Source organism: Halichoerus grypus, chromosome 12 (genome assembly GCF_964656455.1).
Source record: "Halichoerus grypus chromosome 12, mHalGry1.hap1.1, whole genome shotgun sequence".
Classification (NCBI taxonomy): domain Eukaryota; kingdom Metazoa; phylum Chordata; class Mammalia; order Carnivora; family Phocidae; genus Halichoerus; species Halichoerus grypus.
This window is the reverse complement of record NC_135723.1, coordinates 55,803,491-55,947,669: the sequence shown is the minus strand read 5'-3', so window position 1 is coordinate 55,947,669 and position 144,179 is coordinate 55,803,491. Positions and strand designations below refer to the sequence as shown.

Genomic DNA, 144,179 nt, shown 5'->3' with positions numbered 1-144,179 from the left:
CTTGGTCATGGACTGCCGGCCTCTAAAGCTGTGAGAAAATACATTTCTGTTTGAGCTACCCAGTCTATGGTGTTTTGCTGTGGCGGCCTGAGCAGACTAAGATACCCTACATGTCCTGTGAGCCCCCTCACCCTACTCTAATCCTCCCACCATTTCTTCTCTCATCTGTTGCTCTTGTCCACAGTCCACCCTCTATCCCACCGCCAATGTGATCTTTTCAAAAGGCAACCCTGACCCTCACTTTCCCTAAAACTCTTCCACTGGCTTCTGAACTGTCAATAAAAAATCCACTCTCATAGAGTTTTCAACATCATGAGGGGAAATCAGAACAGACATAAAACAGGAGCATAAACTCCAAACTCCTGAGCTTATGAATCTCATCACAAAGCCCCAATCTGCTTTTCCATTCCTACCTCTGACCACTTATACCATACCACTCCCCAACACATACCCTAACCAAACATAATATATCCTAAAATATATCTTATATCATATTGTATCCCCCCAGAAATGCAGTTTTTCCTCATTTATACTCTCCTCATCCTTCTGGATAATTCCTATTCGCCCCTCAAGATCCACTTTACTTCCTCCTTAGAACTTTGGATTATTTGGTCTTTTAGCTATTGAGTTGTATGAGTTCTTTATATATTTTGGATATTAACCCCTTATCAGATAATGATTTGCAAATATTTTCTCCTGTTCTGCAGGTTGCCTTTTCACCTTACTAATTTCCTTTGCTGTGCAGAAGCTTTTTAGAGTGATATAGTTCCACTTATTTTTGCTTTTGTTGCTCGTGCTTTAGGTATCATATCCAAAAAAAAAAAGAAAAAAAACCATCGCTAATACCCATGTCAAGGAGTTTTTCCCATGTTTTCTTCTGGAGTTTTATGTTTTCGGGTCTTGCATTTAAGTCTTTAATCTATTTTGACTTAATTTTTGTAAGAAGTGTAAGATAGGGTCTAGTTTCATTCTTTTACATGTAAATATCTAATGTTCCCAGTACCATTTATTAAAGAGATTGTCTTTTTCCATTGAATATTCCTGGCTCCCTTGTCAAATATTAGTTGACCATATATGCATGGGTTTACATCTGGGCTCTCGATTTTGTTTCATTGGTCTATGTGTCTGTTTTTGTGCCAGCACCATATACTGTTTTGATTACTATAGCTTTATGATATAGTTTGAAATCAGGAAGTATAATGCCTCTGGCTTAGTTTTTTTTCCTCAGGATTGCTTGGCTGTATGGGGGTCTTCTGTGGTTCCATATAGATTTTAGGATTGTTTTTCTACTTTTGTAAAAAAATACCATTTGGAATCTTGACAGGGATGGCACTTAATTTATAGGTGGCTTTGGGTAGTATGGACATTTTAACAATATTAATTCTTTCAATTCATGAACACAGAATACCTTTCCATTTATTTGTGTCTTCTTCAATTTCTTTCATCAATATTTTATAGTTTTCAGTGTAGAGATCTTTCATCTCCTTGGTAAAATTTATTCCTAAGTATTTTTTTGATGATATTTTAAATGGGTTCATTTTATTTCTTTTTCATATAATTCATTTTTACTGTATAGAAACAAAACTGGGGTGCCTGGGTGGCTCAGTCATTAAGCATCTGCCTTCGGCTCAGGTCATGATCCCAGGGTCCTGGGATCGAGTCCCACATCAGGCTCCCTCCTCGGCGGGAAGCCTGCTCTCCCTCTCCCACTCCGGCTGCTTGTGTTCCTGCTCTCACTATCTCTGTCTCTGTCAAATAAATAAATAAAATCTTTAAAAAAAAAAAAAGAAACAAAACTGACTTCTATATTTTAATTGTGTATCCTGCAACTTTGCTGAATTCATTGATTAGAATTAACAGTTTTTGATAAAGATTTAAGATTTTCTATATATAATATTGTATCATCTGCAAATAAAAACAATATAGTCTTCCTTTCCAATTCTGATGCCTTTTATTTCTTTTTCTTGCCTGATGGCTCTAGTTAGGAGTTCCAGTACTATGTTGAATAGGAGTGATTAGAGTGGATACCCTTGTCTTGTTCCTGATCTTAGAGGAAAAGTTTTTAGCCTCTCACCATTGAGTATGATGTTAGCTGTCAGCTTGTCATATATGGCCTTTATTATGTTGAGGTATGTTCCTTCTATACCTAATTTTATCATGAACAGATGTTGAATTTTGTCAAATGCTTTTTCTGTGTCTATTGAGATGATCACATTGTTTTTTCTTTCACTCTATTAATGTGATGTATCACATTTATTGATTTGCATATGTTGAACCTTCTTTGCATTCCAGGGATAAATCACATTTGATCCTGGTGAATGATCCTTTTAATGTGCTGCTGAACTCAATTTGTTAGTTTGTTTTGTTTTGAGAATCTTTGAATCAGGATATTGGCCTATGGTTTTCTTTTCTTGTAGTGTCCTTGTCTGGCTTTGATATCAGTGTAATGCTGGTCTCATAAATGAGATTTGGGGGGCACCTGGGTGGCTCAGTCGGTTAAGTGTCTGCCTTCAGCTCAGGTCATGATCCCAGGGTCCTGGGATTGAGCCCCACATCAGGCTCCCTGCTCAGTGGGGAGCCTGCTTCTCCCTCTCTCTGCAGCTCCCTCTGCTTGTTCTCTCTCTCTGTGTCAAATAAATAAATAAAATCTTTTTTAAAAAAAAAAAAAGAGATTTTGGGAGTGTTCCCTCCTCTTTGATTTTTTTGGAAGAATTTGGGAAGGACTGGTAATTGATTCTTCTTTGAATGTTTGGTAAAATTCACCTGTGGAGCCATCTGGTCCCAGGCTTTTCTTTTCTTTCCTTTTTTTTAAGATTTTATTTTTTAAGTAATCTCTCCCCCCAATGTGGGGCTCAAAGTTACAACTCCAAGACCAAGAGTCTCATGCTCTACTGACTGAGCCAACCAGGAGCCCCTGGTCCCAGGCTTTTCTTTGTTGTGATATTTCTTATTACTGAATCAAGCTCCTTACCAGCAACTGATCTGTTCAGATTTTCCATTCTTTCTGATTCAGTCTTCATAGGTTGTATATTTCTAAAAATGTTTCCATTTCTTCTAGGTTATTCAGTTTGTTGGCATATAGTTGTTCATAGTAGTCTCTTAAAATCCTTTGTGTTTCTGTGATATCAGATGTAATATCATAAATATTCTTGTAGAGATACTCTACACATTTAAAATAGTATATTTTTTATTCTTTTCCTTACAGAAATGGTAGTATACTATAAATGCTCTTCTGCATCTTGATCTTAACTTAACCTAAAGCCATTTAATATCAGTACATAAACAGTATACTCATTTTTTCAGATGCTCATAGTTTTCTATTGCATGGATATACATAATCATTATTTACCCACTCCCCTTCTGTTGTACAATTAGGTTGTTTGCAGGCTTTTTCCATTATAAACAAAGCTGCAGTGAATAGCCTTGTGCTGAGTCATTTTGTACATGAAACACTTACCTATTTTTGTTCATTGCACATGTGTAACATTTGCAGAATTTGCTCATGAGCCTTCAGAATTAATCCTGTTAAAGAATTCTCCCCATGTGCCCACTTTCTTGCCATTCCATTATTTTTCTTCTTTGCTTTCATTTCCATCCTAATCACATGCCTCTTTTAACTACCACTGTCAAAATTCTTTGTTTTTGCACTTAAGAAACATGAGGCTAATAATGTTCATGTACAATCTCAAAACTAGATGCAAACACAGCAAACATGCTGAAGATTGATAAGTCATGTAGTGACTGCACACAACCACCATTGCCATCATATCTTTGTTGAAAGAGAGCAGAGATGATATGTTTTGGCTCTGGAGTGTAGCTTTGTTCCTGATCTGCAACTTTGGGTAAAACTATGGGTAAAGGAGTTTCTACAGCAATAACAAAAAAACACATATTCTTCATGATAGAGCCCATAAATCCGTAGAGACTGTTTTGGCTCTATGTTTGGCTTGCAAGCAACACTAATGAATAAAGTCCTCTGGGTTCTCTCCCCAGAAGATGAAGAGTAGTACATAATAAAGCTAGAACTAGACACTAATAACAGCCTGAAGTGATGCTTTACAGTGAAGGTGAGGCATCTAAATGATAAAAACATAAAATAACAATCTGAGACCATTTAATGTAGAAGAAATACCCTATATAGGTAAACTGTTCCTGAGGGTACCATAACACAAGTAGCCAATGAACCAGAGTCACTAAAATACTAAATTATGGTTATTCTGTTCTTTTTAAGAAAGTAGAAAAAAAGAGAAGGGGAAGGGTTTATTTACTTACATAGAAAAATATAAAGAATACCTGGAGAAAGATTTTTGTATTACATTATCTCATTTAATCACCAATCACTTAGGGTAGACATTATCATTCTCATGTTACAGATGAGATTCAAAGAACTTAAGTAATTTGCCCAGGGTTACCCAATTACGCAAATTCAGGTCTAACAGATTCCAAAGTCCTTATTTTTAACACTATATCACACACAGCCTCTCTTGCCATGCTCACTGCTACAGTGAGGATTAAAGGGCTATGAGCCAACCCAGGAACTTAATAACTGTTCATAACATCATTTCTATGACATGAAAGGGTGACCTGTGTCAAGCAAACTACACATGAATTTTAAAAACCCGACATACTTTCCTTGGGTTCTTCCCATAATTCATTTGTTACCCCTTAAAGTCCTACCTAGCACAATGCAGGTAAGAAAAAACACTTCATAAATTTTTATTAGTTTTTTAACCAGTTTCTCATGTCTTAATATCGTCAATTTAGACTTCTATTTTAGGTACATCCTTATAATTTTCTAATATTTGGTAAAAATATTTTTATGGAATTAAGACATCTTTGTCAATTATATACAGTGGATGAAAGCATTTCCTTCCACAGCTCTTTGGCAGAAAGTTCTCTCAAATAATGCCAGACACACAGTGGGTACTTAAGAAATTGCCAGTGAATGAACACATAAATTAATGAATGTGGAGTGTGGCTTACAAAAGGTAGCTCAGCTTTGGCAAACTGGTTTGCCTGGGGGATCAGAATCTGGAAGTAGACCAATTCAATGAAAATCAATTCACTGAATGAGCAATTTGCCAATGTTATAGCAAAACTGAAACAAATTGGTGAATTGATTACCTGACAAATTAATCATCTGGTAAACTGATGTTGGCAAACTACTTAATAGGTAAATTGGTCGCTTGAAAAATTGGTCATTGTTTTTAAAGCACCTCTTAAGCAATGACTGAGCCTTGCATTTTAAAAGCAAGGATCTAGGGGTGCCTGGGTTGAACCATCGGTAAAAGTGTCCGACTCTTGATTTCAGCTCACGTCATGATCTCAAGGTCATGATCTCAGGATCATGAGATGGAGCCTTGCATCCGGCTCTGCGGTAGGTGTGGAGTCTGCTTAAGATTCTCTCTCCCTCTCCTCCTTCCCCTCCCCCCTTTCACCCCTCCACCCTAATCACACATGCGCTCTCACTCTCTCTCTCTCTCAAAAAATAAAATAATTTTTTTAATTTTTAAAAATTAAAACAGGGATCAAGCCTGGACTGTCTCTGTGGCAATGTCCATCTGATAAAGTCATACGTCAAAATCCATCTATTTAAGTTCTCCTCTCCTTCACCTAGGTGACACTTCAGTTCCCTTTTATGTGTCCTTCTACTCCTCTAGCTACTGCCTCCTGTCACAATAAATTTCCTTTTCTTTTATCTCTAGTATATGCCCCCCTCATTCCTGTCAGGTCTACTGCTCTGGGGACAAACTGTTGAATGTTTTTATCCTTTCCACTTTTACTCCTTCTCACCCTAGTTCTACCCTAAGCCCCTATCCATATTGTAGCTTTTTTGAGGCAAACATTTGGTGAGAGAAAAAAAATCTGTTTCAATTGAGAACCATGCATTGTCTAGAGGATATCCCTCCACATCATATGATTCTAGCCTTTCATCCTTGAACACTTTCTACATACAGCACACTCTGCCAGGTTATCTGATTCTAACCCTATTCATTGTCTTTGTTTTACAACTCTGTATAATTATGTCTGTTTTGTTAATTCTCTTTTTTTAAAGATTTTTTATTTATTATTTTAGGAGGGGCAGAGGGAGGGGCAAGGAGGAGAGGGAGAAGCAGACTCCCCACTGAGCAGGGAGCCCAATGTGGGACTCAATTCTAGGACCCTGGGATCATGACCTGAGCTGAAAGCAGATGCTTAACCAACTTAGCCACCCAGGTGCCCCTTTAATCCTCTTTTGAAATGGTTATAACATCTGCCTAATTCCTTCAGTGAAGAACTTAAATAAAATCTTTAACATATGTTCATTTTTAAGTCTGTATGAGAAATGATTTTACCTTTTTAAAAATATTATCTTTTAACACACTCCTTTTCCCTCTAGCTTACTTGCATTTGTACAGTATTAAAAGTATTATCACTGAAATGAGATTGGGTACTGGTGTCTATGGTCTTGAATTGCCATTACAAGCCAGAGTACCTTGGTTCACTGGTAACCTTTGACCAATTAATACTGATGCTCACAGTATCTTCTTTGCCTTTACTTTTTATCATAATGAAAATATTTACAAATAGCTGAACCATGAGTTACTTTTAACATTTTTATTGATACACAATTTATATATACCATAAAGCTCAGCCATTTAAAGTATATAATTCAATAGTTTTTAGCATATTCACAGAGATGTGCAACCATCACCACAGCCAATTTTAGAACATTCTCATCACTCCAAAAAAAAAAAAAAAAACTCCATATGGATTATCTGTCACACTCCATTTCCCCACAACTCCCTTCATCCCTGGCAACCACTAATCTACTTTCTGTTTCTATGAATTCATCTATTCCAGATATTTAATATTAATGGAATCATGCAATATGTGGTCTTTTGTAACTGGCTTCTTTCACTTAGCATAATGTTTTCAAATTTAGTCCATATTGTAGCATGTATAAGTAATTCATTTCTTTTTATAAACAAATTACCAAATTATATTTCATTATATGGAGATACCACATTTTATTTACCCTTTCATCAGTTGATGGACATTTGGTTGTTCCACTTTATAACTCTTATGAATAATTTTGGTATGAACGTTCTGTACAAGTTTTTATATGGACAGGGGTTTTTTTCTCTCTTGGGTGAATACCTAGGCTGGGTCATATGATAACTCTATTGAACCTTTTTAGAAACTACCAAACTATTTTCCAAGGCAGCTGCATCATTTAACATTCCTACCAGCAATGTATGAAGTTTCTAGTTTCTCTGTCGACCATCTCTGCCAACACTTGTGATTGTCTCTTTTATTGTAACCATTCTGATAGGTGTGCCATGACTTATATTTCATAATTTACATAATTGATTTCACTTTCTCATGACCAATCTTATAATTGTGACCACAAGTTTTTAAATTCCCTTTGGAAAGTTTTTTGGGGGAAGGGTGGGATGTATGTCTTACGGTACTCATTCGTAACTATCTTTCCTACTCCTTTCCGGGCTATCCATGAAGATACTATCATTTCTCACTACCATTATCTATGGAGGTTCCATGTTATCTAACTTAATGTAAAAGGGTGAGAGAAGGGAGTTGGTCTCGTGCTCATTCTTCACACCATTTTGGAATCATGTAATTGTTACATATATCTGATTTCTTTGTACAGAAGTCATTCTTGTATATCATCCTCAACAAATCACTGCTGCTATTTCTTACCACCACATGGGAAATACCGTCAGTTTCCTCCTGTATCCACTCTTTCCTACTTCCTTTATTAATAGAGTACTCAGTTTTAGCTGGGCACACAATTACTAAGTTAAGAACACAATCTCAGTTTCCTTTATAGCTGGGCATGGCCCTGTGACTAGTGGTTAAGTGTACAACTTCTGAAATATCCTCTTAAAAGGAAAGGTTATACTATTCCCTTTACTTTTTTCCTTCTTCCTCAGATGTGGACATGGGGTAGTGAGCCATCATTGAATATGCTGATGAACAAGCTTAACCTAGGGATGGCTAAGCAGCAAGAGAAGAGTTGAGTCACTAACATCATATAATTGCCATGCCACCTCTAAGCTATTTATGTTCAGACTGCTATGTAAGAAAACAAACTTCTGTCCTGTTTAAATCATTGTGATTTTGGTCTATGTTATGGCAAGCCAGATCTAGACCCCAAGTAATATATGTCATCACCATAACTCCCCAGACCTACTATCTGGCCCACTTCCAAACTTCCTAAGGTAATGGTTTGCTCAACATTTCATCCTTTATAGACATCGCTAGTGATCACACATCCTCCTCTGTTGGTAAGATCCTTTAACAATGAGATTTCTCAGCCTCTCTTATTCAACAGACCCAGCACTTCCCTTCATATCAGTACAATACCAGTGTATGCCAAAGTTAATCAGATTCTCACAACTTTGTGTAGTGTTTTTATCTCTCTCTTCCTTAGCATACTCCTGAAAATAGCATTTCCCCTTTTGTGATAGGTCTGTTTTTTTCTGTCCTTTCACTATTAAACTTCTCAAAAGAGCAACCTTCAAATGATATCATCATGCTTCCCAATATACTCTTCATATCAGTCATTGTTTTTCAGAGAAATGGAAACAAATATTGGAGCACCTGGGTGGCTCAGTCGTTAAGCATCTGCCTTCAGCTCAAGTCATGATCCCAGGGTCCTGGGATCGAGCCCCACATCGGGCTCCCTGCTCAGCGGGAAGCCTGCTTCTCCCTCTCCCACTCCCCCCCGTTTGTGTTGCCTCTCTCACTGTCTCTCTGTTAAATAAATAAATAAATAAAATCTTTTTTAAAAAATAAATATTTATATATATACACAAATGTGTGTATGTGTGTGTGTGTGCGTGTACACATATAGAAAGAGAGAGAGATTTTAAGGAATTGGCTCACACGATTATGGAGGTTGGCAAATCCAAAATCTGTAGGGTAGGCTGCCAAGTTGGAGACCCAGGGAAGAATTGATGCTGCAGTTTGAGTTTGAAGGCAGTTGGCTAACAGAATTCTCTCTTCTTCTGAGGATGGTCAGTGTTGTTGTTGTTGTTGTTGTTTTAATTAAGGCCTTAATTATATGAGGCCTACCAATATTGCAGAGTAATCTGCATTACTTAAAGTCTACTGATTTATATGTTAATCTTATCTAAAAAACACCTTGACAGAAACCTCTAGAATGATGTTTGATCAGAGATCTAGATACCATGGCCAAGTGAAATTGATATAAAATTATCCAGCACACTCTACACCCTTATTCTCATGAAATCTCATTCTGTTCCTTCAGCTCTACATAAAGTGTGCCCCTAAACCTAGAGTTGAGTTGGAGACTATGAAACCCTAACTTCATCTAAAGTTTTAAGGTTTGGCATGTAACCTTTTTTCTGATGAGAGTTCATCAAATCTCAAAAGATGAAAATCAACATCTTAATCACTAAACCCAGTGTTCTTTCCCATCATTCTCCTTCATGATTTCTTTCTGACCTCTTGCCCTCCCTACAGTTATTTAAGAATCCAATAAAACCTACTTAATTGTTCAGACTATTTCAATTTGGTTTCTTTTTTTTTTTTTTTTAATGTTATTTTTGAGAACTTTGCAAACTAAGATTTTTTTTTTTTTAAGATTTTTTTTTAATTTATTTATTTGACAGAGAGAGAGAGATAGCGAGAGAGGGAACACAAGCAGGGGGAGTGGGAGAGGGAGAAGCAGGCTTCCCGCGGAGCAGGGAGCCCGATGCGGGGCTCGATCCCAGGACCCTGGGATCATGACCTGAGCCGAAGGCAGACGCTTAACGACTGAGCCACCCAGGCGCCCCTTCAATTTGGTTTCTATAGCTTACAACCGAAACAGTCCTGACTAACCCTCCATGAGTTAGTTCTTAATCCACTGATCTTCTTGCTATACACTTTCTTTGAGAGATTTTATCTATGCTCATAGCTTTAATTCTATCTCTGATAGAAAGATATTGGGCATGGAAGCTTTTGGACCTCAATTTAAGCCCCGGCTCTGCTAATTAGCACCTGAGCAAATTTATTTAACCTCTCTGAGACCCCAGTCTCCTCATCTATATAATGGGACAGTAAAATATACTTTACTGAGTAAATTAACAGATTAGAGTCTAGAACATGGTAAGCATGCTATAAATAATGCTTCTCTTGCTGCCTCCCTTTTCTAAGTAGATGAACCCCAGAACAAGCCCTTTGGCTCTCATTTTTCTATCCACACTCAAGTTTAGCCTTTCTCTCTGCCTGCCAGTCATTTCCATTCAGTTGTTTAGTTTCAAACACTACATGTTTAACCTGCCTAAAGGTGAGACCATGGCCCCCTTAAAATCACTTCCTCATCATCTTACTGTTTCTTTCCACAGTATCACTATTTTCCAAAGTGAACCTTCTTTGATTCCTCCCTCTCCATCAAGCAGGCACCAGGATCTCTCATTCTGTGCTTTCGGAATGTGTTCCTTCCCTTTCATTTCCATGATATCATCATAGTTTAGATCTTAATTACCTCAAGTCTCAACTGTTCCCTCTGGAGTCTTTTCCCTACCTCTGGAATATCTCCGCTCCAATCTATCCAAGGCCAAGTTAAAGATCAGAAAACATTTTGTTTGACCATGTTGCTACTCTTTTTAAATGGTACCTCAAAGATTACAGGATAAAGAACAGCTTCCTAGCCTGCTATCCAAGGTCATGCATGATCTGATTCCAATTAATAATCTTCCTTTATAAACGTTTTACTTCAATCAAAGTGGTTTTCAAACGACTGCCAAACATATCCACTACTCTCCACCTCTCCATACTGCAATACTGTTCCTGTCATTCCATTCTTCTGAACACTTCCCACTTCTAGCTATCTACCTTACCCCTATCCTTAGAGACCCATTTAAAATACAATCTACTTTGTAGAGTCATCTTGGATGACCCAACCCAAAGTAAGCTCTTAATCCTCTAAAGTTCTTTTGTCAAGGTCCCAGGAGGAAACAAATGAAACACTAGAATTAGGGTAATTTGAGGAGAGTTTAATTAAATAACTAATTAGGAAGTCAAATCAACATTCAACAGTCAAGGCCTTCAGGCTGAAGAATATAGCCAGTTACCAGCAATCATGCAGGGAGGGAGACTGGGAGATTAAATAACCCAACCTTAGACCCCATCCTTCCTCTGATTCCTACCAGCACTTTCCATAATCTGAACCCAACCAGAAACCAGAGGTGAAGGAAGCCCACTGATGTAATCAACTTCCATGACACAGAGTAAAGAGCAGGAGGGTGGGGAGTGGATCTGAAGGAATAAAAAGAAGATATTTAACATGGCAGACTACAAATTCTCTAGTCACTCTCATGAAATCATAGCAAAAGTATTTTTAAACAATTACTTTGAAATGTATCAAAAAACAAAATGGATTAAAAGGATGGCTAGATAAAGCAAGTATGGTAACATGACAATTATAAAATTTAGAGTTAGGTATATTGGTGTTTTCTGCAAAATGCAACTTTATTCCGTGATTGAAATTTTTCATAATTAAATATCAAAAGCAAAAAGGGAAAAGGTGTTTAAAAGAAGCAGTAAGACTTTCCTACTATATGACAAATTATCTTTTTCCTCCATACTCTTTATATTTTAGGTGTAGCTTCATATTCAGTTTGTCATAACCAGGCTACTGAAAGCTCATGAGTGAAGTAATTTTCAAAGGGTCAGGAAACAAAATGTTCCACATGTTGTTGCTGTTGTCATGATTGTTGCTTTTTAACACTATCTTTTAAATGTGCAAATGTTTCTTCCATAACAAATACTCTGTTCCAATTGTATCATTTTTCCGTAGTCTTCAATAGATAGAGATAGTCAGATACAGAGAAAGAGAAAGGGAGGAGAGAAAGAAAAGGGAGAGGAAAGGAAGAGAAGGGTAGGGAAGACAAGACAGAGAGAAAAAAGGAAGAAAAAAGACATCATTTTAAAAAGAATGGTTTGAGGGTGAACAAGAATTCAGAAGAAAGAATATTCATAAAATGGAGTTTGGCATTATGAGTTGGCTTTCACCCTCAATGTTTTCAAAGTTATCACTATCAGAAATCAATTATGAAATACTTTTATGCTCTCTAAAAGCTAGAGTCTAGAAAAGACTGATGGTCTCTGAAAGTCCAATGGCTATTTCCTACTGCACAGATATCCATTTTGCAATTCTAAATAGTATTACAACACAGATTGTGGGGGAGGGTGGGGATGTGATGAATTAGGTATGGAAAAAAGATCATTCCCTGCCTTCCTCTCTCAAATCAATGCAAATAAGACATTGGCTTTGCATAATGTGGTCACAATGCACTTACCTACAATGAGGAAATAATCTTACCTGTTGATACAATGTCTGTCCTCTCCAATGAAGGGAGGAACCACATAAAGTCTGTTCTTTCCTGAGTCTCCAGTATCTGGTATACTGCTATATACATGATAAGGAGAGGCCTTTACAAATCTTTTGGGTTGTATTTTGAGTACACAAGATGACAAAGAGAAGGACAGGAAGCACAGTGCAATGGAGTATGGAGAAATAAAGGAAAAAAGTTCACAAGGCATGCACAGGGAAGAGTCCCCCTGAAGTCAACTGTCTTCCAAGCCAGCAAACCAGGCCGGATTCTCTCCATACTTGCTGACTAAGCCCCTTTCCATTTCACACATCTGGTCTTAAGACAGATTAAAACAGTCAATCAAATTATAGTCAACCACTCAGACTTAGGAGCAAGCCTGTCCTTCATTCTGTTCTAGTCCAATATATTTTTAACTTAAACTTTAACCTCAGAGGGCAATATTTTCCATTTCTAAGTTTTTGTGGTGAAACTGGTTTATCAGTTATGTGGCCATGGGAGATAATTTTCTGAGTTTTATTTCTTCATTTGTAAATAGGGATTGTTATGTTATGTCACTGGATCATTGTGTGAGCTTCATAGAGATAATGTATTTAAAAGACATTTTATATATGTCAGGAATTTTTATCTTTACTGACCTTCAATTTTTTCACCCATTTCAACTCCAATGCCCCTTCTTTAAACCCCACAGGAAATATAAGAGTATGTCTCTCCTTTTTTATGGTAGTGGGAAAATTGGGAGCCATCTGCCCTGGAAGGCCTTAGTTGTCTGACATCCACTCATATTCATCTTTGTGCTACCTATAATCCAGAGACAGGTGCCACCTATAAGTCCAAATATCAGGAAATCCTGTTAGTAATGGCCATAAGTGGATATCCCAAATTTCCCACGCAAAGGGAAAAATCTATAACTGTGAAAAACATGATAGAACTGTCAAAATTATACTAACTCAACTACATTCATTGTGAGATATAATGAATTCCATCCATTCTAAGACTATATAAAAATCAAGGATTTTCTATCAATATAAGAGACAAACAAAGACTGCAAATGTTTAAATTGCTCTATCTTTCAAAGTCTTTCCAAGCCATTTCTAAGGACTATCTCCATTAGTTATTCAGCTTGGGTAGGGCAGGGAGAAGATCACCATAGATTGTAAGAGATACCCAAGTCCTGGCATGTGTAACTTTGAGAGCACAAAACAGCCTTTTTGTTGCCCTTACTAAAAAACATTACCAATTCCTATCATAAACAAAGGGAAAATTTCTCTAATATATAAAGACCTACTAAAAATTTCAGTGGAGTGCCTGGTCCAAGATGGTGGCATAGGAAGGCCCCTGAACTCACCTCTCATGGATGTACTGAATCTACACCTACATATAGAATAATTCCTCCTGAAGAAGAACTGAGGACTGAATGAACACCTTCTGTAGGACAATGGGTACAGGGACCACATAAAAAAATGGCAGGAGAGACAGAAACATGGTAACATCAGGAACTGTACCACAGGGCACATGGGTGGCTTAGTCGGTTAAGCATCTGCCTTCAGCTCGGGTCATGGTCTCAGGGTCCTGGGATCAAGTCCCATGTCAGGCTCCCAGCTCAGCAGGGAGCCTGCTTCTCCTTCTCCTGCTCCCCCTGCTTGTGTTTCCTCTCTCTCTGTCAAATAAATAAATAAAGTATTAAAAAAAAAAAAAAAAGGAACTATACCACTAATACTAGGAACTGCAGTAGGAAAGGATAACACTGAGAAGCCAAACACAGATTCACCTGACCTAGGGCACAACATTAAAAACAATTTAAAGGGCAACTAGACTTTAAGTGAAGGAAACCCATCTACTAATCCTAGAGCCTTCACCAAATGGTGGGGGAACTGTTGGAATTATCTCCAAGGTCATAACTGTTGGCAACACCATGGTTTACATTCCCCTTCCACCTTGATAGTACAGATCAGAACATGGTCACAGTGCTCCAGTTGGCCTGCCACCTCAGTGAGCCCCAGCTGCCTATTCTACACTAAGTCCAGCAGTCCCCCCAAGGTGTCCCTCACCCACCAGTGCCCACCCCAGCTCCAGCTGTCCACCAAGGTTGCCCCAGCACAATGTACACCAGGAAACCCCCCACCCTACATCCACTACAGTAAGGGCAATCTCACCAAGGCAGCCCAGGGGCAAAGCATCCTACAACACCCCTAGCTGACCCACTTGAGTTCCACCCATCCCACCGGACATCACCTGCACAGAGTGCCTGAGCCCACACCAACCCCAGCTCCAGCCAGCCAGCCAAAGCTACCAGGCACACAAAGTCTATACAGGGAACATTCCTACACAAGACCACTCCTTCAAGACTGGGAAAGGCAGCTGTTTCACCTAATTCATAGAAACAAGCACAGAAAGTCAAACCAAAGAAGGGGACAGAGGAATATGCTCCAAATGAAAGAATAAGACAAAACTTGAGGGAAAAAAAACTAAACAAAATGGGGATAAGCAATCTAACTGATAAAGAGTTCAAAGTATTGCTCATAAAGCCCCTCACCAGACTTCAGAGAAGAGTGAATAACTTCAGTGATAACTTCAACAAAGAAAATATTAAAAGAACCAATCAGAGTTGAAGAATACAATCAGTGAAAAAAAAGTACACTAGGGGGAATCAACAGCAAATTAAAGGATGCAGAAGAACAGATCAGCAACCTGGAAGACAGGGTAATGGAAAGCACCCAAGCTAAGCAACAACAACAACAAAAAAAGACTTTTAAAAAATGAGGATAGGTTAACAGACTTTTGGGATGACATTAAGCATAATAACATTCACATTATAGGGACTCCAGAAGGAGAAAAAAGAGTGAAAGGGGCAGAAAAATTATTTGAAAAAATAATAGCTGATACACTTGTGGTAAGCATAGCTTAATTTATAGAGATGTTGAATCAATATGTTATATACCTGAAACTAATATAACATTGTATGTCAACTATACTGAAAACAAATCTTTTTTTTAAAGATTCAGAATAACTAGACTAGACTATTCCTCCATATAGCACAACTATTTAATATTTAATGCACATTTAAAAGTTATGAAAAGTGGTGCCTGGGTGGCTCAGTAGGTTGAGCATCTGACTCTTGATTTCGGCTCAGGTCATGATCTCAGGATCATGAGATCCAGCCCCACATCTGGATGCGTGCTGGGTGTAAAACCTGCTTAAGATTCTCTCTCCCTCTGCCCCTCCCCGCATGCCCTCTAAATAAATAAATAAATACATAAATACATAAATAAATAAATAAAGTTATGATAAACATTAGGTAAAACTAGGGAAAATTAGAATAAAGTATGGACTACAGTTTTAAAATACTGTACCAGGGCACCTGTGTGGCTCAGTCAGTAAAGTGACCAACTCTTGATTTCAGCTCAGGTCATGATCTCAGAGTCATGGGATCCATCAGGCTCCATGCTCAGTGAGGAGTCTGCTTGAGATTCTCTGTCCTGCTCCCTCTGGTCCTCGCCCTGATTGTGCTCTCTCTCCCTACAATAAATAAGTAAATCTTTAAAAACAAAAATACTGTATCAATATTAGTGCATTAGTTGTGATATATGTACCACAGTAATATAAGATGTTAATAATAGGAGAAACTGGGAACAGGGTATTTAGAAATCCTCTATGCTATATTTATAACTTTGCTGTAAATCTAAAACTATTATAGGGGTGCCTGGGTGGCTCAGTTAAGCATCTGCCTTCGGCTCAGGTCATGATCCCAGGGTCCTGGGATTGAGCCCCATATTGGGCTGGGAGCCTGCTTCTCCCTCTCCCTCTGCCTGCCACTCTACCTGCTTGTACACACTCTCTCTCTCCCCATCAAATAAATAAATATATAAAATCTTAAAAAAAAATAAAATAAAAAATAAAACTATTCTAAATTAAAGCTTTAAAAAAAAAGAAATAATAGCTGCAAATTTCTGTATAACTTTTCCGTTAAATCTAAAACTATTCTAAATTAAAGCTTAGAAAGAAAGAAAGAAAGAAAGAAAGAAAGAAAGAAAGAAAGAAAGAAGAAAGAAAGAAAGAAAGAAAGAAAGAAAGAAAGAAAGAAAGAAAGAAAGAAAGAAAGAAAAAAGAAAGAAAAGCTGAAAATTTCCCTAACCTGGAGAAGGAAACAGACATCCTGGTCCAGGAAACAGAGAGCCCCAAAGGAGATGAACCCAACGAGATCTTTATGAACACACATAATAGTTACAATGATAAAAATTAAAGATAAAAAGAAATTTTAAAGCAGCCAGAGAGAAGCAAATAGTTACATACAAAGGAAGCCCCATAAGGCTATAATGTGATTTTTCAGCAGAAACTTGCAGGTTAGAAGAGACTGATATTACATATTCAAAGAACTGAAAGAAAAAAAACTTACAACCAAGAATATTCTACCCAGCAAGGATATCATTCAGATTTGAAAGGGAGATAAAGAGTTTCCTAGACAAACACGTTAAAGGAGTTCATCATCACTAAACCAGCCTTACAAGAGATGTTAAAGGGATTTCTTTAGGTAGAAAAGAAAGGCCATAATTAGAAGTAAGAAAATTATAAATAAAAAGATGTAAAATGTGACAACATACATATAAAATGTGGAGGGGGGAGTAAAAGAGAAATTATTTTAAAATGTGTTCAAACTTGAGTGACCATCAACTTAATAGAGTGCTATATACTTAGGGTGCTACATATAAACCTCATGGTAACCACAAACCAAAACCTATAAAAGATACATAAGACATAAAGAGAAAGAAAACCAAGCATAACACACACACACACACACAGTCATCAATCACCAAGAAAGAGTGCAAAAGAAGGAACAGAGAAGACCTACAAAAATAATCATAAAACCAGTAACAAAAGTACATAATCATCAATAATTACTTTAAATGTAAATAGTCTAAATGCTGTAATCAAAAGACACAGGGTGGATATAAGTGGGGGTTCCAGAAAGATGGTGGAGTAGGAGGACCCTAAACTCACCCCAACCCATGTTTAGAACTAGATATCATTCCCATCCAACTCAATAAATGGGGGAACAATTGGAAAACTAGCAGAACAAACCACAACTAAATGTAGAGAAGGAGCCACATTGGAAAGGTTATGAAGGGCAGAAACAGTGGTTTGAGAGCTGCCCATAGGAGGGAGGGGGCTGCAGGTGCAAGAGGAAAAAGCACCAGGGAACCCACACCGGGAAAATAAATCCCCACAATGTCTGTTCTTGAAAACCAGAGGGGATGAATTCCATGAGTTTGTATAATTAGTGGGACTTGGAGCCTGGAGCTTTAAAGTCTGCTGACTCAGCACTAGGCAAGCAGGGAGGGCAAGTGATAGCTGGGTCCCCACCCTTACAGAGACAATAGCCCACAGAGAGGCAATGTAGAATTGACAGTTTGCACAATGCTTGGGAGTGTTGGGGGACTTGTCTGAGAACAAAGAAGCTGGCAGGCACCATTTTCCTCTCCTGCTCTTCAGCATAAACACAGAACCACCCGCAGGAGGCAATGCTGCATAGACATTTGTTATTTAACCTGTGAGCAGTGTGCTCTGCCCATGAGTTCTCCTGAGGACTTGCCCACTCTAAGCCTGTATGTTATGGTCCTAGGCTCAGTGCAAAAATTTTTTTTCAGTGCAAATTTTTTAACACTGCCTATGCCCCACCCAAGAACCACCTCGAATGCCATGCCCCCAGGAGGCATCATGCTTCAGGAGATACAGCCTAGGAATAGCAGCTCAGCGCAAATTTTACTAATGCTCTCAGGAGCCACCCAGGCACCACCAAGCTCCCACTCAGCCTTGGCACACACAGATGCTCAACCACCATGTGTCTCTGGGCCTCTGAACACACAGATGCCCAGCCCTGCTCTGCACCCCTGGCTGCTGCCACTAATGCAGGCTGCACCCCTGGCCACTGCTGCACCCCTGGCCACCACTACACGTTGGGAGATCTAGCCTGGGTCCAGCCACTCAGTGCAAATTTTGCTAAAACCATCAACCTGCCTCCCAAGCCCTCCTGCAGAGCCAGCCTACCTGGGTCTCAATAACATCACAGAGAGCAAGCACAACCCACAAGAGGCAGAGAGAAGTGCAGAAGTCTAGCTGAAAGGAAAAGCTACTCAGACACAAAAGTAGGGCACACACAACACACATAGAAGACATCCCTGAAGCACTAGGGTCTGGTGAACAGGGGACATCGCATTGCAAGGCACTACAGGACCTCTTCTTCGTAAAGCTACTACTTTCAAGAGCAGGAGATGCAGTTGACTTTCCTAACACATAGAAACAGACACAGAGTTAGACAAAATGAGGAGATGGAGGAATATGTCCTAAATCAAAGAAAAGGAAAAAATCACAACAGGAGACCTAAGTGAAACAGAAATAAGTAGTATGCCTTATAGAGAATTTAAAGTAATGGTCATAAAGATACTCACTGGACTTGAGAAAAGAGTGGAAGACCTCAGTGAGATCCTCAACAAAGAGATAGAAAACATAAAAAAGAACCAATCAGAGACAAAGAACTCAATAACTGAAATTAAAAATACACTAGAGGGAATAAATTGTAGAATAGAGGAAGCAGAAGAATGGATAAGTGACCTGGAGGACAGAGTAATGGAAAGCAAACAATCTAAACAGGAGAGAGAAAAACTAATAATAAAAAATGAAAATAGACTTAGGGAACTCAGCAATACTATCAAGCACAATAATATTCATATTATAGGGATCCCAGAAACAAAAGAAAGAGAAAGGGAGCAGAAAATTTATTTGAAGAAGTTACAGCTGAAAACTTCCCAGATCTGGAGAAGGAAACAGAGATCCAGATCCAGGAGGCATAGAGAGACACCAACAAAATCAACCCAAAAAGGTCCACATCAAGACACATAGTAATTAAAATGGAAAAAAGTCATGATAAAGAGAGAATTTTAAAGACAACAGGAATAAAAAAGACAGTTACATACAAGGGAAACCCCATAAGGGTATCATCTGATTTTTCAGCAGAAACTTTGCAGGCCAGAAGAGAGTGGCATGATATATTAGAAGTGCTGAAAGGAAAAAAAAACTGCAGCCAAGAATACTCTATCCAGCAAGGCTATCTTTCAGAAAAGGAAGAGAAATGAAGAGTTTCCTAAGCAAACAAAAACTAAACGAGTTCATGACAATGAAACCAGCCCTACAAGAAATGTTAGAGGGGACTTTTTGAGTAGATAGGAAAGACCATAAGTAAGAGTAAGACCAGTAGAAATGAAACACAAAAGCAGTAAAATAAAGTTTATCTAAAAAAATCACAAATAAAAGGATGTAAAGTATGACACCACATACTTAAAATATGGTGGGGGAGAGGAGTAAAGAATGAATTCAAGGGGGGAGGAGCAAGATGGCGGAGGAGTAGGAGACCTGGATTTCATCTGGTCCCAGGAATTCAGATGGATAGGGATCAAACCATCCTGAACACCTAGAAACTCAACAGGAGATCGAAGAAAAGAATAGCAACAACTCTCTGAACAGAAAAGCGACCACTTTCTGGAAGGTAAGACGTGCGGAGAAGTGAATCCAAGGCAAATTCGGGAGGATGGACGGTGGGGGAGGGGGCCTCCGTCAGCGGCTACCAGCAAGTGATAGAGCAGCGGAGCACAAAATCGGAACTTTTAGAAGTCTGCTCCGCTGAGGGACATCGCTCCAGTGGCTAAGCAGGGGGTGGAACGCTCGCTGGGACAATGTGGTCTCAGGACCCTCAGGGTCACAGGAAGACCGGGGGTGCCTGAGTGCAGCAGAGCTCCCAGGTATCGGAGCAGGGAAGCCGGCTGCAGAGACAGAGCTGAGGAGTGGGCTCTCAGCTCAGGGTTGCCATAAACTGTGATCTGCGGCATAGTCAGGCCACTGCTCCTCCAGCAGGGACCCAACAAGTGGCAGATCCAGGGAGACTTCCCTTCCTCCCCGGGAGGAGCAGTGCAGGAATGCACCGCAGGGATCTGCTGGGTTTGGAGACTCCACACGGGGTCGTGTGCCAGAAATAGAAACGCTCGGTCACAGGCCAGATGAGCACGGAGTGTGGCCGGAGACCGGGGAGATGGGAGTGATTGACTGCTTTTCTCTGGGGGCTCACTGAGGAGTGGGGCTGCGAGTTCTCGGATCCTCTGGGCTGAGATTGGGAGGCCGTCATTTTCACTCTCATCCTCCAAAGCTGTGTGGAAAGCTTGCAGGGAACAAAAGCTCCCGAGGGCAAACCCTAGCAGATTACTTAGCCCGCCCCCGGCAAGGGCGGGGCAATTCCGCCTCCGGCAAAGACATTTGGGAACCTCGGCAACAGGCCCCTCCCCCAGAAGATCAGCGAGAACAGCCAGCCAAGACCAAGTTTACCGATCAATGAGAACGGCAGAACTCCAGTGCTAGGGGGAATACTGCACAAGAATTCATGGCTTTTTTCCCATGATTCTTTAGTCTTTCAAAGTTAATTTTTTTAACTGTCTTTTTTTTTTTAATTTTTCTTTTTCCCTTTTTCAACCAACATCTTATCAATCCCTTTTTTAAAAAATCTTTTTTTTTTTTTCATTTTTAGAGTCATATTCTATCCCTTCATAGTAGTTACCCTTAATTTTGGCATATATATATAAGTTGTTCTCTCTTTAAAATTTTGGGATACAGTTTCTTCTAACTGATCAAAATATACCCTGAATCTCTAGTGTATGGCTTTGTTCTAGTCTCCTGCCTGATCACATTCTCTCCCTTGTTTTTTTTAATCCTCTTCTTTTTTCCACCAACTTCTTATCAATTCCTTTTATAAAATCTTTTATAATTTTCATCTTTACAGTCATGTTCCATCCCTTCATCGTATTAACCCTTGTTTTTGTACATATATAAGTTTTTCTTTCTTTAAAATTTTGGGAGGCACTTTCTTCTAACAGACCAAAATACGCCCAAAATCTAGTGTGTGGCACTGATCTATGCACCAGCCTGATCATATTTGATCATATTCTGTTTTCTTTGTTTTGTTTTGTTTGTTTTTATCTTTTTCTTTTTTTTTTTTTTTCTTTTTTCTTTCTTTCCCTTTCTTTTTCCCCAGTTTCAGGTCTTTTCTGATTTGTTTAGTGGATATTTTCTGGGAACATTGTTACCGTGTTAGCATTTTGTTCTCTCATTCATCTATTCCCCTCTGGACAAAATGACAAGATGGAAAAACTAACCTCAAAAAAAAGAACAAGAGGCAGTACCGACTGCCAGGGACCTAATCGATACAGACATTAGTAAGATGTTGGAACTAGAGTTCAGAATGATGATTTTAAAGATACTAACTGGGCTTGAAAAGAGCATGGAAGTTATTAGAGAAACACTTTCTGGAAAAATAAAAGAACTAAAATCTAGCCAAGTCGAAATCAAAAAGGCTATTAATGAGGTGCAATCAAAATGGAGGCCCTAACAGCTAGGATAAATGAGGCAGAAGAAAAAATTAGTGATATAGAAGACCAAATGACGGAAAATAAAGAAGCTGAGGAAAAGAGAGATAAACAACTACTGGATCACGAGGGCAGAATTCGAGAGATAAGTGATACCATAAGACGAAACAACATTAGAATAATTGGGATCCCAGAAGAAGAAGAAAGAGAGAAAGGGGCAGAAGGTATATTGGAGCAAATTATAGCAGAGGACTTCCCTAATTTGGGGAAGGAAACAGGCATCAAAATCCAGGAGGCACAGAGAACCCCCCTCAAAATCAATAAAAATAGGTCAACACCCTGACATCTAATAGTAAAACTTAAGAGTCTCAGAGACAAAGAGAAAATCCTGAAACCAGCTCAGGACAAGAGGTCTGTAACCTACAATGGTAGAAACATCAGATTGTCAACAGACCTATCCACAGAGACCTGGCAGGCCAGAAAGGACTGGCATGATATATTCAGAGCACTAAATGAGAAAAATATGCAGCCAAGAATATTATATCCAGCTAGCCTGTCATTGAAAATAGAAGGAGAGATAAAAAGCTTCCAAGACAAACAAAAACTAAAGGAATTTGCAAACATGAAACCAGCCCTACAAGAAATATTGCAAGGGGTCCTCTAAGCAAAGAGAGAGCCTAAAAGCAACATAGACCAGAAAGGAACACAGACAATATACAGTAACAGTCACTTTACAGGCAATACAATGGCACTAAATTCATATCATTCAATAGTTACCCTGAATGTAAATGGGTTAAATGCCCCCAAAGACACAGGCTATCAGATTGGATAAAAAAACAAGACCCATCGATATGCTGTCTGCAAGAGACTCATTTTAGACCCAAAGACACCCCCAGATTGAAAGTGAGGGGGTGGAAAACAATTTACCATGCTAATGGACACCAAAAGAAAGCTGGGGTGGCAATCTTTATATCAGACAAATTAGATTTTAAACCAAAGACTGTAATAAGAGATGAGGAAGGACACTATATCCTACTTAAAGGGTCTATCCAACAAGAAGATCTAACAATTGTAAATATCTATGCCCCTAACATGGGAGCAGCCAATTATATAAGGCAATTAATAACAAAAGCAAAGAAACACTTTCAATTTGCGTGTGTCTTTAGGTCTGGAATGAGTTTCTTTTAGGGAGCATATAGATGAGTCTTACTTTTTTATCCATTCCATTGACCTGTGTGTTTTGATTTGAGCATTTAGTCCATTTATCCCTGGGCTGCAAGGTTGGTTCAACATCCACAAATCAATCAACGTGATACAATACATTCATAAAAGAAAGAACATGAAACACATGATCCTCTCAGTAGATGCAGAAAAAGCATTTGACAAAGTAGCATCCTTTCTTGAACAAAACTCTTCAGAGTATAGGGATAGAGGGTACATACCTCAATATCATAAAAACCATCTATGAAAAACCCACAGCAAATATCATTCTCAATGCGGAAAAACTGAGAGCTTTCCCACTAAGGTCAGGAACACAGCAGGGATGTCCACTATCACCACTGCTATTCAACATAGTATTAGAAGTTCTAGCCACAGCAATCAGACAACAAAAAGAAATAAAAGGCATCCGAATCAGCAAAGAAGAAGTCAAACTCTCACTCTTTGCAGATGATATGATACTTTATGTGGAAAACCCCAAAGACTCCACCCCAAAACTGCTAGAACTCATACAGGAATTCAGTAAAGTGGCAGGATATAAAATCAATGCACAGAAATCAGTGGCATTCCTACACACCAACAACAAGACAGAAGAAAGAGAAATTAAGGAGTCAATCCCATTTACAATTGCACCCAAAACCATAAGATACCTAGGAATAAATCTAACCAAAGAGGCAAAGGATCTGTACTCAGAAAACTATAAAATACTCATGAAAGAAACTGAGGAAGACACAAAGAAATGGAAAAATGTTCCATGCTCATGGATTGGAAGAACAAATATTGTGAAGATGTCAATGTTACCTAGAGCAATCTACACATTCAATGCAATCCCTATCAAAATACCATCCACTTTTTTCAAAGAAATGGAACAAATGATCCTAAAATTTGTATGGAACCAGAAAAGACCCCGAATAGCCAGAGGAATGTTGAAAAAGAAAAGCAAAGCTGGCGGCATCACAATTCCAGACTTCAAGCTCTATTACAAAACTGTAATCATCAAGACAGTAGGGTACTGGCACAAAAACAGACACATAGATCAATGGAACAGAATAGAGAGCCCAGAAATGGACCCTCAACTCTATGGTCAACTAATCTTCGACAAAGCAGGAAAGAATGTCCAATGGAAAAAAGTCTCTTCAAAAAATGGTGTTGGGAAAATTGGACAGCCACATGCAGAAGAATGAAACTGGACTATTTCCTTACACCACACGCAAAAATAGACTCAAAATGGTTGAAAGACCTCAATGTGAGACAGGAGTCCATCAAAATCCTAAAGGAGAAAACAGGCAGCAACCTCTTTGACCTCAGCCGCAGCAACTGCTTCCTAGAAACATCACCAAAGGCAAGGGAAGCAAGGGCAAAAATGAACTATTGGGACTTCATCAAGATAAAAAGCTTTTGCACAGCAAAAGTAACAGTCAACAAAACCAAAAGACAACCGACAGAATGGGACAAGATATTTGCAAATGACATATCAGATAAAGGGCTAGTATCCAAAATCTATAAAGAACTTATCAAACTCAACACCCAAAGAACAAATGATCCAATCAAGAAATGGGCAGAAGACATGAACAGACATTTTTCCAAAGAAGACATCCAAATGGCCAACAGACACATGAAAAAGTGCTCAACATCGCTCGGCATCAGGGAAATCCAAATCAAAACCTCAATTAGATATCACCTCACACCAGTCAGAATGGCTAAAATTAACAAGTCAGGAAACGACAGATGTTGGCGGGGATGCAGAGAAAGGGGAACCCTCCTACACTGTTGGTAGGAATGCAAGCTGGTGCAGCCACTCTGGAAAACAGTATGGAGGTTCCTCAAAAAGTTCAAAATAGAGCTACCGTATGACCCAGCAATTGCACTACTGGGTATTTACCCCAAAGATACAAATGTAGGGATCCGAAGGGGTACGTGCACCCCAATGTTTATAGCAGCAATGTCCACAATAGCCAAACTGTGGAAAGAGCCAAGATGTCCATCGACAGATGAATGGATAAAGAAGAGGTGGTATATATATACAATGGAATATTATGCAGCCATCAAAAGGAATGAGAGCTTGCCATTTGCAATGACGTGGATGGAACTGGAGGGTGTTATGCTGAGTGAAATAAGTCAATCAGAGAAAGACATGTATCATATGATCTCACTGATATGATGAATTCTTACTCTCAGGAAACAAACTGAGGGTTGCTGGAGTGGTGGGGAGTGGGAGGGATGGGGTGGCTGGGTGATAGACATTGGGGAGGGTATGTGCTATGGTGAGTGCTGTGAATTGTGTAGGACTGTTGAATCACAGATCTGTACCTCTGAAACAAATAATACATATGTTTAAAAAAAAAGAAGAAGGAGAAGATAGCAGGAGGGGAAGAATTAAGGGCGGGAAATCAGAGGGGGAGATGAACCATGAGAGACTATGGACTCTGAAAAACAAACTGAGGGTTCTAGAGGGGAGGGGGCTGGGGGAATGGGTTAGCCTGGTGATGGGTATTAAAGAGGGCACGTTCTGCATGGAGCACTGGGTGTTATATGCAAACAATGAATCATGGAACACTACATCAAATCTAATGATGTAATGTATGGTGATTAACATAATAAAAAAAAAGAATGAATTCAAACTTAAGTGACCCTCAACTTAATATAGACTGCTATATGCAAAAGATGTTAAAAATAAACCTAATGGTAACCACAAATCAAAAACCAGTAATAGATATGCAAAAAATAAAGAGAAAGGAATCCAAGTATATCACTAAAGACAGCTAACAAACCATGAAAGAAGAGAGCAAGAGAAGTAAATGACAGAGAAGAACTACAAAAACAACAATAAAATGAATAACAAAATGGCAATAAGTACATACCTATCAATCATTACTTTGAATGTAAATGGACTAAATGCTCGAATCAAAACACACAGGTCAATGGAATGGATAAAAAAGTAAGACTCATCTATATGCTCCCTAAAAGAAACTCATTCCAGACCTAAAGACACACACAAATTGAAAGTGAAGAGATGGAAAATCATTTACCATGCAAATGGAAGTGAAAAGAAAGCCAGGGTAGCAATAGTTATAACAGACAAAACAGACTTTAAAACAAAGACTGTAACAAGAGATGAAGAAGGACACCATGTAATCATAAAGGGAATAATCCAACAAAAAGATGTAATGATTATAAATATTTATGCACCCAACATGGGAGCACCCAAATACAAAAAGCAGCTAATAACAAACATAAAGCAAGTAATCAAGAGCAATACATTAATAGTAAGGGATTTTAATACCCCACTTACATCAATGGATAGATCATCCAAACACAAAATCAACAAGGAAACAGTGGCTTTGAATGACACACTGGACCGGATGGATCTAATAGATACATTCAGAACATTCCACCCCAAAATAGCAGAATACATAATCTTCTCAAGTTCACATGGAACATTCTCCAGAACATACCACCTGAGGCTACAAAACAAATCTCAACAAATTCAAAAAGATTGAAACCATACCATGCCTCTTTTCTGACCATGACACTATGAAACTAGAAATCAACTACAAGAATAAAATCTGGAAAGAACACAAATACATGGAGGTTAAAAAACATGCTACTAAATAATGACTGGGTCAACCAAAGAGGAAATCCAAAAATACATGGAGACAAATGAAAATGAAAATGGCCCAAAATCTTCATGATATAGCAAAGGCAGTTCTAAGAGGAAAGTATACAGCAATACAGGCCTACCTATAGAAGCAAGATAAGTCTCAAACAACTTAACCTTACACCTAAAGGAGTTTGAAAAATAAGAACAAACAAAACCCCAAAACCAGTAGAAAATAAAGATTAGAGCAGAAATGAAGAAAATAGAAACTGAAAAAAAAATAAAACAGATCAATGAAACCAAGAGCTGGATCTTTGAAAATATCAACAAAATTGATAAACCTTTAGCCAGCTCATCAGAGAGAGAGAGCAAGACAGAGAGAAAGGACACAAATAAAATCACAAATGAGAAAGGAGAAATAACAACCAACACCACAAAAATACAGATAATTATAAGAGAATATTATGAAAAATTATATGCCAACAAATTGAAAGAAGAAATGGATAAATTCCTAGAAAATAATCTCCCAAAATTGAATCAGGAAGAAATAGAAAACCTGAATAGACCAATTAGCAGTAATGAAATTGAATTAGTAATCTAAAAACTCCCAACAAACAAAAGTCCAGGACCAGATGGCTTCACAGGTGAATTCTACCAAACATTTAAAGAAGAATTAATACCTATTCTTCTCAAACTATTCTAAAAAACAGAAAAGGAAGGTAAACTTCCAAATTCATTCTATGAGGCTTGCGTTACCCTGATACCAAAACCAGATAAAGACACTACAAAAAAAGAGAACTATGGGCCAATATCTCTGATAAACATAGGTGCAAAAATCTCAACAAAATATTAGCATACTAAATTTAACAACACATTAAAAAAAGCATTCACCACGATTGGCTGGAATTTATTCCTGGGCTGTAAGGGTGGTTTAATATTTGCAAATCAATCAACATGATACAATCACATCAATAAGAGAAAGGATAAAACTATATGATCATTGCAATAGATGCAGAAAAAGCATTTGACAAAGTACAACATCCATTCACGATAAAAACCCTCAACAAAATAGGTTTAGAGGGAACATACCTCAACATAATAAAGGCTGTATATGAAAAATCCACAGCTAACATACTTAATGGGGAAAAACTGAGAGCTTTTCACCAAAGGTCATGAAAACACAAGGATGTCCATTCTCACCACTTTTATTCAACATAGTACTGGAAGTTCTAGCCATAGCAATCAGACAACAGAAATAAATAAAAGGCATCCAAACTGGTAAGGAAGAAGTATAACTATTTGCAGATGACATGATAGTATATATAGAAAAACCCTAAAGACTCCACCAAAAAACGACTACAACTAATAAAGAAATTCAGTAAGGCCATAGGATACCAAATCAATATATGGAAATCCATTGCATTTCTATACAGTAATAATGAAGCACCAGAAAGAGAAATTAAGAAAACAACCTCATTTGGGGCACCTGGGTGGCTAAGTCAGTTAAGTGTCCAACTCTTGATTTTGGCCCAGGTCATGATCTCAGTCAGGGTTGTGAGATGGAGCCCCATGTTGGGTCCATGATTCTCTCTCTCTCTCTTTCCCCCTCTGCCCCTCCCCCCTAAAAAAAGAAAGAAAGAAAGAAAGAAAAAATCCCATTTACAATTGCACCAAAAAGGGGCACCTGGGTGGCTCAGTAGTTAAGTGTCTGTCTTTGGCTCAGGTCATGATCCTGGGGTCCTGGGATCGAGCCCCGCATCGGGCTCCCTGCTTAGCGGGAGGCCTACTTCTCCCTCTCCCACTCTCCCTGCTTGTGTTCCCTCTCTCGCTGTGTCTCCCTCTGTCAAATAAATAAATAAAATCTTTAAAAAAAAAAAAAACAATTGCACCAAAAAGAATAAAATACCTAGGAATAAACCAAGGAGAAAGAAGAAAGATCTGTACTCTGAAAACTATTAAACATTGATGAAAAAACTGAATTTGACAAAACAAATGGAAAGATAATCCATGCATATGGACTGGAAGAATTAATATCGTTAAAATGTCCATACTACTCAAAGCAATCTACAGATTCAGTGCAATCCCTATCCAAACACAAATAGTATTTTTCACAGAACTAGAACAAATAATCCTAAAATTTGTATGGAACCACAAAAGTCCTCAAACAGCCAAAGCAATCTTGAGAAAGAACAACAAATCTGCAATTATCACAATCCCAGATTTCAAGCTATACTACAAAGCTACAGTGAAAAGAACAATATGATAATCACATAAAAATAAACACATAGATCAATGGAACAGGACAGAGAGCCCAGAAGTAAACCCACATATATATGCTCAATTAATCTTTGACAAAGAAGGCAAGAATATACAATATACAATCTCACCAGTTTGGGGAAAGCTGGACAGTGACAGTGCAAAAGAATGAAACTAGACCACTTTCTTATACTATATATAAAAATAAACTCAAAATGGATAAAGGACCTAAATATGAGACCTGAAACAATAAAACTCTTAAAAGAAAACATAGGCAGTAATCTCTTAGACATCAGCCTTAGCAACATATTTATGAATATGTCTCCTCAAGCAGGGGAAACAAAAGCAAAATTAAACTATTGTGACTACTCCAAAATAAAAAGCTTTTGCACACTGAAGGAAACCACCAACAAAATAAAAAGACAACCTTGTGAAGGGGAGAAGACATTTGCAAATGATATATCTGATAAGGGTTAATATCCAGAACATGTAGAGAACTTAACTCAACACCAAAAAAATCCCAAATAATCTGATTTTAAAATGCGCAGAGGACCTGAATAGACATTTTTCCAAAGAAGACATAGAAATGGTAAACAGACACATAAAAAGATGCTCAATCTCACTAATCACCAGGGAAATGCAAATCAAAACAATAATGAGATGTCACTCTACAACTGTCAAAATGGCTAGTATCAAAAAGATAAGAAATAACAAATTTTGATGAGGATGTGGAGAAAAAGGAGCCCTCATACACTGTTGGTGGAAATGTAAACTAATGTAGCCACTGTGGAAAACAGCATGGAGTTTCCTCAAAACATTAAATATAATGTACCATATAATCCAATACTTCATTACTGGGTATTTACCCAAAGAAAATGAAAACACTAATTTGAAAAGATATATGCACCCTTATGTTTACTGCAGCATTATTTACAATGGCCAAGATATGGAAGCAACCCAAGTTCCATCGATAGAGCAGTGGATGAAGATGTGGTGTGTGTATATATTTATGGATGGACCCCAATATGGACGGACCTAAAAGGTATTATGCTAAGTCAAATAGGTCAGACAGAGAGACAAATACCACATGATTTCACTTATACGTGAAATCTAGAAACATACAAATAAATAAAAATAAAGCAGAAACAGACCCACAATACAGAGAACAAACTCATGGTTGCCAGAGTGGAGGGGGTGAGGATGGGTAAAATGGGTAAAACGGAGTAGGAGATACAGGCTTCCAGTTACGGAATGAATAAGTCATGGAGATAAAAGATACAGCATGGGGAATATAGCCAATGGTATTATAATAGCATTGTATGATGACAGATGGTAGCTATACTTGTGAGTTAGCATAACATTATAGAGTTGTCAGATCACTATGTTGTATGCCTGAAACTAATGTAACATTGTGTGTCAACTATATGTCAAATTAAAAAAATTTTTTTAAATTTTACTCCATTGTCTCCTTGCATTCAGTACTGCTGTTAAAAAAGCTAAAGTCAATTTGATTTTTGTTAATTTTTAGTCAAGTTGCTTCCTTTTCTCTAAAAGCTTTAAAAATTTTAGGGACGCCTGGGTGGCTCAGTTGTTAAGCGTCTGCCTTCGGCTCAGGTCATGATCCCAGCGTCCTGGGATCAAGTCCAACATCGGGCTCCCTGCTCAGCAGGAAGCCTGCTTCTCCCTCTCCCACTCCCCCTGCTTGTGTTCCCTCTCTTGCTGTCTCTTTCTCTGTCAAATAAATAAATAAAATCTTTTTTAAAAAATAAAATAAAAAATAAAAGCTTTAAAAATTTTTCTTTAACCTTGAATGTCTTAAATATTCTATATGTCTAGATGTGGGTTTTTCTTTCTCCTGGAATTGGAATTCTATGTGCCTTTTTGATCTAAGGTAATTTTTTTTTAATTCTGAGAAATATATTTATACTATATTCCTCAATTATTTCCTCCTCTCCATTTTTATTTCTGTTTCTGAAACTTCTATTATTGACACTACCATGAATCATCTTCCATATCTCAAGCTTTCCTTCTGGGAATGTGCCTTCTAGGAGTCTTCCTTACACTTACCAGTTCATTCTTCAGCTATATCCTCCTTATTAGTTGTTTCATCTACTGAGTTATTCCAACTACTTTCTAGATTTTTCTTATACCTTATACTTTCAGATACTTCTTTTAGGAAGAGACAGCATTTAGAAAAAGGCTATCTTCCTTGATCATAACATTTATTTAACTTTCACTTTGTATTTTTAAACATTTTTCAAAACTTGAAAGAACTTGCTTTTGCTTTATATCATCTTTAAACTTCCATAATAGCTTACATTTGTGAAGCACATTACCAAGCACTTTCAAAGACATTATCATAATCTCTTCAATAGGCCCAAGAGTTAGATACTATTTTATCTCAATTTTACAGAAAAGAAAGTAGAAACCCAGATAGAAAAAAGTGAGTTGCATAGTGTAATATTGTCATTTATAATAAGAACTACATACATTTGGTCTTTGTCCATTTCTGTCACAGAGCTCCTAAAACCCTTGAAATTTCTGAAGTGATAAGAACCATAATGATGCTTTGATATCCTAATAAATCTCTTTCAAACACACCAGAGTTTATGTTAATGTAGTGAATTTTAAAAAGCCAGGTGTACCAACTGTGCAATCTCACATTTAGAACTTTCAATCCCACCCAGCCACCCTGACCTCCTGGGAGAAACTGGAGATTGAATTGATAGTCAATGACCAATAATTTATCAATCATACCTAGGGATTGGGTATGAAGAGCTTCTAGGTTGGTGAACATGTGGAGATTTGAGGAGAGTGGTATACTTGAAGAAAGCATAGAAGCTCCAAGGCCACATACTTTCCCACACACCTCATCCTACGCATTTCTTCCATGTGGCTGTTCCTGAGTTATATCCTTTTACAGTAAAGTGGTGATCTATTAAGTAAACTAGCTTCCTGAGTTCCTGAGCCACTCTAGCAATTAATCAAACCTAAGAAAGGGGACTCAGGAACCTCTAATTTATAGTCAGTTGGTCAGAAACACCTGGACTTGTGATTGGCATCTGAAGGAGGGGCTGTTTTGTGGAACTAAGTCATTAACCTGTGGAATATGACACCATCGCTAGAAAGACAGTATCAGAAATGAGTTGAATTGTAGAACACCCCACTGGTGTCAGAGAACTGCTTGATGGTGTGGGGGGGAAATACACATCAGAATTGGAATCAAAAGCATACATAGTAATGGAGCAGTTTGGCCTAAAACCCAACTCCTATGACCCCCAAGTCCGGCACTAATTCAGATACATGCATCTGAAACATGTATTATCTACCAAGAAATTTTTGCTTTGAATTCATTATGATAATTGATAGTCTTTAAATTATTTGAATACTTTTTAAATTATTTTAATTATAACAGTAAATATAATCATACTACAGAAAATTTAGAAACAAGAAAAAGAAAATAAATTACTATTACTATTATTCTAATATATAACGTTATTATTTTCCCTTTAACATAGTACCATAATGCAGAGACTTCTTGACTATATTTAGAGAAAATACATTTAGTAAATAAGTACAAGACCACCAGTAGGAAAATTACCTTTACCCCCAGTTCAAATTCCTATGTTCTGATTACTGATGCTACCGGTCTCTTTCTGCTCCTGTTTTCTGGATCTTTGTATTTTCTCTTTGACAAATTAGACCTGGTTGTTACAGTCTCTAATTTCAGATCCTTGGCTTTCACCTAGAAAATGAATATCTTAAATCTCTAGCCTGCGATGGCAAAAGTACCTGGGTTCATGGGAAAGAATGATGGCATCTACTAAAGGATCAACCATGGAGCCAGAGGGTAGCATTAGAGTTTTTGTTAATTTTGTCCTGGGCCTTGATCTTTAAGTTGCTTCTATTTTGGGTAATGTTAATCATGAACTTAATAGTTCAGAATCCAGACTTCTGTTCCACCTTCTAAGTCCAGTTCACCTAACTAACTTAACCCTATCTCCTCCTACCTTCCAGAATGAACTGAAAAAAAAAAAAAAAACCATGAAATTAAGTGACTTATGATATATTTACTTAAAAGAATACTTTCTAAAGCCATTTTTAAAGGTTTATGCAAACTTTATAATAATATGAAAAAGTTACGATATGATTTTTACCTGAACAAATTATTGTATATACAATATTAAAATAACAGATTTTTTTAACCTCTGCAGAAAAAAATGGAATGGAAAACACTAAAATTTTAAAAATTATTTTTTTAAGTGGTTGAAATGTGGTATTTTATTTCCGCTTATTTTAATTTTTGAGAGAGAGAGAGCTCAAGCAGAGAGAGGGGCAGAGAGAGAATCTCAAGCAGGCTCCATGCCCAGCTCAGAGCCCAGTGCAGGGCTTGATTCCAAGACCCTGAGATCATGACCCAAGCAGAAATCAAGAGTCAGATGCGGGCATTTGGGTGGCTCAGTTGGTTAAGCGACTGCCTTCGGCTCAGGGAATGAGCCTGGAGTCCTAGGATCGAGTCCCGCGTCGGGCTCCCTGCTCAGCAGGGAGTCTGCTTCTCCCTCTGACCCTTCCCCCTCTCATGCTCTCTCTATCTCATTCTCTCTCTCAAATAAATAAATAAAATCTTAAAAAAAAAAAAAAAGTCAGATGCTTAACTGCCTGAGCCACCCAGGTGCCCCTTCTATTTCTTCTTATTTCTATTCTACATTTAGTAATAAAAAATAAACATTATGAAAAAATACAACTTTAAGAAGCAACAAAAAAGTCTAAGGTATAGTTTAATACCTCTCATTTATTATTTTTAAAAAGCAATACATAAATAATCAAATTTTCATTTGTCAATTCAACCAGAATCCTAAAATTGTCAAAAGTTCTCTACCTAGGAGTTGATTCTCAACTTCTAGACTGCCATAGTCTTCAAAGGTCCCAATTTCTTTATTCCTAGAGGCCAGCTGTCTTTTCCATCCCAGCACCAATTGGTCTCTTCACCCTTTGCTGTGTAGGCTTATCTTGTACCACAAACCCTTCATACATACAAAAGTTATTTTTGCTACAAATAAGAATATAAAGCTATACACTGATACATGTGTATTAGACTTATAGGTTATGTGAAAGGTTATATACAGAGAAGATACAACTTGCCATAAATTAGTTATAAGACACATGATGGAGCATCTGGCCAGGGCCAAAAAAAAAAATCTTCCTGATTTGGTAGAACATTAAAAACTGAATGCCTCTGGGTATGCAGGAGAACATAGTCAAAAGAGTCAACAGTTTTAAACAGTAACAGTGAAGAATACAGTAACTATGAAATGCATTTTCTATTTCTCAAAATTTTTTTAAGAAAAGACATCCATCTTCTAAATCCCTCAAATGGACTACTATAATTTCTACTCTTCAAAAATGTATAATGAACACAAAATTTTGGGAACACTGAGGTAGGTAACACTTCTTTCTATTCTCTCTACATGTAATGCCTCTGTTCCCTTTCTCTCAAACACTGATAATAAAGAATGCAAAAACTATTTAGCCTGCGTCTGATTTCCCTAAAATTGAGAGACATTTCCCTCAAATTGGTGTGAGAGTTAATGAACTCACTTTAATCTCTTACTCAAACCAGAACTGACAGTTTTGTATTCCATATTACATTATTTATTTGTTCTACATAGATGGTCCCTGGCACTGGCTTTGGCCTGAAAAATGAGCTTTAATTACAAACTATTTCTATTAAAGGGAGGGTATCTCCTACAATAGAGTATTTTGATTAATAAACTTGCACAGAAATTAAAATTTATTTCTTTTTTTTTTTAAAGATTTTATTTATTTATTTGACAGATAGAAACACAGTGAGAGAGGGAACCCAAGCAGGGAGAGTGGGAGAGGGAGAAGCAGGCTTCCGCGGAGCAGGGAGCCCGATGCGGGGCTCGATCCCAGGGCCCTGGGATCCTGACCTGAGCCGAAGGCAGACGCTTAATGACTGAGCCACCCAGGCACCCCTAAAATTTATTTCTTTACATGTATAGTGAATCTTTCTGCCAGCCATTCAAGAAAATCTCTGCACTTGAAACAAACAAGCTTCTAATTTACCAAAGTCGTGAAATAATGTATGGCTTGTTACCTAAGAACATTTTATTTCTTATACAGAAGTTATCCTTCCATTTCATTTCAAGAAAATAAGGGGAAATAGATTTTTAACTCTCAATAATGTAAGGGCAGTAAACAGACTCATGCAAAAATAGTGGAGATGCACTTCATTTTGCTCTCTAGAATAGAGTCTCAGGTAGCTTTGCTGACCCCAAAATTGACTCACTTCTCCTAAGAGATACTACTGTAGGATTAATGGCACTTACAAAGCACTTTTCCCCCCCCCCAACAGATATGCCTTGTCTCAACAACCATACTGAAAACTTTCTAGAATAAAGACTCATACCTCTTAGTGTCTTCAGCATCTATCCTGGTGCCCCACGAATAATTTCAACGATGATAAATGTGATCCTTGCCAAGAACCTAGCCTTTCCTGCCTCACTTTCCTTCCTCCTCTGTAAACGAATAGTACTTGTACTTTTGTTGTGAAGATTAAATGAGATAATGTAGACATAATGCCTAGCACCCCCCCTCCACCTTGTGCACTGTGGTAATTGATTGTACATAGGCTTTCATTATGAAACAAAATAACATTTCCACACTTCATAAATTTTTAACACAAAAGGAGGTAAAAATTTAAAGCAGTAGATCAAACTAACAACCAAAGTATATTTTAAAATCAATTGTTACGTCAGGGTCTGAAGGTTTACTTAATTATACTGATGGGGTTCAGGCAGGCCACCCTAGAATGTGCCGATTTGGCATATGGATTATTTGAGCTGAAGGCAAATCAAGGCCCAGCAGACTCAAGAAGAGCTTTTTACCTCCCCTTTAACTACCAAAAAAAATTTAGATACCGGGCCTATAACAGGAAGAGAGCTATTACCAGAGATAATCTTTTAATCAGAAAGACTTATCCACATGACATGGCAAACATTTGTTTACCAAACATTTGCTCTTCCCAACTTCCTGTGAATGGTCTTCTTTCCCTTTGGAGCCCCAGATGCCTACCCTTTTCTCTTTAGCCCAAGATGGCATTTAAGCCTCAATTGCCTATCTTTGACCCTCTCATGCCTCTGTCAGGCTCCCATACATACAAAATTAAATTTGCTTTTTAATTAATCTGTCTTATTTCAATGTAATTATTAGACCAGCCAAAAAACCTAAAAGAAAAGAAGGGGTAAGTTTTCTTCCCCTACAACATTGAAGTTATCTATGGCTACTCTGGCTTAGATTTTCACTACACATGTGCTATAGTCATGAAAGAACAAACCACATACCTTCCCAACTTGCAAAAATAAAATGAAATAATTTTGTCAAGCTCGGGACGCCTGGGTGGCTCAGTCGGTTAAGCGTCTGCCTTCGGCTCAGGTCGTGATCCCAGGGTCCTGGGATCGAGTCCCGCATCGGGCTCCCTGCTCCGTGGGGAGCCTGCTTCTCCCTCTGCCTCTGTCTCTCTCTCTCTCTGTCTCTCATGAATAAATAAATAAAATCTTAAAAAAAAAAATAATAATAATAACAATTTTGTCAAGCTCATTAATTAGTAAAAAATCAAATTTAAAATAACCTCTAAGCACTATGAAACAGAAAAAAAAAAAGTGTCATTTAGCAGGGCATAAAGTTTATTGTTAAAGAAAAAGCTGAAAATTCTTATAACAGCCCAAAAGAAATTATCTAGGTTTTCCTACTATAGCAAATTGTAATCACATATTTATCTGCTATGACTTAGGCTTATGTGGGGACTGAAAAGATATAGTGGAAATAAAATTTACTGAATCATAAATCAGATTGCAGAAGATGATGCAACCCATGACTCAAGCAAGTACAATAGTGATGATCAAAATTATGCTGGCATTTTTCATATACATTTTGTCATAGCAATTGTAATTTGTAGTTATCAGCTGATTATCATAAGTGGAGCTGATGTTAGATAAAAATGAGTCATGATGTTCAAGTAAAAGCAAATAAATGTTAAAATATTATTCTGTATAATATTTTTAGGCAGTTACAAAAACATGATGATAATCATCTAAGTCTGTACCTTAGTAAAAAGTTGTTCAAGAAATACTTTATATTGCCCAAATATCTGTTGTAAAATTTCCTCAGCAGTAATTAATCTTTCTCTAAACAAACTAGTAATGGTAAAAAAAAAAAAAAAAAAGTGTGGGGTGGAAATTCAGTGAGAAGAGTTCAGGAAAGAGGAGAGAGAAGACAAAGGAAGGGAGAGAAGATATGCAAGACAGGTATGCAATATAGACATTATTTACCTTTTAAGGAAATGAAGAACAGTAAAGATCTTCAAAGCTCCAGCCCTTCAGGCTATATGTATAATGACTCTTCTTTGTCAAGTACAATTGAAAGAATACATGTAAAAGCAGAATACAGTGATAAAGTTTGCCAATAATTTAATTTTTGAACTAAGTAATTTTGTGATCCTATTTCTTTGGAATATCCCTTCTTTCTGTAAAACAAAAACCCTTCTAAAAACAACTGTAATGTTTATTCTCCATGAATCTTTCCACCTTACTATCAAAAATTCCAAAATGTGACATTAAATTCTTTAAGAAAGACATCTCTACTTACACTAAAATTCTCCCAACACCTTTTATTCTGAATAGCTTCATTTTATGAAAAAAAAACAAACAAACTACTCTGTTTTGTAGACAGCTTATCAAATATTCTCTCCTTAAAAAAAAGAAAAAAAGACTTTAAATTGAAAAATCCTTCCCCCTGGTTATTCCAGTAGACAGTTTAATATATTTGGCTATACTATTAGATTCTTACCTCAATGATTTTATTCTCTAGTATGTAGAAACAAATTGATAGTTGATGACGTCTAACATAGAGAGAAATTGAGGATTCCTTTAAGGGGAAGAAAAAGAAGAGTATTTTTTGGTTAAAATGTATTTCAACATAGTTAGGCTCTACTGTCCTTTAAAAATGACAATATTCTTTTTTCCATTAAAAACAGAAAAATATTTTCATCTGGGAGCCAATTTTAAACTATGAAGAATATTTAAAGTTAACCCTTTTATCCTTTATTAAAAGAAAATAAAAATCGAACAATCACACTTCTTAAAGAATAGATTTATTAATTCCTACAAAACAGCCTTCAGAAAAATGATTCAAATTATTCTTTATGTGTATCTATTTAACAAATATTCACTGAATGCCTGTCACTGTGCTAGGTATAGTCCCAAACTTCATGGAGTTTATGTTTAAAGAGATAAAAACATAAATCACACTAAAGAAAAATTATAATTGTGATGAGTTTTCATTGCACAAAAAAAATATGGATATTTCCATTTCCATAACTAATTTTAACCTTCTTAAAATAATAATTTCAAATAGGTGATAATATAAACATACTTGCAGCATAACCCAAAACTTTTGACCTGGATGCTGTGGAGTCAGAAAGTCAAGTTCCAGGCAAAAGAAATTGTGGCAAAGGCTTTCTGAACAATAAAATAAATATATAACCTAAATTACTTTAGATCTTAATGAAAAAGAGATATACTGTACCTTTACCGAATAAACAAGTCTGATTGGCATTTGGAAGTTACCTTCACTAAAACCCTTCCTTGCAGATGCTTATCCCAGGATGCTGTGGGTCCAGAGCTACACCTGGTGGCCATACACAAACTTACAAGAAACTGTTCTAAACCTTTTAATGGAAATTTAGAAGTTATGCCTGTTAATCAAAAATAAGCATCTCTCAAGAAATTATTATTACTTGATAACTGAGGGAAGTGTTAAATTTTTCATGAAAAATAAATTTTAAAATATTATGGCAAAGTGTAACAACAGGTTAGTGGCAGAATTTAAGTGGTAATATATGGATATTCACTGGAAAATTCTTTTATCTTTGCTGTATGTTGGTAAACTTTCATAATAAAATGTTGAAAAAATTAAGGATTTTAAAAAATGTTCCATCACTGTTATTTATAGCACAAACACATTTTTAGGTAGTGTTTCCTTGTGTAAATGAGCATAATATATGTCTTCATAATTCAGCTTGTGTAACACTCTATAATATTGACATACAATGAATTATTAAAGGAGTCATTTATTCTACATTTATTCAATTTCCAATTTAACATCTACAAGTGCCTATTTTTGTTTCTGTTAAAACATGTTTCAAAGGCAAATTTTTTTTTAAGATTTTATTTATTTATTTGACAGAGAGAGAGACAGGAGAGAGGGAACACAAGCAGGGGGAGAGGGAGAAGCAGGCTTCTCGCTGAGCAGGGAGCCCGATGCCGGGCTTGATCCCAGGACCCTGGGATCATGACCTGAGCCGAAGGCAGATGCTTAACGACTGAGCCACCCAGGAACGCCCAAAGACAAATTTTTTAAGAGTGATATCACTGGGATCAAAGGAGATAATCATTTTTATGGCTCATGAGATATTATCAAACTACTGTATACCAACTTCACACTGTTTTCATAAATGAAAACCGACACCAATTTAACCACAACCATGGGACCTAGCCATTTTAATATTTTGCTGCTTTACTAAGCATAAAAATATAATCCAGAGGTTAATTTGCACTTCTTTTATTTTTGAAAAATTTTTACATATTTATTTCTGTATTCACCTACTGGAATCTTAATAATTTTTTATGAATTTGAATAATCACTTTATGGGTTATAACTATTAACCCACTATCTCCTAAACTCAGGCAAGTTTTTCTCATCAGCTACCATCCTTTACCATTTTCATTATGTTTATGTTTATATATTCTAATCTGTCAGTCTCATCCTTTGTGATTTCTTCAATCCATTTAGAACTAAGAAATAGACTATTTCTTCATAAATCTAATAAATATTCTAAAACATTTTTGTTTTCTTTTTTCCCTAAAAGAGCCACAGGACTGAAAGGAGCATGGTCCTCTCTTCTCCCTGCCATGGCATACGCTCATCTGTTGATATCAATATACTACAAAAAGGGGGAGTCATTTGGCAAAAATGTTACTTTGCCTGCCAGTTTCAAGGCTCCTATTCGACCTAATGTTGTGAACTTTGTTCACCAGCTTGTGCAAAAACAACATACAGCCCTATGCTGTCAGTGAATTAGCCAGTCATCAAACCAGGGCTGGTCTTGGGGTACTGGCAGAACCGTGGCTTGAATTCCCAGAGTTCGAGGCGGTAGGACTCACTGATCTGGTCAGGGTGCTTTTGGAAATATGTGTCATGGGGGGCCGCACATTTGCACCAACCAAAACCTGGAGCCATTAGCGCTGCAGAGTGAACACAACACAAGAGATATATCATCTGTTCTGCCCTGGCTGCCTCAGCCTTACCAGCACAGGTCATGTCTAAAGGTCATCATACTGAGGAAGTTCCTGAACTTTCTTTGGTGGTTGAAGATAAAGCTGAAGGCTACAAGAGGACCAAGGAGGGGGTGCCGGGGTGGCTCAGTTGGTTGAGCGTCCAACTCTTGATTTTGGCTCAGGTCATGATCTCAGGGTTGTGGGACTGGGCCCCGGCTCCACACTCAGTGGGAAGTCTGCTTTAGATTCTCTCTCTCCCTATCTCTCTGCCCCTTCCCCTCCCCACACATGTGTGCTCACTCGCTCTCTCTCTCTAAAATAAATAAATAAATCTTAAAAAAAAAAAAAAAAGAAAGAAAAAGAAGACCAAGAAGGTTGTTTTGCTTCTTAAGAAACTTAAAGCCTGCTGGGCTGAAGCCTTTATTTGTTGGTGCAAGGCTCTAGTGTTTTTCCTGCCTCAGTCATGGAAGCCTATACAGAAAAAGGGGCCAGAAACTCAAAGGAGTTTGGAATGCTGAGCCCCCTACACGGAGAGCAGCTGTTCTGTAGAATCCCACAGCCCTGTCATGCACTTTATAGGAATGAGAAATAAACTTTTGTTAAACTATGAAAGGAAAGAAAAGAAAAGAAAAGAAAAGAAAAGAAAAGAAAAGAAAAGAAAGGAAAGGAAAGGAAAGGAAAGGAAAGGAAAGGAAAGGAAAGGAAAGGAAAGAAGGAAGGAAGGAAGGAAGGAAGGAAGGAAGGAAGGAAGGAAGGAAGGAAGGAAGGAAAGAAAGAAAAAAAAAGAGAAGAAAGAAAGAAAGAAAAGGAAAGAAAGAAAGAAAAGAAAGAAAGAAAGAAAGAAACCTACAACCTGGGATAATATAAAAAAGATCTACGCCTCTCTGCAAATGAGAGCTGGCAAGGGCAAAATGAGAAACAGTCATCGTACTCAGCAAAGGGGACCCTGCATCATCTATAATGATGCAATGGTATCACCAAGACCTTCAGAAACATCCCTGGAATTAATCTACTTAATATAAGCAAACTGGACATTTTGAAACTTGCTCCTGGTGGGCATGTGGGACTTTTCTGAGTTTGGACTGAAAGAGCTTTCCTCAAGTTAGATGATCCGTATGGCACTCGACATAAGGCTGCCTCCCTCAAGAGTAACTACAACCTTCCCATGCACAAGATGCTTAATACAGATCTTAGCAGAACCTTGAAAAGCTCAGAGATCCAAAAAGCCCTCTGAGCACCATGCAAGAAGAGTCATCGCAGAGTCCTAAAGAAGAATCCACTGAAAAACCTGACAATCATGTTGAAGCTAAACCCACATACAAAGACCATGCACTGGAACACCATTCTTTGCCAGACCAAGAATCACAAGTTCCAGATGGATAAGACAGTGGCAGCCTTAGAAGCCAAACGAGATAAGAAGGGGGATCCAGGCAAGAAGCTGTGGGAGCGAAGAAAGGAAAGAAGGTTGTTTGTGTTCAGAAGCCAAAGAAATGTTTGGTGAGAAAAAAGGCTGCAGCTACCAAGAAACCAGCAGCTGAGAAGAAGCCTGCAGGAAAGAAAAAAAAAACCATCACAGAAAAAAAGAAGCCTGCTGCATAAACTTTGTTTACTCCATAAATGTCAAATCACTATGGGCAGCTAATTTTGAATAAAGACCTGATCAAAGGCAGGAGAAACATGAAAAAAATTAATAAATCATTTTAAAATAGATTAAAATAAAATCATTTTAATCTATACACATTCAATTCAGAAAGTAAAATTCCCTTTAAGAAGATGAGAAGGAAATAAATAAAAATATGGCTGGTAAAACTGAGACTTCATTCTCCCAGAGCACTGGTTTTAAATGTGGTCCTCCCCAGTAGATGCATCAGAGATACTTAAGGGAACTTGTTATAAACATAGATTCTTCAGTCCTATCTCTGATACACTGAAGCAGAATCTCTGAGTACGGACACTGGGAAACTTTCATTTTTTAAAAAGATAACCAGATGATTCTCATGCAGATTTAGGATCAAAATTACAAATCAGGAGCAAGATTTTGGTGAGTCATGCACATGGAATTATTAAGATGCCTGAAAATCAGGAGACACTCAAATACAGTCTGCATGAACACATACATGCATTTTTTTTCTTATAGGATAGTTTTTTGAGGTATAATTCACACACAACAAAATTCAACCTTTTTAAAAAGTGAATAATTCAGTGGTTTTCATATATCCAGAGTTGTGAAACCATCACCACTATCTAATTAGAGAATATTTCCATCACACCAAAAAGGACACCCATACCCATCAGCAGTCATACCCTCTCCCTACTACTCCCCATCCCCAGGCAATCCCTAATCTACCTTCTATCTTGATAAATTTACCTATTTTGGACATTCCATAATACCCAGAAATGAAATGTTCAGATAAATGAAATCATACAGTATGCAGTCTTTTGTGACTGACTTCTGACATTACACTTTAATGTTTTTAAGGTTCATCCATGTTGTGGCATGTTTTAGTATTTCATTCCTTTTTATTGCTAAGTAACATTCCATCATATGGATACACAACCATTATGTTTATTTTTTCATCAGTAGATGGATACTTGGATTGTTTCAACTTTTTGGCTATTATAAATATGCTGCCATGAATGTTCATGTATGAGGTTTTTGTGTGAACATAACTTTTCATGACTATTAGGTCATTAGCTAGAGTTAACTCGCCAGGCTGTAAGGTAACTCCACGTATAACATTTAGAGGAATTGTCAAACTGTTTCTCAAAGCAACTGTGCCATTATACATTTCCACCAGCATTACCAGTTTCTACCAGTCCTCCTCAACAGTTGTCATCTGACTTTTCAATTCTAGCCCTCCTAGTGGGTATGAGGTAGTATCTCATTATAGTTTGATTTGCATTTCTCTAATGATTAATGACATTGACTATTTTCTCATGTGCTTATTGGCCATTTGCATATCTTCTTTGGAGAAATGTCTATTCAGACCCTTTACCCATTTTTACATTGGTTTGTTTTTTATTATTGAGTTATAAGAGTTCTTTATACTAAATACAAGTCCTCTAGAAAATATAGGAATTGAAACTACTTCTCCCATTCTGTAGGTTGTCTTTTTACTTTCTTAATAGTGTCCTCTGAAGCACAAAAATTTGTAATTTAATAAATTCCAATATATCTAATTTTTCTTCTCTTGTGCTTTTGGCATCCTATTTCAGAAAACTTTGTCTAACCCAAGATCACAGAGATTTACACCTATGTCTTCTTCCAAGAGTTTTATAGTTTTAAAGTTTTATTGCTTTACATTAGGTCTGTGAACCATTTTGAGTTCATTTTTGCATGTAGTATGAGATAGGGGTGCAACTTCATTCTTTTACATATCCAGTTGTCTCAGCATCATTTGTTGAAAAGACTTCTTTCCTTAGTAAATTGTCCTAATACATTTGTCAAAAATCAGCTGACCATTATGAAATTTATAATAGAAACTCTCAATCCTATTCCATGGATCTATATTCTATCCTTATGCCAGCACCCACACCATCTTGATTACTATTGCTTTAGAGTAAGTTTTGAAATTAGGAGTGTATTCCTAGAAAAATTAGATTTTTTTTATTTGTTTTGGTTATTCTGGGTCTATTTCATTTCCATATGAATTTTAGGATCAGCTTGTCAATTTCTGTAAATATAGACACACAGATTTTGATAGAGATTGTGTTGAATCTTTAGATGATTGGGGAGTATCTCCAACTTGCCAGTATTGTCTTCCAATCCATTAACATTACTTTCACTTTATTTTGGTCTTCCTACTTTCTTTCACCAATGTTTTGTAGTTTTAGTGTACAAGTCTTATGTTTCTTTTGTTAAATTTTTCCTAATTATTTCATTCTTTCTGATGCTATTGTAAATGGAATTTTTTTTATTTTTATTTTTTTTAGATTTTATTTATTTATTTGAGAGAAAGGGAGAGCACAGAGGGAGAGGGTGAGGGAGAAGCAGACTCCCTGCTGAGCAGAAACCCGGACATGGGGCCCAGTCCCAGGATCCTGGGATCATGACTTGAGCCAAAGACAGACACTTAACTGACTGAGCGACCCAGGTGCCCCTGGAATTGTTTTCTTAATTTCACTTTCAGTTATAGAAATTTCTAGAGTATAGAAATGCAATTTATTTTTGCGTAATGGTCTTGTATCTGTAACCATGCTGAACTTATTAGTTCTAAAAGTTTTTTAATGGACTTAGATTTTCATTTTTAAGATTTTTAAAAGATAAATCTAAGTCTATTTTTAAGATCATCTATGTACAAGATCATGCCATCTGCAAATAGGGAGAGTTTTACATCTTCCTTTTCATCTTTATACTAAATACAAGTCCTCTAGAAAATATAGGAATTGAAACTACTTCTCCCATTCTGTAGGTTGTCTTTTATGTCTTTTTCTTGTCTAATTGCCCTGGCTAGAACAAAATAGTCCAATGTTGAATAGAAGTAGCAGGAGTGGACATCTCTGTCTTGTTACTGGAAAGCATTCATAGTGTTTTACCATTAAAGTATAATGTTAACTGTGGATTATTTATAAATATTATTTATCAAGTTGAGGATGTTCCTTACTATTCTTAGTTTGTAGAGTGTTTTTATCATGAAAGGTTGCTGGATTTTGTCAAATGCTTTTTCTGTATTTATTAACATGATCATTGAGTTTTGCCTTTATTTTGTCAATACAGTATATTATATTGATCAATTTTCAAACATTAAACCTGCCTTGTGTTCTTGAGATAAATCCCAGTTGTTCATGGATATAAATAATCCTTTTTAAATGTTTCTAGATTTGGAAGGAGAGAAAATGGCAAAAGAGAAGGATCCTGAGCTTACCCTGTCCCAAAAGACACACCAAGGTAACAGCTACCTTTAGGCAACTAACGCTGAAAATGACTTGAAGACTGGCAGAACAGACCTTCCATAGCTAGTCACAGAGAAAATGCCACATTAAAAAGGGTAGGAGGGGCAGAGATGCTGTTGAGAAACAGACCCCCAGAGTGACCAACCACAAATGGAAGGGACAACACAAGCAAAGAGAAGTAAAAGGATCAGACCCCACACTAGGTGTCACCGGCATTGGAGAACTGCACTGGGAAGATGAGTCCCCATAATGTCTGGCTTTGAAAACTAGGAGGGCTTAACTCCGTGAGATTTAAAAATCAATGGGCTTGACTCCAGGACTCCAGGAGGGCAATAGGAAACCAAGTTCCTGCCTTTAATAGCCAGCATACTAAATAATTCAGCCCAAGATACAGCACAAAAGCAGCACCTGGAGTATACATAAAGGAAATTTACTAATATCAGGATGTGTGCCAGAGGGGCAAACACCTGCAGATTTCTACAGGAATGAAAGTGCTAGTGGACACCATTTCTCCTCCTCTCCCCAAGCCTAGATAGCTAGACGTTTGCAGGAGCCAGGGCCAACACTCTCCATCTACCTTACCAGCGCCTCATACCCTCCCCCACTGTTCCCTTGTGGCCCCACCTCAACCCACCCACCTCAGCAAGCATCTCTCCAAAGTGGCTCCTACTCTACCACACGCAGCAGGAAGCCTCAGCCAGGACCAGTGCCACTCCAAAGTGACTCCTCCCCTGGGGAGGCAGAGACAATAACTACACACATCAGCGTACCCCGTTCCTGCAGCCAGACCTCTTAGCTGGCTGTGCAGGGAGCAATCCCTGTCTTTCTGTGGGCATGCAGCTATGGCAGAAAGGCTAACTACAGATGGCTATGCTGCCTGCTGGACTCACCTACCAATGAACCTGCAGCAGCTTCAGCCAATCCATTCAACAGTACAGGGAGCAAAACATGCTCAGTGTACCTATAGCAGGCAAAGCAGGCCATTGAAGCAAGCTGGGCTAAAAACAATCATGGCTTAGATACAAGAGGAGAGCACATGGAGCCCACACAGGGGACACCCCTGGAGTGCCTGATTCTGGTGGCTTGGGGGGATTGCACAATAGGGTACCACAAGACCTCTTCTACACAAGGCCACTACTTTCAAGACCAGGAAATGTAGCTGACCTATCTAATACATAAAACAAACACAGAGAGGGGCGCCTGGGTGGCTCAGTCGTTAAGCGTCTGCCTTCGGCTCAGATCATGATCCCAGGGTCCTGGGATCAAGCCCCACATCGTGCTCCCTGCTCAGCGGGAAGCCTGCTTCTCCCTCTCCCACTCCCCCTGCTTGTGTTCCTGCTGTCGCTATCTCTCTCTCTGTCAAATAAATAAATAAAATCTATAAAGAAAAAAAAAACACAGAGAGTTAGACAAAATGAGGAGACAAAGGATTATGTCCCAAATTAAAGAATAAGACAAAATCAACAGTAAAAGAGCTAAATGAAATGGAGATAAGAAATATGCCTGACAAAAAATTCAAGGTAATGGTCATAAAGATACTCACTGGATTTTAGAAAAGAGTGGATGAACTCAATGAGAACTTCAACAAACAGATAAAAAATATTTAAAAAAAAAAAAAAGAACCAGTGAGAGCTGAAGAATTCAATAACTGCAAAGAAAAAATAAACTAGAGGGACTCAAAAGTAGAGTAGAGGATGCAAAATGGATCAGCGATGTGGTAGACAGGATAATGGAAAGCAACAAGGCTGAGCAACAAAAAGAAAAATAATAAAACATGAGAATGGGTTGAGGGAAATCTGTGGCATCATCAAGAATAATAACATTCACATTATAGGGATCCCAGAAGGAAAAGAGAAAGGGAAGAAAATTTATTTGAAGAAATAATAGCTGAAGACTTCCCTAATCTGGGGTAAAAAACAGACATCCAGGTCCAGGAATCACAAAGAACCCCAAATAAGATGAGCCCAAAGAGGTCCACATCAAGACACATGATAATTAAAATGCCAAAGATTAAAGAGAGAAGTGTAAAAGCATCAAGAAAAAGCAACTAGGGCACCTGGGTGGCTCAGCTGGTTAAGCGACTGCCTTCAGCTCAGGTCATGATCCTGGAGTCCTGGGATCGAGTCCCACATTGGGCTCCCAGCTCAGCAGGGAGCCTGCTTCTCCCTCTGGCCCTCTTCCCTCTCATGCTGTTTCTCTCTTGCTCGCTCTCTAATAAATAAATAAATAAAATCTTTTTGAAAAAAAGAAAAAAAGCAACTACTCACATATAAGGGAAACCATATAACCTGATTTTTCATCAGAAACTTTGCAGGCCAGAAGAGAGTGGCATGATATATTCAAAGTGCAGAAAGGAAAAAACCTACCACCAAGAATACTCTACCCAGCAAGATTACCATTCAAATTAGAAGGAAAGATAAAGAGTTTCCCAAACAAACATGTATTAAAGGAATTCATCACCACTAAATCAGCTTTACAAAAATGTTAAAGAGAATTCTTTTTTTTTTTTTTCACTTGTACTGATAATACTTTATTTTTTTCAGTTGAGAGGTAAGTATACACACGATCATTGTTTTGGGGGTTTTCTTCATCTTTGCATACTTGGAAAACAATTTTTTTAACTGAATATATTAGAAATCCAGCTTAACATCTATTGTTTTCAGATAGAAATTATTCTTAAGCTCTTCTTCTTCCAGGGAGCACACCCAGAAGCAGATAACCTCCCTCCTTTACACTGTGGTCCTTCACATTATGTTTAAAGTCACAATAAGTCCTTCCCATGCTGTCACCTGGAACATATAAGGTTAAGTACCATATGTCACATTTTTCCTCATGTCATGAGGCACACTGCAGAACACAGAAGACTTATTTGATGTTTTGTTGGCTTGCACCCTGAAGCTTTCTTTACAATACCTTCTATCCAGGAGCAGAGAGAAGGATCTGATATTTATTTTTCCCATGTTTTGTTTCCCCTGGACCTTCCATGAGATATCTCAGCAGTAGAGCAGGCAACCAAACATTTAATCCATGAATCAGGAAAACTACTAATGTTTACCCCTCAAGTCCAACTGAGATACTGGAGCTAAAAAGAATTCTTTAAGTGAAAAAGAAAAGGGCATAACTAGAAGAAAATTATAAAAGAAAAAAATGTAATGGGTAAAAGCAAACATGGTAAAGGTAGTAGATCAATCACTATTATAAAGCTAATATGAAGGTTAAAAGACAGAAGTATTAAATCAATTATATATAAAATATTAGTTAATGGATTCACAAAATAAAAAGCTGTAAAGCATTACAATATATATATAAAATGTGGAAGGGAAATTAAAAATGTACTGCTTTTAGAATGTGTTCGAATTTAAGCAACCATCAGCTTAATACAGACTGCTGTATACTTAGGATGTTATATATGAACTTCATGGTAACCACAAATCAAAACCTGTAATACATAAATAAAAAATAAAGAGTAAAAAGCCAAGCATAACACTAAAGAAAGCCATCAAACCTGGGGGAAGAGAACAAGAAAAGAAAGGAACAGAGAAGACCTACAAAAGAACCAGAAAACAATTAACAAAATGGCCATAAGTACATACCATTTGTAATTACTTTAAATGTAAATGATCTAAATGTTCTAATCAAAAGACACAGGGTGGCAGAATGGTTAAAAAGGAAAAAGACCCATCTATATGCTGCCTGCAAGAATCTGACTTCAGACCTAAGGACATACAGACTGAAAGTGAAGGATGAAAAAATATGTTTCATCCAAATGGAAGAAAAAAAAAGCCAGGATAGCAATACTTATCAGACAAAATACTTTTTTTAAGATTTATTTATCTATTTTGAGAGAGAGAGAGAGAGTGAGCAGTGGCAGGGGGGGCACAAAGGAGAGGGAGAGAGAATCTCCAACAGACTCCACACTGAGCATGGAGCCCCATGTGGGGCTCGTTCTCATGACAGTGAGATCATGACCCAAGCCAAAATCAAGAGTCAGATGCTTAACCAACTGAGCCACACAGGCGCCCCCAAAATAGACTTAAAACAAAGACTGTAGGAGAGACTTCAGGTGTTACATATTGATAAAGGGATCAATCCAGTAAGAGAATATAACAATTGTAAAGATCTATGTACCCAACATAGAAGCACCTAAACACCTAAAAGTAAATATTAACAGACATAAGGGAGAAATTGACGATAATAAAATAATAGTAGGAAACTAACACTCTACTTACATCAATGGATAGATCACCCACACAGGAAATCAATAAGGAAACAGTGTCTTTGAACAACACATTAGACCAAATGGACCTAACAGATACACACAGAGTATTCCATCCAAAAAGAGAGTACATATTTGTTTCAAGTGCACATGAAACATTCTCCAAGATAGATCACCTTAGGTCAAAAAACAAGCTTCAATAAATTTAAGAAAATTGAAATTGTATCAAGCATCTTTCCAACCACAATGCAATGAAACTAGAAATCAATTACAAGGAAAAAACTGAAACCTCTTCTTTAAACATTTGGTCAATTCACCATGAAGTCATCTTAGCCTGACCTTTCCTTTGTAAGAATTTTTTTTCTTCTTTTTTTTTAAAGATTCATTCATCCATTTTGAGAGAGAGAGAGAGCAGAGAGAGGGAGAAAGAGAATCTCAAGCAGACACCCCGCTGAGCACAGAGCCCGAAGCAGTGCTCAGTCTCACAACCCTAAGACCATGACCTGAGACGAAATCAAGAGTTGGATGCTCATCTGACCAAGCCACCCAGGTGCCCATGTAAAAATTTTCTAATTACTAACTCTCTTTCCTCATTATTGATCTACTGGAATTTTCTGCTTCTTCTTGTGTCAGTGTCACAGGTTTGTGTCTTTCTAGGAATTTGTCCATTTCAGCTAGGTTATCTAATTGTTGACATACAGTTACTAATAGTATTCCCTTATAATCCTTTTTAATTCTGTATGGTCTGTAGTGAAGTTTTTTCATTTCTGATTTTAATAACTGGAGTGTTCTTTTTCTTGGTCAATCTAGCTGAAGTTTTCTCAATTTTGTTGAAGTTTACATAGAACCAACTTCTGGTCTCACGGATTTTCTTTATTGATTTTCTATTCTTTATTTCTGTTCACATCTTCATTATTTCCTTCCTTCTGCTTGTTTTGGCTTTACTTCGCTCATCTCTTTCTAGCTTCTTAACTAGATAGAAACTAAGGTTAAGTTAGGTTAGATTATTGATTGACATCTTCCTTTTTAAGTAAATTGTGGTCCAGTAGGTCTCAGGTCTCCACAATTGCCATGGTGTTGCTCAGCAAGCAGATAGCCCACTGGATTCTGGCCACATTGCCTCCTGGCATCATGGCTGAATGTTGCTAAAATTAGCTGGAAACCAATCTACAAACTGAACAAAAATCCTTGACTTTATTGCTGCAATTCCAGCATTCACATCCTTAGGGACCACATTCCCTCTGTATAGCAAGCAGCGGACCATATAATTGCCAAGTTGAAAATCACACTTGACTAGCTGGTTAGAGAACTTGAAGAATGTAGTGGTATATCTGACAAAGAGCTACTCACAGTAGGTTTTGTCAGCAGAGATGATGAGGGCAAAGGTTGTCATGGGGAAATGTATTCTCAGATTAGGTACAGTGTTGGTCTGGAACTCAATTATTAGGTCTACATTCAAGGGCCCTTCAAACCAAGGGAAATAGTAATGGAAGACCTATCAGCCTATTTATGCGGGAATAAGAGGGGTGTTTTACACCAAGTATATGATGCCACATGTCACAGATGGTCATGGATGGTGAGGATTGGGTTGTAAGGCTCTACAGCAATGGAGATCCTTAGGGCTGGATATACAGAGAACTCCAGTTTAATCTTCCTGCTATATTGTATCAAAAGCCACACCACTGGGGTGCCTGGGTGGCTCAGTTAGTTAAGTGTCCGACTCTTTTTTTTTTTTTTTTTTTGGTCTTTTATTCACCTCGTTGTCTGACTCTTTGGAAAGACTTTTTTTTTTTTTTTTTTTTTTGATAGGTCATTTTTTTTCTCCTTAAGCGTCCGACTCTTGATCTTAGCTCAGATCTTGATCTCAGGGTCGTGAGTTCAAGCCCCACATTGAGCTCCACACTAGGCATGGAGCCTACTTAAAAAAAAAAAAAAAAAAAAAAGCCACACCATTAAGAGAGATATAAATCTTGACTCAATACCTCCTCCAAAGCTTCAGAAAATTAAAAATCCCTTAAGTTCACTGCAGTGTTCTGCCAGCTTTTTGATCCTCTCTATTTCAAGATTGACAATCTCTGATGCCACAAAGTTGTGAACTCAGGCATGGTTGCTTGCAGCATCTTCCTTTATGCTAAGAAGATGCACTGGGTAGAGGAGTGAATAGTAGTTCCCTGCAAGAATCCCATCTATAGCAGTTGGTCTAGGTCTGGGAGGAGTTCTCTGGGCACACATGTCCCAGCTCTTGCCTCACAAAAGAAGGTATCAAAAGGCATTCATATTCTCCATTTTAATACTTTCCAACTGATCCTTTCTATTGTCAAAAATGATGTCACCTGGCTGTATTCCACATTCCAGGCAACAGTGTTCCCAGAAAGTGCTCCCAATCTGAATGCCAGCTTTGCCAATGTTAACAGAAAGGCATTTCCTCATGCTGATCTGAAGGTGTCAGCACCATGTGGTAGTAATTCTAAATCGTGTCTCTTACAGACAGTACATAATTTAGTATTTTTAAATATACTCTTCCAGTTTCTATCTTTTGCTTAGAAAGCTTAATACATTTGTATTTAATATATTAGCTATGGTGCATTTTACATCTTTCATTTTGCTTTCTGTTTTCAGTTATGTCTTATATCTTTCCTGTCTCTCTGTATCCCCATTACTGTCTTCTTTACTGTTAGATATTTCTAATATACCATTCCATTGTTTCCCCTTTATCACATTTTTTATTTTCTTAATAGTTTCCCTGGTAATTACAATTAAAACCTTACTTAAAGCAATCTAGTTTGGGTTAATACCAACTTAATTTCAATACCCACAATTTCAATGTTCAATAGCAAACAAAAACTTTGCCGCAATATACCTCCATTTGCTCCCCTCTCCTTTGTGCTATAATTGTCATACAAATTGTATCTTTACACATTATGTAAGCCCCTTAATACAGTTTTATAATTAATGCTTTATGCAGCTTTCTTTTAACTCTGATAGAAGAGTTACAGACAAAAATATACTTATACTGTCGTCTATATTTACCTATAGCATTACCTTTACCAGTGTCTTCATTTTTGTGTGTGGATTGAAGTTACTATCTAGTGTGCTTTCATTTCAGCCTGTATTGTTTTTTGTAGGGCAGGTATTCTAGCAACAAATTCCCTCAATTTTTGCATATTTAAGAATATCCTAATGTTACTTATATCATTATGCCTTAATGCCTTAATATCACCTTCATTTTTGCTAGATATAAAATTTTTGGTTGAAAGGGTTTTTTTTTTCTTTCAGCACTTTGAATATGTCATCAAACTGAATTTTAGCCCTTATTATTTCTAATGAAAAATCAGCTGTTACTCTTACTGAAGATACCTTGTACTCAATGAGTCATCAGTCTTGCTACTTTCAAGATTCCCTCATTAGCTCTAACCTTTAACAGTGTGATTATGACATCTTTGGTTGTAGATCTCTTCAAGTGTATCTTACTTGGAGTTTCCTAAACTTCATAAATATGCAAATTCATGTTTTTCATCAAATTTGGAAATTTTTCAGCCATTATTTCTTCAAATATTCTTTCTACCCCTTTCTCACCTCTCCTTCTAGACTCCCACTAGGCTGTTGGTATCCTTGAAGGTATCCCCACAAGCCTCTTAGTCTGTTTGGCTTTCTTCATTCTTTTTTCTTTCTGTTCCTCATTCAAGATAATCTCAATTGACTCATCTTTAAATTCACTGACTTTTGTCAATCCAAATCTGCTCTTGAGCCTAATGAATTTTTCATTCCAGTTATTGTACTTTTCAGCTCCCTAATATCTATTTGATTATTTCTTATAATTTCTCTTTATTGATATTCTTTATTTGATGAGATATTGTTCTCATACTTTCCTTTAATTTTTTTCCCAGAGAGGGAGGGGGGAGGAAGAGAGGGATAGAATCTTAAAACAGGCTCCATGCCCAGCATGGAGCATGGCATGGGGTTTGATCTCACAACCCTCAGATCATGACCTGAGCTAAAATCAAGAGTCAGATGCTCAACAAATTGAGCCACCCCAGCACCCCTTCCTTGGTCTTCTTGTAGCCTTCAACTGTATCTTCAACCACCAAAGGAAGTTCAGGAACTTACTCAGTATGATGACCTTTAGACATGACCTGCACAGGTAAGGCTGAGGCAGCCAGGGCAGAGCAGATGATACATTGCTTAACCAGCTCAGCCACCCAGGCACCCCTCCTTTAATAATTTAGATATGGTTTCCTGTAGTTCTTTGAACATATTTAGGAAAGATGATATAAACTCTTTGTGTACTAAGTCCAACATCCAGGCTTGCTTTTAGACAGTTTTTATGGTTTGCTTATTTTTTCTTGCACATGGACCATACTTTCCTGTTTCTTCACACATCTTTTTCTTCTTCTCAAAAGTGGACATTTTAAATATAACAATTTCCAACTTTGGAAATCAGACTTCCCCCTCTCAACCCTTTATTATTTTAGTTTATTATCTGGATTTAGTTTATTACTGTTTTATTGAAAATAATGATGATGATTACTTAATGACTTTCCTGGACTAATTCTATGAAATCTGTATTCTTTCCATGTTCAGCTTAGCTTAGTGCTCAGCTAATATTTGGACAGACATTTCCTTAAAATGCCTGAACCCAGTAAGTTTCCCAACCTTTGCTGAGAGGCTGTATTTTGGAGCACACCTTCAACACCCTGGCAGCTTACCACTCTGCCTTAGCCTTCACATCCTATTTTCCAGAACCTCAAGGTCAACTAGAGATGAAAGATCAGGGCCTTTGCAGGACATGCTGATAGCCTTGAACATGTCTACAGCCTTTTAGAACCCCAGGAATTCATTAGAGCTTTTCAATGCAGCCTATGAACATCATTCCCCGATTTTCCTATTAAATTGTTTTCCCTCAACAGGTGTTGCCACCTCAGACAGCTGTGATGTTAAACAACGGCCATAATTTTTTTCAACAAATGCCCTGGGAAAAGAGTTTTTCCATTGAAAAAACTCTGAGTCAAGTCAAATAAGGACAAACCCTATGCAAGGGCCTTCCGAGAGAGCTGCCAAACCGGTCAAATAGTGACAGTTCTCTGGCAATCGTGCTTTTTGAGGAGCTCGAAACATTCTGCCACTTCCATTGGCTGTTAAGCCACTGGTTTTCACAGCTAACATGATTGTGAGGCTGTTGGTTTACAAGGCTACTGCAGAGCTTGGGACAGGGAGATGGGAATAGAGCAAGTTAAACATGACAAAACTTGCAATTCTTACCAAGATTCAGGTGTCTTTCCTTAAATATGTTCTTCAAATTGTTCCAAGTCCTTGATTAATTCCCAGAGTTCTGAAAAAGTTGATTTTGACAATATTCTGCCAGTATTCTTGTTGCTTTTATGGAGGAGATTTTCAGAAGTCTTTACTATGGCCAATCCAGAACTGCTTCCACATGTAGTTTTAATGGCAGAAGATAGGGTTATACCAATAACTAAGAAACAATGAAGCATGTCATTTGCTGAGTTAAAAGAGAGATACTAAGGAGAATTTAACAAATGTTGACATTTAAATACACCCTGAAATGACTTAGCACTGACACTATGAAATGGACGAGAAGCTTCCCATAAATTTTTTTTAAGATTTTATTTATTTATTTATATATTTGACAGAGAGAAGTGAGTACGAGTGGGGAGAGGGACAGAGGGAGATGGAGAGGGAAAAGGAGACTCCCCACTGAGCAGGGAACCCGATGAGGGGCTCGATCCCAGGACCCTGGGATCATGACCTGGGCCAAAGGCAGACAGTTAACCAACTGAGCCACCCAGGTGCCCCACCCATAAATTTCTTTTGAGAAGAAGTTTATATTCCTAGTTCTCTCCTTTTCAGTACCTTGATCTAAAACAGGACATTTTCTTCGCCTCCTTTACTTTAGTGAAATGTGCCATCCTTAACTCCTTCCTCACCTCCTTTATTTCCCTGCCCAAATCATACTCTCTGGTTAGCCATTTTACTGAAAAGTATAGGACTGTGTGATTCAGCTGCTCATAAGTTTATAATAGTCTCATCTCTTATATAGCAACTCACAACTTCTATGATCTGTCCCCAAAATACTTTTCCAAGCCTATTTTTCAGCTCCACCATTAATGTCCTATACTCCGGCCAAAATCTTGTCTGTTCCTAAATCTACCCTTTGAGCTCTCTTAATTCCCTTGGCCCAATTCCAAACAAGTAAAATCCTACTGCTCCTCTAAAATGTTTCAAATGTCTATTCCTCAACCTCATCATTCTTCTCTTGCCTTCCTTTCTTGTAGTGACATACATTATTTCTTTTCTTACAGCTTATTATATACTGCATCATTCTCAAACTGCCCATAGGGCAGTGAACATATCTTCTTGGCCTTTGCATTGCCTTTACACATATATATACACATATTTCAAGAAACACTTGTGGCATTGAAGAGATACTTAAAAATTTGTCTTTCCATCACACATCATCATTTGCCATTTTAAAACAATAAATAAAAATGCTAGCTTCGTATGCCAAAAAATCTGATTCTCACCCGTTTCACAAGAGATAAGTAGCTAGGTATTTGTGAAAAAAGGGAGCTCATCAATTTTGGCAAACACTAAATAAAACTAAACAGCTCATCAATTTTGGCAAACACTAAATAAAACTAAACAGGTTTCAGGGGTGCCTGGGTGGCTCAGTCAGTTACATGTCTGCCTTTGGCAGAGGTCATGATCCCAGGGTCCTGGGCTCCCCACTCAGCGGGGAGCCTGCTTCTTCCTCTCCCTCTCCCTCTGCTGCTCCCCCTGTTTGTGCTCTAATAAATAAAATCTTTAAAAAAGAAATAACTAAGCAGGTTTCTTTTCTAGACAAGTTTCTAGAAACTTCCCATCTAATATGCATAATCTCGAATTTACCATTATTTTCCAAACAACTAATCACAGAACTTTTTGTGCTGAACATCCCAAGGGTCTAGTGTTCAGCAAAACACATTTGGAAAATGCTGGTCTAATTCTTTATTTTAAACACTGGTATAAATAAAGTGATCTATTCTTTGTTGTCTTTAATTATCCAACTTTACTTTAAACCTAACTACTGTGTCTTTACAACTGAATCAGCTAAAATTAAGGTCTACTATAAAACAGGAAACCCAAAAAGTAGCAATGGCTTGAATGTATGGCAATGGTTCTCTTTAGTATGCATTAGAATTACTTAAAGTGCTTGTTAAAACACAGATTTTCAGGCTCTACCCCTGGATTCTCATGTAGTAAATCTGGAATGGAGCCAAGAATTTGCATTTCTATTAAGTTCCCAGGTGCTGTTGAGGCTGCTGGTACAGGAACCATATGATGTAAGGCTTTATTCTCTCAACTAATATAAAAACCTGAGGCTAGTACAGAGGTTCCAGAATGATTAAGGACATCAGCTCCTTCTAACTTGCTGCTCCATCATCCCAGTCATGGGTTTCATCCTCAAAGTCACTTCATGATACAAGGAGGCTGCTTAAATTCTAACCACCATATTCACTTCTAGGCAATAAAAAGGGGGTAAAGGCAAAAGGGCTCATCTCCCAGGTAAGTCAGCTCCTTTAGGAGCCTTATCTGTAGGAACTTATTCAAAAGGCCTCAACTAATGTAGGAAATGGTAAATATAGTCTTTTAGCCAAGTACACTGGCATCCCAAATGAAACTGGAATCTATTACCAAGGAAGAAAGGAAGGCTGGGTTTTAAATAGGCAACTAGAGACTCTACCATACTACTTTAGTCTACATACACTTCAATCACCACGTTCAACTGGTCTGCCTTCTAATTATTTCATAAAATTTGTCGTGTATGTTTCATCACTATCTGTACTCCCCTAGACCCTGTTTTCATTATTTCTCACCTACTTTATTATATTAGCCTCCTAAACAGTCTCCCTACCTCCTATCCTGGTAGTAGGTAGGTGGATTTTGAAGGAGCTAAAGCTGTTTAAAATTCTTCAATAATTCCACATTTCCTATAAAATGATTAGGTAGGTCTGAGCGTTTTATTATTTTGTACAAAGCCTTTACTCACCTATTATATGACTATTCCCTGCCTTCTATTTTATACTTTTAAATACAACAAAAAGTTTCTCCCTTCAGTGCTTTTATCATGCTTTCTCTGCCAATTAAGATACTCTTGCTCTTTCCACTTTATTACTCATTCTATAAAATGTAATTAACGTACTATATCTTCCAGAAAGCCTTCCATGACATCCCTCTTCCACAGTATGAGTACCCTCCTGTGTACTCCTATAAAGCTCCATACAAAGCTATCACTGATTTTTCCATATTGTATTATGAAGATTTGTTTATATCTCTGACTTTCTCAATAGATTGTGTGCTTTGTAAATATAAGGACAATGTTTTAATTACCTTTATATCCCCAGAATTGGGTACAAGGCCAATTATTTGTTGAATGTATCACCATCAGCGATTCATATAACTGAAAATCTGTATAGGATTTGTCCAATATCTAATAACCTTTTCTATTACAAGTATCATAGTCTACGCAATTTCAAAAAGTACTATAGACAGAAAATCCTTCCTTAACAACTCCAGTTAAATGAAATTTCAAACTATACAATTTTTTGCATAGCCAAACATGTTTTATTTTTCACAACTGGAATACCAAAGACACAACCCAACTAGCTCCAGAACACTTCCAGATTTTTTTCTGTTTATTTAACCAAACTAAACAAAGTTTTAAAAGGAACATCTGTAACAACAAAAAAAATACTAATCTATCAATCAAAGTTGGCTTCATCATTTCTTGTCTTTTCCTTATATTTATCCAAGTTCTCCATCTTTAATTCTTCTTTTTCTTTATATTGGGTATATTCAGTATCTTTCTCTGGGTTTGGAGTTGATTTCCCCTTTGGCACCAAGAAACATTCAGCATTCAAAACTTGCTCAGCAGTCATTGAACTTCTACAATAGATCAAGCTATAGAGGAGGGATTTGACATTATAATCCTGCAAGGAAAAAGACAGGTTACAAAACAAAAGTAAAATCAAAACAAAAGGACAAACCTGAAATAAGGAAGGAGGATCCATTTCAAAAACACTTTTAATCAATAATACAAAGCTAACATCAATTTTTCCTATTTAGATTTTATAAGATTTCTATAAAATTCAACTACTTTTTATTGGAATTATTACTCCAATAATAAAACAATGGACTTAAATCACAAGGAAAAACTGTAATAGGAAAGATAATCACAGTTGAAATATCTCAAAAACAAGTGAAATTCAAAAACAAAAACAAAAACAAAAAAAACATTTTAAGACTACCCTTTTTCCTCTTTTTTATGGCACTGGTCAGAGTTTGACACTGAAAATTTTACAGCTTCTTTGGAAGGGCAACCTTGTTTACTGGTCAACTGCCTATGGTTTCAGTTTTGAAGTGATCTCCAGGAGCTCCTCTACCACCACTACCATTATCATCATCATTATGGGGAGCCAGAATTTATTAGGTACCACTATTTCAAGGAACTATTTCAAAGTTGTTTGTATTACCACATGTAAACAACACGATAATACTGCTCTTTCATTATTTCCACCTGACAGAGCACCTGGGTATGCCTTTTTTTGGTCCCTCTATGATGACTCCAAACAGAACACACTTCACACTGAATAAAAATCACCTGTTTATTGCTACTGTCCTCATTAGACTCTAAGATCCTTAAGATCAGAAATTTTAATTTACCACTTCATCCCCAACAACTAGCACAGTGGCAGGGATACAGCAGATATTCAGTAAATACCTGATGAATGAATGCCGATGCCCATACTGCACTCTACAGAATATGTTTCTAAACATATTTAAAGACAGCACCTTCAGCAGGTATAACTAAAAATTACAAAATCTAGGGGCGCCTGGGTGGCTCAGTCAGATAAACATACAACTCTTGGGGACGCCTGGGTGGCTCAGTTGGTTAAACGTCTGCCTTTGGCTCAGGTCATGATCCCAGGGTCTTGGGATCGAGGGCCGCACTGGGCTCCTCAGAGGGGAGTCTGCTTCTCCCTCTGCCTGCCGCTCCCCCTGCTTGTGCTCTCTCTCTCTCTCTGTCAAATAAATAAATAAAATCTTTAAAAAAAGAAAAAGCATACAACTCTTGATTTTGGCTCAGGTCATGATCTCAGGATTGTGAGAATGAGCCCCACATCAGGCTCCACACTAGGCATGGAGCCTACTTGAGATTCTCTCTCACCCTTTCCCTTTGCCCCTCTACCCCCGTGCTCGCTCATGTGCGCTCTCTCTCTCTCTCCCTCTAAAAAAAATTTATATATATTGCTGGGAAGGTAAGCTGGTACAGCCACTGTGGAAAATAGTATGGAGGGTCCACAAAAAAATTTGAAATAGAACTACCATATGATCCAGCAATTCCACATCTGGGTATTTATCTGAAGAAAACAAAAACACTAACCCAAAAAGATACATGCACCCCCATGTTCACTGCAGTATTATTTATGATAGCCAGGATATGGAAACAACCTAAGTGTCCATCAAGAGATAAACAGATAAAGAAAACATGGTGTAAATTAAAGAAGCAGCCCAAGTGTCCACCCATAGATGAATAGATACAGAAGATGTGGTATACACACGCACACACACACACACACACATGGGAATATTACTCAACCATAAAAAAAAAGAAATCTCACCATCTGCAATGACATGGATGGACCTAGAGAGTATAATGCTAATAAGTGAAATAAGTCAGTCAGAGAAAGACAAATACCATATGATTTCACTCATATGGAATTAAGAAACAAAACAAATGAGCAAAAGAAAGAAAAAAGAGAGACAAACCAAGAAACAGACTCTTAACTATAGAGAATAAACTGATGGTTACCAGAGGGTCAATGTGGGTAGCGGAATGGGTGAAACAGGTGATGGGGATCATGGAGTTCACTTGTCATGATGAGCACTGGGTGATGTATGGAATTGTTGAATCACTATATTGTACACCTGAAACTAATATAACACTGTATGTTAACTATACTGGAATTTTAAAAAAATAAAGTGCTATTCTATGGCAAAAAAAAAAGAAAATATGGTATGTACATACACACACACACACACACACACATACATACAGACAGACACACACAATGGGAGCATTATTCAGCCATAAAAAAGAATGAAATCTTACAATTTGTGACAACATGGATGGATCTTGAGCATAATATACTAACTGAACTAAGTCAGAGAAAGACAAATGCCACATGATCTCACTTATATGTGGAATCTAAAACAAAACAAAAATGAAAACCAAGGTCATAGATAGAGAGACCAGACTGGAGGTTGCCAGAGGCAAGGGAGTAGGAAGGGGGTGGGCAAAACTGGTGAAGGGGGTCAAAAAAGTACAAACTACCAGTTACAAAATAAATAAGTCATGAGAATATAACGTACAGCAGGATGGTGACTACTTAACAATACTGTACTGCCTATCTGAAAGTTGCTAAGAGAGTAAATCTTGAAAGTTCTCATACCAAGGGAAAAAAATGTTTAGAACAATGTATGCTGATGGATGTTAACTAGATGTTATTGTGGTAATTATTTTCCAATCTATACAAATATCAAATCATTATGAAACTTAACTAATATTATGTGTCAAACTAATGTTATGCGTCAATTACACCTCAATTTTAAAAATGGAAAAATAATCAAGTTTTGCTACACGATATACATATTTTTGAATATAATTAAACCACTTATGAAATTGTTTTTAAATAAAATCTATCTTATAATCAATGCAATACAATAAAGAGTAAAATAATAATATGTCCTTAAAAAATGGAGAGGTATTATTTTCCCAACTACAAAAACAGTTTATCATTAAGACAGCAATTCTCCTTCAAATTAGCCTATTCAAAATACTTACAAAGTAACAATGTTTTTCAGAGGACTTAACAAGTTGGTGCCAAAATTCATAAGGAAAAATAAAATGGCAAGAATAACCAAGACAATGTGGAAGAAAAACATAAGGAAGGAAAGTCAAAGCCCTCTCTCTATAAAGATACAATATTTTAAACCATGGAACCCCATAGTGTTGGCACAGGGATCAATAAACAAGCCAAAGAACAGAATAGAGCCCCAAACAGATTCCTGAGTACATGAAAATCTGGCACAGCATAGAGTGGCATTATTAATCAGCAGGGATAGACTGACTATTGAATAAATGGTGCTGGGTCAACTATCTGTCCACATATAAAAAAATTTTTTGAACCTTACTTCATATATACAAAAATGAATTCCTGAGAGGTTGAAAATATAGGGGGGGAAATAGAAGAAAAAGGCAAGTTCAAAAAATGGTAGATGAAGAATATTTACCAGAAAAAATATAAAGATTCATTCATTCATTCAAAAAATATTTATTTAGGTCTCACTATGTATCAACTACTGACACTGGGGATACAATGACGCATAACACAAAGCTCCTGCCCTTACTGAGGGTACAGGGCAAATAGAATTTTTTTTTAAACTTAATAAAATAATAATCTGTTTTTTAAAAGGACACATACATACATAGACCTTTCTATGTATGTATCTATGATCTGGCAACTTCTAATCTGGTCTCTGTATCTATGACTTTGGTTTTGGTTTTTGTTTTGTTTTAGATTCCACATATAGCTTTCTGCAAAGATTCACAAGAAACTAGCAATACCACTGGGAGAAGAGACTTGGGTAGCTGGGGAACATATCAATAGGGATGTGCTTCTTTTTGTAACTTTTGAATATTATATCACACACATGTTATATGAAGGAACATCTATTTGAAGGAACTACCTTCAAACAAACATGAGTTGTACAATAGAGAATGAATTTATCTGAACTTAAAAGCACTTAAGCAAAGGCTAAAGGCCATCTGTTGGACCTATTACTAAAGAAATTCTTCTGGGGGCTGGGAATTAGTGAATTAATTATCCTCTAATATCTGTCAGTTACATAATTCTATTATTTCTCTCCACTTTTCATATGGCCCCTGTAATGTCTAAATTATAGTTCCCTCATATGTTTGGTAACTACATGTGATTACAAAATACACATAAAGAAAACCCCATTCCCAGCAATAACAGCTGCCTCAGATCACACAAATACTACATAAGCCAAATATTCTTCTAATTTGATCTCAATAAGCAGCTACCCACATTAAATAAGAACTTCTTATATTTATTCACCTTCTTTATACATACACCTAGCAAAGGGCCTAGCACACAGCTAACAGAATATAACTGTGGTAGGCAACTTCTAAGATGTTGCCCATTGATCCCTACTTCCTGGTATTCACATCCTTACATAATCCCTTCCTCTTGAGTGTATGATTGACCTAGTGAGTTGGTTATGAAAAAACTATTTCAGTCTAGCTAACAGACTTTCTACTCCTTTCTCTGCTTATACACTTTGATGAAACAAGCTATCATGATCATTAAAGCAAAGAATTGAGGGCAACTTCTGGTGATCTAGAGGGGAAATGAATTCTACCAACAATCATGTGAGCTTGAAAGCAGATCTTCCTTAGTCAAGCATTAAGACAGCCCAGTCAACAACTTGATTGCAGTCTTCTCTGTACCCTGAAGCAGAGAACCCAAATAAGCTATGCCCAGATTCCTGACTCACAAACTGTAAGAGAGTAAATGTGTGTTAAGTCGCTAAATTTCAGGATAATTTATTACAATGTAATTTTTATATCAAGTCTGAAAAAGCAGGAGTTTCAAGTGTTCTATTTGGATGAAGCTACAACCTCTAAGGTAGCAGTACTGGTATTTTTTTAATGACAAGAAATCTGTATCCTGTTTTTCAGAAATATAAAGTATTATCTATCACCTTCTTTGCTATCCCATTCTACACTACAGCCAGTACGTGTAACAAACAATTTCATAGTCTCCCAAAAGTTGTCTCCAATGTTTTTTACTCTTATCCAAGAAGTATGGCAAAGCTCCTTAGTAATCATTTCTAATGTGTGCTTTTTAAAAGCTAACTTCATGGGACATTAGATGTTATAAAACACAGTTATTTCTGTGGTCAAATAAGTTAAAGGACTACAGAGTTAAATAAAACTGTATGTGTTCCTTCATTACAGTCCAAATAATCAAAATGGCATGAGACCATGTTAATCTGGAAAGAAGAAATAAAACTGTTTTTGTTCATAGACAGATGACATGATTGTCTATGTAGAAAATCTGGAAGTATCAGAAAAAAAACTCCTGGAATTAGTAACTGATTGTAGCAAGGTTGCCACATATAAAGCTAATATACAAAAGTCCATCACTTTCCTATATACAGCAATGAACAAGTGGAATTTGAATTTAAAAACACAATACCATTTACATTAGCACACCAAAAAACAAAATACTTAGGTATAAATCTAACAAAATAGGTATAAGATCTACATGAGGAAAACTACAAATCTCTGATGAAAGATATTAAAGAACTAAATAAATGGAGAGATATTCCATATTCATGGATAAGATGACTCAATATTGTCAAGGATCAATTCTCCCCAACTTGATCTATAGATCCAGTACAATCCCAACCAAACTTCCAACAAGTTATTTTGTGGATATGAACAAACTGATTCTAAAGTTTACATGGAGAGGCAGTAAGACTCAGAATAATCAACACAATCTTCAAGAACCAAGTTGTAGAACTGATACTACCCAACTTCAAGACTTAGTATAAAGCTATAGTAATCAAGACTGTGATATTAAAGAATAAACCAATAGGTTAATGGCACAAAATAGACCCATAAAATATAATCAACTAATATTTGACAAAAGGGAAAAGGCAATACAATGAAGATAGTCTTTTTTTTAATATTTTATTTATTCACTTGAGAGAGAGAGAAGAGAGCACCTAGGGAAAGTGAGAGGGAGAAGCAGACTCCTTGCTGAGAAGAGAGCCTGATGCGAAGCTTGATCCCAGGACCCTGAGATTATGACCTGAGCCAAAAGCAGACACTTAACTGACTGAGCCACCCAGGCACCCCAAAGACAGCCTTTTCAAGAAATAGCAGTGGAACGACTGGACATCCACATGCAAAAAATCAATCTACACAGAGACCTTACACTGTACACAAAAATAAACACAAAATGGATCACAGATCTAAATGTGAAATGCAAAACTATAAAATTCCTAAAAGATAACATAGGAGAAAACCTATGGGGCGCCTGGGTGGCTCAGTTGTTAAGCGTCTGCCTTCAGCTCAGGTCATGATCCCAGGGTCCTGGGATCAAGCCCCGCATTGGGCTCCCTGCTCAGTGGGAAGCCTGCTTCTCCCTCTCCCACTCCCCCCCTGCTTGTGTTTCCTCTCTCGCAGTCTCTGTCAAACAAATAAATAAAAATCTTAAAAAAAAAAAAAAAAAGAAGATGACATAGGAGAAAACCTAGACGAAGTTGGGTCTGGTGATGACTTTCTAGATATAACATCAAATGCCATGAAAGAAAAAACTGATAAATTAGACTTGATTAAAATTAAAGATTTCTGCTCTGCAAAACACACTGTCAAGAAAATTAAAAGACAAGCTACAGATTGTGAGACAATATTTGCAAAAGACATTTCTGATAAAGGATTGTTCTTCAAAATATACAACGAATTCTTAAAACTCAACAATAAGAAAACAACATGATTTAAAAATGGACCAAAGACCTTGCCAGACACCTCACCAAAGAAGAGACACAGATGGCAAATCAGCATATGAAAAAATGCTCCACACATCATGTCTCAGGGAAATGTAAATTAAAACAAGATACCACTATACATCTAGAATACTGACAATATCAAATGCTAGCAAGGATGTGGAGCAACAGGAATGGTAATGCAAAATGGCACAGCCACTTTGGAAGACAGTTTGGCACTTCCTAACAAAACTAAACATACTCTTACCATACAAGCCAGCAACTGTGCTCCTTGGCATTGACACAATGAAATAAAAATTTATGTCCACACAAAAACCTGCACATAGATGTTTATTCGTAACTGCCTTAAAACCCATAAGCAACCTAGATGACCTTCAGTAGGTGAATAGGTTAAAAAAAAACCGTGGTACATTCAGAAAATGGAGTATTATTCAGCACTAAAAAGCAATGAGCTATTAAGCCATGAAAAGATCTAGAGGAACTTTAAATGCATATTACTAAGTGGAAAAAAGTCAATCTGAAAAGGCTACATACTGTATGAGTCCAACTACATGACATTCTGGAAAAGGCAAAACTATGAAGACAGTAAAAAGATCAATGTTAACCAGGGGTTTTGGAAGGCAGAGATGAACAGGCAAAGCACAGAGGATTTTTAGGGCAGTGTAAATACTCTGTATGATTCTATAGTGGTGAATACATGCAATTATACATTTGTCCAAACTCATAGGAATGCACAATGCCAGAGGGAACCCTAATCTAAACTATAGACTTTAGGTGATAATGATGTATCAATATAGGTTATCAACTGTAACAAAATGTACCATTCTGGTGGGGGATGTTAATGGATAGACTATGCATATGTGGGAGAAGGAGGTATATGGGAAATCTCTGTACCTTCCTCTTAATTTCGCTGTGCTAAAACTGCTCTTAAAAAAATAAAGTCATAAAAACAATTATAAGATATTTTTAAATAAATATTTTCTTTCTTAAAAAAATGGCATGAGAACTTTTAGAGCTTGATTATTATACTTCCATAAACTCATTTACTGCCATATTTATAGCCTCTTAATATCTAGTCATACGGGACTATTCCATTCAAAAGAATTTAATATTTTCATGTCTTAGTGCAGGTTATTTATTGTCTTTACCTGGAATACCACCACTTCATTCTACCTCTTATAAACTCCTAATTCAATCTTGAAGATTCACCTCAAACTACTTGGTGGTATTTTCTACCTACCTCTCTTCTCTCCACCTTTCTCTGCAGAATTAAAAATTAGGTTCCTCCAAAGTACTTTCTTAATACCCTACTTAGAGATCTTGGTTGTTTACCTGTTCACATTTCTAAATTATTCATTTATTGAATGCTGCAATCCTGGTAATCCATCATCTAGTTCAATTCCTAGTGTGGAATAGATCCTTAAAATATGTTTGCTGAATACATACATAAATGGCAAAGCAATATGAATGACAGATGACAAAGAAAAGACACAGCTAGACACTTATATAAATTAGCAAAACATTAATTTTAATATAATATTATCTTGAAAGATAAAGCAAAGACTATTTTTCTTTAATTATTACTTACAATATTATATAATTTGTGTGACAAATGTACAATCCAGCAATATTCTCTAGCAGTAATTCTCTGACAGTGGTCTAAGTAAGGAATTTGAATTTTTTTCAATATTTCTTTATTATGAATGCTATTTTGCATTCTTACAAAAAGCAGAGGATATCTTCAGCCAAATATTTATGTTTACATTACTGTTACAACTACACCATATGTTTCCAACCAGTAAATGACAAAAAGGTCACATACCAAATGAAACTGATCCACTTTCGGGATTCCATCTTCATTTGTTTCAAATTTCTGATTTTGAACAGAAAGCTGTTAAAGAAAATGAGAATGGATAAATTCCCAATGTAACAAAATACCAATCCTACAGCACAGTCAAACCTGGAATTCTTCATATTCTGGAGATAAGAGAAGAGCTCACTTAACACACATTAGCTCTTACAGGATAAAAACACTTTCATGTTAATAACTACTTGTTCACAGGTAACTAAACAGTTCTTGGGGCTCCTCAAATATCAGTCAGAGTTGATGAATACACTATAAGCAATTTCAATACTTCCTCACCTTACAAGCAAATATATCAAAACTTAGTAGCTTATACAATGTTGATTTCATACACTAAGTACAAGGAAAATAAACAAGCATGTTTCTTTCCTCCCTAATACTTAACCTATGTTCAAGAAAAACACGTTAAACTTTTAAAACTATTAAATATGGAGATTTCTTACATACACAAAATATTCTGAATCCTATGTATTCATCACCCAGGCCCAACAACCATCAACCTTATACATAAACCTATATAAATTATTTTTGAGGTAAATCCTATCCATCTCATAATTTCATCTGTAAATATTTTAGTACGTATTTCTTTCTTTTTTTTTTTAAAGATTTGATTTATTTATTTGACAGAGAGACACAGCGAGAGAGGGAACACAAGCAGGGGGAATGGGAGAGGGAGAAGCAGGCTTCCCGCGGAGCAGGGAACCCGATGCGGGGCTCGATCCCGGGACCCTGGGATCATGACCTGAGCTGAAGGCAGATGCTTAACGACTGAGCCACCCAGGTGCCCCTTAGTTCATATTTCTAAAAGTTAAAGTCTTTTATTTTGACACAGTATCATCACACTAAAACTTCAGTAATTTTTTTTTTTTAGTAATTCTTTAATACAGGCATACCTCAGAGATATTGTAGATTTGGTTTTAGACTACCACAGTAAAACAAATATCACAATAAAGCAAGTCAAATAAATCTTTTGGTTTCCCAGTGCATGTAAAAGTTGTGTTTATATCATACTGCAGTTGATTAAGTGTGCAGTAACACTATGCCTAAAAAAGCCTATATACATACCTTAATTTAAAAATACCTTATTGCTAAAAAATGCTAACCATTATCTAACCTTCAGTGAGTCATAATCACTGATCACAGATCACAATAAGTATACTAATAATCAAGAAGTCTGAAATATTGTGAGAATTACCAAAATATGACCCAGACACACTATGTAAGCTAATGCTGTTGGAAAAATGGCATCAATAAACTTGCCTGACACAGAATTCTGTACCTTCAATTTGTTAAAAAAAATGCAGTACCTGCAAAATGCAATAAAGTGAAGCACAATGAAACAAGATATGCCTGTATAAAATATCTAGTTTTCAAAAAATTTTTTTAAGATTTTATTTCTGAGTAATCTCTACACCCAACATGGGACTCGCACTTACAACCCCAAGATCAAGAGCCAGCCAGGCACCCCCAGTTTTCAAATTTTTAATCATCCCATAAATATCAGAAATTATTTTACTTTTATATAGTTTACTTAAATCCAGACCCAAATAAATTCCATACATTGTAATTTAAAAATGAGCAAAAGGACTTATGGTTTCTTCCTGCTCCTCACCACTAAGTAAAACTATGTTGGAAGTAACAGAACACAACCAAAGGAGGTCTCTGAAAGAGTAAAGAGGAAGACAAACTGGTTAAAGACCCCAGGACTGGAGTGTCTTATGATCCCCACAACCAAAACAACAAAAAAATGACTCAACTAGGATAAACTCAAATTAATGAAACTTCTGAAAACTAAGAACAAAACAAGACAAAACTTGAAAGCAAACCAAGAAAAACATTACCTACAGAGAAATATCAATTTGAGTAACAAAAGATTTCTTATGTGTAACCATGGAAACCAGAAGGAAGTGGCACAACATTTTTCAACTGCTAAGAGAAAAGAACTTTCAACCACAAATTCTATACCTAGTGAAATTATCCATCAGGAAAAAAGGTAAAATCAAAATGTTCACTGATGAAGGAGAACTAAAAGAATATGTCACGAGAAGACACATTCTTAAAGACTGGCTAAAGGAAGTACTTCACCCAAAAAAGAAATGAATTTTGGGGGCATCTGGGTGGCTCAGTTGGTTAAGTGTCTGCCTTCAGTCATGATTTTAGGGTCCTAGGATTGAGCCCCACATCGGGCTCCCCACTCAGTGGGGAGTCTACTTCTCCTTCTCACTCTCTCTCTGCCCCTCCCCCCACTCATGCCCTCTCTCTCTAATAAATAAAAAATTTTTTAAAAAAAAAGGAAATGAATTTTAAAAAGAGTATTAGAGCATCAAGAAGGAATAACAATGGAAAGAACAGAAATATGAGGGAATGCCAAAGATTATCCTTCTCATCGTAAGTGTCCTAAATCATATACAATGACTGAAACAAAAGTTATTACATTATACTATCTGATGCTTAAGACAATGATAGTTAAAAGTGGGTAGGGTGGGGGCGCCTGGGTGGCTCAGTCAGTTAAGCGGCTGCCTTCAGCTCAGGTCATGATCTCAGGGTCCTGGGATCAAGCCCCGCATCAGGCTCCCTGCTCGGCGGGAAGCCTGCTTCTCCCTTTCCCACTCCCCCTGCTTGTGTTCCCTCTATCGCTGTGTCGCTCTCTGTCAAATAAATAAATAAAATCTTTAAAAAAAAAAAAAAGTGGATAGGGTGAAGGAACCTAAACAAAAGGCTTCTACACTTCACTCAAAGTGTTGAAACACTGATACCAGTAGAATGCGATAAGATACATACATATATCATAATATCCATATCAACCACTCAGAAAACTATAGAAGGCAATACACTCAAAACACCATAAATAAATCAAGATCAACTCTTAAAAAATGTTCAAGTAACTCAAAGAAAGGCAAGAAAAATCAATGAATAAGAAACAGAACAAAACAAGTAATAAAATGGTAGGTTTACCCCCAACGTATCAATAATCACCTTAAGTGTTGCAACAACATGGATGGACCTAGAAAGTATTATATGAAGAAATAAGTCAGAGAAAGACAAATACCATATGATTTCACTTATATGTGGAATCTAAAAAACAAAACAAACAAAACAGCATTACATGCTGAAATAGATTACTATTTCCCTTATCTCTATTATCCTACATCTTCCAATGTGCATGAAAGCTTTAAATTCCCATATTAAAACCCTTATAACTGAAATATGTAAACTGTGGCTTCTGTTTTCCTGACTGAACCCTGACTAACAGAGTCCTCACACTATGTCCTATCCTGCATCAAAGCAAAGCAAACTGCAGTTTATAAATTAGAAGGCATTAAAAAGAAAAATCACAGGCTCAAAAAATGGAGTCACTCAGGTTAAGGTCCCATGTCAGTAAACCATGACTTACTACCTAATTTTAGTAACTGCAGTTTCATTCACTCCCCCAGGAATGTAACCTCTAACTAACCCACATGGGAATTTCCTGGTCAGCACAAAGAAATTTACTGACAGATCCTCTCCATTCCCTATAGGAGGATGATCTTGCCTAAAACAATGGAATCTTTGCAAATAACTTTTTTTCCACTCCCTCTTCACCTTTATTTCTACTCCCTCTTTACCTTTAAAAGCCTTTTCTGTTCTGTAACACTTTGGAGCTCTCTTCTACTTACTAGATGGGATGCTGACCGGCTAGTGAACTGATTAATAAAGCTAATTAGATCTTTAAAATTTACTCAGTTGACTTTTAGTTATTTAACAAAGTCTTATCTTCTAAAAATCCTTATCTTCTAACAAGCTCTTACTAACAAGATACTGAACTAGTTTAAGAGATAAAAGAGAAATTTGAGAAGTCCTAAGATAGTAAAAATGCCAAAGCATGATTAACTAGAAGGGCGGGATGAAGGAGATGGAAGAGTCAAAGAAGACTACAAGTTGTCAGCTTAGATGACTAGAAGAGACTGTTCGGGGAAGGCTGGGAGAAGTGGGGTAGTGGTAAAGAGTGCGCCTTCTGGAGACAGACTGGCTAGATTTTAATCTTGGTTCCATCTCTTAGCAGTCACTGGATCTGGACAAATCACCTAATTTCTCTTTGCCTCAGTTTCCTCACTCATAAGGCCACTGCAAGAATTAAGTTGGATAAATACTTGCAAAGTAACTGATACATAGTAAGCACTCAGTAAGTGTTACCTATTTTTGTTTTTTAAATTTCAGGTAACTTGGGACATCTGCATTAGCAATGTGAAATGCTGTCTTTATGAGAGCCCCTAGTTTTATCACTAAGAGTAGTGTGGTAATTAAACATTGACAATAGCTGAATCTGACTGAAGAGTATAAAGGGTTTCATTATTTATTCTTTGTTTTTGTGTAAAACTTTCCACAACAAAACAAAAACTAAGACAACAGCTTTACTTGTCCTAACTGGCCTGCTTTTATCTTAGATATAATGGTTGGTATGACAGACTAGATTTCCTTTCTTATAAGTGCTAGAAGAAAGATTACAGCAATCCTAGTGGTTTATCCACAGAAAATATATTCATCAAGGATGGGAAATAGGCTTGTTTTTCAGTCAACACTATCCCTCACGGATGCTATTTTGAGGTCATACCCAAGCTCAGTGAACGTGAGCCGCTCACTTGGCAGCGTCTGCTACACGGAAGGAACGGCAGCACGGGAACTGTGTATCAGCAGCTCTCAACAGGTTTCTGTGGCGTGCATTTTGTTGTTGCTGTTGTTTTTAGATTTTATTTATTTATTTAGAGAACAGGGAGAGGGGCAGAGAGAAGGAGAGAGAGAATCTTAAGCAGACTCCACACTGAGCGCAGAGGCCCAATGCGGGGCTCGACCCGGAGATCATGACCTGAGCAGAAACCAAGAGTGAGACACTTAACTGATGGAGCCACCCAGGCATCCTGTGGTGTGCATTCTGTAGTACTCTCATTCATGGTTCAACTCTCTGTTCACACGCCCTTTTTTCTTTCTTTCTTTTTAAGATTTTCATTTATTTGAGAGAGAGTGAAAATGTGAGAGATCACAAAGGGAGAGGGAGAAGCAGACTCGCCTTTGAGTGGACAGCCTGATGTGGGGTTTGATCCCAGAACCCTGAGATCATGACCTGATCCAAAGGCAGACGCTTAACCCGCTGAGCCACTCAGGAACCCCCCACACCTTTTTTTTCTTTCTTTTTTTTTTTAAAGATTTAATTTTTTTGACAGAGACACAGCGAGAGAGGGAACACAAGCAGGGGGAATGGGAGAGGGAGAAGCAGGCTTCCCGCAGGGCAGGGAGCCCGACGCGGGGCTCGATCCCAGTGCCCTGGGATCATGACCTGAGCCGAAGGCAGACGCTTATAGACTGAGCCACCCAGGCGCCCCCACCCCCTTTTTTTCTTTCTTATCTACTTTCAATTTATCATGTCTTGCTCTGTTTTAAAGCAGTTCTGTGAACTGATTGCCTTGTATCCTTTCTGGAACAAGATAAAGTATCTAGTAAATTAAGGTAAAGTTAGCCAGCAGGAAAGCATATGTACACAATTGGAAACTCTAGCAAGAGCATCAGATTACTGCCATAAATGTGGGAGCTACTAATAAATAAATGGTACTAGACACTATAAAAGTAAATAAGAACACCCAAGGAAAGGGTACACAGTGAAAATTTTAGTAGAATGTGAGCAAAATCCTTGGGGACACTAACAGTTAACAGGAAGTAAAGAAGAGTAAAAAAAAAAAGAAAAAAAAAAGCCTAATCACAAGGGTCAAAAAAACTAAGATGTGTCACAGAAAACAATGGGTAAAGGAATTACTGTGGATTTTTTGTTTTGTTTGTTTTTTGATATACCAGACTTAATAACCCTATTTTTAGGCTGAAGGAAAGATGCAGAATAAAAAGAAATACATTGAAGATACAAGCAAGATAAAAGTAGGGTAAAAGTGATGTTCTAGAATAGAAGATGAGAAAATGGGGTCAAGGCCACATGTGGATGGCTTGCACTGAAGGAATACTTTCTCTGAAACTGGACTAGAAGACAGAAGACAGGGTAAAGAAATGATTAGTTTGTAAACAGAAGAAATGAAATTTGAGAGAAAGCATATATAATCTCATTTTTTTTAAGAATGGGGCACCTGTGTGGCTCAGCCGTTAAGCGTCTGCCTTCAGCTCAGGTCATGATCCTAGGGTCCTGGGATCCAGCCCCACATCAGGCTCCCCACTCCACGGGAGGCCTGCTTCTCCCTCTCCCACTCCTCCTGCTTGTCTTCCCTCTCTCACTGTGTCTCTCTCTGTCAAATAAATAAAATCTTAAAAAAAAAAAAGAAGAAGAAAAGAAGAGGCAAGGTCTACTGAAAAGAATGAGGGTATGATTTCAATAGGTGCTTGAGGAAAGCAGTAAAAGTTTTAAAGTAATCTTTGAGGGAAATATGAGAATGAGCTGGCTGTGGGCAAGTAAAAGGACTAAAAGAAAGCACTGAGGACCCAAAAGAAATGAAACTGATGTGGTGGTGACATTGTGCAAAAGCATTCGGCTTCCAAGGTATAAAGGCATTCAAGGCATTCCAGCCAAATTAAGTAGTCCCATTCAGCATCAGTCCTAAAAAAGAAAATCTGGATATAATAGAACACACAAACATAAGAAGACTCTGAAAAGTTGAAAGAAGAAAGTGAAGTAGCTAGGGACACCTTGGAACTTGAGGAATGACACAATAGTGAATTTCCTGAGTTTTCCTTTTGATCCTCCTATATCCCAGAGGAAGTGCTAGAGAAGCCTGCAATTCAGAAACACGAAGAGCCACGGATCCAAAAAAAGCCCATAGAAAAGCCTGCTCCCTCTAGCCAAAGAACTGGGAAGAGAGTGGTCCAGCAGCAGAAAAACTTTTTGGTAATATTCCCTACTCCAGCCAAATACCAAATGAAAAACTCTCCCCTCCCATCCACTGTCAGCAGGGCTGAGTGGGAAGCTGGACTTCCACCCCCACCATTAACAAAGAGGCAGAACAAGGCAGTGTGAGATGGCATTAGCTGGCACTCTACCAAACTGGTACTGTCAGTTAGCAGGGAAGCTTAACTTCCAATCCTACTCAGAAGCAACACAGTGGAACAAAGCAATGTGAAGCAGTGTTAGTGAGACTCTATTTTCCCTTCTCCACTCCCCAAGTGTCAGCAGGACCCAGTGGAAAAGAGAACTTCCATGCTTACCAGGTAGCAACAAGGCACAAGGAAGTAAAACAAGGTGGTGGTGGTAAAGCAGTAATTTAAGTATGGCTCCTGCTCCCCAGTGTCAACAGGACTCAATGGAGAGATGAATTTCCACCACCACCCAGCAACAATGAGAAGAGGCAAGGCACTCACTGCAAGTCGGCATTCTGTTTTTGCTGGGGGGTCAGCAGAGCCCAGAGAGGAGATGAAGATCTAACCATATCTGAAACTGTACAATACACCTAACTGGGGGCCTGTCTGCAAAAAATGAAGGTTAAATAGGATGCAGAGTCTCAGAACATAATACCCGAATGTTCAGGATACGATCAAAAACCACATGTCAAACTCAGAACCAAAAAAATCCCAACCTGAATAAGACAACCAACAGATACCAAGATGACACAGATGTAGGGATTATCTGACAGATTTTAAAGGAGCCACCGTAATAATGCTTAGAGATCAATCACAAACACTCATGGAACAAACAAAATAATAACTCAGCAAAGAAAAAAACAGAAGATATAAAGAAAACCAAAAGGAAATGTTAGAACTGAAAAAGAACAGAATTTTTTTTTTAACTCATTGGATTGGCTCAATGGCATGAGGAATATGACAGAGGAAAACACCAATGAAATTAAAGAAAAATAGAAAGTACCCAATTTGAACAGCAACCAAAAAATGTACAGAACCTCAGGAACCTGTGAAACAATAATAAAAAGATCCAAAATTTATGTCATCAGAGTTTCAGAAAAAAAGAAGAGTGTAAGGCCAACAAAATACGTGAAGAAATAATTGCTGAACCAAATTTTACAAATTTGGTGAAAACCATAAACCCACAAATTCAAGATGAGCAAGCCTCAAAGAGAGTAAACCCAAAAAATATATGCCAAGATACATTATAATCAAACTGCAGAAAACTAAAGACAAGGAAAAATTGTAAAAGTGCTCAAGAAAAACATCACATTACCAAGAAACAAATGATTTAAATGACAGTGGATTTTTCATGAGAAACCATGAAGCCTCAAAGAAGGTGGCACAGCAGTTTTCAAGTGCAAAAAGAAATATAAACCTAGAATTCCATACACAGGAAAAAGTATTCTTCAGAAATGAAGGTGAAATCAAGATGCTCTCAGATAAAGGAAAACTAAGAATCTGTCATTGGCCAACTTATCTTAAAGAAGTGGTGAAAAGAAGTTCTTAAAACAAAGGAAATGACAAAAGAAGAAATACTGAAACATCAGGGATGAAAAAACAATAAAAAGTAAAAATATAGTTAAACAGAATAAACTATCCTCAAAAATAACACACTTTGGGAGGTGAACTCCTCCAAGCTCTCTGCACTTGGATCCAATAAAAAAGGAATGATGAGTCTCAGGTTCTTGACTGGGTCTCAAAGGAGGTCCAGAAACAGGAAATTTCTGTACAGAGGAGAACACTAGAAATATTAGTGGGTCCATTCAGTCTGGAACCCTTAAGTCTCCAGTATCCCATCTGCAACAATGAGATCAATTCCACTCAATCTGCTTATAATGTTAGAATCACTTCCAGATTTTAGGGGGCTGCCACCACCCCTTTTCCTTCTCCTAAGATTTCTTCCTTATTGGAATGTTCCTGACATGCACACATCACAGGCCACATAAGCTAGATCTAAAGAAATGACAGGATGTGGAATATTATTTTTCCCACTGTCTCTTACTTTTGGATTAAGCATCAAAACAAAGCATAATGTGTGAAAAGTACACCTAAATTCTAAAAAGAAGTGTTAAACATGTCCATGCAAGGCTTTCTAAGAAGAGGATTTCTCACCAAACAGCTCATAGAAGATAAGGTTAGATATGCCTCGAAAAGCAGATTATATAAGAGAAGAAAAGGAGTAAAAGAGAATACAGCCTGGATGTTCTATGATGGGGTTCAAGGTCGATGAAGGAAAGAAGAGAAGCTAGGAGGTTGCTGATACAAGTGCACAAAACATTGGAGATTTAAGAGCCGTTATAGTAAAATGAGAGATTAGGGAATCCTGTCAAGATAAAAATGCACTGGATTGGATTCTACTTCTGTAAAAGAAAAATTACAGAGGATCACAAAATCGTGGTTTTAGAAAGTAACTGAAATTGCAAGAAGGTATGCATCTCAAGTTGTTAAGAAGGTCCAGAAAACCCAAGGTTAGTTGTTGAATGGATCAGTATGATTACTAACATCTCCTAGAAATACATTATGAGTTGGAGTTTTTAAAAAATCTTCAAACAAGGCTCCAAAGAATTGCACAAGGAGGCATAAATAAGAAATGAATAGATGAACTCACCAAGAAAACATGGTATACTTAAAAAAAAAAAAAGCCTACTACTTCAGTACATAATTGTGGCTAAAACTTAAACATTCATTCTGATACCATAAAGACATGCATTCAGTCAATTAATATGTGAGTGTCTCTTCTGCACCCAGCACATTGCAGATATAGCAGCAAGTAAGACACACAAGCTGCCCCCAAGAAGCTCACATTCTATTGGCAGAAGCAGACAATAATAAACATAAATAAAAGAAATATATAGTACGTTGAGAGAAAACTAAAGCAGGGAAAAGGGTTGCATTTTAGATAAGAGTAGGCTGAAAAAGTGTCATTTGAATAAAAGAAATGCACCATTTACTTCTCTTTAAATTATTCAGCTTCCTCACAGCACCCACACACAAACACAATTTTTGTGTTTTGAAAACATTTTTTCAATATAACAATGTCAGAATTGCTCTAATTTTTACAACTGGCTTCCAACAAAGCCTTTAAGGATTTCACTGTAACCGGGGCCCCTGGGAGGCTCTGTTAAGCATCTGACTCTTGGTTTCGGCTAAAGCCATGATCTCAGGGTCATGATCTCAGGGTCATGAGATTGGAACCAGTAGCGGGCTCCACGCTCACTCCAAGTCTGCCTGAGATTCTCTCCCTCTCCCTCCCTCTCCTCTTCTGCCCCTCCCCTACTCGCATGCCCACACACGCGCACTCTCTAAAATAAATAAAATCTTTCAAAAAAAGAATTTCATTGTAACCTAAAAAGAATTGAAGAATCTTTTTTTTTATCTTTTTTTTTTTTTTAAGATTTTATTTATGGGGCACCTGGGTGGCTCAGTTGGTTAAGCATCTGCCTTCAGCTCAGGTCATGATCCCAGGGTCATCAGGCTCTGCACTCAGTAGGGAGTCTGTTTGTCCCTATCCCTCTCCCTCTGTGCTCTTTCTCTTTCAAATAAATAAATAAAATCTTAAAAAAACAACAAAACAACAACATAAAAAGATTTTATTTATTTATCTGTCAGGGAGAGGGAGAGAGAAAGCACAACCAGAGGAAGCAAGAGGCAGAGTGAGAAGGAGGGTCCCTGCTGAGCAAGGAGTCCAATGTGGAACTCAATCCCAAGACCCTGGGATCACGACCTGAGCTGAAGGTAGATGCTTAACCATCTGAGCCACCCAGGTGTCCCAAGAATTGAAGAATCTTAATACAAATGACTTTAAGACAAAACAACCTTTCAAATGTACCAGTGAAAAGTTATGGTTTACTGGAGGTAGAAGGGTCGTGAACACTCAAACACTAGTTTTCTGTAGTTGAAAGCAATCTTCAGAATATTTCCATCATTTAATCTGGGTATCATAACAAAAAATAACTCAAAACCAAAATATCTTATGATGTGACCAAAATATCTAGTCTATTTTACAGTTTTAATATCAAATAAGCTGTTATTTTTATTTTTGCTAATTCTAAAACTTTTAAAAGCCATAAAGTGATAGTCATCCATTCATGGCCCTGGAAATATGATCCTTTGATAATGAATGGTTCCCGTTTAACTCTGAATAATGCCTTTTCAAACACAGCCCGTAGGTCTTGACTTCCTGTCACTTTATAAATTTTGCACTGTATGTTTTTGCTATAACTTGCCTAATTCTTTGAGAAGGAAGATCAAAGTATACATAATCTTTAGTACTAAACTAACTTTCCTATCAATAAAATAATTATTTTGAAATAAAAAGAACTTGAACTAAAAAAAAAAAATAAAACTTTTTAAAAATATCACAATAGCTCCAAAAAATGAAATACTTAGGTATAAATCTAATAACAAACATATAGGATCTCTAAGCTCAAAATACCAAAAGCTGATTAAAAAAAAAAAAATCAGGGCGCCTGGGTGGCTCAGTTGGTTAAGCAACTGTCTTCAGCTCAGGTCATGATCCTAGAGTCCCAGGATGGAGTCCTACATTGGGCTCCCTGCTCAGCAGGGAGTCTGCTTCTCCCTCTGACCCTCCCCCCTCCCGTGTGCTCTCTCTCTCTCTCATTCTCTCTCTCAAATAAAATCTTTAAAAAATAAAATTTAAAAAAAATCAAAGAAAACCTAAATAAATGGAGTTCATGGATCAACCTGGTAAAGATGTCAATTCTCCCCATATTGACCTACAGATTTAATACAATTCCAATTAAAATCACAGCAGGGTTTTTGGTACATATAGATAAGCTGTTTCTGAAAATGTATATAGAAAGGCAAAGATATCCAAATAGCTAAAACAATTTGACGAAGAAATTCACACTAATTATACTACCCAATTCTTTTTTTTTCTAAATGGGGTGATTTAATGAATAATACATACCTAAATATAAGGACTCCAAGCCAAGAGTATAAAATTAAGGCACCTACTTTATTTTGAACAAGAAAGTGGCATAAGCAACTCCAAGTATCCTCCCACTAATATGAGAGCTTGCCCCCAACAGCACTCCCCGCCCAGTTCTGGGAGAGAAGTGTCTTCTACCTGGCAAGTACCATCATCAACTATTACACCTTCTTACAAAGTAGGCATGGCATCAACCAACATCTGCTTACAAAAAACCAGGTCCAGATGGAGCAGCGTGGCACTTACATTTGGGGAGATGACTCTCATTCAGGTTAAAGGTGAACGCATGTGCTGACACAGGGTTGCTGACCACTGATCTTGAATTAGGTAAGATGAATGAGATTTGTCCACATTCTCAGTTTCTCCCATGTAAAAATCACTTTTATAATAAAGTTCCTTTCATTTAAACATACTCTAATCAAATAATCTTGCAAAGGAAAGCTCACCTAGCCCCAAGTCTACAATATAAAAGCAAGGGAAAAGGACTGGTTCTCTGTTGTGATCATGTTCAGGACATTCACAAGGGCAAAGGGTGAGCTAGGTCCCAGAAGCACCTCTACATTGTCTGACCCAAAATTTCCATGTACTGCCCTCGAAATGGTCAGCCAGCCAGTTGTACACCATGCACACCAGTTCTCCCACAAATAGCCCCATGGCCTTCATGTAGCTCCTTTCCTCCAGTGTGAAGTGGCGATAAATCCCTGCAGAAAGAGTTATCATGTTTCCTTCTTCCATGAAAATGAGGACCCACTGGTCCTCTTTATCTCTCACATCAAAATACCCACTGCCATCCAAGATGCAGCAGATCTATTCATCATCCAGGTGCAAATGCTCCTCATAGAACATCTCAATCTTTTCTTCATAATTTGGTAGTTTATCTTCACATATGGTTATTATATCCATCCAGGAGTAGTTTCTCTCTCTTCAGATCTTCTCTAATTCTTGATCCTTCTCATATTTGTCAGCAGCCAGCTTCCAGTAAAGAACTCTGAGCCAGCACAGCTGCTCCAGGCTGACGAGATGGCTGGGCACGGTGTGGTGGGGCCTCCTCTGGTGGCTGGTGGACTCATCCATGTACCAGGCCTGCACCATGGCTGGGCCAGGCTGCCACAAGCACCCGTACCTGCACAATGGCCCAGGCCCAGACCACTGACCCTGTACCTACTACCCAATTCTTAAGACTTACCATAAAGATACAATAATCAAGACAGTGTGGTATTAGTAAACAGATAAATATATAGATCAATGGAACAGAATAAAGAGTCCAGAAACAGACTTACACAAACATGACCAACTAATGCTTTACAAAGATGCCAAGGAAAGTCAGTAGAAAATAAGTCTTTTTGGCCATCTTGGAGTCTGTGGAGGCCTGCTGGGAACAGGACTCCTATAACACCAAATAATGTCTGGAAGGCTGTGGTCCAAGGCCATTTTTGCTAAGCGGGGTCTCCGGAACCAGAGGGAGCACACAGCTCTTCTTAAAATCGAAGGTGTTTATGCTCGAGATGAAACGGAATTCTATCTAGGCAAGAGATGTGCTTATGTGTACAAAGCAAAGAAACAATACAGTGACTCCTGGTGGCAAACCAAACAAAACCAGAGTAATCTGGGGAAAAGTAACTCGTGCTCATGGAAACAGTGGCATGGTTCGTGCCAAATTCTGAAGCAACCTTCCTGCTAAAGCCAGTGGCCACAGAATCTGTGTGATGCTGTACCCCTCAGGGATTTAAATTTAATGAAAAGTAAATAAATAAAGGCGTAGATTTGTTCTCTTGTATTTTTGTTTAAAAAAAAAGAAGTCTTTTTAACAAATGGTGTTGGAACAATTGGACATCCATATGCAAAGAACACAGACATTGACATAAACCTCACTCCTTAAACAAAAACTACATTAAAATTAATCCTAGATCTAAATGTAAAGCATGTAACTATAAAGCTTTTAGAGGGAAATAACAAGAGAAAATCTTCAAAGGACTGTATGCCAAAAATAGTCAACTGTATTACATGTTAGTTAAAAAATAAAGTTTTAGGGGTGCCTGGCTGGCTCAGTTGGTAGAGCATGCAACTCTTGATTTCAGGGTTATGAGTTCAAGCCTCACATTGGGCACAGAGATTACTTTAAAAAATTAAATTAAATTAATTTTTAAAAGACCTTAACATTAAAGAAGAGCAGAAATTCAGTACAATAGTATACGGACTCATATAGAGCTCTTTACTACCATTTGATGAAGAAAGAAAATAGATGAAATAAAGACTATTACCATACATAAATGATATTTTATGAGAGCTCTGAGGAACATAAAAATATACAACACATTTACTTTCATCCCTTTGATGTAAAGAAGAAAGAGATTATTACTGAAGCAATGATTAAAATGATGCCAGTTTAATTATTTCTATGACTATGATGGTTCTATGAAACTGAGCTCTAAATACACAAGCCAACAAAAGGCTAAAACTTGTAAATAATTAAATGGGTAGATTCCCAATGATTTTGGTAACAGCTTTATTGCATATAATTGATGTTCAACAAACTACATATATTTAAAGTAATATGATTAGTTTTGATATATGTATATACCTACAAAATCACCACAATCAAGCTAATGGAACTCAGTGATCATGCCAAAAAATTCCGTCGTGCCACTTTGTAATCCATCCCTCCCCCTTCCCCTCTACCCTCAGACCCCAGAGCATTAATGATCTCCCTTATGTCACTATAGGTAAGTGTACATTTTTCAGAAGTTTATATGGCTTCTTTAGCTTGGCAGGATTATTTTAAGATTCTTCCATATTATTGGGTGTATTAATAGTTCTTTCCTTTTTATTGCTAGTAGTATTCCAATGGATATACAGCAAACTGTTTATCCATTCATCTAGTTGATGGATATTTCAGTTGTTCCTAGTTTTGGGCTATTACAAATAAAATGTCTTTGAATATTTGCATACAACTCTGTGTGGACATATGCTTTCATTTCTCTTGGCTAACTACCTAGGAGTAAAAATGGCTGGGTCACATGGCAGGTAAATGTTTAACCTTTTAACAAACTGCCAAATTTTGTTTTCCAGAGTGGTTGCTCCACTTACATTCCTCTCAGCAATATATGAGAGATGCAGCTGCTCCACATCTTAGTCAACACTTGGTATGGTCACTCTTTTTAATTTTAGGCATCCTTGTGGGCGTGTAGTAGTATATCATTTCAGTTTTAATTTGCTTTTGCCTAATAACTAAAGATACATGTTTATTTACCATATAGATATCTTATTTCATAAAATGTCTATTTAAACAATTCTGCCCACTTTTAAACTGAGTTGTCTTATTTTTGAGTTTTAAGAGTTCTTTGTAAACGAAATACAAGTCTTTTGCAAATACTTTCTCCCAGTCTGTATGTCTTGCCCTTCATTTTTGTAACAGTGTCTTTTGAAAAGCAAAGTTTTAAATTTTGATCAAATCCAAATTACTGATTTTTTTCTTTTATACTTGATGTTTTTTAATATCCTATTACAAGAAATCTTTGCCAAACTCAAAGTCAATAAAATTATCTCCTATGTTTTATTCCAGTTTTAAAGACTTAGGTTTTAATAGTGATTCTAAGTGGCATATGCACCCCAATGTTTATAGCAGTAATGTCCACAATAGCCAAAATATGGAAAAGAGCCCAGATGTCCATCCACTGATGAACGGATAAAGAAGGTGTGGTATATATTATTACTCAGCTATCAAAAAAATGAATTCTTACCATTTGCAAAGACGTGGATGGAACTAGAGGGTATTATGCTAAACAAAGTAAGTCAATCAGAGAAAGACAAATATACAATTTCATGCATATGTGGAATTTAAGAAGCAAAACAGATGAACATAGGGGAAGGGAGGGAAAAATAAGATGAAATCAGAGAGGGAGACAAATCATAAGAGACTCTTAACTATAGGAAACAAACTGGGGGTTGCTGAAGGGGAGAGAGGTGGGGAGATGGGGTAAGTGGGTGATGGGCATTAAGGAGGGCACTTGATATAATGAGCACTGGGTGTTATATGCAACCAATGGATCACTGAACTCTACGTCTGAAACTAATAATATACTATCTGTTAATTGATTTTAAATAAAATAAAAGACTTCAGTTTTACCTTTAAATCTAATATACACTTAGAGTTAATTTTTATAAATTGTGCAAGGATTAAATCAGTTTATTTTTTATATATAGATATCTGTTACAGCACCATTTGTTGAAGATGATCCTTTTCCTCACAGAATTGCCTTGAAATCTTTGTCAAAAATAACTGATCATATATTTCTACTATTTCATCTATTTCTACTGCCTTTATTCTGTTCCATTGATCTGTATGTCTAACTTTATACCAACATCACAATGTTTGATTCATTATAATTTTATTAAGTCTTAAAATCAGGTAGTTTAAATTTTCAAAACTGTTTTAGCTACCCCAGTTCCTATGTATTTTCATATAAATTATACCTGATTGTCAATTACTGTTGAAAAAATAAAAGGGCCTAGAAATACTTTTGTTGAAATTGTATTGAATCCATAGACCTATTTAAGAATTCACATCCAGGGGCGCCTGGGTGGCTCAGTCCGTTAAGCATCTTGCGTTTGGCTCAGGTCATGATCCCAGGGTCCTGGGATGGAGCCCCACGTCAGTCTGACTCCCTGTTCACTGGGGAGTCTGCTTCTCCCTCTCCCTCTGCCCCTCCCCCGCTCATGCTCTTGCTCTCTCTCTCAAAAATAAAATCTTTAAAAAAAGAAAAAAGGAATTCACATCCATACAACATTCAGTCTTCCAGTCCATGACCATGATGCAGCTCTCCATTTATTTATGTCTTCTTTAATTTCTCTCAACAATACATCATAGTTTTCAGGGTATAGGTCTTGCAAATTTTTTGTCATATTTAGCCCTAAAAATTCCAAATTTTTGATACCCATGCAAATGACTTTTTAATTTCAATTTCCTATTGTTTGTTGCTAGTATATAGAAAGTTAATTATTATACTGATTTTGCATCCTGCAACCTTGCTAAACTTGTTAATTCTAGTAGCTCTTAAGTATATTCCTAAAGTTTGCACATAATTAATCATGTCATCTTTGAATAAAAACAGCTTTACTTCTTCATTTTTAAACTGTATGCACTTTTATTTCTTTTTGTTGACTTATCATACTGGCTAAAACCAGGATCAGCAAACTATGGCCTGCACACCAAATCTATGCCACTGCTTTTTGTGTATAGCCTATAAACCAAGAATAGTTTTCACATTTTTAAGTGTTTAAAAGAAAATTAAAGAATACTATTTCATGGCACATGAAAATTATATGAAATTCAAATTTCAATGTCCATAAATAAAGTTTCATTGGAACAGAGCCATTCATTCATTTACGTGTATTTATGGCTACTTTCCACAGCAGCAGAGACCATATGGCTCCCAACGCCTAAAATATTTACCATTTGGCCCTTTATAAAAAACTTTGCTGACCCCTGGGGTAGAATCTCCAGTACAATGTTAAGCAAAAGAAGTAAAAACAGACATCCCCTCCTTGTTAATACTCAATCCCTCATAATTTGTAGGAAGAATAAATTTAAGCCATGGATAAAAAAGCAGCTACTTGATTTATAGTGAAAGCAGGAACACTTACTCAAGGCTCATTTAACATTTCTTTTCCACATGCATGAACCGTTTATAGATTAATATAGGACAAAATCATCTTTACTGTTAATCTTGACTTTAATAAAACAATAGCATGATATGTAAAATATATATCAAGCCAATTGGTAGTAAGTATACAATAGATGATAGGAAGTATATAGCTTATGATAAAACTTTTTTCAAAAAGGGAAGGAAAAAAAACAATTTTCTACTAATTTTTTTTTTTACTAAAAAGCTACCACTGCTTTTTATCCAGAGCAGTATGTTCAGGAAAACCACTATAAAATCATCACTTTATATACTTAAATATATATAAATATATTTACACATATTTATATATTTTTATATATATGACTAATCTATTTCAATAAAAAAATAACATACCCATAATAAAAGACAGCCATAAGCATACAAGTCAGAACTTGGAGAAGCAGGCTTTCCCATTTTCAGTTCAGGTGATATCAAACTCAAGTCACCGATTACCATGTTCACTGAGGCTCGCTGACTCTACAAGAACAGTAAGTTAAATATTTTAGAGGCAATACAGATGAAGTAGCTTCTGTGAAGTCCTCTGCATTTAATCAACACAAAAAACATTCATTTGAAATATTTTGTTCTCTCTTGCTTTCAAATATTTTTACCCAATACCTGCTATTACAAATTGCTCTTAAAATCAGTCTCATAAAATTAACAGTGAGACTTTGGTTACATTTCACATTACAGCCTCAAGTAGATTCAAAACCAAGAAACACCGATTATTTAAACATTTGGAACCTCTTTTAAAAATAAAGTTCATAAAGGCAAGAAGGAGTGCTATTTTCTAATTTTGAAAATTCTAAATAGCTTTTTTTAAAAACTGGAAGTCTACAAAGTACTTTCCTTCCTTATTGATTATTTTCTAAGTATACCATTTCTTATGTGTCAAAAGATGTTCAGTGATAAGAACATGATAAGTCCATGTCTGGACTCAGACAGACCTTGGCGGCAATTCCCACTCTCCCACTTACTTGCTGTGTGACCTTGGGCTTTAACCTCTTTGAGCCTAAATTAACTGTAAAATGGAAATAATATCTATCTTACAGAGTTACTGTAAAGATAAAGGTAATTAGCACAATAATTACCTAGTACATATCACTAAGAGTTATCTCTTCTCCTCCCACTACCTCTATCCTTGCTTCTTACAGCGTAGTCAAAAGTCCTGTAGCTAAGGCATCACCTGAGACCTTGTTAGAAATGCAGACTGTCGCCCAGAAATTTGCATATTAACAAGATCCCAGGTGATTCATATGCACTGTAAAATCTGAAAAGCAATGATCTTGACAACAGACTATCTTTCAAATTTTTCTTCCTGATTAATACTTCAATCTGAGAGCAGTAAGAAAAGAGTGGAGCAAAGGTGAGTTTAACAAGTATTTCAGAGTAAGTAATTCTAAATGAAGATTAAAACGATGTTTTGGGAGGTGCGCCTGGGTGGCTCAATTGTTAAGCGTCTGCCTTCGGCTCAGGTCGATCACCACATCGGGCTCCCTGCTCAGCGGGAAGCCTGCTTCTCCCTCTCCCACTCCCCTTACTTGTGTTCCCTCTCTCGCTGTGTCTCTCTCTGTCAAATAAATAAATAAAATCTTTAAAAAAAAAAAAAAAACGATGTTTTGGGAGATAATAACAGTTGACAAATCAGCATAAAAGAGGAAAAATGACTGAATTAGGAGTTTAAAAAAGTTCTCAACTCTTAGAGAGAGTTACATTCATCGGTTGGTAGGCAGCTGGGTTGTTCTCAACTCTTAGAGAGAGTTACATTCATCGGTTGGTAGGCAGCTGGGTTGTTTCTACTTTTTGATTATTATGAATAATGCTGCTGTGAACAAACATTTCATACATAGTTGTGCAAATGGCATGCTCAAAAGGTTAACTATGATCTCTAAGAGTTGAGAACTTTTTTAAACTCCTAATTCAGTCATTTTTCTTAGGATATTACCTTAATTTTCAGACATTAATATGATAAAAAATATTTCAATAAGTCTACTTTGTATAAATCTTTCTTAATCCAGCATTTCATTATAGTTCTACATTTTCATTTTCTCTTTTTGACTACCATATGAAAACCATTAAGACTACATATACACCGATGGCATTACCCTATGACTTGCAAATGACCAAAGTATAAAGCATTAAGACTTACACTAGTCAAAAGGGAACTGCTCAGACAATAAAATGTTAGCAAGAATGTAGAGAAACTGAAATCCTCATACATTGCTGATGAAAACGTAAAAAGATGGAGCCACTTTGGAAAATAGTTTGGTTCCTCAAAAAGTGAAACACAGAGTTACCATAGAGCAAAACAATTCCACTCCCAAGAGAAATGAAAACATATGTCCACACAAAAACCTGTATACTAATGTTCACAGCAGCATTATTCATAATAATCAAAAAGTAGAAACAACCCAGCTGCCTACCAACCGATGAATGTAAAAACAATATATGGTATATCCATACAACAAAATATTTGGGCATTTTTAAAAAGGAATGAAGTTTAGATACATGCTACAAGACACGTGAACCTTGAAAATGTTACACTAAATGAAATAAGCCAAAGGCCACATATTGTATGATTCCATTTAAAGGAAAGGTCCAGAATAGTAAATCACAGGGACACAAAGTGGATTAGGGGTTTCCAAGGGGCTGAGTAAAGGAGGAAATGGGGAATGACTGCAAATTTGTATGGGGTTTCTTTTTGGGGAGTGTTAAAGTTGTTCTGGAATTAGATAGTGGTGATCAATACACAACTTTGTGAATATACTAAAAACTAGTACTGAACTGTACACATTATGTGAATTGCATCTCAATAAAGCTGTTATTTTAAAAAAGAAAACTGCTTGCCCATTCTACGAAAAAAAAAAATCACAGTATGCTCTTCCATTGTCTAAAATCTCCTATCTTTAGGGGTGCTGGGTGGCTCAGTCAGTTAAGCATCTGCCTTTGGCTCAGGTCATGATCCCACATGAGGCTCCTTGCTCAGCAGGGAGCCTGTTTCTCCCTCTTTTCCCCACTCTCTGTCTCTCTCTCAAATAAATAAACAATAAAAATAAACTTTAAAAAAACTATCTTTACTAATTGCCTGTTCTGAGGCACTAAAATTATGACACCAAATTAGCAGCTAACATAGTTGAACCATCACTTAAACTAAATGGAAAAGTCCAAGGTTCCCAAGTTTCTAAAAATATCCCATTAATCAAAAATTAGCAAAATATGTATATCCATATTTAATCTACTGGTGGGAGAGGGCACCTAGGAGATGGCCACCTAGTTTTCCTTGTGTATTTACAAGCAATTAAATATTTCTTGATGATGATAAAATAATTAATCATTAGTGCTGTCAGTGCCATTGACTGTAATGTTAGGTTGCTCCTAATACTTAGAGTTAAAAAATATAATGCACAGGGGCGCCTGGGTGGCTCAGTCGTTAAGCGTCTGCCTTCGGCTCAGGTCATGATCCCAGGGTCCTGGGATCGAGCCCCGCATCGGGCTCTCTGCTCCTCGGGAAGCCTGCTTCTCCCTCTCGCACTCCCCCTGCTTGTGTTCCCTCTCTCGCTGTGTCTCTCTCTAACAAATAAATAAAATCTTTAAAAAATATATATATATACATATATAATGCACAAACTTAGAAACTCTTGTTCTAGCACCTAGCTGGTAACAGTTAGTTGCTTACACTACATGACACTACATACCTTAACCAAGACAGAGGTCTTATAATAAATTACCATATCATGTAAAAGGCTGAACTAATGTCTAATAATATTAATGAGGTCTAGAACCTATTTGTAAAACCACAATACTTTACCACAGATTTGGTGAAGTCAAAATCTCCAACAATTCCTTGTTCACGATTTAAAGCAAATACATTGTTCTGATGAAGTGATCCATGAATTATGTCAGCCTTGTGCAATATATGCAGGCCCTGGGCAACACCTTTCATGACCTTTAAAGCTTCCTACAGATAAGTACACACAAAAGATGTCAGGAAGTCGGCAAATCATTTTAATATCTGAACCTTTTCTTTATTTAAAAGACTCTTCCAGGAGTGAGTAAAGCTTCTTCCAAATGAACCTTTAATAAGAATACAGCATAGAGAAAAAATAGAAGACCAGAAGCCCTGATTATGTAACATTATACACATATAACTTAAAACACTGAATCTCTAAGAAGACTTAGATTACAAATGAGCATATATAGCATCTAGAAAAGAGACTAAATAGTGTTACCAGGTAAGAAGAATGAAGGCATCCTCTATTTTTATTACTAATTCAAATTTACAATGTAAATTAAAGCTGTCACTTAAGCACTTATAATATCAAGTGCTATACTACACAATTTACATACAGCACAGCTTCATGGTTATAAGCATGGGCTTTGGTACCAAAAGACCTAATTTCAATTCCCATCTCTGCCTCTTACTGAGGACCCTGTGCAAGTCACTTAATCTCTGTAAGCCTCATTTTTCTCATCTATATGTAACAGGGTAACTCACATCACAGGATTGATGTGACAATTACATAGCATAATACCAGTCAAAATTTTACATAGTATATAAAGCATATACTATGCCCTCTAATATTAGGGGTTATTTTCTCATTTAATATATCCATGGAAATAGTGTTTTTTACTTACTTCTGAAGTTAAAGGCACACTGGCTTGAACAGCAGTCAGGTTTGCCCTAGGGTAGTATGGGACCATCAGATAAGCCATAGGATCAGACTAAAAGCAAAACAGAATGAAACTCAAAGTGAAAAATTCTTCAATGTATTTTTAGTATACATCAATTATACAAGATAACTTTTTCTTTATGTTAAAAGGAATGGACTACCTCTCTAAAACTTGGAGCTAAAACTTATTATAAATAAAATGCTTTCTGCAAGAGATTAGCTAAGAATTTTACCTTACACAAAAATAGGAATATCAATGGTAGTAACCCAGACTCTTCTTTAGCTTCTCTCCAAGCTCTGTGATAGGCAGCTGCTCTCTGAATCACCCTAGCTTCTGTGTCCACATCTACAGAATAGCCCTGGTACCAAAAAAGAGATATAATGGGAATTCCAACATTAAAAATCTTACTCTAATTATACATTATTTCAACTTAAACATAGTGATTTTTATATAATTTAAATTATATCTAATTTTATTTTTTAATTGTATAAGTACCTTTTCTATTTGCCTTGAATGCTAAAATTTAGAAAGGAAAGAACAATTCTACCTATACCTTTTTATTTTATTTTATGTTAGTCATCATACATTACATCATTAGTTTTTGATGTAGTGTTCCATGATTCATTGTTTGCATATAACACCCAGTGCTCCATTCAATATGTGCCCTCCTTAATACCCATCACTGGGCTAACCCATCCCCCCACCTCCCTCCCCTCTAAAACCCTCAGATTGTCTACCTATACCTTAATACACATTCTATAATGCATTGCTACTAGGGCCAAATTAATTATCCTATTATGATTAACAGTTTTCCAGCTCAAAAAAGAAATCAAAGAACAGAAAATTGTATTGGCAAAACAGTTGAAATTTCAAAGAGCAGTGTAAGTAAAGCAAGAATTTTAAAAGGCTATTGGATAGAATGTAATAAGTTCACCCAAAAAAGAAAAGCCAAGTATATCCTATTAAAGATACGTATTATTTAGGAAAATGAGGGAAACTCTGAATTCAAAATTAGTTCTGGTAACCAAGTAGGAAACATAAGCATCATGCCAGTTAACTCACATAATTTTTTTAAGGGGGGGAGGAGAAAGAGGTGTGGGGGGGAGGAGGGGTAGAGGAAGAGGGAGAGAGTCTCAAGCAGGCTCCATGCCCAGGACCCTGAGATCTTGACCTGAGCCGAAATCAAGAGTCAGATGCTTAACCGACTGAGCCACCCAGGCGCCCCTCAACTCATAAAATTTAGAAAACAAGCAGTGGATTTTTACTTTCCTGAAAATAATACCACCAACTCCTCTTTATACTTCTGAGTCTTCCACAGGTCAGAACTTAAACTTACCTTTAAAAGAATTATCTGCCCATTAACCTCAGAACAAACTAAAGGGCGCTTGCTGCTAAGTTCCTTCATGGGCTCAGCATCAAGAAGATCCCGTTCCAAACTCATAGTAAGAAGACCACCAGAGTTCTAGGCACAAATTTTTATTACAGTTAAAGAATCCAAACCATCCCAGTACTTTTAAATCATCAACATAACTAGTTACATGCTATGAGATGATTTGGACATCATCAACCCTACTGGAGAAACCAGTAAAATAAAAATACTGAAAGCTTTCTGATTTTTCCAGTTCCTGGCTCTTGAAGTCCTCTCACCCAAAGTGTAATCAACATACATTTAGCAGCTGCTACAGTTGTAGAACAAATTCCCAATATGATTGGGATTAACCAGATATGTATCCAAAAAACCCTGATGTTTACTTGGAAGACTTCATGTGTTTCCTAAAAATATTAAAATGATGACAGATAAAAAGAAGGCTGTAGAATGGGAATGAGAAGTATAAAAATTACGACTACTATGAAGTAATTCTAACACCTCTGCCTCTGTTTTAAGTGGAATCCTTGAAAGTGAAAATGGTTTTCAAATATTTTAATTCTATTAGATATTTCTGCCACTTTTTAAAAGGAATACATTTTTTGGATAAAACCTGTCAACAATTTAGATCAAGGTAAATTTTATTGTGGTGTAATTTTAGTAAGAGGGGCTGTGAAATTATTTTCTGGCTTTTATTTTTATGTGTTGTCAATATTATTTAAGTAAACCACAAAATATAATCAACCTACAGAGGTTTCCTGGGCATACATCACAGTCAAACATCTTAAAATCATTAAAGGAGTCCATCAGCTATGATTAAAACATTTTATAATCTTTCACAATAAAGAGATCAGCACACTTCTAAAAACTAATTTTCAAGTCCTACACAGCACCACATACTCACTCATCCATCCTACATGAGTGTCTAAGCTAAAGTTAAAGAACTGTGAAGAAAATCCTACATTATTTTAAAGTCTAGTCTGGAAAAATTTTACAGTAATTGCTTTAACAATTTAAGGGGACTTTAATCTTACATATTCATGAGTTCGTAACTCTATAAATACAGCCATTTCTGTACTATCTTTAAGCTATTATCATGAATTTAATGACAATATTAAAGAATAGATATTTCATCTAGTCCCTCATCCTTAGCAGGCAATATAAAACACAGAGCTAACCGATTCTGCCCTGAGAGCCAGAGTTTACTAATCCTGCTCCATACAGGCCTTCTGTCCAATACACTGATTTCCCAGGCTTTGAATCCTGCCTGCCTAGAAAACTATGCCCATGTCCACATCTCTACTTAACCAATTCTCTAGAATTCCCAGCCTGCTTTAACCTAAAAGATATATTCTGCTTAAATTCCTCATGACTGGCAGTGTCCTGCTTTTATTCTAACTCTTGAAACAACAGCTAAAATTGTTTATCATTTCAAAAAATAAATACCTGTAATTCAAACAAGTGTCATGCAATGTACTGAATAGATATGAGGAAAAGAGAAAAACATGCAAATGAATATAAACGTTAGAATACAATACGCCAATACTAAAGATAGTCTTGAGGAAAAGTTCTAACAATACCCAGAAACTATTCATCAGGAAATCTTCATAGTAAGGACAGCATAAATTTAACACTGACACACAATTTAATATCATCACTTTTCAACCCTCTACGGAGTAGTAATTCTCAGGGGCAACAAAGCTTACCATGTACTTAAATAACCCTATTTCAGGATAAAGCAGAGGCAGCTCAGGGAACCATTTCTGTACCAGGCTATTCAGCTTCTCCTAAATTTAAAAAATATTTTTTATTATAAATCAACATATATTCAATTGTGACATGTTGCTCTTCAGGAAAAAATAACATACCACTATCTCCCTTACTATAAATCTAACAAGATACACAATCTAGTAAGATGTATAATCTAATAAAATATATAATCACTGATTTTGCCTTCTACTACAAGAGATATCAAATGAGGGGCGTCTGGGTGGCTCAGTCATTAAGCGTCTGCCTTCGGCTCAGGTCATGATCCCAGGGTCCTGGGATCAAGCCCCACATTGGGCTCCCTGCTCAGTGGGAAGCCTGCTTCTCCCTCTCCCACTCCCCCTGCATGTGTTCCTTCTCTCGCTTTGTCTCTCTCTGTCAAATAAATAAATAAATAAAGAGATATCAAATGAAAACCAAGAGTCATCCTGGATCAAAGTTACCAGCTTACTACCAGAAGAAAAACTTAATTATCAATTTTATATTGGTATAAATATATATAGGCACAATATCTTGCCTAAGATCAAAGTACACACTCACTTCCAAGCTAAAATGAAAATGTATGTTGATAACATCAATTTGCATCATAAAATTGTCATTTCTCAGAATATTAAGAATACACTGACATTTTAAAATAATAGCTATTTCATTTAGGAGGGGGAAAAATCATAAAAGCCGTGAAAGAAGAAGCAAATATGCAGCTCTACAAAAGCCACTTTGAAGCAAATGTGAAAACTGAGGATCCTTAGAAAAGTCATTTGTCACAATTATTAAGTAAAACTTCTAGACACTTGTCAACTCACTGGGAGATAGCTATTTTATCCAAGGTTCATAAGGTGAGTAACTAAGCACACACAGTCAGATGAATTTGCTAAATAAAACATAACACTTAGAATGTCTATTATTTTCTTTTTTTATTTTATTTAAATTCAATTAATTAACATATAGCATATTATTAGTTTCAGAGGTAGAGTTCAGTGATTCATCAGTTGCATATAACACCCAGTGCTCATTACATCAAGTGCCCTCCTTAATGTCCATCACCCACTTACTTCATCCCCTGAACCCCCCCTCCATCAACCTTCAGTTTGTTTCCTATAAGTTAAGAGTCTCCTGTTTGTCTCCCTCTCTGCCTATTATTTTCATTGTATTTTTATTGTTCAAAGCAGTGTCCACCTTACTTGTTCCCCCATAACATCCCTGAAACATAAAATGTATCACTTCCATTTATTTATTTATTTATTTGTGAGATAAAGAGAGGCTGCATGCCGAGCAGGAGGGGAAGGACAGGCGGAGAAAGAATCCCAAGCAGGCTCCACACCCAGTGCAAAGCCTGATGCAGGGCTTGATCTCACAACCCTGAGATCATGACCTGAGCCAAAATCGTAAGTCTAACGTTCAACAGACTGAGCAACCCAGGCACCTCATATTCTTTCCCTTTTAAAGAGAAAATACAATGACAGACTCTCCCAAGGTCACAAAATATTAGCATAAAAGTGGAGACTTAAAGATGTAACTTCCCGGGATGCCTGGGTGGCTCAGTCAGTTAAGCGTCTGCCTTCGGCTCAGGTCGTGATCCCAGGGTCCTGGGATCGAGCCCCGCATCGGGCTCCCTGCTCCGCGGGGAGCCTGCTTCTCTCTCTGCCTCTGTCTCTCTCTCTCTCTGTCTCTCATGAATAAATAAATAAAATCTTTAAAAAAAAAATTTAAAAAATGATGTAACTTCCCCCCAAAATTCAGGTAGTTGCATTTTGTTATATTCTTCAACTAAATTATGCTGCCCCATTAATGTTTTCATTGCAGCATTAGGTTAAAAGAGTGTTGATTTAGATTTTATTAAAGGAAAAAATCTTTAGCTCCATGTGAAACAGAAATCAAGCAGTATGTACAAGTATGTTTGTGCTATAATCTCAGAAAAAAAGACTAAAAAGGAAGTTAAGTGAAAAGTTAACAGGGACTACTACTGTTATAACTGAATGGAAAAGTCACAGGTGGTATTTTTTCTTCTTTATAATTTTCTGTAATTTCCACATTTGGTACAATGGTTATTAATTATCATCAGAAATTAATTTCTAAATTCACATAAACATTACTATGCAAACATAACTATGCTAATATAATCTCCAGTCTTGTCATCATAGTGCACTTCATAAAATGGATATATGAATTCAATTTCTACAGTAAAAACTAATTCAAAACTTCAAAGAATTAAATACTTACATATTCCTCCTGCTCACGATAAATTTCCTGAAAGACACTACTGCGCAACTGAGCTATTTCTTGTTTTATTTTCTCAATTTCAGATCCATCATGGTCATCAGACTTTAACCAGAAAGAAAAAAGTGACCTTACAAGCTTATTAAAGTAGACCGAAAACAAGTCTTCCTAGTAAGAATGCAACTTCTATAGCAAATCACTCTGATTTCTATGTGTCCTTCTGTATCTAGCAGATAACAGACCCTCATAACACTTACTTTATTCTAACACTGACTTTTCCCAAACCTACAAAAAGGAATAAAAAACAAAGACATAAAATCAACACAGATTTTTCTTGTCTCTTAATTTGCTATAGATTTTCTCTAAGAAGATGACCACCTGCCATCATAAAGTAAATGTCAATAATAGGAACCAAAATACAACTAAATTCCCTGGAACTGTTTTCTACGTGAGATTTGGTTAAAAAAAAAAAAAAAAGAGTAAATGTATGGTGTGTCTATTAGAGGACAGACAATGCAGGCCTCAAAAAGACTCCTTAAAATTTAACTCCAACGATAATAAACAAGCCACCTTAAAAAGTATATATGTTTTCTATGTTATATTTCTCCAAAAATTAAACTAAAAAAGACCCCATTCCCCAGAGTCCAGAATAGAATGAAAAACTGGAAAAATCTTAAACCATTAAATTAGTTTCACTCCAAGTCCAATTAAGTGCTCCAAAGAGGAAGAGCCAACTCAAGTTGGATTAAGACATAATGTAGATTCCTTTTGTTCATTAATCAATCCTCAAGGGAACACAAAGAATTACCAGTTTATTCAGTTTCAAACTGAAAGAAGGAGGTTAGTCCAGATTAGAGTGTCTGAATTCTTCCAGTTCTATTATCCTATGAAAACAACTTAGAATATTTAGGAGGAACAGTAAGTCCAGCCATTAAAAAGAGAGCTAACAAAGAACATCATGATCTTAAAAATACTTTATGACAAAATTCTACCTTTAGGGGAATACCTTGCATGTAGTAGATTGTATTGTTTTAAGTATTATAACAGTCTAAACCAAAAGAATTTTTAAATTGTTCTAAAATATTTGTTACTAAAAACAAAAGCAGCCATGTAAAATGTTTTCAAAGAACATTTAACGACATGGTAAAATGTTTACACTATTAATGTAATAATCTTACATACACAGAAAAAAAGATAAAATATATAAAACAAAATGTAAATAACGGTTCTATTTTAAAGAATGTATTTACGCATTATTTTCAGGAATCAGAGTAAAATGAGGTACACATGGAATTTCATAAGAACCAAGTGTTTCCTTACTTCTTCCAAATTATTCTTTTCAACCAATTTCCATCTCAGTCGAGCTTTTAAGTTTTTCAATGTCTTTTTAATGGACAGCAAGTGATCCACATTGGGGTTCTTATTTAAACATTCGATAATCTGCTTCTTAAACTAAGTAAGAAAAAAAGTTATTATATTTTCAAAGCATAGACAACAATATTTATTGAAGTCACTTACTGACCATTTCTTATTTCTCTAAGATTCAACTAGTATTTACTAAGTTCGGATTGAAATAAGAAATTCCACAATTTTGAAAAAGACAATCTACTAACTGATTTCTTAGTTATCCACATTTCTATCCAGGAGAATATGAGTCCCAGCAATCAGAGTAGCAAAGGTAAGAAAAATATTTCAAGCTGAGAGCTACAGTGAGACATCTTTGCTAGATACGATGCAAACTGAATTTCTAGTGAGGATATAAACTAAAATTACCTTCCCCAAAGTAGTGTGACAATATGTTACCAATTTTTAAGAATGTTGATTCCTTTTGACTTAGTAATTAACAATTTTTAGGAATCTATCTGAGGAACACACAAAATTATGCACAAAGATTATGTACAGTATTGTTTATGGCTAAAAATAAATAGAAGTAACCTTAACATCTAACACAGATGAATTGTTAAATAATATTGTACATCTATGCAAGTGATGATGCTTTAGTTGCTCAAAATGACAGTATAGAAGAATCATTAATTACATGGGGCAGTATTCATAATATACCATTAAATGAAGAAACATTTTCAAAACAGTTTACAAAACAATGCAATGCACATGATATATGTACATATATATAAGTCACCATACAAAAAGAAAATACTCTGAAACTAGTCCTGAGTATCTATCTCTTAGGCTAAGGGGATTATAATCAATGTTTTTACTTCTTATCTTCCTGTATTTAGCAAATTTTCTACTGTAAACCTGTACAGGCATAAAGATAATGATGGTAGAGATTAGGTTTTATTTTTTTTTAAGATCTATTTATTTATTTTAGAGAAAGAGAGAGCATGAGCAGGAGGGGCAAAGGGAGAGGGAGAGAGAATCCCAAGCAGACTCTGCGCTGAGAGCAAAGCCCAATGTGGAGGGGTTCCATGCTATGACTCCGAAATCATGACCCAAGCCGAAACCAAGAGTCAGACACTCAACTGACTGCGCCACCCAGGTGCTCCAGTAAAGGTTAGGTTTTGAAGAACTCAAGGAAATCAAAGATTTAAGACAATCCAAAGCTTCAATATATTTTTATCAATTAAACCCCTATTTTCCCTGTAGGGTGAATTTAATTACACACCAGCTAACTATACTGTTTTTCTAGCAATAATAATTAGTTACCTATACACTGGATATTAAACTACTTGAGAAAAATTTAAGTATTAAAATATTCAAAGGATCAATATAGAAGACCAAAAAAATAAAGCATAATCCAACCTCAATACTGTCCTCATACTTGGATTGTATTGTAGCAATAAGCCTTTCCTCTGAACGGATCTTTTGTAGTACTTGACTATATGTATTTAAAATGATCTCCTTGTCTGCATCACCTTGCTCCTAAGTGAAATAAATCATACACATAGAATTATTCACAAAAGAGTATCCAAAATAATTTAAACCTCCAATAACAATGAATAGACTTTAAAATAATGCCTTTAAAAATTCTATTTTTTTCAAAATATTTCTTAAATATGTATCTTTTTCGAGACAGAAGAGAGACTGATATCAAAGATGTTCATGTAGAAAATTCTGCTCCCATCACATTATTATTCCTACAGCTTTCTAGATTAGTGTTAAAGGAAATCAAGGATACCACTACACTAAATTTAAGAACTAAACAACACACAGAATTTCAACACTTTACTTTTAGAAATCATCTATTAACAACCACTTCTAAAATCAAGTCTGACAAAGAGGTACAAACTTCCATTTATAGAATAAATAGGTCATGGAGATGAAAAGTACAACATAGAGAACATAGTCAATAATATTGTAATAAACAGTCTTGCAAGGTGACTGACAGTGACTAAGATTATCCTGGTGAACACTGAGTAATGTATAGAAATGTCAAATTACTATGTTATACACCTGAAATTAACGTAACACTGTATGTTAATCATACTTCAGCAATAAAATAAAGTCTGACTAAACCATCTAAATACTATTAAAAATAGACTTTAAAAATAAGGAAATACAGAAACGTATATGTATTTTTCAATGCCAACCTGAAAAAACAGCAAAAGGTAAAAAGAAACAAGTAAAAGGAACAACATAACCAATGAGACTTTGATAAACAGCCTGAAAAACTGGGAAAGAGTCCCAGTGAGCAATAATAACATTACGAAATGCTCTTTTGAAGAGCTACACTAATTTTTAACTTGGCATGACGATAGGGAACATACACAGAACAGAAAGGGAGCTACTAATCATTCTTGTATATACACTTCCAGAGCTCTCCCAGATTTTATTTTAATTTTTCACAAATTCTAAAGTCTTTTCTTACAGTCATTGGGTATGATGGACTCAAGAATCAAATGACACAGAAAGCTGATACACTCAGATTAAGAGGAGTTTTCCTAGAATTAAACATTAGATTTTATTTTTTTAATGTGAAATGTCCTATTAAAATGAAAATATCAGGAGATGGGTATTAAGGAGGGCACTTGTTATGATGAGCACTGGGTGTTATATGTAAGTGATGAATCACTAAATTCTACTCCTGAGCAATATTACACTATATGCTAACTAACTAGAATTTGAATAAAAATTTGGAAGAGAAAAAAAAAGAAAGTACACATCATTTAACAAAATGATGGTTACCAGAAGGGAAGGGGGTGGGAGGGTGGATTAAATAGGTGATGGGAATTAAGGAGTGCACTTGTCAAGATGAGCACAGGATGATGTACAGTAGTGCTGAATTAACTGTACTGTACACCTGAAACTAATATAACCCCGTATGTTAGCTAACTGGCATTAAAATAAAAACTTAAAAAAAATGAAATTATCACTCTGTGGAAGAATAAAAATTTGCATTGTGTTTGGATTAGAACTTGACAATGTTACTATTTCAAATAGGTCTGTAAGAGGAAAACTAAGATCAGTCTTCATACTTTCTAATTAGCAAGAAAAACCATATTGCTTCAAAGGAAGCAGTAATAAAGAATATCAACTCACAATCAGAGATATCTCCAGCTCTTTGCAGACACTTGACTCAGTCTTCTCTAGAATTTCATCAAGACTACTGATTGTGTCTTCAGAAGTTCGTGACTCTTTCACAGAGAGATCAAAAGCCTCATATGCAAAAAATTAAAACATGAAAGTATCTCATTTAATTATTTCAATCAGTATTGTGTCCTTATACCTAGAGCAAAGCATTAGCCTATGCACTGGGCAATGTGGGGGAAGTAAGGATACACAAGAAAGATAAAGTACTGCCCTCCCAAAACTTACACATCAAAAAAGAAAAAGCACACACATATCACACACATAAAACACAGACTTTTTAACATAATCTGTGGTTAAGAGACATAAGAGGAAAAGTATGAAAAAAAACCCAACAAAACAGAAACAAGACCAAGACTTTGTGAGGATAGTAAAAGAAGCAGTCTGACTAAAAGCTGGTAAGAACCTTAAATGCTTAGGTGAAAAGTTTAAATCTGATAGGTAGTAGGCAGACAATGTCAGCTCTTTAATAAAAAATACCAGGTATATGATTATACCAGGTATAATTATATAATCAAATACCTGGTATTTAGTGATGACCTACTAAGTATTTAGGAATCTGGAGATTAAAAATTAAAGATTAAACCCAGATGACTTCCATCTCTTTAGGAAAACAAAGGTATTTTCTACCAGGATACAGACTTTATAATAAAGTGTTAAATAGAATAAAATCATGGGCCCAAATTATAATATAGAACATAAAAGTCATAAGCAGTCACTTTGATTTCAGAGATTAGATATGTGATTATGGAAATCTGGATTTGGGAAACAGCTATGGAAATGAAAGAAAAGGATACATGATAGTTAACCTAAGCAGAAAAACATTCTGATCAATAACAAAAGACAACAAAAAAATAACTTAATTAATATATCCATTAAAAAGTACCAAAATGAAGAGTTCTGGAGGTAGCTGGGAGATTAAAGACTTTTTTCCCCCAAAACAAAGCTAGAAATGCATATATGTAAGTCATTCACACAGATAAATGACACCTTGGGTGTCTCTTGCCCTTGCTGAGAAGGTTGTAAAACAGAGAGAAGAACAGAGAAAACAGAATCAGTAACAAAATGAGGCTGAAATTTAATTAGGGTTCCAAGTATATTAACACAACACTACATGCCCCCACAGCTTTTGAAAAATTACATGGTGTTTTTAAAATAATAAATAAGAATAAATAAGAACTAATAAGAATAATACACAAAATATCATTTCTAATATCTAGTATCAACCGAGACTAGTATTCTCCATTTATGTTAGATATCTTTAAGATATTTAAGATACCTAAAACTTAAAAGACTTAAACACTGTCAATTAACATATTTTCAGCATGAGTAGTTAGCCAACTAATGTTAAAACACACGTCTCGCTAAAAAAGAAACTAAACAAAGAAGAAAGCTCTACTACCATCTAAAGCACATGTATATACAATAAGACCCTTATCTCTGCACTATAGCTATAGAAAATACACTAGACTTGTAATAAATTCCAGTGATACTATCTTATACCTACAATGGTTTATGAAGCTATTTTTCATATGTTCCTAGAGAATACAAATATGTAAATCCTTCACTCCTCCATCCCAGGCCTCTTCCCCTCAATCCCTCTCTTCCTCTTCCTTTCTTCTCCTCAGAAAAGAAGTAAATTATACTTGGAAAATTATTAAAAAACCCATATTCCCTGGGCCAACAACACTACAACACCAACAACACCACTGGGCAAGAGCTCTTATTACCTTTACAGTGTTCTGGAACCATGCTACAAGACGTTGTAGAGAAACCTCTGTTTCACTTCTAACATTGGTGAACTCCTCTCTTTTATCACACTTCCAGTCATAAAATTTCTTAAGTATTTCTTCAGAGTTTGTCCCTTCTTTGGCCTGTCCATATACTGCCTCTAAAGAGGTTGACAAATCCTATAGAAACATATTTCTGTTTATTAACTTCATATTAGGATTCAAGCAGCATCTTAAAATCTATGAGACAGAAAAGTAGTATGTTGAGGGGCGCCTGAGGGCTCAGTCAGTTAAGCATCTGCCTTCGGCTCAGGTCATGATCCCAGGGTCCTGGGATCAAGCCCCACGTTGGGCTCCCTGCTCAGCAGGGAGCCTGCTTCTCCCTCTCGCTCTGCCTACTGTGCTCTCTGTCAAATGAATAAATAAAATTTTTTTAAAAAGTAGTATGTTGAATCCCTATCCTTAACAATCTTATAAATAAAACTTAGAAACATTAGATATAAAAATATAAAACTACCTAGAAGGCGATTTATTTGGACTATAATAGTAAAAGTTAGACAAATAATTCCAATTAAGGAAGACATTGAACATATATATGAACTTAAAAAGCATTTTAGAAAGGACTAGAAGAGATAAGACAGCCTAGTAGCTCTCTCTAGGAATAAAACTCCAGAAATGTCACTGAGACAGAGGAAAGCTTAAAAATATCCCAGAAATTTTTATCACAAAACTTTAAGATACCTTTGGAAAGACAGAAGATAGTTGGTGCTTAGCAATGAGCAAGTCACTGCAAAGCTGAAGAAGGCTTGTACCACAGCAGAAAACAGCATGTGAGAAAAGAGAACCTTCTTCATATGCCCTTCTCTCTCACACTGTAAAGCAGTAGCACAAAGCAAGAGGCAATGTTTTATACAAGTACAGTACAGGAACTTAGATGAGGCAAAAACTGATAACCGGTACAGAAAAGTTGGCTATCCCCTAAGCATTTTCTTTTCTTCCCTTTTCCCCTGAATACCAGGTAGCATTTACACCCAAGGGTAGTAGCCCCTGAAAAAGAGTAGTGGCTGAGGCAGAGGGACTGGGAGGTCCACTGAAGATCATCTAGAAGAAAAGTCTACAGGAAGTAGTTGAGCCCAAAATGTAACCCTAGAAGCTCTGAGAAATAACCTCATCCTATTCCCTAAACCCACCTGAAGTCTTTGAAGTTACATTCCAAGCTTTCATCCCACCCTATCCCATACCTACACAACAGCGCAGAACTAAGACAGCTTATAGTTCTCCAAGGGAATAAGAGATCTTTGAGGGGAGGTACAGAGGAGGATGAAATGTGTGACTAACAGAACTCTGAATGGAATGTAACAAACTAAGGCACCTTATAAAAAAGGAAGCAAAAATCAAGAACTCGAAATAAGCGTAACAAATACTCTCAACAAAAAGAAAGAATACTGAAAACACAAAGCAAAACCAAGTGCTTATAAACAATAACCAAATGAAGTTATTAGGTATAAAACAAATAATCTTTGAAATAAAGAACATAATGCATTCACTATGGCAAAAAGGATACAGCTAGAGAACCATTTAGTGAGCTCGATGGTTAAGTCAAGGATTCTTCAGATCCCCCCGAAAAAGACACAGAAAAGGATAAGATAGAAAAAAAATGGATGAACAATTAAAATATGTAGAGGATAGAAGAAATCTAAATGTCCATCTAACAGAAGTCCCAAGATAAGAGAAAAAGTAAAGGGGTGGGGGGGAAGAAGGGGTAATATCTTAAGAAATAATTATCAAATATTCCCTAGAGTTAAAGAAAGATATAAAATCTCAGACTGAATTGACTCAGATTAAATCTAAACTTTAGTGCAACTTAGGAACAAAGTCAAGAGAAAATATTAAAGTTTCCAGTGGAGAGAAAAGGTCACAGAAGAACAAAAATCAGACTGATAACAACTATGGGAATAAAAAGACAATGGATTATTATTGTCAAAAGTTTGAAAGAAAAATGGACTTTGGACCTAATATTTTATAGCCAACGAAACAAATGTTTAAAGTGCTTAAATGCAAGCAATTGTTTAAATGTTTAAATAAGATATCCTGAGACAGGGATGCCTGGGTGGCTCAACTGGTTAAGCATCTGCCTTCAGCTCAGGTCATGATCTCAGGGTCCTAGGATCAAGCCCTGCATTGGGCTCCTTGCTCAGCAGGGAGCCTGTTTCTCCCTCTCCCTCTGCTGCTCCCCCCTTTCCCCCTGCTTGTGTGCTCTCTCTGTCATATATATAAATAAAACCTTAAAAAAATAAAAATTAAAAATAAAGAGAGGGGAAAAAAGAAAAGATAAACAAAGCAAATAATAATAAAAAAAACAGGTAGAAAAGGAATTTTTAAAGGAAACAATATTTTAACACTATAAAGGAAAAATAAGGTTACATAAGGGTTAAAAAGAATACAATTTAAAATACGTGACAATCAATAAATACATTAACAGCCAACAATACAGCACTGAAATTTTTTTTAACAACTTAAAGAACTAGACTATATAACAAAAATATCTCAAAACTGATAAACTGATTAGACCAAAAACTAAGCAAAGATACAGAAGATTAAGGGTTAAAATAATAGCTATAAATCAGGAACTGTACACCAAGAACACCCGGAATGTACTTTCTTTTTTAACTTATAAGGAACAGTCATGAACAATCAACCATATACTTTAGGCCACAAAAGAAGTCTCAATAACTGTTGAGGAAATCAGAAATCATGAACTTTAATTTCTTTGACCTCCATTATTGAAGTTAAGTTTTATTTCTTAAGTACTTGAAGACTATAAGTAAATATCGAACTACTTCACCAAAATAGAGAGAAGTTCAAATAATATTCTGGTGACCGGGGCGAATAGCAGAAAGAGAAACAAACCAGATACAGCAAAAAGTCTCTTAAGATTAAACTTTAAGAAGAATAGAGTTTTTAAAACAATCTCGGTTCCAGGGGCTCCTGGGTGGCTCAGTCGTTGGGCGTCTGCCTTCAGCTCAGGTCATGATCCCAGGGTCCTGGGATCGAGCCCCACATCGGGCTCTCTGCTCAGCAGGAAGCCTGATTCTCCCTCTCCCACTCCCCCTGCTTGTGTTCCCTCTCTTGCTGTCTCTCTCTCTGTCAAATAAATAAATAAAATCTTTAAAAGAAAAAAAAATCTCGGTTGCAAACCTATGTTTACTAACAGTTCATGAGAAGAAATAAGCCTTTACCGGATAAAGTAAAAATTGCACTGTAGACAGGTACATTCTTACTACACCACTCCCCTTTTGTATGCAAAGGTTACTTCACTATTCTGGAAGAACTTATACTATACATGGTACCATCTAAACTACATCTTCCTCCAGGCAGACAGAAAGAGTGCCCAGATGTCCCTGAATATCCTTTTCTCCAACTCTCTAGCAAACACATTCCCTGCAGTCCAAAATAAGTCAAGGATGCCAACCAGCACAGCCACGATTTAACTTGTTCTAAAGATGCTGACCAAAGCAGTAAAAGTTCAAAGATACATAAAAGTAGATGGAGAAGAGGGTTATTGTTTTCAAATGATATGACCATAAAGAAAGTTCAAAGAATATTAATAGAGAAATGAGAACTAAAACAGTTCAGGAGAGTTGCCAGAGACATCAATATATAAAAATCAACAGTAAAAAAATAATAAATAAAAATCAACAGTATTCCGCTACACCACCAAAAATAAGAAATGGAAAGTAAGATAATATCCACAAAAGCAACCAAACGTATACATACCTTGGAGTTAAATGAAGAAATGCCAGAGGGCTTTTAGAGAAAAATTTTAAACATCATTAAAGGACATTAAAAAAAAGATCTGAATAAGTGAAGAGAAAAATTACATTAATAGGTGGAATGTTTCATAACACTGCCACATATGCCTGTTCACTCCAAATTAAAGTCATTGCTGAGATGACAGGATAAGGCTGAAGACAAGGTTCCATCATCCTATAGCTATTGTAGTCTAGCCCCTGATCCTGGATCAGGACTCCTCTCCTAAACTCTTGACATGTGACCCTACCAGATTTTCTGCTAGAATGCAACAGACAACAGGGACTCACATGCCCACTACTGCCTCTGTCTCCATGAGTTTTCCCAGTGAATGTCACTCTAGCAAGCCTGAAGTGTCCGACCATTTTACCTTATTTGCAGGATACACATATATACATAAACGTATTTAATAGACTGAAGTAACACTTCAATTCTATTAAAAAGAAATTAGAATTCATCAAAGAGAAGAAAAATTTTTGCAGCCATCAGTACTATCTGAAGTCTCAAGGTAAATGCCAATTTCACCTCTCAAATGATAAACATATTTTTTTGATAAACATATTTTAATGTACATATATCTTTTCAAATTCTAACCTGCAATGTTTTCAAGCGTTTATTAAGAGGTAACTCATCTACTTCCAGAATAAAAACTTCTACTGCCATGTTCAGTTTCTGTTGCACTTCATTTCTTCTGGCAATCAAAATATTTCCTTCATTCTGGAGAAAGAAAACAAAGAATAACCATCATTAATACACCAGGTGTTTTTTTTTTTTTACACATTGACTTATGTCAAAAAAAAATTGATGTCTTAAAGTGAGTAAAATTTAACATTACATTCTCCAAACACAGTAGTTTTTAAGACAAATATCCCTCTCCTGAAATCACCAAACTCACAAAGAGCTTTCTTTCCCTTAGAGATAAGACATTTAATAATCCTGCTCTAATTTTTCCCATTATATGTACAACACTGAAATTTTTGTTTTTCTTAAGAAAATTATACAAGTTCCTATTATTATTTACACACTACCTCCCTCCTACTCCCGTTCCACCCTCAATTCCTTCATCTACTTATCCTTCAAGATTCAGTTAATCTCCACCATGGTAAAACCTCCAATTAGTCTAAGAGGCTATGTTTGGAAATAGGCATATAAGAGAGATCCAAGAACTCTATGCATTATCTCTATTACAGTACTTATCAAGCTATATTGAAACTATTTATATGTATATCCCATACCCAAGAGAGAGGATCATGTCTTAAACAAATTTGTGTCTCTGCTACCTATAACAGGTCTGCCACATACACTTAAAAGGTTGAATTTTAGAATATTCTTTGTTGTGTAAGCTCAACCATACCATTTTGTAACTATGTAGAAAAAAGAAAAGAATCTCTTCACCAAAAAAATACATGGCAATCAAGTTAAGGTACTATGCAAAATACATAAATGAAAATAATAATACTAAGACCTAAATTAAGTTCAATAAGAGAAATAAAATGGTGGGGCGCCTGGGTAGCTCAGTCAGTTAAGTGTCCACCTCTTGATTTAAGCTCAGGTCATGATGTCAGGGTTGTGAGATCAGGCTCTGCACTAGGCATGGAGCCTGCTTAAGGTTCTCTCTCCCTCTCCCTCTGCTCCTCCTCACCCCCTCTTTAAAAAAAAAAAGGCAACTCTGAGCAGCAGTTATAACTGCTGTTATTAATAATCCACTCTTCAGTCTATCAAATGAACTTTAGGGCAATGAAGCCTAAAATTAAGTCCTGAAATGTTAGCAGTCAGCAGAAACAAATATCTGCTTTAAAAAAAAAAATCACAGGGGCACCTGGCTGGCTCAATCTGGAGAGCATATGACTCTTGATCTCCGGGTCATGAGTTCAAGCTCCACATTAAGTGTAGAGATTACTTAAATAATTTTTTTTAAAAAATCTACTAGAGGGGCGCCTGGGTGGCTCAGTCGGTTAAGGGTCTGCCTTCACCTCAGGTCATGATCCCAGGGTCCTGGGATCAAGCCCCACATCAGGCGCTCTGCTCAGCAGGAAGCCTACCTCTCCCTCTCCCTCTGCCTGCCACTCCGCCTGCTTATGCTCTCTCTCTCTGTCAAATAAATAAAATGTTTAAAAAATATTTTTTTGAAGTAGTGTTCCATGATTCATTGTTTGCGTTTAACACCCAGTGCTCCACGCAACGCATGCCCTCCTTAATACCCATCACCAGGCTAACCCATCCCCCCAACCCCCTCCCCTTTAAAACTGTCAGTTTGTTTCTTTTTTTTTTTTTTTTTTTTTAAAGATTTTATTTATTTGACAGAGAGAAACACAGCGAAAGAGGGAACACAAGCAGGGGGAGTGGGAGAGGGAGAAGCAGGCTTCCCGCCGAGCAGAGAGCCCGATGCGGGGCTCGATCCCAGGACTCCGGGATCATGACCTGAGCTGAAGGCAGACACTTAACGACTGAGCCACCCAGGCGCCCCTGTCAGTTTGTTTCTCAGAGTCCATAGTCTCTCATGGTTCGTCTCCCCCTCCAATTTCCCCCCCTTCATTTTTCCCTTCCTTCTCCTAATGTTCTCCATGCTATTCTTTATGTTCCATAAATACATGAAACCATACGATAATTTACTTTCTCTGCTTGACTTATTTCACTTAGCATAATCTCCTCCAGTCCCATCCATGATGATGCGAAAGTTGGGTATTCATCCTTTCTGATGGCTGAGTAATATTCCACTGTATATATGAACCACATCTTCTTTATCCATTCGTCTGTTGAAGGGCATCTCGGCTCTTTCCACAGTTTGGCTATTCCGGACATCGCTGCTATGAACACTGGGGTGCATATGGCCCTTCTTTTCACTACATCTGTGTCTTTGGGGTAAATACCGAGTAGTGCAATCGCTGGATCATAGGATAGCTCTATTTTTAATCTTTTGAGGCACCTCCACACTGTTTTCCAAAGTGGCTGTACCAACTTGCATTCCCACCAACAGTGTAAGAGGGTTCCCCTTTCTCCACAACCTCTCCAACATTTGTTGTTTCTTGCCTTGTCAATTTTTGCCATTCTAACTGGGGTAAGGTGGTATCTCAATGTGGTTTTGATTTGAATTTCCCTGATGGCTAATGATGAAAAAAATCTATTAGAATACCAAGCCTTGGAGCTATGTTAAGCCCTCTCCCTCTCTGTCCTGAATCACTTTCCTATGCTCAAACCATAAAAACAACAAAACAAAAATTAAAATGCAGTTCTTTTTCATCTTATTACATGAAAATACATCACGAATTACTTTAATATTGACAATACAGTTTAAATGGAAAGAGAATACACTTTGCAGTCAGACATACCTAGGTTCAAATACCATATTAACATTTAGCACTATGTAGTCTTCAGCAAATTCCTTAAAACCTGTAGGACTCAATTTCCTCATTTATAAAATAAGAGCAAAACTGTCCATTTTAAAAGTATAAGAAAAAGTTTATAAAGTACCTAATAACATTACCTGTGTCTCATATAGATTCAAAACTTACGGCTTCTGTCACTTTTCTTACATAATCAGAAATAATCAGTTAGGGTCTAACATGTAAAATGACACAAATATAATCCCTTCTCCAAATTTAACACTCCTGGCATTTCCAAAGGCCTAGTTATTCTGTTCACTCCTCACTTAGAGTCAGCTAGGTTGCCAACTAAGCAACCTAGGTATGAACTGAGAATAAGGCTTTCAGGGTACAATCCCCAGAGGTAGAAACCACCAATAATTCAATGGGGCAACTCCAAACACAAGTACAGAACTCATAGGTACTATGGAAAGCTATGATTGTGGTAAGTATCTTTATATGAAAAACAAGGAGTTCTGTTCAGCTCAATACAAACTAAAAATTGTGAGAGGAAATATACTTGTACCTATGCTAATAAAGATTTCATAGGAAATAATCTGTTCTTCATACCCTCCCCTACCCGTTAATAACCACCTCTCAATAATGGGTGACTTAAATAGCATTTAATAGTAAGGCAGAGTCCAATACTGCAGCATAAAACACACCATTCAGACCCAAAGACAAGACACATTAGCAGGTATCACAGCCACCCTAGCTTATAAGCTTCATCCCCCTCAAAAGCCACCATCTTTTATAGGCATAGCTGCCAAAGTTCCTCAAGGATGGTATGCCCAGTTGCAAGAGCCCCCACCAAGTATCTGTAGTTTAAAGTTCCTCAAGTCCAGATATAAATTATCAACTAGGGAGATTTACCTAGCCAATGCTGCCTAGTAACATGACTGAAATACCATTTTACCAAATTACCAAGGGAAAAGAGAAGGAATTGACCAATGTTCAATTGTTCATGCAAAAGGGGAAAAGATTTTGTTAACACTTTATCCACAATCACCATTTATCTATCCTATTTTTTTTTCACAAGGCAATAAAATTAGGAATCAAATTATTAATATGAAGATGCTGTAAAAATTAAATATTTCATACAAAGTATTACTATAATATCTACAATCCTTCTTTCTCAAATGATATCCCCTTATGATCAATAAATAAAACCATAATAGAGAAAAATTCTTGACCCACCACATTTTCACAAGTTCGTATGTTCTCCTGAGCAAGATTGTATTCTGCCCAAATTCTCTCTAATTCAGTCAAAGAAGCTGGGGTAGTAAAGCACTCTTCATCTAACACTTGCATAGCATCTGAAAGGTCATTTCCAAAATGAACATTGATGTTGACACGTCTATTTAAAAACATAAGCAAAAAGGAAAAGATTAAGAAATTTGCAAGTTGATGTGAGAAAAAGTTGCACTTAAATAATAATGGTCTAAACTTAAAACATACAACATTGGCTATGAAGAGGTACTTGCTAAAACCTTATATAAAATCATAAATTAACTGGTATAACTTGTAATTAAAAATATATTTGATTCATGGGGCACCTGGGTGGCTCAGTTGGTCAAGCGTCCAACTCTTTTTTTTTTTTTAGATTTATTTATTTATTTATTTGACAGAGAGAGACAGCGAGAGAGGGAACACAAGCAGGGGGAGTGGGAGAGGGAGAAGCAGGCTTCCCACTGAGCAGGGAGCCCAATGCGGGGCTCGATCCCAGGACCCTGGGATCATGACCCGAGCCGAAGGCAGACGCTTAACGACTGAGCCACCCAGGTGCCCCCCAACTCTTTTTTTTTAAGATTTTATTTTATTTATTTATTTGAGAGAGAGCACAAGAGGGAGTATGGTCAGAGGAAGAAGCAGACTCCCTGCTGAGCAGGGAGCCCGATACGGGACTCGATCCCAGGACTCCGGGATCATGACCTGAGCAGAAGGCAGTCGCTTATTCAACTTAGCCACCCAGGCGCCCAAGCATCCGACTCTTGGTTTAGCTCAGGCCATGATCTCAGGATCATGGGATGGAGCCCCACGTTGGGCCCCACACTTGGCGGGGAGTCTGCTTGAGATTTTCATTCTCTCTCCCTCTGCCCCTGCCCCCCTGCTCATGCTTACACAAACTCTCTCTCAAATAAATAAATAAATCTTAAAAATATATATACATTTGAGCAAAAAATCAAATAAAACTTTTATCAAAAACTTTTACATAGGGGCGCCTGGGTGGCTCAGTCAGTTGGGCATCTGCCTTCGGCTCAGGTCATGATCCCAGGACCCTGGGATCGAGCCCCGCATCAGGCTCCCTGCTCAGCGGGGAGCCTACTTCTCCCACTTCCCCAGCCTGTGCTCTCTCTCTGTCAAATAAATAAAAATAAAATCTTAAAAAAGAAAAAAACTTTTACATAAAGGACAACTTCAAAAGTCTGCAGAACTTTAAATGATATCAGATACACCTTCAATGCTGGTATACAGTTAGATTTCTGAATAATTCTTTAAAAACGTTAGACTTAGCCAATCTTGTTTACTAAGACTGCAGGCACATTAGTTCTTGTACCCTATTAAGCAGACTAGCATTTGTGGAGTTGAAAAAAGGAAAAAAAGCAATTGGAGAAGCAGGCCAGCTAGCAAAACCAACAAGGTCCATCCATATTCTTTTCTCTAGTTTCTAACTAGACTGCCACCATTCTAATAGCACATTATTTCCTCAAAAATGTACTAAAACATATTGGATTATTTTGGTCCTAAGTCTGTCTCATAGCTGTGGCAGTGTAGCCACTTAATTTTTGGTAGTGCATGAAAAGTTGATCAGGCTCTAGAGGGACAAAATTACTCAAACTATCTAGAGGCTTATAAACCAGATGACAACTGATGGATTTATACTGGAGAATATAAATTTCCACTGGACAAAACACCAACACACAGTTTTAATTCAGATGACCATCTTCTTATTGTTTCAAAGTATGTGAGAAAATGAATTACTGATTTAAGTTCTTTGTGTAGCATGAAAAGGGAACTAGGTTGTCTTGAGAACTATTTTTTTTTCCACATTCCAGAAAAGAGTGACAAATTATCCCTAACCAACAATAAGGCAATCATCTATTAATATAATACCTAAATAAATCATATACAGAGTCTGACAAATGCTGAATAAACTCTGCACAAGACTTGCTAACCAATTTCTTCTCTTGATTCCACGAAGACCACTTTTCTTCTGACTGTACGAAAACCACTTTTTTCTTTCAAATCTTTAGTTTTGGTATAAGCCTAAAAATAACACCAAGCAATACAATGGGCATAGTAGTTTCCCATAAAACTACCACTTAGAACTTGTGTTTTTTAATTTCACTCTCATAGATGACTTTAGAACAATATAACTCCATGTAGTGACAAAGGAATGCTGACACAAACACTATAAAACTTATCTCAGAAGTATTTCTAGTTTCTCTCTTTAAAGGCATAAAAATATAAAGATTAAGTATTAGGGTGCCTGCGTGGCTCAGTCATTAAGCGTCTGCCTTTGGCTCAGGTCATGATCCTGGGGTCCTGGGATCGAGCCCCACATCTGGCTCCCTGCTTGGCAGGAAGCCTGCTTCTCCCTCTCCTACTCCCCCTGCTTCTGTTCCTGCTTTCTCTCTCTCTCTGTCAAATAAATAAATAAAATCTTTAAAAAATAAAAAAAATAAAGATTAAGTGTCAAAGGAAAAATGGTGGGCATATAATTTCAACAAAGCATTAATTAATTAGCAATTATTTTAAATTATCCTTCTCAAGGTATCCGGGCAGCTCAGTCAGTTAAGCATCCGACTCTTGATTTCAGCTCAGGTCATGACCTCAGGGTTGAGATCGAGCCCCAAGTCAGGCTCTGTGCTCAGCATGGAGTCTGCTTGAGATTCTCTCTCTCTCTCCCCTTTCCCTCTGCCCCTCCCTCTACTCTCTCTCTAAATAAATAAATCTTAAAAATAAATAAAAATTAAAATTATCCTTCTCAAAAATATGCTTTTACCTACCTAATTTCTTTCAATATTTCAACCTTAGCTGCCAGATTTTCCATTCTGGTACCTACACAAGTCTTCAGAGTGCTTTCTAAATGTTTAGTCAAATCCATGGTAGTCGCTTTCTCTTGCTGCAACAAAAAACAAGCACATCCTAGTGAATCTCAAACAAGAAACTATATTTCTACTGTCACTTAAATGATTTTAAGGCATAACTAAAATTTTAAAGGTTAAAAAATATTGGGGTACCTGGCTGGCTCAGTTGGTGAAACATGCAACTCTTGATCTCAGGGTCATGGGTTTGAGCCCAATGTTGGGCATAGAGATTACTTTAAAAAAACTGGGGGGCGTCTGGGTGGTTCAGTCGGTTAAGCATCCGACTCTTGGTTTTGGCTCAGGTAATGATCTCAGAGTCATGAGAGTGAGCCCCACATTGGGCTCAGTGTGAAGTCTGTTTGAGATTCTTTCTCTCCCCCACCCCACTCATGCTCTCTCACTCCTGCTCTAAAATAAATAAATAAATAAATCCTTTAAAAAGGGTTTTTTTTAAATGTTTAAACCACAGGACAACTGATTTCCCTACTGGTTGGGATCTGAAAAAGATAATCTATTCCAGTCTTCTGCCTTCACACAGATTACAGACTCATCTTTCATTCTAATAAAAAGCCAAACAGAAACAAATTTCACATATTTTATGTCTTAATACTTAAATTTTAAAAAGATAAAAGATCCCTAGAGACACCAAAAGATTATCAATGACAATTTATTTTTTGAAAAAGTCCTGTGTCATTTTACATTACAAAACAATCAAAAACATCACTTCTTTGACCCAAGCTAGATTAAGCTCCCTGATTCTGAGTAGTATCTCAAATTCAAGTCTACCATGATTATCTAAATAATGTATAGAACAGTAATATGAATAAAGACCTGGCAGTTTTAGTCTAATTATACTCCAAACCAGGTATTACATAAACACAGAAATTTTACTCAGTATTTGAACAACATGCTCCTTAGGCCTCATATTCTCTCCAATTCTTCAGTTAAATAAAAAGAGAGAACCAGAATATACTGAATGCTTATGCTTATTACTAGTATGCTACACTCAGGTATGTTCATGCCCTTCTGCTCCCTTTTCTTGAGTAGGATAACCATGAAGAATCAGTTATGTTTGTTCTTAACTCTGTTTATAGCCACTGGAATTGTTATTATAATTACTCCAAATTTATATAAATTATTATAAATTATATAAATCTAAGAAATTAAATAAAGAGTGGGAAAATAAAAAGTTGTTAAATCTTTGAAAATGTACTTAATGTTTCACAAAGACATTAAACAAATCTTTAATACAAATTACTAATGAATTGTATGTGAAAGAGAACTATAAAATACTGAGGAAAAGAATCATTTAGATCTAAAAGATTTGTGAAATTAAGCTGGTTCTCAAATATCTTGAGATTATTAGTCCACTTGTATAAAAAAAAACACCAAACCTGGAAATCAGATAAAAACAATGAGTATGGTTTTTAAGACAAAGAACAAATAAGACAAACAGAAAAGATGGCAAATTCAAACCCAACCACATCAATAATTAAGGTAAATGAAAATTAGCTTAACATTCCAATTAAAAGATAGGAGATTATAAATCTGGATGAAAAAGCTCAGATTCAACTGTATGTTGCTCATAAGACACACTTATTAGATAAAAAGAGACATAAAAATTAATGGGTGGAAAAGATATACCATGCAAACATGGCTATGTTAATATCAGGCAATGTGGACTTCAATACAGGGAGCATCCCCAGCAATAAATAGGGATATTACATAAAGATGATTCATCAGGAAGACACTATTCTAAATATGTATGCAACTAATAACAAAGTTTCAAATTCACAAAGTAAAACTTAACAGAAAAAAGGAAGAAACAGACAAAACCACAATAATATCTGAAGATTTCAACACTCTTCTCTGGGTACTGATAGAACAAGTAGACAGAAAAATCAGTCAGGATACAAAAGACTTCAACAACACTATCAGCTAATTCGATTTGATTTACAGAATACTTCACCACACAACTGTAGAATATACATAATTTTTTATTATTTTTTTTAAACTTTTTCTTTCTTTTTTTTTTTAAAGATTTTATTTATGTATTTGACAGAGAGAGATAGCGAGAGAGGGAACACAAGCAGGGGGAGTGGGAGAGGGAGAAGCAAGCTTCCTGCGGAGCAGGGAGCCCAATGCGGGGCTCGATCCCAGGACCTTGGGGCCATGACCTGAGCCGAAGGCAGATGCTTAACGACTGAGCCACCCAGGCGCCCCTACACATAATTTTTTAAAGTACATGGAATACTTCCAAGACAAATCATATGCTGGATAATAAAGCAAATCACAATAAAAGAACTGAAACCACAGAAAGTATGCTAATATCAAGAGATTAACTAAAACTCAGTAACAAAAATATACTGGGGGAGGGGTGCCTGGGTGGCTCAGTCATTAGGCATCTGCCTTAGGCTCAGGTCGTGATCCCAGGGGTCCTGGGATCGAGCCCCACATCAGGCTCCCTGCTCAGCAGGAAGCCTGCTTCTCCCTCTCCCACTCCCCCTGTTGGTGTTCCCTCTCCCTCCCTCACTGTGTCTCTCTCTGTCAAATAAATAAATAAAATCTTTATATATATATATACTAGGGGAAAAAAATCTCCAAATATGTGAAAATTAGACAATATACTTCTAAATAATTGATGATTCAAAAAAAAAATCACAGAATTCTAAGAATATGTTTAATCAATAAAAACAAAGTATCAAAATCTGTGGGCTATAGATAAAGAAGTACTTAAAAGGAAGTATCTTTAAATGTTATAAGGAACAAAAGATTAAAAACGATAATATGAATTTCCATCTAAAGAAGATAAAAGGGCAAATGAAAGAGGAAGGAAGGCAATCATAAAGTAAAAAAATCAATTAATTAATTAAAAAAGAAATAAATTCTATGGGGCGCCTAGGTGGCTCAGTTGTTAAGCGTCTGCCTTCAGCTCAGGTCATGATCCCAGGGTCCTGGGATCGAGCCCCACATCGGGCTCCCTGCTCCGCGGGAAGCCTGCTTCTCCCTCTCCCACTCCCCCTGCTTGTGTTCCTGCTCTTGCTATCTCCGTCTCTGTCAAATAAATAAATAAAATCTTTAAAAAAAGAAAGAAAGAAAGAAAAAGAAAAAAGAAATAAATTCTAAAAACCAACAGATACAGAAATCAGTACTTTGAAAACATTAAGAACTTCAGGTTTCTGGTCCAGCATGTAAAAAGCCTGGAAGTCACTACACCATCCTAACAACAAGTAAAAAGCTGAACAAACTAAAAAATCAACAAGCCTTCTTAGATCTTTAAGAAAGATGAGGTCACAGGGCAAACTGCTGCCCCCAAAACTGGAGAGACAGACAGGGAAATAAAAGCCATTCACAACTCATATGGAGCAGCAACCTCTGAGGGAACCAGTCTGGAGTAGGTAAACCTCAACTTCAAATGACAATTGCAGAAGACTCAGTGTGAACAACTCAGAGTTAAAAACTCCAGGCAGACCCGGTCATCAGGATGCCTCTACTTTCACCCCCAGGATCCCTACCACGTTCTCACAGTATAAATATAAGAGAAAAATCCTCTCAAGCTTCCAAAAGGGAAAGGGGGAAAGGAAGCATTTTACACTAGAGTATTCTGTTCTTAACAAGATCTGCCCTCAGGGAAACTATTATTTTTTTAAGTTTTTATTTATTTATTTGACAGAGAGAGAGAGAGAGATGGCGCATGTACCCAGATGGCGCAGGGTGAGTGGAAAAGGGAGAATATATACTAAAAGACAAAAAACACAGAGGAAGAGACAAAGCAAGAATCAGAATCAGACTCAGACATGGCATGGATAGATGCTCAACTGTCAAGACCAGAAATTTTCAACATGATATGATTAATATGCTAAGGGCTCTAGTACTTAATTAGACAGCATGCAAGAACAGATGGGCAATGAAAGCAGAGAGATGGAAATTCTAATAAAGAAGCAGAAATACTAGAGATCAAAAACACTAGAGCAGAAACGAACAATTCTGATGCACTTATCAGTAGACTGGATGTTGCTGAGGAAAGAATCTCCGTAATCCAAGATACATGAATGCTATATGTCCACAAAAAGACCTATACAAAAATATTCACAATGGCTTTATTCATAACAACTAAAAACTAGAACAAACACCCTAAATACAAACTGTGGTATATTGCTACAATGGAATACTACTCCGTAATAAAAGTGAACAAACTTCTAATATACACAACATAGATAAATCTCACAACCATTATGTTCAGTGAATGAAACCAGATCCAAAAGAATACATATCAGAGGATTCCATTTTTATGAAGTACAGGACCAGGAAAACTAAACTATGGTGATATAAATCAGAACAGTGGTTGCCTTGAGTGGGAGGAAGAGAGGTTAGACTGTAAGGAGGCACCAAGGAACTTTCTGAAGTGGAACTGAACATTTTATATCTTGAGTAGGTACAACAGATGTCCTGTAAACCATTTACACTTTTTGATGGAAGAGGACAGGGGAACACCCCCAGAGAAAAAAAATAAAAGGCAGGTGACTAATCTCCCTATCAATTAGACCTTTAAAGAAACAGACTATTTTCTAAGGAGAAGAGACCTTATCTCTGAAATGCCCTTCCTTAGTAGGATATCTCCAGATAAAAGGTTAGTTATGGGGCACTTGGGTGGCTCAGTCGGTTAAGTATCCAGACTCTTGATTTTGGCTCAGGACATGATGTCAGACTTGTGAGACAGGGCTCTGTGCTCAGCAGAGAGTCTTCTTGGATTCTCTCCCTCTCCCTCTGCCCCTCCCCTCTCCCCAGCCTCGAGCGTGTGCTCTAAAATAAATAAATAAATCTTTAAAAATAAAAATAAAAGGTTAGTTATAATGGACAGAACCCAAGATTTATGGATTTATGAGGCAGAGCTCCCTGGAGAATGCCACATATGGATTTAAAGGCTGAAAATTGAGTTCAATTACCAATGGTCAATGATTTCATCAATCAGACCTAATGAAATGGTCATTTAAAAACAAAAACCAAAAAAAACCCTCCAAATAATTAGGTTTTAGGGAGCTTCCAGATTGGTGAACAAACCCATGTACTGGTAGAGTGGTAGGCTAAATATCCCCAGCTTCCCTACTCCACCTTTCACCCCCATCATAACTTCCTCTATGCATCTCTTCCTTTTATTTGGTTGTTCCTGAGTTATATCCTTTATAATAAAACTGTAATCATAAGTAGAGTACTTTCCTGAGTTCTGTGAGTTGTTTTAGTGAATTATTGAACAGGGGAGTAGGGATCACAGGAACTCTCAAATTTACAGGCAGAAGTGTAGGTAGCCTGGGAACCTGATTGTGGCTGGTATCTGAAGTGGAAGAAGTCGTATGGGACTGAGTCCTTAACTTGTGGGGTCTGTGCCAACTGCTGGGTATTTAGTATCACAAATGAATGGTACGACATCCAGTTGGTGATGGTGAATTGGAGACACAGTGTTAGGATGGCACATTTAGTGTAAGAAAACACTTACACATTTGAAAAATACACAATATTCTTGGGGGAGAAAAAAATGCTCTGAATCTGAGCAAACCTTGAGATTTAACTACCATAAAAGGAAATACATGCAGATAAAGGAGACTCTTTAAGCAACACAAGGATGCAGATTAAGCAATTTAAGAGATTTATCATCCAAAATGCAAGGCACAGGCCTAAACTAGGATCCCAACTGGAAGAAGCTAAGGGACATTCATAGAACAACCCAGGAAATCTGAACACTGGATATTAAAAGATATTAAGGAATTACTGTTAATTTTTAAGTATGAACAGTATTACGGTTGTCTTTTTCGAAGTTATTCTCTACCAGAGGCACACTCTAAAACATATACAGTACAATATTATGAATGGGATTTGTTTTAAAATAACTCTGGGCCACCTAGGTGGCTGAGTTGGTTAAGTATGTGCCTTCAGCTCAGATCATGATCCCAAGGTCCTGGAATCAAGCCCTGCATCAGGCTCCCTGCTCAGTTGGGGAGTCTGCTTCTCCCTCTCCCTATGCCCCTGCTCATGCTCTCTCTCTCTCTCTCACTCTCTCTCAAACAAATAAATTTTAAAAATCTTTAAAAATAAATAAATAAATAAATAAATAAAATGAAGTAACTCAGGAGGTATAGTTTTTTTTTTTTAAAAGACTGCCCATGTGTCTAATAATGTAAAAACCGGCTGATGAATACATAAGGTTAATTATTCAACTCTCTCCTTCTGGTATGTTTGAAATTTCCCACAGTTAAAAGTTTTTAAAAGAACATAAAAGGAAATATAAATAAGGAATCATTAATCTTTCATTCAATGAAATCCAAAGATGATTAGTTTGGAGTGTAAGAAAAAACTTCATCTGTAAACAAATATAAAGAAAAGAGAGAATGAGAGAGGAGGAGAGAAAGGGAAGAAAACAAAAAGTGACAGCAAATTAAACAAAAAAGAGCAGATGAGTATACCGATGACCCACACGGTCATTCTCTACCTTACACCAGTGAACATACCATACCTGCAGCTCCTGGGCAGTCTGCTCTACTTTGGATTCTAGAACTTTATAACTTTCAAGAAGAACCTCCTTCTCTGTTTTAAGCCTTTCATTTTCTTCAATCAGCTTCTGGTCCTGCTTAATTTTTGCCAGGCTGACATTAGACCCTAAATTAAAGTCTCCAACGGTCAAATTTTCCCTATTAAAAACAAATTCACTCATTTTAAAAACCAAACTGTGTAAGGCTGACAGAGATCATAAATCTAAACTAAATCATCTTGAGCTTTTTATACCATAATATAAAGTTAACTTCAAAAACAATGCTGCCAACACTCAAATATATGCCAACTTGTAGCAATATCAACTCCAGCAAATACAGCAAAAAGCATTCTTTATCAGTTTCTTCCAATTTCTCCTCCCCATCAACCCCACTCCATTTTACAGTTTTTTTCTAAGATCCCAAAAACAGCTACATAATCCAAGACATGGCATCATGGCTTGGATCATGATACAGAAGTTTATAAATGGTTTGGTACTTAGAAACATTAAACATGGCTTTCTGCTTCAAATTTATAATTTGAGATTGTCTAAAAAGTGAATTCCCTTTGTAATAATCAAATTCCATCATAACAAGTTATCACAGGAAGAACAAAGAGTTTCTCTTTTGTTAAAAAGGAAAGGTAATTCCCTAAAACTCATTAAAATATTCTTAAAGCCATAGGAAAACTTCAAAGTTTATCTGAAATTCTAGCTTTGCCTGAATAATTCAGATTTAGGGGTATATTTTTATTTTTGATAAACATATTCAAAAGAATTAATATGAAGAGCTGGTATGTGAACTTTAAACAACTGAGGCATGATTTTTCTTTCAAAATGGCTTTTAATGAAAATATTCCTGCAAAAGCAGACAGGAATACATGTTTGAGAAAAATAGAAATGAGTACCATCCCTCAAAATCACTGACATAGATGAAGACTCCAAAAACATAAGCCTTGACTTCTACTATGACAAGAGCTTCTACCATGAATCAGAAACTAGTTAAGACTAAAAACCCCATGACAGTCTTACTTTGGAAATGTCACATGATTTCCTGCATCATTTTCATTCTTCAGGTCAAGAGTCATCCTCCCCCTTAAGCGCCCCTTTGGCCGGGTGAAGGCTGACTGGTTTGATCTATGCCCCCATGAGGGAATGGGGCTTTTGAGGTTCCTGAGGACAAGCTGACCAGGATCTGATTTTTTTTCCTCACAGGTGTTAGTGCTGGAATTGAGCTTGCATTTTTCTGCAAATCCTTTTTTAGCCACCTCCTCCCCTATATCCACACTGCCATACTCAGCCTGAGCAATAACTGTTCCATCTTGATAGGTTGCTTTAATTCTCATTTTTATCTCCTTTTCAAAAATCAAGCTCCCCAAAAAGGTTCTGCCCTAAGAAAGATGGGGGAGGAAAAAAGTTGTAAACCAACTACACCAACATGTTTTTCTTCACTTTATTTTGTTTCTACCCAGTTTTTCAAACAATCATACTCCTTCATTCTGAAAACTCTATAAAAGCACTCTTACCTTGTTATTGGCTATATGCAAATATACTTCTCCATTTGTATGAATATATTCTAATTACACATTTAGAGGAGAAATCTTCCTTTCCAGAAGTAGAATTAATACCTGTATAGGCAGCCATATCTATAAATTTTAAAATGTGTACCAATTAAATACCCTAGCATAATTGTTTTAAACCAAGCAGATGGTGTTGACCACTTTGATCCCAATGAAATGAAATGGTGTCCTGAGGAGTATAGCACATAAAAATGAATTCTGGTATCTAGAAAAGGCACTCAAATTCAACAAAACGTTAAAAATAGTTTTACAGGGGCACCGGGGTGGCTCAGTCAGTTAAGTGTCTGCCTTTGGCTCAGGTCATGATCTCAGGGTCCTGGGATGGAGCCCTGCAACAGCTCCTTGCTCAGTGGGGAGCCTGCTTCTCCCTCTCTCTCTGCCCCTCCCCACCCCCTGCTTGTGCTCTCTCTCAAAAAAAATGAATAAAAAATCTTTAATAAATAAATTAATAAAATAAAAAATACATAGAATTACAAAGAAAATTATTGCACTGTGATACATTTTAACCCCAAGTTAAGAAACCCTGGACCTAGAAGGGTGCATCCGAAAGGGCAGAAGATGGTAAACGGTAAATGCTCATCATTAACCATCCAAAAAAAAAATTTTTTTAATCCACAAACCAAAATAACAAAGTATTTTAAGTTTACAAAAACATGGGCTTTGTAAATCTTTCAAATCATAAAATTTTTAAATACACACATCCTGAGAGGCTTGAATTTACCAAGAATACCAATATAGATAGCAAAGATGGTTCAAAAGGCATCACCAACAAATGAGATCAAGCAAACAAAGCTAACCAACTCAAAATATAGTTCATAGAAATATATCAGATTAAGATTTCGATCAATCAGAATGTGGTTTTGGGTTAACCTCTTTCATACAAAAACCCTTGGTTTCAACAGATGTAACAATGTTGGGGTTCAGGAGCAAATGGTCAAGAAAGAATTTTTGAGATGTCTTCTCAAAAGGTGGTTTTATTAAAGCATGGGACAAGATCCATGGGCAAAAAGAGCTGCACTGGGGTCATGAGGAGTGGCCCATTATATACTTTCAAATTGGGAGGGGGTCAGGGAAAGCGTAACTCTCTAAGGAATTTGGAAGCAAGGTTTCCAGGACCTTGAGGGGCTAGCTGTTGTTAGGAAAAGGTCATTTGCTACTGTCTAGTAAAACCTTAGTCATGAGACCCTTCAGATGTCTATCAGTGGGCCATACGCTTGGAGGATGATTGCTAACATGTATCTTGGGGGGAAGGGGTGGGTAGAGATAAAGGAAGTTTCCAAAGGAATTTTTACATGTTAAAGGAGACTTGCAGGATTTTGGAAGTCAGGCTAATGTGAAGCTAAGGTTGCCTTTTGCTTTTAGCAAAGTATTAACATGGAGGCAGCTGAGTTCCTAGAGGAAGGGCACTCTGCCTGTCTCAAGGACTTGTCAATGGCTGTAAATTTTAAGGAAATTTAATTTTTTTTCCTTTGCCTTTGTTCACATCATCACCGTTATGCTGAAAGTCTATCTAAAATCAAGTACAACTTTCTACTCCTAACCAATGTTAATGGAAGTGACAGTGTCTGAAAATTATTGCTGAAATATGTAAAATTCTTAATATTTCAAGAAATTCTGTCTTTGGGCAACATATGTATTTAAGTGGAAATAATCTACTTTCCACAAGAGTTCTAATTACCTAAAGCTGAATGCTCTAAAGGCATACTACTCCTTGTTTAAAATATGTTATGCAAAAATCTGATTTTTAGACTTTTCCCTGAAGTCAAATTCCATTTAGTTATTGTCACCAATCACATTTAGTTGTTCAACAAAATTCTCCCTGAATTATACATAATCACAAAGACAGAACCCTAAACTTGGAATAAATTCTAAGTTCTCCTAAATTCTAACAAAAAGAATGACCAAGTAGATGATACATGGATTTTTTAATATTATACTTTACCATAAAAATATATATTCTACATATTCTTTTTTTAAATGTCAAATATTTAATTTTTATAGTGAGAAATGTGTTATAGTTCCCATTAAATCTTGCATGCCGGAAAGAGAGATCTATTTATTTATTTTTAAAACATAGTTAGGTATTTAAAAGGCATAAATAAGATTTATCTTTTAAATAAATCTGGTCATTGGGGCGCCTGGGTGGCTCAGTCATTAAGCATCTGCCTTCGGCTCAGGTTATGATCCCAGGGTCCTGGGATCGAGTCCCACATCGGGCTCCCTACTCCGCGGGAAGCCTGCTTCTCCCTCTCCTACTCCCCCTGCTTGTGTTCCTGCTCTCACTATGTCTCTCTCTGTGAAATAAATAAATAAAATCTTTTAAAAAAATAAAATAAAAATAAAATAAAATAAATAAATAAATCTGGTCATTGTTTTAGAATACAGAGCTTTCAATGATTAAAAAAGGATGATGTCATTTTTCTAAGACATATCTCATTGTGTTTCCCAAACTGGTAAGCTTTATTCAAAACCAAGAAAGCATCACTTGCTTTCTATTTTAATTTACCTAATCTTGTCTGGATATATTAGAAAACAGGCTAAAAAGTCTTTAATCTTTCAAACCCAAATTCCAATCTCTAGGCTCTCATTCCCTGATTCTACATAAAATTTTCAAAATAAGGAAGGCATTTAGGGCATAAATCTTCATGTGATCTTCAGCATTTGTAACCACTATTCTGAGTATCAATTTCAACTGTGCTATAACATGGGTATCAAAGTGTTGGTTTAAAACGTACTGAGGGTATTTTAGTGCCTAGGTCACCCTCTGGAAGTGTCTCTCCTCTCTCTCTCTCTCTTAAACTAAATCCCTACTATTCATTCATTTGTTCAAATGCTAGATAAACAGCTACAGGGGAATGGGCGGTGGGTATTAGCAAAGACTCTAGATAGGAAATTATATTTGAGCCTTGAGCTGAGAATTAACCGCTAAACATGGGCTTCCTAAGCAGAGACATTCAAGAGTAACTATTTTCTTCCAGAAAACAGCTAATAGTCTTTTTACCGAACATAAGCATGCAAATACAAATAATACCACCTGTAAAGAATCTATGACGCATACAAAACATTCCCAATAACTAAAGTTTACTCCTCAGTTCCAAAACTAACTTTTAAAAATGACCTTTTATTCTTGATTCATATTTGTTTCAATCAACATAAATTTTGTATCACCTTACCATGAGAACAGCAACAGACTTGAGTTCCAGCCCTCACCCAGCCATAATTAGCTTCATGACTTTAAATACTTAGTCATGTAATTGTTCTAGACCAGATTTCTTTATAAAATAACAGAGTGAGAGCAGAGGAATTCTAAGGTCACTAAATGTAAGATTCTAGGGTTCTAGGCATACAAGAAATTCAAAACAAGCCCCTACCTTGGTCAAAACATCTAGATTAAAGGAAAACATAAAAAACTTCAGATTTTAAACCAGAAATTTAGGGGTGTAATTTTACAATAATATCTATGTACTTCTGAAAGTCTGAGTTCCAAGTACAGAAATGTTTTTTATAAGTAACTATACTGCAGACAAAACTATGCCCAACAACCTCCAAGATTCTCAAAACAAAACAAACAGAAAAAAAGAGGCAAAGAGGTTTGTGAATTTTACTATTCCACATAAGTCATTTGAGCTGCTAAATAAAAAAATGCAAATCTGGGGGCGCCTGGGTGGCTCAATCGTTAAGCGTCTGCCTTCGGCTCAGGTCATGATCCCGGGGTCCTGGGATCGAGCCCCACATCGGGCTCCCTTCTCCACGGGGAGCCTGCTTCTCTCTCTCCCACTCCCCCTGCTTGTGTTCCCTCTCTCACTGTGTCTCTCTTTGTCAAATAAATAAATAAAAATCTTTAAAAAAAAAAATGCAAATCTGATTACTTAGCAATAATATCTCAACAGCATTAACACGCACCAAAAGAACATGATTATTGCACAGATTTAAAAGGAGGTAGAATTCCCATTAAGACTACCCCTGAAATTATCAGATGGCTGCCAGAATTAGGTTACTAACCCAAACTTTAATGGAAATGGATACAAACTAGAATCTATGGATACAAACTAGAATCTAGATAGAACATCATTGAAAACTACTACACCAAACAGTATGAACCCTTGCCAAAATGATAAAAATCTGATTAATTCACAACTCCACTAATTTCAGTTTTGTGATATTTATGGCCAGGGCTAGGTTAAAGATCACTTTTATGTAATAAATACTGCCTCAAAAGCAAGTCTCCATTATAAGAGACTCTTCTAAGCTTTCACATGAGAAGATACTATTTACACTTATTATGTAAATATATACACATATACAACTCTGATCATCACGAATGTTTACCTAGCAAAGATGAGTACAAATAATTGCTTTTGAATCATTATATAATTCATATTTTAATTACATAATTACTTTTAATTATTCTATAATTCGTATTTTTCACTAATTTATACAGGCTTTTATATTTTAAAAAATCAGCAGAATTTAACTACATTTATATTTTGTGTCAAATACATAGCTTTACTTCCATTAACAAAAATATTTAAAATCTGTGACTTGCCTGATCGAACTGGGTAACTTCTTGGCCAGAAGGAATCTGTAGTCCCCAAAGTCTATATTTTTTGGCAACACTAGAAAATTGCAGATCCAAAGGAATCTCAACTATATCAGATCGATTTAGAATTTCAGTATTTCCATAGTCAATGTATCTCACCAGACACTGGGAAAAAATGAGACAAATACTAAGACGGAACTTAGATTAAACATCTCCAAAGAAACCATCAATTTGCTGCTTTCTGTTAATTACCTGTAATTACCTCAGGGCATTTTACCTCAAATTGATAAAATGTATTTAGAAACAAGACCTCCAACAATATCTTCAGAATAAAGAAAATCCATGGTCCATGAGATCCCAGTAATCTCTGTTTGGTACTAGTTAACTAATAGTATTAGTTACTTATACTAGTTCCAACAGTACCATTTCTCATTATGGTTGTTTTTTTTTTTAAACAGCTAGTAAATAAACATAAATCTATGAAGCTTATGGCTTCTTGTATCTCGAATGTTAAAATCAATTAACATTCCTAAATTCAAGTTGGAAACAGTAAAATCTGAAAAGAAAGGCAAAATTATCAAACTTCCTTGGGTAAAATTAAACCCATCCCAGGTGTTTGACCTAGGAAATGTATCAAAGTCACCCTCACATCCAGCTCTACATTTAGAAAGTAAAAAGAAAAGGAGCTTATCACAAGGTCAAAAGCCATCTTGCCCCTGAATTTAAAAAAGTTAAACCCAAGAGGCGCCTGGGTGGCTCAGTCGGTTAAGCGGCTGCCTTCAGCTCAGGTCATGATCCCAGAGTCCTGGGATCAAGCCCCACATCAGGCTGCTTAGCAGAGCCTGCTTCTCCCTCTCCCTCTGCTGCTCCCCTTCCTTGTGCTCTCTCTCTCTCTCTGTGTCAAATAAATAAATAAAATCTTTAAAAAAAAAAAGTTAAAGCAAACACAATATATCATCTCCAGTTGTCAAACTGTGAGGAAAACATCTAATTAGAAAGGTCTATTTCACTAAGATAAACCATTACCTTGGACAGTAATAAATCATGAAATTTTTCTTAAAAAGTTATTCTGAGCATTACTCAAATTGTTTCATCTTATCATCTCCTTATTACACTAAGAAAAATATCTATAAAATATATACACATGAGAAAATATTTTAAGTCCAGTAAAGCAGATACAGGAAAAAACAGTAAAGGAAAGCTTACAGAGATGCTTTTACACAGCCTGCAATATGCAATTGCCACCAGCTATTCAGAATCTCATCTCCACAAATCCCCTTAAAATCTCCCTCAAGTTCATAATGTAAAAACTCAAATAGCTAAACACAAAGAAAATTCATCACATTTAACCAAAGCATTAAAAGCAGCAAGTCAATCGTCATCAACAATATGCAAATCAACTAAGCAAAAGATAAAAAGAACTTCTTAAGGACAGATCAAATGTTCTTTTCTTACTCAATCTTAATAGATGAACTTTTTTTTAAAGTTATTTAGCAAGAACCAAACATGATGATTAAGAACCATTGGTAAGTAGGGGCGCCTAGGTGGCTCAGTCAGTTAAGCGGCTGCCTTTGGCTCAGGTCATGATCCCAGGGTCCTGGGATGGAGCCCGCATCAGGCTCCCTGCTCAGTGGAGAGTCGGCTTCTCCCTCTCCCTCTGCCTGACTCTCTGCCTACTTGTGCTCTCTCTCTGTGTGTCAAATAAATAAATAAAATCTTTAAAAAAAAAAAAAAGAACCATTGGTCAGTAAACATAATCTACAAATTATGTAATCTACTCTTGGACAATCTTCGGTGATTATATGACAACTTAAATTCAGAAGAATATTCCTGAATCTGACCTGGATTTTTTTAAGCAATACATTTCTTTTCTGTTCACTAGGGGGAAAAAGAAATGTTTAATCAATTTATAAGTTCAATTGAACCAGATCTTATTACTACTATGTATAAGCAATGAAGGGCTAAATAAGCATCAAATTTTGGAGCCAAAATAATCATTATTCAGGGCAAAAAAAAAAAACTGAACACTTGTTCCTGCCTTTTCATCACTGATGATTTTCAATACTTTGCATCTGTACCAACATTTATCTTCAGAAAATAATCCACCATAAATCTATAAAGAGAAAAAGAAAGTAAAATTATTTAGCATTTTAATGATTCAAAGCTTGTTAAGTAGATGAGAATAATGGTTAGCATTTATTAAGCACTTACTATTGGGCAATAAGCACTTTATATATAATAACTTATTTTATTCTCACAACCATAACAGGCAGATACATTGTGTTCACCATTATATGCCCAAAGTCATAAGCCAGTAAGCAACAGAACCAGGATTCAAAGTCAGGCAATTTGACTCCAGAGTCCATAATGCAATTCTGCTTCCCCCCCCCCCAAAAAAAGAGGAAAGACATAAAAACAAAATTCAAAAAAAAGTATAAGCAATCAGAGTCTTAAAATCATGCTGTTTTAATGTCTAAAGACATAAATGGTACAATTAATTATTCTTAAAATATAAACATGCCAAGTACATGCCACTTAAGTCTAATTCTCAACCATTGGGATCCACGTGTCCTACCAGCCAAGAAAGATTTTTATACTTTTTACTTTATATATAAAGACTCTAGTGCTATTAAATGGATAAAATTAGATAATATCCTTAATACTGAATTTTCATTTAAGTTTATATTTTAATTTAATTATGTTTAATTTAAAAAACAAAGGAAAATTTACATACTTATGTCAATTTCTCAACCTCAGCACTATTGACATTTTGGGACAGGATAATTCTTTGGCAGGGAAAGGGGTCAGGGGCTCTCTCTGTCCTGTGCACTATAGGATAGTTAGCAGCATCTCCCTTGGCCTCTACCTAGATGCCAGTAGCACCCCCTCCAGTTGTGGCAACCAAAAATGTCTCCAGACATTGCCAAATATCACCTGGGGCAAGTGTGGGGGATACAAAATCACCCTAGGTTGATAACCACTTTAAATCATACATTCTCAATGGGGTAAATCTTATTCCCAAGGAGTGAAAACTGGTTCAGGGGTGGGGGGTGTCTTCAATATTACAATGGTTTGTATCCCTTCAAAGTTGACAACTGACACCTGACAACATAAACAGATATACAGTGTATCTGTGGTGTTAACATGTCTTGAGGGGAGGAGAACCATTAGGGAAAAATGCCTTAGAAGGGCATAATGAGGGGCACCTGGGGGGCTCAGTAGTTAAGCGTCTGCCTTCGGCTCAGGTCATGATCCCAGGGCCCTGGGATCAAGCCCCACATCGGGCTCCGTGCTCGTCGAGAAGTCGGCTTCTCCCTGTCCCACTCCCCCTGCTTGTGTTCCTGCTCTCGCTATCTTTCTCTCTCTGTCAAATAAATAAATAAAATCTTTAAAAAAGAAAAAAAAAGGGCATAATGAAAGGCTGAGGAACACTGATTTAAGTGAAGTATAAAAATTACTTTTAGGTGTATCTCTGAGGTAGGACAAATTCAGAGATTCTGAAGCAAAAGACATATACATATTAAAATATAAAAATCCTCAACTCCCCAAAGCAACAAAGTACAAATCAATTCAGACAAAATGGATATCTAACAAAGCAAATGTTACAAAGGACAGGTGTGTTCAATTAGCACTTAACTCTGGTTCCCTCAGCTAACACTCAACAACTGGCAGTCAAGAGAGGACACAAATGGCATGGTACACTCTCCCAACCATCTAACTACATTTTTCAGCAAGCAAAAAGGTTTAGTAGCAAAACAGCTGATAATCAACAGCCTTAATCAATTTCAAACTCTGCAAAAGGTCACATCACCTTTAGTTAAGACTTTGTAATAATACGCCATTAAGTTTAACAATTCAATATAAGACAAGTGACAGGGCGCCTGGGTGGCTCAGTGTTAAGCATCTGCCTTCGGCTCAGATCATGATCCCAGGGTCCTGGGATCAAGCCCCGCATTGGGCTCCCTGCTTGGTGGGAAGCCTACTTCTCCCTCTCCCACTCCCCCTGCTTGTGTTCCTGCTCTCGCTATCTTTCTCTCTGTCAAATAAATCAATAAAATCTTAAAAAAAAAAAGACAAGTGACAGAAATGGGGTATAACTGCAACCCAGTCTAGGTAGGGGTGGAGATACTTAGAAATCCAGAAATAGAGCTGGGACTCAACGAAGTTGAAGAATCTGAAGTTCTTGACTCTGTTAGTGTGAATAATCACAACCATCATAAATACAAGTCTATCCCAAAGAGATTTGTCTTTAAAACACAGAGAGTCACCTGGGTGGCTCAGTCAGTTAAGCATCTGCCTTTGGCTCAGGTCATGATCCCGGGGTCCTAGGATCAAGTCCCACATGGGGCTCCCTGCTCAGCGGGGAGTCTGCTTCTCCCTCTCCATCTGTGCTCTCTCTCTCACAAGTAAATAAACAAAATCTTTAAAAAATAAATAAATAAATAAATAAATAAAACACAGTCACAACCATATATTCACTCCCATTGTCCCTGGTTCCAATCTGTTCTCTCACAGCTCCACTATTTATAGCCCATGACCTGCCTACATGATGAGAGGAAGAGAACCAGTCAATCACTATGGAAAATTTATAAAGTATAATCCATTCATAAGTAACCAGAGGTGGCTGAGTAATCATTTATAATAAGAAATCCATTATTTAAACTAGTTTGAATTTTTTGTAAAGCAAGTATTTTGCATTCAACAGAGGAAAAGTGGTTATGTCTTAATTTGTAACACTACTAAACACAGTTATAGGCTACAAAGATGCTTTAAAAAAAAAAAAAACTAAAAATTTACAAATTACACTCCCTTATCCATTCTAATGTTCAGCTACATTCTTTCCTTCTAATTTCTTTTTACATATTTTTATATATACCATTGGGGTTTTAATTATTTTAAAATAAAAATAGAAGCAAATTATTAAAAGAAAATCAAAGTACATCAAAAAGGATAAACGATAAGACTTCCTTCCCAACACTCAACATGGACTGCTGAAAATAATTTTACATTTACACTAATTTTACATATATGCTAAGATATATTTGTTTTTTATTTACACAAATGGGGTCATCTTACATACACTATTTTAACCACCTAATTCCATATCAAAATATAAAACCTAGCCCTCTCATTTAAATAACCAGAGCTGGGGCGCCTGAGTGGGTTGAGCATCTGCCTTCTGCTCAGGTCATGATCCTGGGGTCCTGGGATAGAGCCCCACGTGGGGGGGTCTCTGCTCAGCAGGGGAGCTGCTTCTCCCCTCCCTCTACCCCTTCCCAACTCTTGCTCACACGCTCTTTCTCTCTCTCTCTCTCTCTCTCTCAAATAAATAAATCTTTTTAAAATAAATAAATAACCAGAGCTTTGAGCTGGGTAATGCAAACAAGGCATTCATGGCACAAAATTTAAAGAGGCACTCACTCTTGCCTTAGAGTGCCTCCTTAAATTTTAATTTTAATTTAAATGCCTCCTCATCACTCTCATACTTTGCTGGTAAGAATGAAAACTGGTTCAATACTTTGCCAAACTATTTGGCCAGTATCTACCCAAGTAAAACATGCCTACTGTATGACTTAGCAATTCTACTCCTAGATATATACTCAAAAGAATTAAGTTAATACATCCAACAAAAGCCTATGTAAGTATTTCATAGTAGCTTAATTCACAGCAGCCAAAAACTGCGAACAATCCAAATGCCCATCAAAGGACAATAAATTGTGGTGTATTTACACAATGAAATCTGCATAGCTTAAAAAAGAACAAACTACCAATACACAAGTACGCACAATAATATGGAAGAATCTCAGAAATTCTGTTGAACTAAAGAAACCAGATATACACAAAAGAGTAAATACTGTATGATTTAAGAACAAGCAAATGAATCTATGGTGACAGAAGTCAGAATAATAACTAACTCTTGTTAGAGGGACTACTGTCCAAGAATTGACTGAGAAAAGACCTGCAGGCATTTTTCAGGAAGATGGAACAGTATCTTGATCTGGCTGGTGATTATATAGATGCAAACATACGTAAAAATTCATGAAGTTGTACAGCTAAGACATGAACACATTACTGTATTTAAGTTATACCTCAATTTAAAAAAAAAGAGAAAAAGATCATCAAACTCTTCTCCATAAAGATTACTTTTACAGATTTTTTTGTCAATCGGTATCAAAGGCAAGGATTCTATCTTGTTCACCACTGTATTATCAGTGCTTACGACAGTACCTGGTACATAGCATATAGTCCGTAAGTATTTCTGAAAGAATAAATTTACTATGACTACAGTTTACATAAGTTCTAAAAATCTGCCTCTTCTTTTCAAATACATCAAAAATTCCAACAATTATAAAATCTAAGACATAAAGCTATCAAGAGGGATGGAATAATTATATCCAAGAATATGGCTCACCTTCTTTGGATCAAGATTCCCAAAAACTGAATTGGCATGGGGACAAACTTCAGACAATGAGCAACCAATCTTCATAATGTCCTTATTCCTACTCATACTCTAGAAGAAAGAATAGCTACATTATAAGATTCAGTAAATTATTATTGGACAGTGTTATATAATTGAGAGTTCTTTTTTTTTCTTTAAGATTTATTTATTTATTTGACACAGAGAGAGAGATAGTGAGAGAGAGAGCACAAGCAGGGGGAAGCGGCAGGCAGGCAGAGGGAGAGGGAGAAGCAGGCTCCCTGCCAAGCAAGGAGCCTGATGCGGGGCTCAATCCCAGGACCCTGGGATCATGACCTGAGCCAAAGGCAGCGGCTTAACCAACTGAGCCACCCAGGTGCCCCTATAATTGAGAGTTCTATTAGACTAATACTTAAAAGATTTTGGAGCTTTAGAAATTAAATCAAATTCTTACAGCAGTATTTTTCATAATCCAAATGAGTTCTTTATAAGAAATGGTTCTAGGTATAGAAAATTTTTACTTTGCAGTGAGTTCAAATTACTTGGAATTCAAACTAAGATACCAAATACTATTAAATCATAAGAGGAGGTAACTTTAAACAACTACCTCTGGATTGTACTTTAGATCAAATTCTAATTGCTCAAAATGGACAGTATATTTTAGTCAAATGACGTGAGTCTTCTCATATACTTGTTATCTTATAAAGGAAACAGATGTAAAAAAATTCAAAATGTATAATAATGTATAATCCTCTATACACAAATCCTGCAATCTAGTTAAATAAAATCATTTCTCATGGATATAGGCTAACAATTTGAAACTCCTTTAGGTGTACACTAGGATTGAACAAATAAGTAAATATACCACAGATAATGAGAGCCGGGAGGAAGAAATTACAATCAAGGGGGAAAGGCTAGTTATGAGCCTACACCGTTAGATTAGAATTGGAAGGTATTCGTATGAATTCATAGTATGCGTGTATGTGTGTGTTTACATGTTTGTGTGCATATATATGCATATATGAAAGGAAGACACACAAAAATATAGATGTGTATATGTGTAAGTTTTTATACATATATATTTCCCAGCTCCGTCTGCTGAGAGGGCCTAAAAGCAATGACACTCCAGGACCAATAAGAACACTCAGGGCCCAGATCTTGATTTCTAAAACACCATTCTCCAACAAAAGGAATCAGAGTTCCTTGGAGAGTGGTAGATTTCAGGACTAGGACAGGGAAATAAAAGATGATCCTGGAACTTCTGGTGGTGCCAGAAAGTAAAGAAATGTTCAAAAATGAAATGGGGACATGTTTAAAGGGCACAGCAGCCAATGTGAACAATCTCTTGATACCCAAAGCTAGAACAATTCAAACAACAAAATAGTGGTAGTATTGGATTATAACCCATGGAATAAATAGCCATGAGTCTATACTAATTTAAATAATTGAATAAATGAGTGGAGAAGATACAGCTCTTCCTTACAGAAGAATTCCAACTAATAAATGCAGAAGGAATGAGAGAAATAGAAAATAATTAGGCAAAGACCATAGTAATAAATAATAAAATTTGTGGATGAAAAGTTGAAGGAAAACAAGATTAGATAATCTCAATGTATCTCCCTCTAAAGCATTTATTAACTACAAAAGAACAGTAACTTTCAAGTGAAGAAACCCAGCAGTGAGCACCTTAACCAAGTGGAGCAAGCTCAACATCATCAAAATGATGTATCAATATCATGAATCCCCAATATGATACACTAACAAGGACATAGTATCACTTCTGTAGTATTACTGCTAATCTATTTATGAAAAACCATCAAATAAATCTAAACTGAGGGATATTCTATAAAATAACTGACCAATACTCATCAAAAATGTCAGTCATGAAAGACAAGGATAAATAAAAGAACTATCAAAAGCCGGAGGAGACTAAAAATACATGACAACTAAATACAATGTGGGATCCTGGAACAGAAAAAAGGCAATGAAAAAAACAGCTGAAATCTGAATAAGGGCTGAGTTAATAGCACGATACCAATGTTAATTTCCTGGCTTTGATAACTGTATTATGGTTATGCAAAATGTCAGCAGTAAGGGAAGCTAGATGAAGAATATAAAGAAAGACTGTACTAACAAAACGACTGACACGTGAAAAAATTCTCAACATCACTTGGCATCAGGGAAATACAAATCAAAACCACAATGAGATACCACCTCACACCAGAGTGGCAAAAATTAACAACTCAGGAAACAACAAATGTTGGCAAGGGTGCAGACAAATGGCAACCCTCTTACACTGTTGGTGGGAATGCAAACTGGTATAGCCCACTCTGGAAAACAGTATGGAGGTTCCTCAAAAAGTTAAAAATAGAACTACCCTATGATCCAGCAATTGCACTATGAGGTATTTACCCAAAGGATACAAAAATACAGATTTAAAGGGGCACATGCACCCCAATGTTTATAGCAGCAATGTCACAAAAGCCAAAGTATGGAAGGAGCCCAGATGTCCATCAACAGATGAATGGATAAAGGTGATATATATATATACATACATATATATATATATATGTACACCCATATATATGTATGTACATACATACACACACACACACACACACACACACACACACTGGAATATTACTCAGCCATCAAAAAATGAAATCTTGCCATTTGCAATGACGTGGATGGAACTAGAAGGTATTATGCTAAGCAAAATAAGTCAGAGAAAGACAAATACCATATGATTTCACTCATATGTGGAATTTAAGAAACAAAACAGATGAACATAGGGGAAGGGAAGGAAAAATACAATAAGATAAAAACAGAGAGGGAGGCAAACCATAAGAGGCTCTTAATCACAGGAAACAAACTGAGGGTTGCTGGGGATAAGTGGAATGGGGTAACTGGGTGATGGGCATTAAGGAGGGCACATGAAGTAATAAGCACTGGGAATTATAGAAGACTGATGAATCAATGAACTCTACCTCTGAAACTAATAATACACTATATGTTAACTAAACTGAATTTAAATAAAAAAAATTTTTTAAAAAGACTGTACTAATTTTACGAACATCCTGTAAGTCTAAAGTTATCCCAAAATAATTAAATATATATATATGTTCTTAAAAAATATATCAGCAAAATATTCAGTAAGGCTAGAAAGAACATGATTATCTCTGATGACTGAAAAGAAACTCTGAAAGATGTCGTGATGAGTATCAGTATCACCACAGAGTAAAAAAGGGAACTGAATTTAAACTGATCCAAAACACATTACAAGCAGCCTTTGTGAATAAAACCCCAGAATTAACTCTCTCAAGTTCAGAATACACCAAAATATTCTGCATAATTAGATCTTATAGCTATCTGGACTAAAATAAATGGAAGCTCTTTCTTTCAAATAAAGGTGAAGGTCAAACACTTACGATTCCTTCAGCTGCTACTCATCCCACTGGGCCTACCAAAAATTCTGCAGTGTACTCATATAAGTGGCTTATAGGGCAGAAATCCAGTGGCAGAAAAGCAGAGAATAGACATGAGCAGATCTTCATCTTGATCTGCCTCCACATATTAGTAAATCTCTATTTATTCTTTATTTATAGCTATTCCAACTCCAATCAAATTTTACAATTTGTGCATCTGCCTTTGGCTCAGGTCATGATCCCAGGGTCCTGGGATGGAGCCCCATTCCGTCGGGCTCCCTGCTCAGTGGAGAGCCTGCTTCTTCCTCTGCTGCTCCCCCAGCTTGTGCTCTCTCCCTCCCTCTCAAGTAAATAAAAAAATTTTACAATTTGCTTCTTGAAATAATCATTCAATTCATGTGAATGCCACTAGTAGTTTTAACCCTTAATCTCATCCATTTATAACATGTTTCCTAACTTCTTAAAATGTTTACATTTCTACAAGTCCTCAACTTCGTGGCTGAAATAAGAGGTTGGCAAATTTTGGCCTCTGCCACTTGATTTGGTAAATAAAGTTTTAATGGATCACAGCTCCATCTATTTGTTTACGTACTATCTATGGATGCCTTTGCACTACAACAGCAGAGTTGACAGAGTTGAATAGTTGCTATAGACTATATGGCCCACTATCCTTAAAATATTTACTATCTAATCTTTTACAGGAAAAGTTTGCTGACTCCTGGTTTAAATAATAGCTCCAAATTCAATCAACAGCTTCACATAGCAGTCAGTTGAAATTAAAGTTTATAGCTGCACTGACCAATCACAACAGCCAATACCCACTTTAAATAGAGCTGGTCTGATTTGAGATATATAAGTCTAAAATACATACCAGACTTCAAAACATAATATGAAAAAGGAAAATTAAACATCTATAAATATATCTGTGCTGACTGCATTTTGAAATATTTTAGATATACTGAGTTAAATAAAATATATTTAATAAAACTGATTTCACCTACTTCTTTTTACTTTTTTATGTCTGCTAAATTTCAAATGACTTATGTGGCTCATGTATTTCTACTGAACAGTGATGATCTAGAAAAATTTTTTTTGTAAGAGATGGGGGAGGGTTAGAGATTTTTTTTTTTTAACTTTGGTATTTTTTTTTTAAGATTTTATTTACTTATTTGAGAGAGAGAGAGAGAGAAGGGTCAGAGGGAGAAGGAGATGCCCCGCTGAGCAGGGAGCCTGATGCGGAACTCGATCCTGGGACTCTGGGATCCTGACATGAGCCGAAGGCAGTCGCTTAACCGACTGAGCCACCCAGGTACCCTTAGAGAGAGAATTTTTTTTTTTAAGATTTTATTTATTTATCTGAGAGAGAGAGCGTGCGCACAACCAAGGGGAGCAGAAGAGGGAGAAGAAGAAGCAGGCTCCTCACTGAGCAGAGAGGCTGATGCGGAGCTTGATCCCAGAACCCCAGGATCATGACCTGAGCCACCCAGACGCCCCTTGAGAATCTTAAGCAGGCTCTACACCCAGCATGGAACCCAATGCGGGGCTAGATTTCACAACGCCGAAACCAAGAGTCCACGCTAAACCGACTGAGTGGCCCAGGTGCCCCTAGAAAATCTTATTTAAGCTATGAGCTTAAACATATTGATCATCTAACCTGGGACACAGCTGCTATTAATACAGTGACAACAGGCAGAGAATATGTGCGCACCCTTTAGAAAATATCTGCATAAGCAGAGACATATTTACCACAAGTTTTCTATGAGTATCAGCCTTCTACGATGTTTTCTATATAGAAGTAAAAACTCTGGGTTAATCATATTCTTCTACAAGTTTTCTTCTCACAAACTCTATTTCCCATATTGCCAAATCATTCCACCCCACAAGAGTTCTTATACCACAGGAAGTATAGACAAATGTCATTCCCTTCCCTCCCACATAATATGTAGTTGACAAAATTAAAAATTAGTGAGTAATTGTATTAGAGGGATTCACCTTCTTAAATTCTGGAACATAAGCATTTTGGTGCTTTGCTTTATATTTAAAACTAAGCAAAGTTATCTGACTTGAAGTCTGACAGTAGGAAATTATAAATGTTCCACTAGTGCTTCCAATTTTATGATGAAAAAGCTTCTGTATCTCAAACTCAGAATTAAGTCATTAAAAAAATGACATTTGAACACATAGTATCTTTTAAGAAACAATATTATAAAAGACCCCTAGATGGGGCTGTAACTTCACAAATACAAGTACCTTGGCATATTCAGTAATTTATGCAGCCTAGATTATTGGTATTAAATTGAGTGTAATTCTGAAACCACAATTATAATCTTGCTTTCTTTTTTAAGTCAGTGTATTATGAGTACACTACTCGTAACTCAGGTAGTAAGTCTCAGCTGTGGCCATTTGTCTTCTAATAATGTCTTGTGTTAAATAATACTAAGAACAATTAGGCACTCTTATATGGAACCAGAAAAGATCCCAAATAGCCAAAGGAATGTTGAAAAAGAAAACCAAAGCTGGTGGCATCACAATCCTGGACTCTAAACTCTATTACAAAGCTGTAATCATCAAGACAGTATGGTACTGACACAAAAACAGACACATAGATCAATGGAACAGAATAGAGAACCCAGAAATGGACCCTCAACTTTACGGTCAACTAATCTTCAACAAAGCAGGGAAGAATATCCAACAGAAAAAGACAGTCTCTTCAACAAATGGTGTTGGGAAAACTGGACAGTCACATGCAGAAGAATGAAACTGGACCATTTCCTTACACCATACACAAAAACAGACTCAAAATGGATGAAAGACCTAAATGTGAGACAGGAATCCATCAAAATCCTTAAGGAGAATACAGGCAGCAACCTCTTCGACCTCGGCCACAGCAACTTCTTCCTAGAAACATCGCCAAAGGCAAGGGAAACAAAGGCAAAAATGAACTATTGGGACTTCATCAAGATAAAAAGCTTTTGCACAGCAAAGGAAACAGCCAACAAAACCAAAAGACAACTGACAGAATGGGAGAAGATATTTGCAAATGACATTATCAGACAAAGGGCTAGTATCCAAAATCTATAAAGAACTTATCAAACTCAACACCCAAGGAACAAATAATCCAATCAAGAAATGGGCAGAAGACATGAACAGACATTTCTCCAAAGAAGACATCCAAATGGCCAACAGACACATGAAAAAGTGCTCAGCATCACTCAGCGTCAGGGAAATACAAACCAAAACCACAATGAGATACCACCTCACACCAGTCAGAATGGCTAAAATTAACAAGTCAGGAAATGACAGATGTTGGCAAGGATGTGGAGAAAGGAGAACCCTCCTACACTTCTGGTGGGAATGCAAGCTGGTGCAGCCACTCTGGAAAACAGTATGGAGGGTCCTCAAAAAGTTGGAAATAGAGCTACCCTATGACCCAGCAATTGCACAACTGGGTATTTACCCCAAAGATACAAATGTGGTGATCCAAAGGGGCACCTGCACCCCAGTGTTTATAGCAACAATGTCCACAATAGCCAAACTATGGAAAAAGCCCAGATGTCCATCAACAGATGAATGGATAAAGAAGATGTGGTGTATATATATACAATGGAATACTACGCAGCCACCAAAAAAATGAAATCTTGCCATTTGCAACGACATGTATGGAACTAGAGGGTATTATGTTAAGCGAAATAAGTCAGTCAGAGAAAGACAATTATCATATGATCTCACTGATATGCCGAATTTAAGAAACAAGGCAGAGGATCATAGGGGAAGAGAGGAAAAAATGAAATAAGACAAAACCAAAGAGGGAGACAAACTGTAAGAGACTCTTAATCTTAGGAAACAAACTAAGGGTTGCTGGAAGGGAGGGAGTGGAGGGACGGGATGGCTAGGTGATGGACATTGGGGAGGGTATGTGTTGTGGTAAACGCTGGGTGTTGTGTAAGACTGATGAATCACAGACCTGTACCCCTGAAGCAAATAATACATTACATGTTAATTTAAAAACTTAAAAAAAAGAATAAGTAGGCACTGAGAATGACAAGGGTATCTATATTCTGGGGTTTTTATTTTTGTTGGGCAGGACCTGGATTAGTGGAGGAAGGGGAGGAAATGGAGGGAGGAGGAAATCAACCAGGCTATTTACCTGGGCCCAAAATGTTACTGCATCTTCCACATGACTTCCAACCACATCTTCAACTAAAACCAAATCAAAATGCAATGAAAATTAGAAATTAATCAAGATCATGTAGCTCTTACATCCAAAAATAATTTTGTGTCAGTACCTTTATTGTAATGCATATCTTCATCCATCTGGACAATTCCTGAAAAACTAAAACAATTCAATACCTTGAATTAAGTTCAATAATCTGTCCATTCACAGTGAATAAAGACTATATAATGTTCGAATTCCTACAAGTATGCTTTGTTCCTAAATAATCAAATTTCAAACTCTATCAAAAATGACCTCAGAGATCTTCTTCAATAATTAATTCAAATAAAATAATTCAAATAAAATTTGAATATACTATATTCTGCAATTTCATCATATACAACCTATCTTTACAACTCTCTCTTCAGCCAAGCTTTTACAAATTTACACTGTAGTGGATATCCAGGCATATTGTGATCAGTTACATAAATCAATACTTCAGAACAATGTGCATATTCTTTAAAAATAATTGATGCCCTCCCAAAAGGAGAGCAGGACTTCTACAATTCAAACAAAAAGAAACACTGCAAATATATAGAGAACAAATGCTTCAGACTGGTAATCAATTTTATTTAAAAGGTACAGTGGTGTCTACTTTTGAAAATACCCTGCAATCAAAGGCTGCAAAATGAATCAAATTTTGCCCTTATTACATCAAAACTAATTTTCATTACATAATATACTTTGCAACTCCAAAATGTTTGAAAATAAATGGTGACTAGTTTATGATTTTATCATTAATACACTAAAATACTGCACTTTACGTGCCTAAGTGTTAGTTCTTTGAAGGAAACTGAAAATACAGACTTTTTAAGAGCTTTAAAAGTTAAGAACAGTGCTACACCAAAGTTTCAAATGCTCGCTAAACTATGGAAAGAGAAAAATTAACTGTGACAGAAAAAAAAGTCAAAGAAAAAATTTTTTATTCTGATTTTTGTTACACCTTAAAAAGTTTTTTTCACATACATTAAGCACCAAGAGTATATCTTCAAAACAAGTATTGTTCCTCCACTAATGGTTAAAAAAAATTTTTTTTTTTAGTTGAGCAAAAAGTTGTAATACCAAGTTGGAATCTGCTTGGAGAGACTACATTTCTCTGGACGCCATTGCCTTAAATTTAGTAAAACTGAAAATGTCTGGAAATCCCAAGAAACTATAGTTTCATCTCAAAAACTTTCCTGAGGAAGGCCAGGAAATGGGCCTCGCCCCATACTTGGGAGACTTAAACGGCAACCATGGGTAAAAGACGGTACTTGAAGCGGCCGCCATCGAACCTACCAAAATGACTACTACTGACCTCACACTTTCCGCCACAGAAGTTCTAGAAAAGTGCCCTCGGCCCCACATACTGGGCCCTCAGCCCTCCGCCTGCCACCGCCGGAGCCGTCAGCCCCCTGCCGCGCACGTGCAAAGACTTACCGCGCGCGCAGAGGCCGCTCAGGGTCTGCGCTGCGCTTGCGCGCACGGCGCTGCGCCATCACCCGTGCTTGCTGGGAGCCGCCGCTTCGTTCCCGTGGTCACAAAGCCTGGGGCCCTGGGCGGGGGCGCGGCGGGGCGGGGGGTGGAGCGCGCTGGGCGGGGCGCGCTGGGCGGGGCCACGCACGTGGAGAGCTTTGCACAGAGTCTGTGCAGGCGAGGGACTTCTGGGCCTCTTCGCACCTCACGAGCTGGCTTGATGGCAGCTTTAATTTACAAGGCTTCAAATTATGACGGAAGATAGTGGTTTGGATTTTATAGTCTTTACTAATTTGCTCACGCTGATTTCGATTTTAAAAGAGCCAAATTAGAACTATCCCCAACACTCGTTTTACAAGATGGAAAGTGAGTTCAGTAAATGAAAATGTAATTTTTAGATTAGTAGCTTTACAAGCATTTCTCAGCCCAACCTTGGCATCAGAGCCTTCTCATGTTGCAGTTTTTTCACGACACTAAGGGACAAAAAGTAATATAGCTTAGCTGTGCAGTTATATGCAGATCTTATACTTTGTGGCAAACCTTGCACAACAGTTGAAAATTATCTCCGTTCATTTTTAGCAGCTTGAAAAAACAAATTTTTTTTTTAGCAGCTTGATTAAGGTATGATTGACATGCAATAAACTGCAGGAACTAACATTGCATAATTTGATAAGTGAGCATATGTATACATCCTCACAAGGTAACAATCATTTCCTTCACACACACCCCCCAAAGTTTCCTCATGCCCCTGTAAAATACTTGGCTTCCCCCACCTACCCCATATGACAGGTTCTGCTTTCCGTCACCCTAAAGTTTGAATTTTCTAGAATTTGATGTTAATGATACCATGCTGCAAGTACATTCTGATTTCTTTCATCAGCCTTAAGATTCATCCATTTTGTCATGTGTATCAACAGTTTATTGCTCCTTATTGCTGAGTACTATTCCATTGCATGAATATAACACAATTTATCTACCTTTTGATTAGACTTTTTTTTAACTTTTTTTTTTTTTTTTTTTAGGTAGGCTCCATGCCCATCGTGGAGCCCAAAACCAGACTTGAACTCACGACCCTGAAATCAAGAGCTGAGATCAAGGGTTAGACAGTTAAGGGACTGAGCCGTCCAGGTGCCCCTTGGTAGACACTTAAGATTGTTTCCAGTTTGGGATTGTTTCAAATAAAGCTGCTATGAACAATCATGTGCAAATCTTTGTATGGGCATATGCTTTCATTTCTCCTGGGTTAATACCTAGGAGTAGAATGGTGGAGTGATATCGTTATGTGTTCAAATTTTTAAGAAACTGGTAGACAGGGTTGTGAGTTCAAATCCCACATTGGGTTCCACACTGGGTGTGGAGCCTACTTAAAAAAAAAAGAAAGAAAGAAAAGAGAAAGAAAAGAAACTGCTAGGCTGTTTTTACAAAGTAGATTTACTATTTTATATGTGCACATATAAAAGTTTAAGAGTTTTTTAAGAGTTCTAGTGGCTCCATATCCTCACCATCATTTTATATGTTCAATGTTTTTAAGCTCAGACATTTATGTACAATGGAATCTCCTTGTAGTTTTAATTTGTATTTCTCTGTTAACTAAAAATGTTGACCATCTTCTAGTGTTTATTTTCCACCCGTACATCTTCTTAGATAAATTGTCTGTTCAAACTTGTTCCCATTTTTTAAATGAACTATTTTCTTACTAAGTTTTGCAGTTCGTTATACTGTGGATATAACTCCTTCAAATTTGCAAATATTTTCTCCCAGTTTGTAGCTTATCTGTTCATTCTCTGAAAATGGTATTTCAAAGAGCAGAAGTTCTTAATTTTTATGAAGTCCAATTTATAAGTTTTGTCTTTTATGGATCATGCTTATGTGTTGTATTTAAGGAATCACCAGAGGGGTGCCTGGGTGGCTCAGTTGGTTAAGTGACTGCCTTCGGCTCAGGTCATGATCCTGGAGTCCTGGGATCGAGTCCCACATCAGGCTGCCGGCTCGGTGGGGAGCCTACCTCTCCCTCGGACCCTCTCCCCTCTCATGCTGTTTCTCACTCTCTCTCTAAGTGAATAGAATCTTTAAAAAAAAAAAAGAAAAGAAAAGAAAGAAGAAATCACCAGCTAACCCAATTCACAAACGTTTTCTATATTTCCTTCTAGAAGTTTTATATGTTTAATTTAGGCTTTGTTTAGATCCATAATCCTTTTTGAGTTCACTTTTGTATAAGATGCAAAGCATGAATCAAAGTGTATATTTTTGCATTTGGACGGCTAGTTTTTCCAGCACCATTTGTTGAAAATGCTATTATTTTTCCATTGAATTGCCTTGACATCAGTGTCAAATATCAATTGACTGTATTTGTGTAGGACTATTTCTGGATTCTCTATTACACTGATCTATTTGCTTTCTTTAATCTTTCTTTAACCACATCATCTTGATTTCTGTAGTTTTATAATAAGTCTTAAAGATAGGTACTGAAAGACTTCCAATCTTATTCTTTTTCAAAATTGTTTTAGCTTTGCAATTCTGTTTGAATTTTAGAATTAACTTGTCAATGTCTACATACACACATGAAGTCTGCTGAGATTTTTATTGGAATTACATTGAATCTATACATCTGTTTGAAAATTGACATCTTAACAATATTGAGTCTTATGATCTATGAACATTGTATATATCCCCATTTATTTAGATATTCCTTTATTTGTCTGAGCATGTTTTGTATTTTTCAATATAAAAGTTTTGTACATCTTTTGTCTAATTTACCCCTAAGGATTTTTTATGCTATTGTAAATGGTATTATTTTCTTAATTTCAATTTCTAGTTGTTTTGTTGTGAGTATATAGAAATATAATTTTTGTACATTGATCTTATTTTCTGCATCCTTGCTAAATTCACTTATTATTTCTAGTGAGTTTCTTTTTTAATATATTTAATAGGATTATCTACATATATGATGTCATATGCAAATAAAGACTTTTACTTTTTTCTTTTCCAATCTGGGTATCTTTTATTTCTTTTATCTTTCTTTATTGCAGTGGCTAGAACCTCCAGTAGGTTGAATAGAAGTGCTGAGAGCAGTCATCCTTGCCAAGTTCGTAATCTTAGGAGGAAAGCATTTGGCTTTCGGCGTTAGATATGATGTTAATTGTGGGTTTTTAGTAAATACCCTTTATCAGATTGAAGAAATTACCTTAATTCTTAGTTTGCTGAGAGTTTTTATCTTGAATGTGTGTTAAATTTTGTCAAATACTCATACACCTATTGAAGTGATCATGTAGTTCTTTTTAGTTGGTTAATATGATGAATTACGTTAATTTTCAAATGTTAAGCCAAACTTCTATTCCTTGGATAACACCCACTCGATCGTGATGTATTTCCTTTTTACATACTCTTGTATTATATTTGCTAAAATTGTTAAGAATGTTTGCATCTATGTTTGAGAGGAATTAATCTGAAACTTTCTTTTCTTGTTATGTCTTCATCTGGTTTTCATATCTGAGTAATGCTGCCCACATAGAGTAAGATGTAAAGAATTCCCAACTTCAATTTTCTGGAAAAGGCTATATAGAATTAGTAATCTTTAATCCTTAAATATTTGATAAAATTTACAGTGCAGCCATTTGGGCCTGGAATTTTCTTTGTGGGAAAGTTATTATGTACAAATTAGTTTCTTTAATTGATATATGGAATAATAGTATACAATACAGTAATCAGGTTATCTATTTATTATTGAATGAGCTTAAGTTTTTGTATTTCAAGAAAATTTATCTATTTCCGTCTAAGTTGTAAAATTCATTGGCATGAAGTTATTTATAACATTCCCTTATTATCCATCTAATATCTGTAGAATATGTAGTGATGTCATCACTCTCATTCCTAACATTGATGATTTGTGTGTTCTCTTTCTATCCTTTGCTGATCAGTCTAGCTGTTACCAATTTACTGGTCTTCTCAAAAAACCAGTGTTTTGTTTTATTCATTTTCTCTATTGCATTTCTGTTCTCTATTTCTGCTCTGGTCTTTACTATTTCCTTTTTCCTATTTATTTTATTTGCCCTTCTTTCTCTGGTTCATTAAGGTGAAAACTGAGGTCACTTATTTGTGATCTTTCTTCTTTTCTGATATAGGCATTTGGTGCTATAAATTTCCCTCTATGTACTGTTTTA

General features: G+C 36.6%; 1 protein-coding gene and 3 pseudogenes across 1 annotated transcript; 2 read left to right on the top strand and 2 right to left on the bottom strand.

Annotated features, from left to right (window-relative positions):
• Positions 1-39,775: 39,775 nt before the first annotated feature.
• LOC118548585 (large ribosomal subunit protein uL4-like) lies at positions 39,776-41,776 on the top strand (annotated as a pseudogene).
• Positions 41,777-57,894: 16,118 nt separating this feature from the next.
• Positions 57,895-138,677, bottom strand: STK31 (serine/threonine kinase 31). Its single transcript, XM_036112474.2, has 23 exons — positions 138,638-138,677; positions 138,499-138,551; positions 130,921-131,019; positions 126,547-126,621; positions 124,515-124,673; positions 119,421-119,779; positions 118,377-118,551; positions 111,788-111,903; positions 108,975-109,134; positions 105,010-105,132; positions 100,606-100,785; positions 98,828-98,944; positions 97,091-97,210; positions 95,648-95,779; positions 94,331-94,432; positions 92,050-92,130; positions 90,314-90,439; positions 89,210-89,335; positions 88,942-89,028; positions 88,115-88,264; positions 84,661-84,783; positions 66,763-66,831; positions 57,895-58,270 (listed from the first exon to the last, which is right to left on the bottom strand). Exons 1-23 carry the CDS (start codon positions 138,663-138,665, stop codon positions 58,043-58,045), a joined length of 2,988 nt encoding a protein of 995 aa, XP_035968367.2. The 5' UTR covers positions 138,666-138,677; the 3' UTR covers positions 57,895-58,042.
• LOC118548583 (acireductone dioxygenase pseudogene) lies at positions 79,160-79,714 on the bottom strand (annotated as a pseudogene).
• LOC118548584 (large ribosomal subunit protein eL33 pseudogene) lies at positions 79,974-80,352 on the top strand (annotated as a pseudogene).
• Positions 138,678-144,179: the final 5,502 nt, after the last annotated feature.

What these genes read in the sequence shown, in the direction of transcription:
- STK31 (XM_036112474.2), bottom strand. Translation starts at nt 138,665, where the DNA reads ATGGATGAAGATATGCATTACAATAAAG. An exon ending in AGATATGCATTACAATAAAG is followed by an intron (nt 138,552 to 138,637) that starts GTACTGACACAA and finishes ATTTGGTTTTAG; the next exon opens with TTGAAGATGTGGTTGGAAGT. An exon ending in ATCGTGAGCAGGAGGAATAT is followed by an intron (nt 92,131 to 94,330) that starts GTAAGTATTTAA and finishes TTTTAAATTTAG; the next exon opens with GAGAAGCTGAATAGCCTGGT.